General features: G+C 40.7%; 3 protein-coding genes across 6 annotated transcripts in view; 2 read left to right on the top strand and 1 right to left on the bottom strand.

Moving 5' to 3' along the window:
• The first annotated feature begins 8,145 nt into the window (after positions 1-8,145).
• Positions 8,146-78,841, top strand: LOC117514363 (cingulin). Of its 3 annotated transcripts, XM_034174786.1 has the most exons (22): positions 8,146-8,332; positions 57,208-57,471; positions 57,502-58,117; positions 58,210-58,307; positions 58,463-58,532; positions 59,256-59,351; positions 61,583-61,701; positions 62,076-62,187; positions 62,532-62,744; positions 65,222-65,370; positions 65,505-65,531; positions 66,046-66,166; positions 66,277-66,489; positions 67,306-67,527; positions 67,648-67,896; positions 69,573-69,743; positions 69,886-70,047; positions 71,562-71,735; positions 73,000-73,118; positions 73,447-73,555; positions 73,667-73,830; positions 77,678-78,841. In XM_034174786.1, the coding sequence occupies exons 2-22, from the start codon at positions 57,212-57,214 to the stop codon at positions 77,814-77,816; spliced, it is 3,603 nt and encodes a 1,200-aa protein (XP_034030677.1). In that variant the 5' UTR covers positions 8,146-8,332; positions 57,208-57,211; the 3' UTR covers positions 77,817-78,841. The 3 variants fall into 3 exon arrangements, with proteins under 3 accessions (XP_034030677.1, XP_034030675.1, XP_034030676.1); XM_034174784.1 differs by having other exon boundaries at positions 57,208-58,117; XM_034174785.1 differs by lacking the exon at positions 65,505-65,531 and having other exon boundaries at positions 57,208-58,117.
• Positions 78,842-110,954: 32,113 nt separating this feature from the next.
• tuft1a (tuftelin 1a) lies at positions 110,955-131,022 on the top strand. The gene is made up of 13 exons (XM_034174792.1): positions 110,955-111,122; positions 120,576-120,653; positions 122,474-122,506; positions 122,846-122,914; positions 123,018-123,104; positions 123,391-123,441; positions 123,571-123,657; positions 128,448-128,558; positions 128,684-128,907; positions 129,007-129,112; positions 129,210-129,293; positions 130,618-130,712; positions 130,813-131,022. Exons 1-13 carry the CDS (start codon positions 111,066-111,068, stop codon positions 130,883-130,885), a joined length of 1,155 nt encoding a protein of 384 aa, XP_034030683.1. The 5' UTR covers positions 110,955-111,065; the 3' UTR covers positions 130,886-131,022.
• A 3,398-nt stretch (positions 131,023-134,420) lies between these two features.
• c7h1orf43 (chromosome 7 C1orf43 homolog) overlaps positions 134,421-137,781 on the bottom strand; it is a 31,362-nt gene continuing 28,001 nt past the window's right edge. For both annotated transcript variants that reach the window (XM_034174794.1, XM_034174793.1), the window contains 4 exons: positions 136,924-136,977; positions 136,677-136,843; positions 135,133-135,191; positions 134,421-135,038 (listed from right to left, as the gene is read on the bottom strand). In XM_034174794.1, the coding sequence (XP_034030685.1) occupies positions 134,819-135,038; positions 135,133-135,191; positions 136,677-136,843; positions 136,924-136,977 (500 nt within the window). In that variant the 3' untranslated portion in view covers positions 134,421-134,818. The remainder of the gene's footprint in view (positions 135,039-135,132; positions 135,192-136,676; positions 136,844-136,923; positions 136,978-137,781) is intronic.

Here is a 137,781-nt window from a genome sequence, read left to right on the forward strand (position 1 = left end):
AGTACCATACTGTTTGTATTTCTTAATGATTGATGTAAATGAAGTACAGGATTTATTCAGTGACTCTTGTAAAGCATAAACCATGTCTGTTGCACTTTAAGAGGCAATATAATATGTAATAGATGATTTAGTAAAGGCCGCCAGCCAGTGCTGCAGGTCTAGCATGTATCCAAACACAGTTCCTGTGTAGTTGTAGTTTGACAAGGGTAGTTTTGCACAGTAGTCAAATGCTATATGTAAGGATACATTATTGGAATCCCCAGTGACATTACAGGGAAACCTCAACAGCAAAAATAATTTTTTAAAGGGAAAAATGTCAAGACTGGCACCTACTTTATAGTTTATTTGATTATATTTTGTTTTCTTTTTAAAGAAAAAGAGGAAATTCCGCATCATGACATTGAATTCCATGGGAATTTAATGTCAAGATTTTGTTGGCCATTTGACTTCATGCGGTTTTTACCCTAAAGTTCAGTCAGAACCTGCACCTCATTGTGCAGATTTTGAGCATTGTGTTTTGCGTAACTGTCAAAGTTCAGTTCTAGGAGCAGTCTTCAAATTATTACTGTATATAGATTTGTGTGATGGATCCCATCAATATCCATTGACCTAACAGTGCTCCTGCCAGTACTTAGCCCACTTAAGGACTGTTACAGGCAGGACTGTTGGGTCTTGATGGTGGTCTCAGAGTGTCCCATAGTTGATTAGGTTGGCTTTTAAACATGCATGCACACTTCACCATCAACATTTAAGTGTGTGGGTTTTTTTTTTTTTTTAGGCTTTCTGCTCACGTTTAACTTCAGTTATTCACACCAAATGACTTTTTTTTTTTTTTTTTTTTTTTTTTTCTTTTTTTGGAAAACCCTCACTGGAGTGAGTAAATCTGGAAAATTCAAAACTGTCTGCTGTTTTTAGTGTGAGCATGGACTTAAGATTGTGGCGGTGAAGGGAAGCATGCGGTCTTCACACGTAAATAGTGTTTTTGTACTGAGAAGAGTTAATGTCATCATACTAAGATTCAAATAACCCTCTGCCTTTGCTGTTGTGCCAGTGTGATCTGATTACAAGAATCATTACTTGGTGAGTCAGCAGGGGTTCTCTCATGACTGCCAATTATATTTTCCATTCTGTCTTGGATGTTAAGGAGGTGGCACTGATTGAATTTACTATTGGAGAACTCAGTTTGATGCCAGAGGAAGGTTGTTAGTCAGCATAAATGTAAAGTAACATGACTGGCAGTGAAATCCATGAGAGACACTCTCACTTTTGCTTACAGTAGTAGGGTGAGGTGTTGATTTGTTTTTTTTTTTTGTTTTGTTTTTTTTTAAAGAATAGTGCTCATGCAGTGATTATTCACTTTATTTTATTTAGGTCTGACATGTTCATCACAAAGTAAAGTCACCAAATGTTCACCATTGCAAAGTCCTTATTTCAGTGTTGGAAAATGCATTTTCATTTCATGCAAGTGGTTAAAAAAATGAAAGATTTGGCATATAATGTCTCAAGTCAAGTCTGGGAGCATGCCCTGACTTTGCCACATCCACAACACCACAGAACCGCCTTGGGTCCTGGAGGGCAACCACCCAGGCTAACAACCAGTGCATCCCCACATCTCTAAAATAGCTGTCTATCTGCGGCAGCCAGGTGAAACATGCCGTTCCCTTGGCCTTCTCCAGCTACCGGGTCCTCAACATTCATGCATCTGCACGCTGGATCATACATAGAGAAACGCACCACATGGCCAAAATGTCAAAGCTGACACCACCTCACATTACAAATGATTTGTACATTTATTTATAAACCGCTTTATAGCACCGACTGGTATCCAAAGTGCTTAACATTAAAAACCAAATTCACAAAAATAAAACACATATAGAATAAAATTTTAAAACAGCACATAAAAAACAGAACATGTCACGTCCCCACTAAGTGTTAAAGCCAGTTTAAATAAATAAGTCTTTAACTTAGATTTAAAAAGTGCTAGGTCAGGAATAGTGCTTAACTCAAGAGGTAGCTCATTCCACAGTCTGGGGCCAGCTACCGCGAAAGCATGATCACCCCAGCGTTTATATCTCGACCTCGGAACATCTAAGTAAAGCTGGCCAGGTGCCCTTAATGTCCTACTGTAGGTGCGCAAAGTTAAAATTTCAGACAAGTAGGGAGGTGCAAGGCCATAAATAGCTTTAAAAGCAAACATTAAAATTTTTAAATGAACTGGAAGCCAGTGGAGTGAGTACAGGTCGGGCGTAATATGCTCACGTCTAAAAGTGTTTGTTAAGACGAGCAGCAGCATTCTGCACCAAATGGAGACGTGCAAGAGACGACTGATTAATGCCCGAATAAAGTGCATTACAATAATCAAGTCTGGAGCTGATGAAAGCATGAATGGCTGTCTCAAGATCACGCCTACTGAGGAAGTGCTTTATTTTAGCCAAAAGGCAAAGTTGGAAAAAACTAGCTTTGACAACAGAGTTTATCTGTTGATTGAACCTCAAACAGCTGTCAAATATCACTCCCAAATTCATGACAGCTGGTTTTACATAGTTAACCAAAGCACCAAAATTTGGTGTTACCACATTTGGTATGCCAGAGTGCTCAAACACCATAATCTCCATTTTACCCTCATTCAGGTAATGTTTTGGGACAGCCACTACTTTACATCGCAAATACAATTAAATAATGATGACAAAGCATCACTCCCATTAGTCTTCACAGGCAGATAGATTTGTAGATCATCTGCATAACAATGAAAGGACAGGTTGTGCTGGGTTATAATTGACCCCAATGGCAGAATGTACAAAGAAAATAGAATAGGCCCAAGGTCAGAACCCTGCAGCACTCCACAGCACAGAGGAGCACTTGATGAGGAGAGGTCCCCAATCATGACAGAAAATCTCCTTTCAGCCACATATGCTCTAAACTGCGTTAAGTGCAGTACCCTGAATGCCAATAAAATGTTCTAACTGGGAAACAAGTACTGTGTGATCCACAGTATCAAAGGCTGCTGTGAGGTCCAACAGAACCAGCACAGCAGGATTCCCTGCATCCACCGACAAAGTGATGTCATCATGAACTTTTAAAAGTGCTGATTCAGTGCTGTGTTGCGATCTAAACCCGGATTGGAATTTTTCAAGGATGAGATTGTCTTCTAAAAATGATTGTAACTGTAAAAAGACAACCTTTTCTAAAACCTTAGACCAGGGGTGGGCAATTATGTGCCATGAAGGGCTGAGACACTGCAGGTTTTCCTTGCTACCAATCACCTCAGCAGGTGATTTCATTGATGACCAGGTGTTTATGATCAGGGGAGAAGCTCATCAGCAACCCACCTGCTGAGGTGATTGGTTGCAAGGAAAATCTGCAGTGTCTTGGCCCTCGATGCCCACCCCTGCCTTAGACAGAAATGGCAGATGAGACACAGGTCTAAAATTGGATAAAACTGACGAGTCCAGGTGAGCTTTTTTAAGAAGAGGTCGAACCACAGCATGTTTAAAAGCAGCTGGAACAGACCCTGATCTAAGACAAGCATTGATAAAAGTTAGGAGACCCGCCAGACAGTATTAAAAACCTCCTTCAGCACCTTAGCTGGAACAACATCTGAAGGACAACTTGTAGGTTTATGTGTTTCACAACTTCAGCAAGAGATGCAAAAGAAATGGGCTCAAACTGCTCGAGCACAGCAGAATGTGCATGAGGAGCAGACAACTCAACATTACAGTTCTGATCAGCGTTCTGTCTGACTGATGAAACCTTAATAAAAAAAACTGAAGAAACTCCTCACAGGTTGCGATTGTAGCGTCCATCAAAACAGAGGTGCATGGATTTACAACTGAGTTTATAGTCTGAAATAACACACTGGGACAGTGATGATTGCTAGAAATAATATGAGACATATTGATATGATACTCATGCTAAGCTCTACAAGTAACTGCTCATTTGCAACAGTCATTCCAGCAGTACCCAAGGATCCTCCGAAGAGACCTTGTACCAAAGGCCTAAGGCAGTCGTTACCTTAGGTCGCTGGTTAGCGTCCAGATCTCAGAACCATACAGCAAGACAGGTAGCTCCAGAACCCTAAAGACTAGGATCATTTGTTCTCCTGTAACACCAAACACCTCTGTTCAGCAACCTCATAACTCCATAAGGTCTTCCCAGGTGCCTCCTGATCTCAAAGCCCAAGGACTCAGAATCATAAATGTCACTGTCGAAATCAGTGAAAACGTATTTTAAAAAAAGAAAAGAAAAGGGTTACATGTTGGCCTCATTTTTCACCAGTGAAAGTTGCACTGACAAGATGGGCCTGGAGAGAGCGTTTCAGCATTCTTTGAGTTGCCATCCTCATTTTCCACCCCACATCAGCTGAAACAATAAGATGTGTTCCCCCTTAGCCATCCCTGTATAAACCAGCACTTCTGAAATGGTGGAAAGGGGCAAAAAAATGAAGGTAGATGAGATTATTTCATTTTATAAAGGTGTACAACTTCCAGCCAAGTACTAATGAGGACCTACTCTGCTTAATGTCTGACATCAAGTGTGCACAGAAAAGAGAGAGAAAGAAAATCACCTTCTGAGATCATTTTTAAAGCCAGTCCGCTCAGATGTATTGTAGCCTTTGTTGAGCCACGCATCACAGACTGAAAAGAACTTTTACAAGCACTTTTAAACCATGGTTGTTAACGTGTCACTAATAGATATCTATTCATAAACTTTTCAGATATTCTCCTAAAAAAACACCTCAACCTTTTACACGAGGTCTGTTAGAAAAGTATCCGACCTTTTTATTTTTTCAAAAACCTGATGGATTTGAATCACCTGTGTTTGCATGAGCCAACCTTGAACCTTCGTGTGCATGTGTGAATTTTTTCATGCCTGTCGGTTGCGTCATTTGCTTGTAAGCGCCTTTGTGTGAGGATGGTGGAGTCTCTCGTCGTTATTCTTTGCTAGGAATGGCGGAATGACTGGAGTAGTGCGACTGCAATCAAATTTGCCAGAAAACTGGGCGACAGCCAGCTGGAAACCATTCGGATTATTCAGAGGGTTTCAGTGACGATCCTATGGGCATCACACAGCTTAAGGAGCAGTACAACCAGTTCAAAGATGGCCGCACAGGCGGTGGCGAGCGCGCTGCGCTCTGGGGCGACCATCAACAGGCTGAAATGACAGATCATTCTAAGTGAACGCTGTGGTGATGTGGGACTGTCGTGTGACTATCCGAGAAATTGCGGAAGAGGGTGGACATCAGCACTTTTTCGCACATTCCATTGTGACAGACGATTTTGCCATGAAAAGAGTTGCAGAAATTCATCGGCACGAAGCTGATGGCGCAGCAAAAGCGCCTCCTGATGAAGTCTCACAGGACATGTTGTGACATGCCCAGCTCTTCCACCATTCGGAAGATTCAGACGGCTTTCGGTGGCTTTTCAGTTGTGTGACTCTCAGCCAGGGCAACTAAGGGGGGGCTCTGTAAGAAACATTTCAAGGTCCTGGAGTGGCCTGGCCAGTCTCCAGACCTGAACTCAATAGAAAATCTTTGGAGGGAGCTGAAACTCCAAACCTGAAAGATCTAGAGAAGATCTGTATGGAGGAGTCATCTTAGGTGCATGTCCACTGTGAGTGGACCAACGAATTGATGTGTTCTGTAAAGTCCTCGACCTCTGTTGCTTGATTTTAGCTTTGCTTGATAGCATGAACATATTTTAAATATTGACCTAAATGGTAATACAATTTTATCCAAAAATTTAATAATATACTAAATATTGCAGTAACTGCTAAGTATTTTGACAGCTATTCAGATTAGAATTTTTCGAAAGAATTGCCAGTGACAACCAAGACCTTTACTTTGTAATTATTTAAACAAATGTGTAATAAAGTATTGAATAAAATTTTAAGCTTAACATGTAATTAAAAATGTACATACAGAGGGTAAAGTAAGTATTGAACACTTCACCTTTTCTCTTAGTAAATATATTTCTCAAGGTGCTGTTGACATGAAACTTTCACCAGATGTTGTTTACCAAGTAATCCACACATACACAGTAATCAAGCCATAGATGTTCATAAATTAAGTTATGCATAATAATGTGAAATGGCACTGGGAAGAAGTATTGAACACTTGACAAAAGGGAGGTGCAAAAAGGCATGGAAAGCCAAGACACCATCTGAAATCTGTCAGTAATTAAAGCAATCCTGCCCTTTGTCAGTGCAAACTCATATCAGCTGGTTCAATCAGGTATCTTATGACCAAGCTAAGACACAAGAAACATCTCATGATGGGAAAAAGCAAAGAGCTCACTCATAGACCTTCGCAACCTTATTGTTGCAAAACGTACTGATGGTATTGTTACAGAAGGATTTTTAACCTTCTGAATGCTCCAGTGAGCACTGTTGGGGCCATAATCCGTAAGTAGAAAGAACATAATTTCACCATAAACCGGCCATGAAAAGGTGATCCTTGTAAGACTGCTGACAGAGGAGTGAAAAGAATTATCAGAAGAGTTCTCCAAGAGCCAAGGTCCATTTGTGGAGGGCTTCAGAAAGATCTGGAATTAACAGGTACAACTGTTTCAAAGAAAACAACAAAGTAATGCACTCAACCACCATGGTCTGTGTGCACGCACACCACCTGCCTCCATTGCTGAAGAAAAAGCATGTTGAAGCTCATTTAAAGTTTGCTGCACAACATTTAGACAAGCTTGTGAAATCCTGGGAGAATATAGGTCGGATGAGACCAAAAATGAACTTTTATACCATGGCTGGAGGTCAAATGTCACTGCATATCAAAACACCATACCAACAGTCAAGTTTGGAGGTGGGAACATCATGGTGTGGGCTGTTCTTCAGTATACAACGCTGGCAAACTTCATATAACTGAAGGAAGAATGAATTAAAAAATGTACAGAGACATTCTGCATAAAAATCTACCAGGATGATGAAGATGAAATGAGGATGGACATTTCAGCAAGACAATAATCCCAAACATACCACCAAGGAAACTTAGTTTCAGAGAATGAAAATAAAGCTGCTAAAATGGCCCAGACAATCACCTGACTGGAATCCAACAGAAAATCTATGGAAAGAACTAAAGATCAGAGCTCATAGAAGAGGTCCACGGAACCTTCAGGTTTGAAGACTGTTTGTGTGGAAGAATGTGACTAGTTTCTTCATACACGAGGCATCTTGAAGCTTCGTTACCAATAAAGTATGAAATATTAAATAAATACTTTCAATACTTCAATACTTACAATACTGTTCAATACTTTTTCCGGTGTCATTTCACATTATTACTTAATTTCTATACTTATTTGTTTTGGTTTCTTTGCATGTGTGGATCACTTGGGTTCTTTCGGACATCTGGTGAAAATTTCATGTCAATAGCATCTTTAGAAATATATTTACTGAGAAAAATGGTGACGTGTTCAATACTTATTTTAACCACTGTACATGTTTTTTTTTTTTTTTTACTATCCACTTAATGTTTGGGTAAATATTAAGGTAAATGGCTAAATATTTAGCTTTCTATTCACTAAATACTGAGATATATACATGAGTTTCTTTTAAAGCAAAATAGTAACGTTTATTACATTAAAAATTTGCATGAAAGATGACAGTTTTCCAACCAACGGTGATCGAAAAGTGAGCTAAAATATGTAAAGTGAACGTTTTGCTGCCCAAATATAGAAAAAGTAAATTGAAGCATGTATTTGTTTACAAACGGCGCTTGGGCTTTTCTTTGTGGTTGAAACAGAAACTGTTATTTTTGACAATAAAGTGTATTTAATTGTGCAGTACATAACCAGTTTGGAGGCTGCTGCTGTTCTTCCATTTGGTAGTTTATCGCGCCATCTTCTGGGAAATATTAGAAACAAATACACGGAGGCATCACTTTCTTTATCGTTATTTGACCGCCAACCATTATTTAAATATTTTGTGGGGCTATACGGTTTTATTTCAGGTGGAATAAAAATGTTACTTCGAGGTTTTTCCACCTTAATGTAATGTTCAGGGGCGACATATATGATTGACAGAGGTATTGGTCCAATAGTTAGTGTAGCTACTTTCTGCAATTCCGCCCACGTCTCCTCACTGATCCAATCATAGCGCCTCTTTCGGCGAGGCTGGGCGGGGCGGTTTCATCCCAGACAAAGGTAACAGGTTGCAGCGTCGCCGCATAATGAACTTGTTGCGCTGTTAATTTGCGCCGCAGTTGTTTTTTTCTACTTACTTTTCTGTCTGGACTTTGATGGATGGATGTGAAAATATTCGCGTTATTGTCTAGCGAGTCGACATAAAGAGAGAGGAATTATTAGAAGGAAGCAGAAGTTAAGAAGAAGAGGTAAGTTCACGTTTGGTTTTGGACTTTTGATAGCAAGAGACGCAGTTTTGCGCTTTAATGGAAACTTTTCGCTGCTTTCAGTATTAACGCTGTTTATTACCACGAATGAGTTGTGTCATACTTACAACTTTTTGCGACTGCATGGGTTTTTCTGTTCCTCACTTCCTACTGGGTAGCCTGATTTTGATGCCAGCGATGAAATTAATTTTAATAGCAGGTTTGCTTGTTTTTTAGACCAAGTTTCTTGGTCTCCCTGGTGTGATTTGTCACTGGAAACCAAAAAACTACTTTTAACTTGCCAAAAGCTGCTGTTTATGTTGATACTTTCAACATGCTCCTTCATACTCCTTTACTACTTTTCAAACGAACGGGCCCACTTTGGCAAGTGCGCTTGCGTGTGACTTCCAGAAGTGTACAAAGCTGTTGTGTGAATCCATAAGTGGTCACATGAAATTTCAGAAGTGGGACCATATCTGAAGGTGTCTATGGAGAGGTTCAGTCATCCAGGTCATGGTATCCAACTAGGTTGAGTCAGGTCGTGTAGACCATATCTGAAGTGTTGTTTAGTCTTCAAGGGCCCTATCTTGATCATCTATGGTGTAATGTCAAAGGTGCATACTACAAGTCCATTTGGGATATGTCCAATTACACATTTCTATTTAAGTGATGGGAAATAGCAGTGCAAGTTAGGGTGGTGGGTGTAAATTAACTGAATGATGAAATTAATGAATATTAATAATAATAATGCTTAATATATGTGGTGGAGCAGTACACCAGGATGAATGACGTGATCATGATGGGGCTCTGCATCAATCCCTGGTCATACGCTCTGGTGGTGGCTGCTGACGGGGGGGGGGCAATGAACAGGATGCCAGCTCCATGTAGCAACAGGTGGCTGCCTTCCTCCAGTCCAGGGGGATTGAAGTGGACACAAACCAGGGAGGAAGATACACAGAGACAATTGCGCAGTAGGAAAACTTTCACGACCATCACCTGCAATAAAGCTAGAACAACAGTAGCAACATTACCCACAGCTATTAGATTATATCATTTATCAATGATGGGGGAAAATGTTATAAGATGAACACACACTTTCCCCCATGTCCTTGTCTTCCCGGTGTTGCATACCAACCCCTAAAAATTGGTCCGCCCTGCCTCCACTGCGCATGCACCATTTTGGAGCTCAGCCGCTTGTCTAAAGCCCCTTTCACACCGGGGGTGGTCCCGGTTGCGCAATGCGTCATTATGGCGCTGCCGCGTGGAAGCAACTCAGTGTCGAGACGATGCAGCTCGGCGCCACAACAGCGCGAGGGGCGCAAAGGAGGAAGCAAGTCGGGTGCCGAAAAATTTGCAGAAAGGAAGTGGTTCCAGCGCAAGTCAGGACAAAGAGGCGTAATTCGGGGCAAAGAGGCATTACCCGGTGTGACTCAAAGCCAATTTATGATTCCTGCTGTGCATTGTGCCCACGCATCAGCTAGCAGCTCATGTAGCTGTGGCACTCTAATTGTTTCCTCCATCTTTTATGATGAAATAATACTGAATTTATGTGGAAATGATTGTTGTACAACCCCTGGCAAAAATTATGGAATCACCAGCCTCAGAGAATGTTCATTCAGTTGTTTAATTTCGTAGAAAACAAGCAGATCACAGACATGACACAAAACTACAGTCATTTCAAATGGCAACTTTCTGGCTTTAAGAAACACTATAAGAAATCAGGAAAAAAAATTGTGGCAGTCATTAACGGTTACTTTTTTAGACCAGCAGAGGGAAAAAAATATGGAATCACTCAATTCTGAGGAATAAATTATGGAATCATGAAAAACAAAAGAACGCTCCAACACATCACTAGTATTTTGTTGCACCACCTCTGGCTTTTATAACAGCTTGCAGTCTCTGAGGCATGGACTTAATGAGTGACGAACAGTACTCTTCATCAATCTGGCTCCAACTTTCTCTGATTGCTGTTGCCAGATCAGCTTTGCAGGTTGGAGCCTTGTCATGGACCATTTTCTTCAACTTCCACCAACGATTTCAATTGGATTAAGATCTGGATTTGCAGGCCATGACATTGACCCTATGTGTCTTTTTGCAAGGAAGTTTTGTTTTCACTCTATGGCAAGATGCATTATCATCTTGAAAAATGATTTCATCATCCCCAAACATCCTTTCAATTGATGGGATAAGAAAAGTGTCCAAAATATCAACGTAAACTTGTGCATTTATTGATGATGTAATGACAGCCATCTCCCCAGTGCCTTTACCTGACATGCAGCCCCATATCATCAATGACTGTGGAAATTTACATGGTCTCTTCAGGCAGTCACCTTTATAAATCTCATTGGAATGGCACCAAACAAAAGTTCCAGCATCATCACCTTGCCCAATGCAGATTCGAGATTTATCACTGAATATGACTTTCATCCAGTCATCCACAGTCCACGATTGCTTTTTCTTAGCCCATTGTAACCTTGTTTTTTTCTGTTTAGGTGTTAATGATGGCTTTCGTTTAGCTTTTCTGTATGTAAATCCCCATTTCCTTTAGGTGGTTTCTTACAGTTCGGTCACAGACGTTGACTCCAGTTTCCTTCCCATTCGTTCCTCATTGTTTGTTGTGCATTTTCGATTTTTGAGACATATTGCTTTTAAGTTTTCTGTCTTGACGCTTGATGTCTTCCTTGGGTCTACCAGTTGTTTGCCTTTAACAACCTTCCCATGTTGTTGTATTTGGTCCAGAGTTTAGACACAGCTGACTGTGAACAACCAACATCTTTGCAACATTGCGTGATGATTTACCTCTTTTAAGAGTTTGATAATCCTCTCCTTTGTTTTCAATTGACATCTCTCGGTTGGAGCCATGATTCATGTCAGTCCACTTGGTTGCAACAGCTCTCCAAGGTGTGATCACTCCTTTTTAGATGCAGACTAACGAGCTAGATTCTGATTTGATGCAGGTGTTAGTTTTGGGGATGAAAATTTACAGGGGCTGATTCCTATAATTTATTCCTCAGAATTGAGTGAGTCCATATTTTTTTCCCTCTGCTGGTCTAAAAAGTAACCGTTAATGACTTGCCACAATTATTTTTTTTTGATTCTTATAGTGTTCTTAAAGCCAGAAAGTTGCCATTTGAAATGACTTTAGTTTTGTGTCATGTCTGTGATCTGCTTTTTTTCTACGAAATTAAACAACTGAATGAACATACTCCGAGGCCGGTGATTCCATAATTTTTGCCAGGGGTTGTGCAAAAGCTTCAGATATCGTCGCTGAGATAGATGATGACCGGATAGTTGCAGTTTGAAGCAGAAACGAGTGGTAATCCGTGAACGCGGCTAATGAGGCAGGGCAGATCAGTTTTTAGGGTGAGACCGTTCATCAGTGACACCGGATCGGAAAATGTTTTTTTTTTATGTTAGGTGTTTTGTTTTTGTGTTGTCTTGTTATGTTTTGTTTTCTTATATTTTTTTTAAATGCCCTTTTATCTTTTTATTCGGCTCTTTTGGGAATTTGCTCGATTCAGTTTTTAACTGTAAAGTAAATGTAAATAATTCAGACTGTGACACCAATGAGGCATGCCACCCTCTGCCAGAAGAATGACAGTGACAGTCTAGCCATTATTTTGAGGTTTGTTAACAGAAAACACAAAACTGCACTGTTAAAACAAGTAAAAATTGAAAATGAAAGGAGCAAACGCCTTTCTAATCGAAACATCTGACAAATCAAAACGCTGACATCACCAGAAAAGCACGATACTTGAAAATCAAGGAAAAATTCAAAACACTGGAGCATAAACTGTAAAGTTTTCATTAAACTAAACGGAACTCTGGCGCAAGTCAGAGTTTTGTCATCAAAAGCATTGAGCAACTGGACAAATTCCAAGGATCATCATAAACGGACTGTAAGGTACTCAATTCCAAACATACAATCATGACGCAGTCTGGAAGAACTCATTCTCACACCTGGAGATACTAATGACACAACTCAAATGACTGCTGATCAAAAGGAGTGGATTTTGAACTGGATGGTTATGAATTTAACTGTATAAATAGAAAGAACAAGACTGGAGGAAGGGTAGCTGTGTTTGTAGATTAAAAACTTGAATTATAAGGTAGATAGTGTGACACTTATAGAATGTATAACAATTGAATGACTGACGAGTTTATTAAACTCAGCATCAATATTGCAACAGGGACATCTTAGATGATCCGTTAGGACATTCCACCGCACAACAAGCTTTATTATTCCAGAGTTTGTGATAAAATACTCCAAACAGACACACAAAAATTAGTGTTTCGGTGGGAGACTACGAGAGGAGGAGGAGTCAGTGAACATAGTCCCTGTCATTCAGAGCAATCATACCCACAATTATACAGAATTTTATTAATTAAATGTCTTAAACTAAGAACTTAAAAACAAATTCACCTCCATACAGTTGTCATGGAGGAGGAAATTATAAAGACCAAAACTTTTTTTTGTGCCAGGCAATGTTATTTCTGCTCTAAAGTTGGACATTTTAAAATGCGCTTCTCTGAGAATTTTCTCTGTTTGGAGCCAGCCTCAAGTGACCAGTCAAGCAGCTTTCAAGAAAATTAATTTCCATAATAGGGTCAGAATGCGAGCTCCAATGTTGCAGATTGGGCCAAACATGAAATCAGCTGGTTGGGTCATCCTAGGTCATTCCCTTAATGGCTGAGATGCACTGGAACCTAGTACATTGCTATTAAGAGAAACTAAAGTGCCGTAAAGGGAATTTTTGGCAAGGAAACATGTGAACACACACTGTGCACATGGAATCTGCAGGCAGACAAGACATAATGCTGGAAGTTACAGTGAATATTACAACAGCCGGAATAACACCTGTGGTATCCGTTGAGCTTGTTCACTGAGCAAAATGCAGCTGTTCATCTGTGAGAGGGATCTGACACACACATTCCTGAATTAATCAAAGTACCGCAGTCTAGTGCCTGTTGTACTTTTTGACATGCAGTGCATCCGGAAAGTATTCACAGTGCTTCACTTATTCCACATTTTATGTTACAGCCTTATTCCAAAATGGAGTAAATTAATGTTTTCCTCCTCAAAATTCTATTCAGAACACCCCATAATGATAACATAAATCTACTCACAACACTCCATAATGACATTTTTTTTTTTTTTTTTTTTTTTTGCAAATTTAATAAAAATAAAAAACTGAAATCACATCCTTTGCTCAAGTACTTTGTTGATGCACCTTTGGCAGCAATTACAGCCTCAAAATGTCTTTAAAGTGTAGGTGACACCAAAAAATGTGCACAAATAATCACTAAAAATTCTAAAATGTTGATATTTTAAAAAATCCTGAACAATAAAAGTCGATAAGTCTGTAGGTGAAGGATAAACAGCTGTCTGAAGCCTGTGCTCTATTTCAGCCCAACATATTGTTGCTACGTCATCACCGGAACAGCACCTGCTGATTCAAGCTCAAATCAATTGTAAACACAGCGAAGGTCAAGCTGTTTTCAGACAATTGTTTTTTCTAGTGTGGAGCTTTTTTTTTTTTTTTTTTTTTTTGTAAGTCCAATCTAAACGTGTATCTGAATAAGCTGTGAAGGTCACAGCCTTATGGTATTGAGCCTTATTTAGACCACAGTGAGCGAGACTAAACCTTGGAGGAAAACCTTCAGTCTGATAACAGTGATGATATTGGCAGAGTTCAGAACACAGAATGGTGATTATAAAATTAATAAAAAATAAATACTGCAGGCGATTTCGGCATGCAGGTGGAGGTGATACTTTTTTGCCAGCTCTTTGGTCTAATCAACTGATTAAAAAAATAATAGTTTTACTCCCTGTGACATCAGGAAAAAAAATGGTGTGGATTATTTATTTATTTCTGAGAAATGGGTACATTCAAATCTGAAAAATGTCACGAGGGACTGAAAATATCAGCTATTTTAAAATAAATATTGTTTCCTTCTTGAATACAGTTAGTGTACTGTACGTTAGTAGTGTACCACGTTAGCTATTATTAAATATTAAAGCCATTCACACAATGAGAAAATAGCATAGTCTTACCTCAGTTTCAGTGAGATCATCTTCAGTCTGATGCAAACATCTGAAAATAATTTAATTCATTGTCCTGGCTGAAGAAAAGTCCATGATGGTTCGAGTCTCTGCTGTACTGATATGCGGCCAACACAGTTAGCTACAGGTGTAACCCGTTCATTGCGTCTGCGGCTGATGGATCGAGTCTTTCTTGTTTGCGTCGCAAGTTAAAAGACTGTGGAGAAGCCGCTGACACCGTGTGAGCGCGCTCGTCAATAAAGGGATCCACCTGCCAATCAAAAGGATTCTGTCGGCGAGAGTTAACTGTTCTCACACGTATAACAAACGTACATCACTGACCTGAACCACTCGGTGGAAATGGGGCTGTCAGTAGCCTGTAGAAATCCATAAATTAATGGGACTATTAAGGTATTGTTCCTGCAGTGATGTCATTTCCTCCTTCTTCTCCAATGTCGGGACTCGCTGAGAAGTTCCTGGTTTTTAGTGGTGCGCAGTTCAAAATTCAAATTATTATTGGTGAAAGATACTCGATTACTAAAGCAATCCATAGCTGCAGCCCTAGTCTGAAAGTCCTTCAGGTGTCTTTTGGCAAACTTCACTTGGGCTGCCGTGTGCCTTTTACAAAGGAGTGGCTTCCGTCTGGCCACTGTACCATACTCTACTGATCCTGATACCTGAATTTGGATATATGCCGATACAGATACTATTCAGATACCAGATCTCTGTTTGCTTTAATATTATCGTTATTAGTATCATTATTGTTGCTTTTATATGAGGATATTTTGTATCCCTTTATACAGCTTCCAGATGAAGTGGTGTAGAGGAGGATTTTCTTAAAAGAAGACCTGAAAGTTCAGCTACAATTTGCCAGAAGGTACATCTAAGATGCAAGCCTAGATTTGATGTTTTGGTGAAAGAATTAAGTAGTTTTATTTATTGTTGAGTTAGTAACTGAAGTTTCATCTCTTGAACATCAGCTGAAACTCAGAATAACCCCCCCCCCCCCCCCCCCCCCCCCCAACCCCACCCACATGAAAATGTTTGAATTCTAGAAGCTCTGAAATGCAATCTGGGACTATTCCAGACAAACTAACTGCAGTGAGTGCAGCATCCATTTTTCATGAGGAAAAAACCCCAGCTTTCCTTATTCAAATTCATTCCAGTAGTATTCTGCTCTTACTAGGATGCAGCAGTTTTCTAGCTTGGCAGATAGTTCTGGAGGAAATCACTGAAGAAATGAACAAATTGAAAATATGGTTTGACCGAAACAGAGTGTCATTAAATTGTTATTGTTGCTGTTGCTATTATTATTAATAATATATGAATAAAAATACATTTAAAAAAATACAATTTGACTCTTTTACGACAATGAACGCTGAGCCATTAATTATTGTACAGAAAACAAATGCACACAAGTGCTGAGAAGCGAACAGCTTAACGCTAACATTAACATTGAAAACGCCATAGACATGCTAACGCGTTAGCATCGGTCCTGTTTTTAAGTTATAAAATACATCTATCAACTGTTTCAGAAGACAATAACAGGTCGGTTTAACATAAAAGGTAAATATTACTCAGACCTATGCTCTAGAGTTTTAGCAGGGGAAAATTAAGATAAAGCGAAGTAAAACAATAAATCAATGAAGCAGTAGATCGAAGCACTGCTTCGAGCTGCGAATCACTGTTTCAATTGGTTCAAGGTTCAAAGCAAAGCCGCACTGCAGAAAAGTTGATTACAGACCCGCTGCAGGGTCTGTAAGCAATGTAGAGAAATGATCATTTTCTCCACAAACGCCCCCAAAAACAACGGCCTCTCTGAAGGACCAATAAGGGAATCGTTAAGCAAAAGGTTATTGATGTCAAGGTCAGGTTATTTATAAAGCACATTTACAAACAGTCAACACTGCCCCAAAGTGCTGTACAATAAAAGGATTTAAAATTATATTGTTAAATACAAGAACAAAATAAATCAACAAGACAGTAAAAAATGTGGCAGTGTTCAGCTCATCTTGTATTAAAAGCCAGTGCAAAAAGATATGTCTTTAAAGAGTCTTAAAGAGTCAACTGAAGGAGCCAGTCGGACATTCAATGGCAGAGAGTTCCAGAGCTTGGGCCCCACAACAGCAAAGGCTCTGTCTCCCCTGGTCCTTAGCTTAGATCTGGGACAGACCAGTAAACTCTGGTCCGTGGAGCGCAGAGCTCTTCCTGGAGTATGCAATGACAGCATATCAGATAAATAGAATGGGGCTTGACCGTGAATTGATTTAAAAACAAGCAACAAAATCTTAAAATCAATTCTAAAAGCAACAGGCAACCAGTGCAGTGAAGCTAAAACAGGAGAGATGTGTTGGTGCCGTTTGGCTCCAGTGAGCAGACGCGCAGCTGCATTTTGCACCATCTGGAGACGATGCAGAGACGACTGATTAAGACCAACATACAAAGAATTGTAGTAGTCTAAACGAGACGTGATCAAGGCGTGCACAGCCTGTTCCAGCTGATTTGGGGGCAGGTAACGCTTGATTTTACTTAAGTCTAAGCTGGAAGAAGCTTGTTTTGACCACTGTGTTGATCTGCTTCTCGAATTTAAAAGAGCTGTCTATAAAAACACCAAGGGTCTTAGCAGATGAACGACAGTAGGAGGCGAGTGGACCAAGGGCAGAAAGGTCAAGGTCACCAAAGACCACAATCTCTGTTTTGCTTTCATTTAGATTCAGAAAGTTTAAAGACATCCAGTCTTTGACTTCTTGAAAGCAAGTCTGTAGGATGGCAGATGAGTTTGTTTTAAGGTTCAGAGGTAGATAAATCTGCATATCATCAGCAAAGCAGTGAAACTGAATGTTATATTTCTTAAAAATTGATCCTAAAGTAAGCAAATAAACCGAAAATAAAATTGGCCCTAAAATTGAACCCTGAGGTACTCCACAAGTCAAAGGGGCTTTCTGTGACGCAAAGGGACCAAGGTTTACAGAAAAGCACCGACCAGTCAAATAGGACTTAAACCATTTGAGCACTGTGCCATTTAATCCAACACACGATTCAAGGCGAGATAATAAGACCTGGTGGTCAACAGTGTCAAAGGCTGCAGTTAAATCCAAAAGCACAAGCACAGCTGAGCTGCCAGTGTCCATGATTAAAGAAGATCATTAAAAACTTTTAAAAGAGCAGTTTCAGTGCTGTGCAAAGGTTTAAAACCAGACTGGAACTTTTCAGTTATGTCAAATGCAGTAAGGTGTGACTGTAGTTGAGTATAGACCACTTTTTCAAGTATTTTAGATAAAAATATGTCTTAGAAATGGGTCTATAATTAGAAAAAATAGCAGGGTCCCAAATTGTTTTTTTTTTAAAGGGGCTGTATCATGGCCTGTTTAAAGGAACAAGGAATGACACCTGAAGACAGAGAAGCATTAATCAGCTGTAAATACAAGGGCCAACTGAATCAAGGACTTCTTTCAAACGCTTAGCAGGAAGGAAATCCAGTGCACAGTCTGAAGGCCTTAAACTTTGAACAGTTTTAGATAGTTCACACAGAGAAATAGGCTTGAATTGACTAAAAACAGCTGTGCACGCAGGAATGATGCAGGGGTCAGCGATGACAGTTGGCAAAGAAGATCGAATGAGTGAAATTTTGTCACTGAAAAATTGACAAATTTTTCACACAAAGAAACAGAGGGAACAGTACCAGTTGAATCAATAGGGTTAACAATCTTGTTCAAAACATTAAAAAGAACCTGGGGTTTGTGAAGATTTGTAGACACAATATTTGCCATATACTCTGATTTTGCGGTCTTAACAGCATCTTGATAATTCATAAGTGAATGTCTTAAAATCCCTAGTGATACTTGAAGTTGATCTTTCTTCCATTTCCGTTCTGCACGGCGGCATTCCCGTCTGCGTGCGCGCGTAAAATCATTGTGCCATGGCTCTGAGCGTTTTGCACGCCGATTAGTGAAATGGGCGACAACATTGAGAATCTCTGAACACGTAGTATTGAACAAGCTAACCAACTCATCGATATTTGTATTAGAATCGGAAGACTTAAGTTCAGAAGCATGAAATGCAGCAGAAAAGAGTGGCGCAGTAGCGGGGCAGATAGCGCGCCGGAATGCATTGTTTCCTAATAGTGGAGGACACCGCGACAGAAAAAAGCACAGGAAAATGGTCCGATATGCCTGCGTTACAGATCTCTATGGCGTTCACATTTAGACCACTGAATAAGATAAGGTCCAGAGTATGACCCTTGTCGTGGGTCGGGACATTTACTGCCTGCTTAAGATTAAAAGAGTCCACAACATTAAGAAAGTCATTGACCAAGGGCTTGGATGGACAACAAACATGAATATTAAAGTCCCCAGCAATTAAAAATGCATTACGATTAAGAACAATACCTGTCACAAAGTCAGAAAACTAATTTATAAAATCTTTGTTAAATTTAGGAGGGCGATAGATGAGTGCGCACAAGACAGGTATGTCCAATCTGATTGCAAAGAGCTGTAGCTCGAAGCTCGCATAGGCTTTAGTGGGAAGCGGGCAGCAAACAAAGTCAGATTTAAACACTGTCGCCAAACCACCGCCTTTGTCTGTAGTGCGAGGGGAGCTGAAGAAGGAGCAACCCGGGGGAAGGCGAAGGACTCACCAGCCCGAAGCCATGTCTCTGTTAAAAGCATAAAATCCAGCTTCCGGGATGTAAAAAAGTCATTAAGAATGAAAGATTTATTGCTCACAGACCTTGTGTTCATCAGAGATAGATGAAGGATGAAGTCATCAGCCATCTGTGAACTTAGTTCTCGGAAAAACAATCGAAGATTCATAAAATCCACACCGCGGTCTGGAACTCGTCGCCGAGGAAAGTACTCCAACGCCGTTGCGCACTGCTCCACAACAGTGCCGTCACAAGCGACGGGAATAATCCAGCGCGTTACCGGAGAGGCTTTGCAGTTCAGAATTTTGCCCATGAAGGGACCGAAAGTAAGCCCTTACTCTCACGAGTACTCCACCTCGTTTACCCCGTCTCCTTGGTCGTTTCTTCCGGGGTACAACTGCAGGTGCACGCCTCAGGTAATCTGGCACCGCAGAGAGAAAAGGTAGTAGTGGGCATGAAGTAAAATCATCAAAATATACTTGCTTTAAAAATCTCTCATAATCATCACGAATACTTAAAAGTAACTGGCGATCATACACAGTGAAAGCTGAACATTTCGTTGCCACAGAAGCAAAAAAAACAATGACAGAAAACTGAGAGCTTAGAGACGCTTCGCCGTGCACACTGCTGGCGCCATCATGTCAGTCCGGCAAGTCGGTGTTGGTGGATTGAATCATTTCTTAATGATACCTGAAAGGAACCGGTTCTCAATACCCATCCCTAATCACGAACATAGCCTGTTAGAAGCAGTTTACTAGATGTTCAGCTTTGTGCAGGCTTCTAAGTGTTGTCATCGTTATAACTGTGAAAAATCTAAGAAATACATCTGTGTGATCAGACAGCAGACTGTCAGCACTGAGGTTTGTGTGCACACTGCGAGTGCGGTGCGTGCTGCTCCATTACAGAACAGACTTGCATCAAGACAGATTCTCAACGTAAATAAAAATAAAGCCTACCAGCTCCACTTAGAAGAACAAAATAAAAATAAAAACTGAACAGTGCACTCACCCACTTCAGGCTTCAAGGATAAACATAAATTTTGTACAATATGACCCATTTAACTGGTGCAAAAAATATGCAAGTATAGAAAAATCTCTTAAACAACCACTTTGGAAGAAGAATAGAGAAATATGTGTGTGGAAAGTTGGAGGAGGTGCATATTTCTGTTTTCATAATATTGTGTCATTTGTGTACTATTTAGTAACTTTGAAATTTCTGTTTATTATGCCATTGGCTCTGTCTGAGTTTGGATAGAGGGATAAATAGCTGTTTGTTAGTGTGAAAGCAGCAGTGGTAAGTTTGGACAGAAGGACATGGCCTGGTATTAAATCAAGAATGTAACAGAGAAGATGATTTCTCTGAGGCCTGATTAGCTGCTTGTCTTTGAAGGGACAAAACTATGTTAGTGTCTTTTGACAGTTGCTTTTACCAATGTTGTTACACTACTTTCAGGCTGTGTACAACCCCAAAACAAAAAATGTTGAAGATATTGAAAATGTAAAGAAAAGGGGGGAGGGGTGGCATAAAAAAAACACACAGGGAGCAATACATTTACTTGTCGTATTTCATTTCAGACCCTATGAATCCAAGATATGTTTTGTGTTCATTTCATTTGTTAATATACATTCATTTCTACGGACAAATGTTGCACCATTCCCAGTTTCTCCACTCACATCGGTAGAGCTTATAATTCTTTCAGAGCTGTCATGGGCATCTTGGTGGCTTCCTTCACTAGTCTCCTTTCAGTGTGGTTGCTCAATATTTGAGAACTGCCTACTTGGCACAGATTTACCACACAGTACCATACTGTTTGTATTTCTTAATGATTGATGTAAATGAAGTACAGGATTTATTCAGTGACTCTTGTAAAGCATAAACCATGTCTGTTGCACTTTAAGAGGCAATATAATATGTAATAGATGATTTAGTAAAGGCCGCCAGCCAGTGCTGCAGGTCTAGCATGTATCCAAACACAGTTCCTGTGTAGTTGTAGTTTGACAAGGGTAGTTTTGCACAGTAGTCAAATGCTATATGTAAGGATACATTATTGGAATCCCCAGTGACATTACAGGGAAACCTCAACAGCAAAAATAATTTTTTAAAGGGAAAAATGTCAAGACTGGCACCTACTTTATAGTTTATTTGATTATATTTTGTTTTCTTTTTAAAGAAAAAGAGGAAATTCCGCATCATGACATTGAATTCCATGGGAATTTAATGTCAAGATTTTGTTGGCCATTTGACTTCATGCGGTTTTTACCCTAAAGTTCAGTCAGAACCTGCACCTCATTGTGCAGATTTTGAGCATTGTGTTTTGCGTAACTGTCAAAGTTCAGTTCTAGGAGCAGTCTTCAAATTATTACTGTATATAGATTTGTGTGATGGATCCCATCAATATCCATTGACCTAACAGTGCTCCTGCCAGTACTTAGCCCACTTAAGGACTGTTACAGGCAGGACTGTTGGGTCTTGATGGTGGTCTCAGAGTGTCCCATAGTTGATTAGGTTGGCTTTTAAACATGCATGCACACTTCACCATCAACATTTAAGTGTGTGGGTTTTTTTTTTTTTTTTAGGCTTTCTGCTCACGTTTAACTTCAGTTATTCACACCAAATGACTTTTTTTTTTTTTTTTTTTTTTTTTTTTCTTTTTTTGGAAAACCCTCACTGGAGTGAGTAAATCTGGAAAATTCAAAACTGTCTGCTGTTTTTAGTGTGAGCATGGACTTAAGATTGTGGCGGTGAAGGGAAGCATGCGGTCTTCACACGTAAATAGTGTTTTTGTACTGAGAAGAGTTAATGTCATCATACTAAGATTCAAATAACCCTCTGCCTTTGCTGTTGTGCCAGTGTGATCTGATTACAAGAATCATTACTTGGTGAGTCAGCAGGGGTTCTCTCATGACTGCCAATTATATTTTCCATTCTGTCTTGGATGTTAAGGAGGTGGCACTGATTGAATTTACTATTGGAGAACTCAGTTTGATGCCAGAGGAAGGTTGTTAGTCAGCATAAATGTAAAGTAACATGACTGGCAGTGAAATCCATGAGAGACACTCTCACTTTTGCTTACAGTAGTAGGGTGAGGTGTTGATTTGTTTTTTTTTTTTTGTTTTGTTTTTTTTTAAAGAATAGTGCTCATGCAGTGATTATTCACTTTATTTTATTTAGGTCTGACATGTTCATCACAAAGTAAAAGTCACCAAATGTTCACCATTGCAAAGTCCTTATTTCAGTGTTGGAAAATGCATTTTCATTTCATGCAAGTGGTTAAAAAAATGAAAGATTTGGCATATAATGTCTCAAGTCAAGTCTGGGAGCATGCCCTGACTTTGCCACATCCACAACACCACAGAACCGCCTTGGGTCCTGGAGGGCAACCACCCAGGCTAACAACCAGTGCATCCCCACATCTCTAAAATAGCTGTCTATCTGCGGCAGCCAGGTGAAACATGCCGTTCCCTTGGCCTTCTCCAGCTACCGGGTCCTCAACATTCATGCATCTGCACGCTGGATCATACATAGAGAAACGCACCACATGGCCAAAATGTCAAAGCTGACACCACCTCACATTACAAATGATTTGTACATTTATTTATAAACCGCTTTATAGCACCGACTGGTATCCAAAGTGCTTAACATTAAAAACACAAATTCACAAAAATAAAACACATATAGAATAAAATTTTAAAACAGCACATAAAAAACAGAACATGTCACGTCCCCACTAAGTGTTAAAAGCCAGTTTAAATAAATAAGTCTTTAACTTAGATTTAAAAAGTGCTAGGTCAGGAATAGTGCTTAACTCAAGAGGTAGCTCATTCCACAGTCTGGGGCCAGCTACCGCGAAAGCATGATCACCCCAGCGTTTATATCTCGACCTCGGAACATCTAAGTAAAGCTGGCCAGGTGCCCTTAATGTCCTACTGTAGGTGCGCAAAGTTAAAATTTCAGACAAGTAGGGAGGTGCAAGGCCATAAATAGCTTTAAAAGCAAACATTAAAATTTTTAAATGAACTGGAAGCCAGTGGAGTGAGTACAGGTCGGGCGTAATATGCTCACGTCTAAAAGTGTTTGTTAAGACGAGCAGCAGCATTCTGCACCAAATGGAGACGTGCAAGAGACGACTGATTAATGCCCGAATAAAGTGCATTACAATAATCAAGTCTGGAGCTGATGAAAGCATGAATGGCTGTCTCAAGATCACGCCTACTGAGGAAGTGCTTTATTTTAGCCAAAAGGCAAAGTTGGAAAAAACTAGCTTTGACAACAGAGTTTATCTGTTGATTGAACCTCAAACAGCTGTCAAATATCACTCCCAAATTCATGACAGCTGGTTTTACATAGTTAACCAAAGCACCAAAATTTGGTGTTACCACATTTGGTATGCCAGAGTGCTCAAACACCATAATCTCCATTTTACCCTCATTCAGGTAATGTTTTGGGACAGCCACTACTTTACATCGCAAATACAATTAAATAATGATGACAAAGCATCACTCCCATTAGTCTTCACAGGCAGATAGATTTGTAGATCATCTGCATAACAATGAAAGGACAGGTTGTGCTGGGTTATAATTGACCCCAATGGCAGAATGTACAAAGAAAATAGAATAGGCCCAAGGTCAGAACCCTGCAGCACTCCACAGCACAGAGGAGCACTTGATGAGGAGAGGTCCCCAATCATGACAGAAAATCTCCTTTCAGCCACATATGCTCTAAACTGCGTTAAGTGCAGTACCCTGAATGCCAATAAAATGTTCTAACTGGGAAACAAGTACTGTGTGATCCACAGTATCAAAGGCTGCTGTGAGGTCCAACAGAACCAGCACAGCAGGATTCCCTGCATCCACCGACAAAGTGATGTCATCATGAACTTTTAAAAGTGCTGATTCAGTGCTGTGTTGCGATCTAAACCCGGATTGGAATTTTTCAAGGATGAGATTGTCTTCTAAAAATGATTGTAACTGTAAAAAGACAACCTTTTCTAAAACCTTAGACCAGGGGTGGGCAATTATGTGCCATGAAGGGCTGAGACACTGCAGGTTTTCCTTGCTACCAATCACCTCAGCAGGTGATTTCATTGATGACCAGGTGTTTATGATCAGGGGAGAAGCTCATCAGCAACCCACCTGCTGAGGTGATTGGTTGCAAGGAAAATCTGCAGTGTCTTGGCCCTCGATGCCCACCCCTGCCTTAGACAGAAATGGCAGATGAGACACAGGTCTAAAATTGGATAAAACTGACGAGTCCAGGTGAGCTTTTTTAAGAAGAGGTCGAACCACAGCATGTTTAAAAGCAGCTGGAACAGACCCTGATCTAAGACAAGCATTGATAAAAGTTAGGAGACCCGCCCAGACAGTATTAAAAACCTCCTTCAGCACCTTAGCTGGAACAACATCTGAAGGACAACTTGTAGGTTTTATGTGTTTCACAACTTCAGCAAGAGATGCAAAAGAAATGGGCTCAAACTGCTCGAGCACAGCAGAATGTGCATGAGGAGCAGACAACTCAACATTACAGTTCTGATCAGCGTTCTGTCTGACTGATGAAACCTTAATAAAAAAAACTGAAGAAACTCCTCACAGGTTGCGATTGTAGCGTCCATCAAAACAGAGGTGCATGGATTTACAACTGAGTTTATAGTCTGAAATAACACACTGGGACAGTGATGATTGCTAGAAATAATATGAGACATATTGATATGATACTCATGCTAAGCTCTACAAGTAACTGCTCATTTGCAACAGTCATTCCAGCAGTACCCAAGGATCCTCCGAAGAGACCTTGTACCAAAGGCCTAAGGCAGTCGTTACCTTAGGTCGCTGGTTAGCGTCCAGATCTCAGAACCATACAGCAAGACAGGTAGCTCCAGAACCCTAAAGACTAGGATCATTTGTTCTCCTGTAACACCAAACACCTCTGTTCAGCAACCTCATAACTCCATAAGGTCTTCCCAGGTGCCTCCTGATCTCAAAGCCCAAGGACTCAGAATCATAAATGTCACTGTCGAAATCAGTGAAAAACGTATTTTAAAAAAAGAAAAAGAAAAGGGTTACATGTGGCCTCATTTTTCACCAGTGAAAGTTGCACTGACAAGATGGGCTGGAGAGAGCGTTTCAGCATTCTTTGAGTTGCCATCCTCATTTTCCACCCCACATCAGCTGAACAATAAGATGTGTTCCCCCTTAGCCATCCCTGTAGAAACCAGCACTTCTGAAATGGTGAAAGGGGCAAAAAAATGAAGGTAGATGAGATTATTTCATTTTTATAAAGGTGTACAACTTCCAGCCAAGTACTAATGAGGACCTACTCTGCTTAATGTCTGACATCAAGTGTGCACAGAAAAGAGAGAGAAAGAAAATCACCTTCTGAGATCATTTTTAAGCCAGTCCGCTCAGATGTATTGTAGCCTTTGTTGAGCCACGCATCACAGACTGAAAAGACTTTTACAAGCACTTTTAACCATGTTGTTAACGTGTCACTAATAGATATCTATTCATAAACTTTTCAGATATTCTCCTAAAAAAACACTCAACTTTTACACGAGGTCTGTTAGAAAAGTATCCGACCTTTTTATTTTTTCAAAAACCTGATGGATTTGAATCACCTGTGTTTGCATGAGCCAACCTTGAACCTTCGTGTGCATGTGTGAATTTTTTCATGCCTGTCGGTTGCGTCATTTGCTTGTAAGCAGCCTTTGTGTGAGGATGGGTGGAGTCTCTCGTCGTTATTTCTTTGCTAGGAAATGGCGGAATGACTGGAGTAGTGCGACTGCATCAAATTTTGCCAGAAACTGGGCGACAGCCAGCTGGAAACCATTCGGATTATTCAGACGGGTTTCAGTGACGATCCTATGGGCATCACACAGCTTAAGGAGCAGTACAACCAGTTCAAAGATGGCCGCACAGCGGTGGCGAGCGCGCTGCGCTCTGGGCGACCATCAACATGCTGAAATGACCAGATCATTTCCTAAGTGAACGCTGTGGTGATGTGGGACTGTCGTGTGACTATCCGAGAAATTGCGGAAGAGGTGGACATCAGCACTTTTTCGGCACATTCCATTGTGACAGACGATTTTGCCATGAAAAGAGTTGCAGCGAAATTCATCGGCACGAAGCTGATGGCGCAGCAAAAGCGCCTCCTGATGAAGTCTCACAGGACATGTTGTGACATGCCCAGCTCTTCCACCATTCGGAAGATTCAGACGGCTTTCGGTGGCTTTTCAGTTGTGTGACTCTCAGCCAGGGCAACTAAGGGGGGGCTCTGTAAGAAACATTTCAAGGTCCTGGAGTGGCCTGGCCAGTCTCCAGACCTGAACTCAATAGAAAATCTTTGGAGGGAGCTGAAACTCCAAACCTGAAAGATCTAGAGAAGATCTGTATGGAGGAGTCATCTTAGGTGCATGTCCACTGTGAGTGGACCAAAATCCCTGCTGCAGTGTGTGCAAACCTGGTGAAAAACTACAGGAAACGTTTGACCTCTGTAATTGCAAACAGATTACTGTACCAAATATCAACATTGATTTTCACAGGTGTTCAAATACTTATTTGCAGCAGTAACATACAAATAAATTATTAAAAAATTCATACATTGTGATTTCCGGATTTTTTTTTTTTTTTTGATTATTTCTCTCACAGTGGACATGCACCTAAAATGAAAATTTCAGACCCCTCCATGATTTCTAAGTGGGAGAACTTGCAAAATTGCAGGGTGTTCAAATACTTATTTTCCTCACTGTAAGTTTAATGACAATTTGTTTTGGTCAAACCATATTTTCAATGTGTTAATTTCTTCAGTGATTTCCTCCAGAACTATCTGCCAAGCTAGAAACCCGCTGCATCTTAGAAAGTGCAGAATACTACTGAAATTAATTTGAATAAGGAAAGTTGGGTTTTTATCACTAAATGGATGCTGCACTCACTGCAGTTTATTGTCGGGAATAGTCCCAGATTACATTTTAGAGCTTCTAGAATTAAAAAATTTTCGTGTGGGTGGTGTTGGGGGGTAATTTTGAGTTTCAGGTTTTTTTGTTTTTCACTACTTTCATCACTGAATATGTCAATCATGAGTCACGTTTGTGCGGATTAAAGTCACTAACTGGGACTCCTGTCTTGTTGTAAGAAAGAAACGAGAATCGTCCTCCGTTCTGTTCATACAGATCGACACGCTGCACAGCTCTGTGCCGAGTCAAGTTAGAATAATAGAGTCCAGTCGGAATTGCCATGTAATCCCTATGGAATGACGCGTTTTGGCGCCAAATCACGCAGCGTGACGCGATGGACGCGAATGAAGCGACGCGAGTTAAGCGATTTTTAGCGATTGGCGCGTTTGTGGTGCGATATTGCGTCGCATCACGTCGCGTTGCCCTCCTCCCCAAGTTGAAAAATCTGAACTTTTTCGTCTCGTCGCGCAGCGATGACCAATCAGGGACTGAATATGTAGTGACGTGGAGATGTCTGGAGTTTGACTGAAGATGTGAACATGTCCCGTATCCAGTAGCAGCCTGTGAGCAGGACTTATGTCTCTTTGGTCCTTTATTTCACAATTATGACAGTTTTTGGAGCGAGCAGCAGTCCCACAGCAGCGGGGAGCGGAGTTTATTTTTATTTTACGTGCGCGTGCGAGCAAATCGTCTATGGAGATTATTTTACTTATTAACCACACAGGTGTATAATAAAACAAATGGTGACTGGTTTCTAAACATAATTATAACAGTTTTTTGGGAAAGAGCGAGGAGCAGCCCTGTAGCAAGCAGCGGAGTTTCTTTTTTTTTTCTTTTTACATGCACGCGCGAACGAATCGTCTGTGGAGAATATATTATTAACTACACAGATGTATAATAAAACAAATGGTGACTGGTTTCTAAACACAATTATGACAGAGTTTGTGGGGGAAGAGCAAGCTGCAGCCCTGCAGCAAGCAGCATAGTTTCTTTTTTATTTTTATTTTTTTATTGTTTACATGTGCGCGCGTGAACGGGACAGGAGGTCCTCAAACTGGGTCCCTCAGAGGCGGAAGGACCACTGAAAGCAGCTATCATCCAGACGCAGCTCCTGCAGCAAATAATGATACTCCCTGAATTGGGAATGTCTCATGACATTTGTCAGCTTTCCACAACAACTCGCTCCGTGTGATCAAGGTCCGTCATGTTAACTTGACTGACAACCGGTGTCCCGTCGAGATGAGGTGAACGTCGAGATAAGGTGCTACTGCGCATGCGTGTGCATGTGCACATCACTCTGCCCCGGACGTGAAGACGTCACCCGTCGAGATAAGGTGCCTCGCGTAACTGCACATGGGGAGATGATGTAACTCGCTCGACGTGCAACTGCGCATGCGCATTTTGTTTTGTTTTTTTTTTCAACGTTTTTTTTTTTTATTATTAATTGTATTCAGTGTATTTATAGCCTAGTAAGTAAAACATTTTTTGTATTTTACATTAGGAGCATAAATGTATGTATATTGTGCCTGTTGACGTTTGGATGAACAATTTATTTACTTGCCCATCAAAATAACCAAACTTCGTCAAGTAATTTCAGTGCAAGCATATGCAGTTACGTGAGGAACCTCATCTCGACGACGCACCTCATCTCGACAGAACATCGGAGCCGGCGAGCGGAATGGAAGCTCCTCCTATTTGATGACGCACCGGGGCGAATTTTCACAGCAAAAGCAGAGCGACACACCAGGCGAAGGAGGCAGTCCGTCGCCATGCGACCCCCGCGAATTTGTATCGTCTGGTCGCGCCCGGTGTGAACGCGGCATTAGACTGTAACTGCTATGAAACAATCAAAACCTAATGGTTAACTTTTGTTTAGTACATTAGTTTACAGGAAATGTCTGACAGCTACACCTGCTTTGAATCCTCATCAATACAGCATCAACTAACCATCCAGCAGGGGGCAGACACATCTATGGGACATTACAACAGTAAAACAAAGTTGCTTTGTGGGTTGATTTGGTGCACTAAAGGTCGCTAGCATCTAATCTGTTTATTCTTGTTATATGGCCTTTTAATTTGAGTTACAAGATGATGATGTTAGTCTGGTAACACACGAGGGGGAAGGACTCACCTATTTGCTCACTGCATTTTACACATGTGCCTAGGCTTTGGAATGTCAGAGGAAAGATTTGCTAGCATGATTATTATTGCATTTAATCAGATTGTTTCCTGAAGTTGATGAAATTTGAGCTGCACCAAATGATGACATCAATATCAAGTCATCTCTTTTTTTCTTTTCTTTTTTTTTTTCTTTTTTTAAGTTAATTTATGTCAACTTTTACCACCATTTCAGATATATAGCCAAGTGCCCTCTGTGTGCATGCGTGTGTATGGCTTTGTTGATGACGAAACTGGGGAAAGCTGACAGTTGCAGTTTGGTGTGCTTTGTATTTTGGGTCAAGGATGAACACTGTGAAAATGGAAAGTCGATAGGACAAACTTTTTTTTTTTTTTTTTTTTTTGAGAAATTATTGATTTTAGCTAACCAGTAAACAGTGGACATTGTACTCCAATGCATCATGGGAGATTAGGGTTTGGGGGTTTTGAAGGTTGTTATTGTGGTTCATGTTAGTTTCACAGTGTTATTAGTGTTATTGGTTTAGGTGTTTTTGTAGTTCAGTTGGTTTAGTGAGTTTAGTTAAGTGTTATGTTGCTGTCACAGTGACTTAGTACCGTGATCCCGGTACCATAAGTGAAAGGTGTAGTGCCTTTAAAGTCTTCCGCCACTATCTCTGCTTGTGTGTCATATTTAAAAGCAGCTGCTTATAGCAGAATCCAGAAAAGACAAAAGGCTGTGTGTGCGTGCAAAATTGATTAGGCACAAACTGTGGATAGCTGACATTTCCCATTTGGTATGCTTATGCATTATGGGTGGATCAAGGATGAACAGCGCCAAAACCGAACATTGATAGGACTAATATTTGTAGAAAAGCTACATATATTATCTAACAACACTGAACAATGAACATTGATATTTACATTCTGGACTCACGCCAATCCAGCAGGGGGCAGTAAATCATCTATATATTAAAAGCGTGCGTGCATGTGTGCGTTTGCTTAGTATGTTCAATGTAAGTACACAAACTAATTGTAAATATGTTAAAATACATGGATGACACAAGAAAGTGAAAACACTAATTTCCATTGTGGTCCATTTAAAAATCAAATGACAAAAGAGAAGTACTAATACTGATAACAATAATAATAATAATAACGGTGTGTATATGATAACAAGAACCTAAACAACTTATAAATACATCAAGACAGTAAATTAACTGTCAAAGTCGTTCAGAGTTGGACCTGGAAAGAACAACTCAGTTTACACACACCGAAAATGATCAAGAATCAGGAATAATGGTACATGAACTCTCACACATGCATACATGTATATATGAAAAATAGAGAACAGAATCAAAGACACGATCACAGAGAGTACTTAGAGAGTAGAGTATTTCTTTGTATAAATATTTAAACTGATATTTGGACATCGTTGGAGTTTCTCAGGTAGCGTATTCCAATTTTTGGGCCACAAACAGAGAGCATTTCCTGGTCGTCCTTGCGCCCGCAACTTTAAAATGATACAAACCCCTTAAATTATATATTCCTTCTCTTTGAATAAAATATCCTTGAATTCTGAAAGGTACTTGCTTATTTTTTACTTTATACATCAATCGAACAGTCTTAAATTAAATCATGTCATGGAGTTTCAAAATCTTTGATTTCATAAACAGTGGATTGTATGATCCCGATAACCCGCATTATGAAGTGTTCTTAATGCTGGAGTTTTGTAGTTATTGCCCCGTGTATGTTTAACTGTATTTGTTCATCTTCTTTATGGTTTCCAAATAACCTTATTTTAGTTTTTAGACCAATTTAGTTAGTTTGTTCATACCGAATGCACTCCTCAACTTTATCATCTCTGACCCCAGATCATCTAATAATTGTTGCAAATTATCTCCTGAACAAAATAAGTTCGTATCATCTGCAAAGAGGATTGCTCTAAACAGATCCGAGACTACATAAATCATTGATATACAATATGAATAACTTTGGTGCCAACACAGAACCCTGAGAAACTCCGCAAACGACACAAACTCCATGTGTTTATTAATCGCTTATATTGCATCTAAACCCATATTGACTACCATTAAGCAGGTAGTGTTGTTCAGTAAATCTGTTATTGTAAAGTTTTTCCAAAATCTTTGAAAATTGTGACACTAGAAAGACACAGGCCTATGGTTAGTAAAGATGCTTGTCACCAGATTTGAATAAAGGTATCACTTTCTTCTGGTCTGAATTGTAGTGGTTCATATATTTTTTCATACCACCACACAGTAAATGTCACAATCACAGCAATAATCGTCAAAATCATCAGCAGGGTGTGAAGCTTGCAGCCTGCTCTGGCAGCAAAGCTCTCCATAGCTAAAAGAGTATTTTGAACAACCTGTTGCTATGTCTCTCTCACTCCCCCTTTCCTGAGGTTTTCTCTTTTTTTTTCTTCCCTTGGGACAGGAGAGAGACAACAGTTCTCATCTTCTTTCTTTGGTGACAGTTCAAAAGGTTCAGTTTGTCTGGGCTTAGGGGCTGAAGGTGACAGTTCAGTCTCAGTTCAGTTCAGCAAGGGGCTGAGGGAATCAGGAACTCCTTTTTATGTTATTTCCCTTCAGCTGTAGTGCATAGATCTGTACTATCATCAGTATGTGTAAAGCATGCTGCAAGTGGAGTTAAAATAATGTCATGTATTCTGTCCTGTGCCCTGTTCTTGACGTTTTCTTCAAACACAGGTGCACAGGAATTGAACAGGATTTTCTTGTCTCCCGTTCTCAAAGATGCAGTTCCGTCTGCTTCTTTTTCCTGGTCTGGTCTCGTCAGCTTCAGTGCTCTTATTTCAAGATGGTAGTCCGTCTACTTCTAATCCTGGATTACGTGGACAGGATTCTCCCCGGTTGTAGCTGGTTTCTCATCTGCTTCAGGACCCTGGCGTCTGCCTCAGTCTCTGGTCTCTGTCTTTATTCGCTCCTGGTCACTCTGTCTCTGTTACGACGTGCTTCCAGCCGTTGCTGGGCCCATAGGCCATCAGCCGTCACTGTTACACGTCGCTCCCCTTGTCTTGTTCGGGATCTTTCAGGTATCTTTGTCTTTTGCAGTGGGATAGATGCACCCAAGATGACCTCTCTGCGATTTTCACTGCAGTGGGGGTGGTTAACAGCACTTGGAATGGGCCTTCCCACCTCAGAGATGACCAGTTCTTTCTCTTAATAGTCTTTATCAGCACCCAGTCGCCAATCTGGATCTGATTCTCAGGGCCCTGCACAGAAATAGGAGAGTCTGATATCTTGTTAGCGTGTATGACATTCTTATGGGATAACGCACGTCTCATGTAATCAACTTATCCCTCATTCTCACTATCAGGCCCAGCTATTTTCTGTAAATCTGGTATTCTGTAGGGCCTGCCATACAAAATTTCAAATGGCGTAAGGCCAGTCTCCGAGCTGGGTGTTATATGCATGTACAGTGTCGCCAAATCCAAACAATAAACCCAGGTTTGTTTGTTTTTTTCATGCATTTTCCTGAGCTTACTTTTAATTGTTCCAGTTGTTCTTGCCACTAAACCTGCACCTTGAGGATGATCAGCACAATGTGTTTTTGCATTTATTTTCAAATGTTGGATGATTTTATTTACAAAATGTGTACATGGTTTCAGGTATTCCATGTCTTGGAATTATGTCTCTACAAAGTATCTTTGCAACTGTCTGAGCATCTGCATGTTTAACAGGGTACACTTCTACCCATTTGCTATATGCATCAATCAGTACTAGGCAATGTTTCATCCCTTCACATTGGTTCAATTCAATAAAATCCATATGGATCGTTTGAAACAGGTATTGAGGGTTGTGCTTTGCACAAATTAAACATGCTCTGCAGTAATGTTTTGCATATGCCTAAAATTCTAACGTCACAAAATGATTATTAACCAGCCCAACCATCCCAGCCGTAAAAACGTGACATGGTCCATGACTTAGGATAGCTGCCCACTTGAAAAGGCTGCGGGGTAGGACTGGTTTGTTTGAGGATTAGGCATACACACCATCAGCGGTTTGGTGGACATTGTGACGCATTAATTCGCAAAAATTGATTGATTGGATGAATGATAAGCATTGATTAATATAGATTATTACGTGCAGGCCAATCTTAATATGACAATTCAATTCCTGACAATGATCCAATACTCCAATTAGATCAATACACTGCCTACCATGTAGGCATACGGGCAAATTTGACCCCACCACAGTACCCCAGTGCCATATCCTCATGTCCTAGTGAGTCAGAGTGTCACAGAGACAAGGTCAAGTAATTGTGACTGGGCCTGCCGTAGGTTGTCCCAGGGTTTAAGATGGGATCTTACCCATCATGGGCTCGCAGCCTTCCATACTGGGCAGGGGTTTCAAGGGGTGGGGGAACACCCATTAAGAGGTGTCATGTCAAAAAGTTTTAATTGAATAGAACATCAAACATGCAGGATCATTGAAAGTGAATTGAAGTATCTTTTAGTAAATCATCCCAGAATAGATCTGTTGGATTAATCAATGCTTAAACACCAATAATAACTAGGACTGCAAGCAGTCATATACGGGCCCTCGTTCCGTGCGACCGCCTACCCAGGGCAGTGTGTTCTCTTGTGACCAGATGTGGGCATGTGCGTACAGGGGCAACCACTCATCCCACAGTTCAAATTTCATGCAAATCACACAATGCATGAAGGAGTTATGACATGTTGATGGTTCATCCACTAGGGGGCACTCAGTGTACAAACAGAGGGGCCAGGTGTGTTGAGGGGCCAACCGTCATCATACATGTGAAGTTTCAAGTCAATCAGGCAAAGCATGAAGGAGTTATCATGACTTGATGTTCTATGGCGAAGGGTCAAAATGGCGGCACCACAGCGGCCACACCCTTCAACATAGAGAAAAGCTTTCGATAACTTTTGGTTAGTATCATCTCTGGATGCTGTTAAATAAATTTGAAGTGCATTGAACAAAATCCCTAGGAGGAGTTCGTTCAAATACGTGTGGAAATCATGGCAAAATTACAAGAAAATTCAAAATGGCCAACTTCCTGTTTGGAGTAGACAAATGGTGCAAGAGACTTTTTTGTACATCTATGCAAGTCACACATGTGTACCAATTTTCATCTCCCTAGTCCAAAAAAACCCCTATGGGGAGGGGTTTTTGAAAGTTTCAAGGGGCGCTGTTGAGGCATTTTGCCTCGCTCATGGGCGACGCCCCTGTGAATTGTAAGAGGTTGTCGTGCTCAACCTGTGTATCAATTTTCATGATGATGTGACAAAATTAAAGCCGTCAAAAGGAAGAACGTAATTTCATGGCGAATGGGCAATATTCGTCACGCCGCCACACAGACGCCGTTACTCCTAACTTCACGGCGTTCATCGTCTTCTGCATGTTTTAGAAGTGAAATGAAGTTTATTGGGTTAAGTATGTGACATCAGGACCTCTTAAAGTAAAAATAGGACATTTCCCGCCACCACCGGGGGCGCTATGGCACAGGTGGGAACTTAAGATATGTAGACGTTCAGGGCGGAGCCTCATCATGTCCAGCAAGTTTGAAGGATCTACGATGAAGTATGTGGGCATGACAGCTGTTCGAAGTGAAATGGCGTGCTCCGAAAAGCTTGCCAACGTTTGACGACCCCTAGCAGCCACGCCTTTTGACTTAATTAGAATCTTTTGATAACTTTGGTTCACCATTGTGTTGTGATGATTTTGACCAAATTTGAAGACAATCGGATGAAATCCCTAGGACGAGTTTGTTCAAATGTAAGTAGTGGAAATGACCAAAAATGGCAAAAATTTGCTCAAAATCGAAACTTAAAATCAAAATGGCCGCCTTCCTGTCGATATTTCACCATGACGGTAAGAGACTTTTTCGTGCGTCCTGGCATGGTAAATATGTGTACCGAATTTCGTGAGGCTACGACGAAAAAAGCCCAATGAGGAGGCGTTTTGGAAAATTTCTAGGGGGCGCTATTTTGCGATTTTTCTGCGACCATGTGCGACGCCCCCAAAATAGCGAATTTCGGATCCGGCTGGACGACTTTGGAAACTTTGAGTTTTTGAGCATGGGAAGAGGCCAAAATTTCGATTTCAAGAGTGAGAAGAATAATAATAATAACTAGGACTGCAAGCAGTCATATACGGGCCCTCGTTCTGTGCGACCGCCTACCCAGGCCAGTGGGTGCCCTTGTGACCACATGTGGGCATGTGCATGCAGGGGTAACCACTCATCACACAGTTAAAATTTTAAACAAATCACACAATGCATGAATGAGTTACGACATGTTGATTGTTCATCCACTAGGGGGTGCTCAGTGTACAAACAGAGGGGAAGAACGTAATTTCATGGCGAAGGGGCGTTATTCGGTACGCCACCACACAGAAGCCGTTACTCCTAACTTCACGGCGATCATCGCCTATGTTCACCAACTTGTTCTGCATGTTTTAGAAGTGGAAGGAAGTTGATGGTGTTAAGTATGTGACATCAGTACCTGTTTAAGTAAAATGTTCCATGGCGAAGGGTCAAAATGGCGGCACCATAGCGGCCACACCCTTCCACATAAAGAAAAGCTTTTGATAACTTTTGGTCAGTATTGTCTGTGGGTGATAATAATAATAATAATAATAATAAACAGCGCAATTACAATAGGGTCCTCGTAGGACGTTGCCTACTCGGGCCCTAATAAATAATAAACAGTGCAATTACAATAGGGTCCTCGTAGGACGTTGCCTACTTGGGCCCTAAATAGAAATAATGACAGAATCAGATACATAAACAATGTTTGGTTTGCAGGAATAACTATGGGTCAGGATGGACAATAATCATGTGAAAAGGTGTCCAATAATCTCTATCCTTTAAGGCCTAACTTAATCATACATCAAATAATAATTAATAAGCACTTCAATGGTCATCAATGCTTTATGAAAGCCTGCAGCTTCTTGGTTGGTTTGCAGCAGGGGTTAGTTGCATCTCATGAGAGTTCACATTATTTCAATCAGAACACAGGATGATCAAAATATTGAGTTATTTGTTGCTTCTACATTGCTGTCAATTCACCCTCACCAACATTAATGCTTTCAACAGGAGCACTATAAACATGTTACAATAATCAACCCAGTTTTACTGTTCACACACTGTACAACCTTCTGCTCTGCTCTTCGGCTGGAGTGATAAATTACACTTTGTTCCCAAAACAAACCACACTTAAAAAAAAAAAAAGAACACTGAATGTATTTGGTAAAGTCAATCCAACGTAATGCAAAACAACATTAAAGCTGGAATTGATTACATCAAATAAACAATATCTCTCTAAATTTAACAGTAACAAACACTTTTAAAACACTAGTAAAACCCCTGTGTTTCATGTGTTAAAGCACAACAAATATTGCTGCAGTGTTTCTCAAATCCTCCCTCAAGTTGTGGGGGTGTGGAGCGGCAGGGAGAGGAGGGAAGTGAGCATTTAGAGCTTCCCTCAGCAGCTGTGTGTATACACGCTCCTCCTCCAACACCCCAGACCAAGAACAAAATCCCACAACTGCTACAACAAGCAAAATAACCCAACTCTTCTCAAATAAAAACCCCAAAAACACCCACAGGTCCAAAGAAGACCTGTGTTACATTACACACAACATATTATACACACATGTAGACACATAGAACTCAACGGAACCAGTAATTACAGTGAAGTGATAGGAGACTTTTTTTTTCTCTCTTTCGCCAACCTGTCAGGCTGTTTGGGGCCCGGAGGTCAAGAACCGGGTATGCAATCACAGTCTCACAATCAGTTTTTAATAGTCCTCAGAGAATCTACCACAACCACTGCTCCCTTCTGTCTGTTATGTGCCATCAAAAAATTAGTGGATCAGTCAATCAACAATTTTTCAATCTTTTAGCAGTATTTAATAACTGATTCATAGCAATGTTTTAGAACCCAAAGTCTTCATTGCTTACACGAGCCTGTTTCCGGACAATAAATACCCGCTGGAACTTAGAGCTAATTGGTCAGTTCCACAGTAGCTCATTCATGATTACTGAGGCAAGATTGGTCAAATACTGCAATGTTTAATTGAAGCCGTCAATCTGAATTTTCTTCTTTTTCCCCAGACAGAAAAGAATCAACCCACACAAATTTCAAACCAACACCACACAAAAATATATCACACAACAATAAATCCAGTCGTTAATCACTCTACTGGAATATAATCTTGATCAGCTTTACTTAAAATCTGTTAAGTAGGCGAAACTAACCATCTTTTACACCTTATCCAGTGTACAAAAATCAACCATATTTTAACCACTTCATCCCAGTTATATGATCATTCAATATGGAAAGTAGGAAGATGATAGTATTTATTGTCTTTGAGTTATCATCTTAACAAGCTGAAAAGTTTTATTTCATCAACAGATCTATTTCAGAATTCTCCCTCAGAATACTCTATCTTTTACCCTGGACACCAACTCACACTCATATACACGTACACAGTGGCGGTCCTAGAGTGATTTACTCCCCGGGCGAAACCCCCTGCGTGCCCCCCCGCACACTAACGTGGCCACCACCTCCGCCCCACCACCCATGAAAACACTAACTTCGTCCAGAACACCCACAATCCCACAAATTAACTCACAACAGCTATTTTCAAGAACAAATTTCCGGTTTTAATGTTTACTGCAATAACAAACACAAAGATAAACAATAATTACTTCAATAAAGATTTGAACTTAAAAAACAAAAGACTCAGTGACTTCACATTACAACTATGTACAGTACAGGTATTTCAGAAAGCACCACCTGATGGTCAAAATATTGCATGTCATTCAGTTTTACCAACAGAGTGCACTTTGCATTATCATAGAGTACCATTCACCATAATGAACAAGACTTAAACCTCCATTAAAGTCACACCATATAAATAACAAAAGAAGTTAAACAATCTGTATATTACAGAATACCACGAAGTGACAAAAAATGTACAAAAAAACCTATACATTAAAGTGGCAAAAATGGTAAAGCCCAATCATGTATCATAAATAAATGAACTAACGACAGAGGTAAATTCTATACCCATTACTATACACATAAGAAGAAATAACAAACACTATTGTGTATCATAAGTAACAGGAAGCAACAAGTGAAGACGTTAGCACTCTATAAGGCAAAAATGGCAAACCACAATAATTTGTCATAAATAACAAGAAGTGCAAAAGAAGTAAGAGGAAAACAGTCTATATACAGAAGTTTGCAGGAGGGCATCATAATTGTTTGCCACAGTGCTCACTATCCGTGATGTGAAATTCCATCGAGTAGGAGCATTTCTGGGCAAGCTTGAGCAGCCTGCAAACTCAAGAAAAGACATCCTCTTTGTGGATTTTGAGAAAAGTGTGGCAAACCCAGAGAGTGATGCAAAAAATATTCTGCACTCAGATAAGCATTTAGCCCCCTGAGACAGAACCAGATTTAGTCTGTGTGCATAGCAATGCACAAACATTGCACTGGGGGCTATTGCTTTAACTTTGGCCTGCAAACCATTGAGAGCTGAAGCCATGACAGCAGCCATGGCTTCTTCGTAAGGAAGACTATCAAAGAGACTGGCGCGAGGCTAGTGTGAAGTGTGTCCGCCTGTGAGTGCTTTGTGACGGTGGAGGAGCTCAGCAGCACCCGCTGCTCGGTAGGGACAAAAACTGCGATAGAAGTCAGAAAGAGTGATAGAAGTCAGTCTCCAAACACAAGCAGCTACAAAAAAACACACCAGAAATAGAAGCTCGATTTGTCGCTAATCGTTTTTAACAAAGAAAATGCCGCCAAGAGGATTAGGAAAGTCTCCGGTTCAACTCAGAACACAATGAAAATTAAAAAATGCTCCCACGGATGTTTACATCGCTTTTTACATTCGCTCATTTTGCTGTCAATCAAAAAGGGATTCAGCCTCAGACAGATCATTCAATCATGCAGAAGCTGAGCGTCCGGGCCAGCCGAGGCCAGCCCACTGCCCCATAGACCCCCAGACACGCTGAGCGTCCGATGGGCGGGACAAAGCCCAGCATTTATCCAATGACTTGTCTTGTTTCGCTGCAGTCTTTGCTTCGCTATTAAACTCTGTGGAAAAGTACTGTGAAGCTGCGGGAATACGTAAATCAATACATACCTTTTTCCTTTGCTTTTTTCTCCTTTTCTTCTTTCTTTTTCTTTGGAAATTGGGCACCTGATGGCTTTGATCGTTTCCTATCCATGATTATGTCTTACTCCGGTTCGACCACCTCCTCGTCCAAACATTGAATGATTCCCCCCTCCCCCTGCACAAACTCTGCACTGTGCAGCGTTGCTCACCTAACGCGAGAGGTGAGATGGGGGGGGGGGGGGGGGCGCTCTGCGGTAATGTAACCACGAACTCCCCTGTCAGGACACCAACCCCACCCCGGTTTTATTTATTTGTTTTATTTGGAGAGTTTTTTTTTTTCCACACACTCGTGCCGCCCCGGGCGGCTGCCCGGTCGGCCCGCCTCCAGGACCGCCCCTGCGCGTACAAAATTGATTAATGTGCACTTATTTCTCAGTATCTTAACTCCACACTTTAAAATGTTGGAGCACCAGCAACTGTAACCTTGACAGTTTTATTTAAAACAATTCACAATAATTACACATAATCTGTCTAAAATCGACAACAGAACAAAAGGAAAAATTTAAATCAAATCGATTTTATTTATATAGCGCCAAATCACAACAAACACTTGCCCCAAGGCGCTTTATAGTGTAAGGCAAAGCCATACAATAATTACGGAAAAACCCCAACGGCCAAAACGACCCCCTGTGAGCAAGCACTTGGCAAAAGTGGGAAGGAAAAACTCCCTTTTAACAGGAAGAAACCTCCAGCAGAACCAGGCTCAGGGAGGGGCAGTCTTCTGCTGGGACTGGTTGGGGCTGAGGGAGAGAACCAGGAAAAAGACATGCTGTTGAGGGGAGCAGAGATCAATCACTAATGATTAAATGCAGAGTGGTGCATACAGAGCAAAAAGAGAAAGAAATACTCAGTGCATCATGGGAACCCCCCCAGCAGTCTAAGTCTATAGCAGCATAACTAAGGGATGGTTCAGGGTCACCTGATCCAGCCCTAACTATAAGCTTTAGCAAAAAGGAAAATTTAAGCCTAATCTTAAAAGTAGAGAGGGTGTCTGTCTCCCTGATCTGAATTGGGAGCTGGTTCCACAGGAGAGGAGCCTGAAAGCTGAAGGCTCTGCCTCCCATTCTACTCTTACAAACCCTAGGAACTACAAGTAAGAGTGAGCGAAGCGCTCTATTGGGGTGATATGGTACTATGAGGTCCCTAAGATAAGATGGGACCTGATTATTCAAAACCTTATAAGTAAGAAGAAGAATTTTAAATTCTATTCTAGAATTAACAGGAAGCCAATGAAGAGAGGCCAATATGGGTGAGATATGCTCTCTCCTTCTAGTCCCTGTTAGCACTCTAGCTGCAGCATTTTGAATTAACTGAAGGCTTTTCAGGGAACTTTTAGGACAACCTGATAATAATGAATTACAATAGTCCAGCCTAGAGGAAATAAATGCATGAATTAGTTTTTCAGTATCACTCTGAGACAAGACCTTTCTAATTTGAGATATTGCGCAAATGCAAAAAAGCAGTCCTACATATTTGTTTAATATGTGCATTGAATGACATATCCTGATCAAAAATGACTCCAAGATTTCTCACAGTATTACTAGAGGTCAGGGTAATGCCATCCAGAGTAAGGATCTGGTTAGACACCATGTTTCTAAGATTTGTGGGGCCAAGTACAATAACTTCAGTTTTATCTGAGTTTAAAAGCAGGAAATTAGAGGTCATCCATGTCTTTATGTCTGTAAGACAATCCTGCAGTTTAGCTAATTGGTGTGTGTCCTCTGGCTTCATGGATAGACATGTATAAAGTGAATAAAATTGGTCCTAGCACAGAACCTTGTGGAACTCCATAATTAACCTTAGTCTGTGAAGAAGATTCCCCATTTACATGAACAAATTGTAATCTATTAGATAAATATGATTCAAAGTACCGCAGCGCAGTGCCTTTTATACCTATGGCATGCTCTAATCTCTGTAATAAATTTTATGGTCAACAGTATCAAAAGCAGCACTGAGGTCTAACAGAACAAGCACAGAGATGAGTCCACTGTCTGAGGCCATAAGAAGATCATTTGTAACCTTCACTAATGCTGTTTCTGTACTATGATGAATTCTAAAACCTGACTGAAACTCTTCAAATAGACCATTCCTCTGCAGATGATCAGTTAGCTGTTTTACAACTACCCTTTCAAGAATTTTTGAGAGAAAAGGAAGGTTGGAGATTGGCCTATAATTAGCTAAGATAGCTGGGTCGAGTGATGGCTTTTTAAGTAATGGTTTAATTACTGCCACCTTAAAAGCCTGTGGTACATAGCCAACTAATAAAGGTAGATTGATCATATTTAAGATCGAAGCATTAATTAATGGTAGGGCTTCCTTGAGCAGCCTGGTAGGAATGGGGTCTAATAGACATGTTGATGGTTTGGAGGAAGTAACTAATGAAAATAACTCAGAACAATCGGAGAGAAAGAGTCTAACCAAATACCTGCATCACTGAAAGCAGCCAAAAATAACGATATGTCTTTGGGATGGTTATGAGTAATTTTTTCTCTAATAGTTAAAATTTTATTAGCAAAGAAAGTCATGAAGTCATTACTAGTTAAAGTTAAAGGACTACTCGGCTCAATAGAGCTCTGACTCTTTGTCAGCCTGGCTACAGTGCTGAAAAGAAACCTGGGGTTGTTCTTATTTTCTTCAATTAGTGATGAGTAGTAAGATGTCCTAGCTTTACAGAGGGCTTTTTTATAGAGCAACAGACTCTTTTTCCAGACTAAGTGAAGATCTTCTAAATTAGTGAGACGCCATTTTCTCTCCAACTTACGGGTTATCTGCTTTAAGCTGCGAGTTTATGAGTTATACCACGGAGTCAGGCACTTCTGATTTAAAGCTCTCTTTTTCAGAGGAGCTACAGCATCCAAAGTTGTCTTCAATGAGGATGTAAAACTATTGACGAGATACTCTATCTCACTTACAGAGTTTAGGTAGCTACTCTGCACTGTGTTGGTATATGGCATTAGAGAACATGAAGGAATCATATCCTTAAACCTAGTTACAGCGCTTTCTGAAAGACTTCTAGTGTAATGAAACTTATTCCCCACTGCTGGGTAGTCCATCAGAGTAAATGTAAATGTTATTAAGAAATGATCAGACAGAAGGGAGTTTTCAGGGAATACTGTTAAGTCTTCAATTTCCATACCATAAGTCAGTACAAGATCTAAGATATGATTAAAGTGGTGGGTGGACTAATTTACATTTTGAGCAAAGCCAATTGAGTCTAATAATAGATTAAATGCAGTGTTGAGACCTGTCATTCTCAGCATCTGTGTGGATGTTAAAATTGCCCACTATAATTATCTTATCTGAGCTAAGCACTCAGCAAATTGACAAGTATAATTTGCTAGAAAAGAGAGAACTACAACCTTATGTATACATAAACAAAATTCATGTTGAAAATGAAGAACTCCTTGTCTTTGCGAGTGTGTACATTCACGCGCAAAGTGTCCATTCTTCCCACACTTCCAACATGTCAATTTCCTCTTTATCTCATGCCCACGGGCTTTGCCTCTGGCTGCTCTGCGGCGCTGACCTTTGTCCTTTCCTGCAAAATACACTTCTTCATCACACATCATTATGACTGCTCCGGCAGGTTTAAAAACTGCTGTTTTTGGGGCAAAAGCATGGTCTGGTGTATTTTTCACTCCACATCTCTCTTGCCTTTTTGTAAAATCACTGGTGTTCTCTTTTATGGTATTAAGTGACTTTGTTGTGGAGTTTAACTGTAATTTTCCCAAGAAGTTAACTGTCTCTCGCCACATTCTTAAGTGTTCAGGTGATGCTGGATCTTTTGTCTCCATGTACCCAACATCATTTGACTGTGTGTCATGTTGGCTGTGAGAACAACAACTGTTACCCATTTTAGCTGTTCGTGGGGTTATCTCATAGGGAGATCTAAATGAACAGGCTGTTGTTCTTTTTTCACTGTTTGGTCACCGATCAGTCTGAAAAGTGTCACCTCTTCGACCTCTGAGAGGTGGGTGACCTTGCTTAGGGCTTCTTTTCAGACTCGTAGGCTTGCAAACAGATGTGGTGTGTATAGAGCGTTTACAACTTACTTCACAGACAGGGCTTCGTTTCTGCCAGGGGGTTAAAACTGGTGACAGGCCCCCGCGATTCAGTTGCGCACATTCTCACTCATAAAAGCACACTCACACAATCACATTCACATCGCTGCGCTTCAGCTGTTATCACGTTTTAGCTCCGCTGTTATCACGCTTCTGCTCCAACCGGTTTTTATATCAGAATTTTACGGCTCGTCCACCGAAGGTTTCATCGACCTAACACTGTACAGTTTTTTTTTTTTTTTTTACGCGATGTTCCGGACCTGAAAGTGTTTTTTTAGTTGTCTTTTGCTTTATTAATTGCCAGTTGTAACCGCTGCCGGCTCAGTCTAGAGCCAACAGCCACATCAGGTGTCTGACACAGCGGGAAATGCAGCGTGAGCACGGGGCTCCATAACAGATGGTCTTTAACTGCTGCGCGACCTGACTTTTCTCTTTCTTTCTCAGAGAGTAAAATTTAACGCTTTACAGCCAGGCTTTTGCCTCACATCTTACAGTGTTTAAGCCAAGAGACGAACCAAGAAAGACATTACGGGGTTTTTTTCCTCGCGGTGGTCCCGGCCACACGCACACACGTGCACGTAAAGAAATTCAGTTCTCACCCGTGATCAGACTTTGTCGCTGAATTCGAATGCCTTCACCCCGGTAAGCGTCGACACGTTAGGGAGGAGACCCGTCCCCCAGAAAAGGGTCTGCAGGAACTGGTTCCCGCGCCGCGGCCGCGGACTTCCACGGGCATTCTCCGTCACGGACCGATGAGTTTCCAGTCTTTTGGCATCCGGCTCGAAGGACCAAGATGTCAGTCGTTCAGAATTGGACCTGGAAATAACAACTCAGTTTACACACACCGAAAATGATCACCCAGAAGACACTGAATTTGTTTTCCTGATCAGGAGAGAACAAACGAGGAGCTCCTTCATCAAGAACTGTCGTCTGCTCTGAAGGCCCCACCCATTTGCTTCTCCTTTTTATTGAATATAGTTACATACAAGCATATAGGAGTGACAATATCACAAAACAATGGAAAGACACAAAGTCTGGTCTCATATTGATATGAAAACTGTTATGGCTTTGAGCCCTCATTCTCCTAGGCTGTCCAGCCCTGAACCAGTGTTCCGGTCACACTGCTCTTCCCTCAAGGCTGAACCGTTAATTAAAGGTGCACATCTGCGCTTAGCAAAAACATAACTCTAGCAAAACAGTCTGCACATTCTAGCAAAACAGTCTGCACATTGACTAAGCCAAAGATCATCTGCTCACTTTCTCGTGTGGCAGTTTTAATGATTACTTGAACAGTGATTGCTTTGACAATGAGTAATTATTTAAAGGAATAATAGTACATGAACTCTCACACATGCATACATGTATATATAAAAAATAGAGAACAGAATCAAAGACACGATCACAGAGAGTACGTCAAAGTAAAGACATTAATATTTGATAATATATATTGATAATATAGAGAAAACCCTGTCATTAACATAAATAAAATACGTTGTTGTCCATTTGGCTGCTCCCGTTATGTTCGGGGTCACCACAGCAGATACAGCCAGTTCCGCATTGGTATTTGGCACAAGTTTTATGCTGCATGCCCTTCCTGACGCAACTCCAGTTTTACCTGGAGAAACGCACACAGCTGCTGGTGTTCCAAAGAGGTCCTCCATCCAAGTACTAACCAGATGCCGCACTGCTTTGCTTCTGAGATCTGACGGGATCAGGCTGACACAGAGCAGACCGGCTGCTAACATAAAAAATACATAATTAACAGGAACTAAAGGGTTCAGTTCTTTTTCTAAAAACTATTAAGGTTTAAGGTAGAAGGTTCTAAAAACAGTCTGGACACAATTTTAACTCATTCTAGAAACTTTGCACAATTTATGACCACCCTTGAAAATGTCATTTACCTATTTTATAAACCAGGGGTGCCCAAGATCGGTCCTAGAGAGCTACCTTCCTGATACTCTTAGTTGTCTCCCTGTTCCAACAAACCTGAATCCAGTGAAAGACTCGTTAGCAGGCTTTTAATGAGCCTTTCATTGGAGTCAGGTGTGTTGGAGCAGGGAGACAACTAAGAGTATCAGGAAGGTAGCTCTCGAGGACCGAAGTTGAGCACCCCTGTTATAAACCATACACAATCTAGAGCCTGTAGTTCCCCACGGGCAATGCATTAGTATACAAGTATTGATTCACCTCAAACTCAAGTAAAACAAAGTTCATGACATAAAACAGCAACCAACCTCAGAACAAGTGGCAGCAGTACTCTTACAGAGGAAAATAATTAATATTAATAACTACTTAGGAACTGCTGGGATAGGCTCCAGCCACCTCATGGCCCTTAATTGGAGTAAGCGGATGAAGATGAGTGAAGTAGCTTAGTAGCTTGGGTGGAAAGCACAGAAAAAAGGACATAAAACAGCTGAAGCTACAGCACATGAGGCATGCTATAAACTCCAGAAAATATGAACGTGAAGTCTTCTGAGGAGTTTTAAATTAAGACTCTTTACTGCGATAGTTGAGTCAGTCTTCCTGCGTGGGTGTTGAGCCTGGATTGCGACTCCAAAATTAGCTAAAGAGCTGAATGACACTTGGAGCAGAGGGTGACAAATGCAGAACTGTATGGAGATTTGTCAAGACTGAGTGATAAGATTAAGGAGAGAGGTGATCTGATGGGCATTGCAGTGGGATTGAGAAGTTAACATCACAATTTCTCCACTGAAAGCCACATCATGGACACAGGAAACCTGGAAGACAAAAGATGAGCTATTTGGACATCTCCATGAAAGACTGGAGGCAGCAAAGCTATGGACAGCAATGCGACACAGAACCCTGAAGAGCCATTACAGTTTGGGGACACAACCCAATATAAAGTTTTTATGTATAGATAGTAGACCAAAGGAAGACATTAAGGTGAATTGTGTAGGGGCAGTAAATGTGAAAAGTAACTGGCTCAAACCACTCAGATAGATTAGTGCCTCCACCCACACAGACAACAACACAGCCATAACTGAGTGCCTGCATGAGTGTTACTAACAGTTAGACTGCAGCCTTTATCACACAGCTTGCTGATAAAAAGATGGTTGTTTTTTCTCTCTCTCACTTGCGTCACTCTTCCTTAGTGCCCCAACCCACTCTCTATCTCTCTCTCACCTTGGAAAGCTGTGCAGGGAAACTGAAAGGTGCACTGAGGTAAGGAGATGGTTTAGTAATGGATTTAAAAGTGGGTTACAGTCCATCCAGAAAGTATTCACAGCACTTAACCTTTTCCACATTTTATGTTAGTCTTATTCCAAAATGGATGAAATTCATTTTTTTCCTCAATTTTACGCACAATACCCCATAATGACAATGTGAAAATGTGACATTTTTGACAGACAAGACATTTTATTTTGGAATGCTTGTTTCAAGTCCTTTCCCCACTGGACAATGATCCTGGAAGTTAGATTGTTATACAGTAAGCTTTGATAGGGAAATTAGTCAATTTAGTGGTTACCTACTAAGAAATAATAGTTCTGGCAGCCAATCAAATTCAGACATCATGGAAATGACACATGTTTTGGTAAAATCTGGTACAGATCTGCTGGTAAACAAATGGAGATATCAAACCAAATGACCATTGCTGCTGATAGATCAGTAAAACAGCCCATATAAGGTCCCACAGTAGACGGTGTATGTCAGAGCACAAACAGAGCATGAGGTCAAAGGAATTGTCTGTAGACCTCAGAGACAGGATTGTCTTGAGGCACAAATCTGGGGAAGGGTACAGAAACATTTCTGCTGCTTTGAAGGTCCCATTGAGCACAGTGGCCTCCGTCATCTGTAAATGGAAGAAGTTTGGATCCAACAGGACTCTTCCTAGAGCTGGCCACCTGTCCAAACTGAGTGATTTGGAGAGAAGGGCCTTAGTCAGGGAGGTGACCAAGAACCTAATGGGCACTCTATCAGAGCTCCATCCTTCCTCTGTGGGAAGAGGAGAAACTTCCAGGAGGGCAGCCATCTCTGCAGCAATCCACCAATCAGGCCTGTATGGTAGAGTGGCCAGACGGAAGCCACTCCTTAGTAAAAGGCACATGGCAGCCTGCCTGCAGTTTGCCAAAAGGCACCTGAAGGACTCTCAGACCATGAGAAACAAAATTCTCTGGTCTGATGAGACAAAGATTGAACTCTTTGGTGTAAATTCCAGACACCATGCCTGGAGAAAACCAGGCACCATCCCTACAGTGAAGCACGGTGATAGAAGCATCATGCTATGGGGATGTTTTTCAGCGGCACAAGCTGGGAGATTAGTCAGGATTGAGGGAAAGATGTACATCCTGGATAAAAACCTGCTCCAGAGCGCTCTTGTCCTCAGTCCGGGGTGACGGTTCATCTTTCAGCAGGACAATGGCCCAAAGCACACAGCCAAGATATTAAAGCAGTGACTTCAGGACAACTCTGTGAATGACTCTGAGTGGCCCAAACAGAGCCCAGACCTGTGCACCGACAGGGCAATGTGTATGGTTGATGAACAAAGTGCTTTGATTCCTGTGTAAGCAGGCTGAGGGTCACTAGATCTCAGATGTTGGCCCAGTACAAATACTCTCCCTTTGCCTGACCACATTCAGGTGAATCTGCAAAATGAAGAGAAAGGGGGAAGTGGTCAGGCAAAGGGAGTGTATTTGGATTGGCCCGTTGAGTCACTTGATCACAGATACCTCTGACAAATTCTTCCTTGTCTACTCTCGGTGACACCATAGTCCGCTTTATCAGCTCCCTATACAGCCTAGAATTTCCATAATTTCCATCACCAAGGCATCACTCACCCCAGTCAAAGCATAGACTGAGACAACAGACAGTACACCTGGAGAATGCTTGCATGAGCCACATAATGCATTTTTGGATTGAGATGACATCCTTCCAATGGTGGGAAGGATGCAGTCTGCCACAGCAACTGAGTTTTTCTCAGTACATCAACCACAGGTGTGGTCATATCAGAATTACTTATATCCACTCACTGACATCTGGTCATGTCCAGTTCTTCACAGCTCAGTCAGCACAGCCCCTGCAATGCTAAGATTTCAAGCTGCCTCTACAGCAGTACAAGATGGTCAGAGAAAGGATGTTCCAGCTGTCCAATTGAATGAGCCACCTTGGGTTTAGAGCTGGACACTGCCATGCACCAGATGACCTCTCAGCACCTCACCAGTCACCACAGTCTTGGTGTTTCATCATTTCAAGAGACATGGTTCCAAACTGATATCTTCCATCCTCTTCATAATACATCCTACCCTCTGGTGGAAGGCAGTAGCAGAGGAACTCCTACAGACTGTGGAAATAAGTTTTTCATACTGAGAATTTCCCAGTGTTTTGTGTCTGTTTTGTTATATATAATATACAAAATACTTTTTTAAAGCTGAAGTCTCAAACCTGGACCAACTTCCTAATAAGGGTTATCTATAGTTTGTCATGTGCATCTACATGTATAAAAGTGAAAGAATAAAAATGTCATGATTTGATGCTACAAATATCTTTCTATTTCTTTGTGGTTTCACTAAAGGGGGAAAAGTAGCAAGTTCTGAAAGGCTTTGTTGGTGCTTACGTGGGGGGTATGATATGTAGTGGGTGTGTGTTTTCAGGTTAATGGCTAATGGAGTACACTGAGGACAAAGTCCACATCAGTAGTCAACAGCAAGAAATATTTACTGGGTCTGTTTCATTGTTACAACCATGCTTGGATGTCAGCCTTTGTCAAACAGTTTTTATATTTTTGGCCTACTTGCACGTCAGATGTTCTTTACTTACATTTTATTTATTTAAGGAATTGTATGAAGGGAGAAAGCATTCGATAACCTTTTGCTATGTTCCAGACCAGGTGGAATGTCACAATTTTCAGCTGGAAAATTCTGACTTCCCATCTCAAAGCATTTCAGTTCTGACACCAAATATAAATGGCAACAAAACAAAAAAGGTTAAATGGCTGTTTTAGCTTTAGTAATTAATGGCTGAGCATAATGGTTAATGTTTTGAAATTGGTTACAACTAAACTGAGTGACCACACTACCACACTTGTATTGTACAATGTTGAATGTGATGAAAAGGGGGGAGACGTGAGACCTGTATCTGCCTCTCTAACCTGCATGTCCATTTGCTTTTCTGATGATGATGATCATGGATTCTGCCTGAATCATAGGTTTCCAATAACAGAGTGTTACTGGAAACCTATGAGTGTTACGCTCAGTGTGCTTACATTAAACAATCTTGTCATGAGTATTTATGGATACAGTCTATGGATTTATTATTCAAAATGGCCACTAGTGACAAACTGTGGAAAACCAAGTAAGTTGGAATTTTGTTACGATGTCAAGGAATTAGGCTCAAGTCAAAGAAGTCTCAGGGACAAAACTTAATAGTTTGTTGTTTGGTATTCATTTCCAGTTTATTTTCCGTGTAAAATAGCACTGAACCTAAACTTTCCACTCTGGTGCAGGTTACGGCTCGAGCTGGATTGCAAACCCCAGACTAAATGGCCTAGTAGGATGAGCCAGATTTGAAAAACAAGTCTGAACAGTATCTGGTTAGAAAGCAATCCGGATGGACTCTATCTTAAGATGGATTGCAAACCACAGTGTAAACAGGGTGTTGCCCAGTGTTGTGCAATCAATGCAGACATGCATAAATCGGATTCCCTGCCACATAAATCTGATTCACTCCTCGTGTGCTGTTTGGGTATGCACTTCTTTATTTTCACTCAGTTCTCTTTAACACATAAAACACAATGATTAAACATTTATAGTGGCCCACGTTTAAAGAAAGAAAACATCCACTGCCTAATAAAAATAAAATGTTAGGGCCCCTTCACACATAGTACGAATAAGTACAAATCAGGGCGAATCATGATGAAACACCTCGTATGAGCAAACCACGAAAACATCGAGCCAACATTGGGAAGGACACGTGGTCAGGCAGGCATGAACGATCCCGCTGCGACAGTTTTGTACACGCTCGCAGTGGGAACATAGTGCGAGCAACTGGAGCATGTGTAACCACAACTGCTGCTGTGGAAAAAATAAATAAATAGAAAAATACATGCCACCCATGGGATTCGAACCTGCAATTTACAAAAGCTCTGATTGTCAGCCAGAAACTTTACCACTGTGCTACCATTGTTATCCTGTAAAAGGTGCGTAAAATGCCTGAAATCAACAAGGAGATAAATGCATAAAAAAACAAAACAAAACACACACACCATAAAAAAAAAAACACACTACTTTGTATTGAATCCCTCTCATCAAGCGAACAATACAAGTATGAACCGTCTGTTCCTCTGTACATGACCCATGGTCACAGACGTAGTCATGAAATTACATGAGTGAAGCAGTGCACTCTTATGTCCACATCTGCTAATCCCGAAACATGTGCCCTGTGGACAGCGCCGCAGGACAGACACTGCATCATGTAGAACAGAGTTCATGTGGGTGATGTGACATTCAGATCACCTGCTGCGTGTTATGATCTGACCGTCCGTTTCACCTGGGGCAGCCTGTCAATGTGCATGCCGTGCGCTCACTCGCTGCACCCCCTTGCAACAGTGATATACGTTTTTATGTATGTCCTCACGTGGACACACACACTGTCCATGTGGACACACACGTGACACAGTGGACAGTTGTAAGTTCATGTCCTTCAAAACACAGTACGTGTTCCCCAGCTGGGACGTCCAGAACCAGAGATCTCAACAGCAGCTGCTGTTGGCGGGCACACTCCCTGTCACCTGTAGGTGTGCCTATTATGTTAATAAATCATCTGTGTTCATACTGGAAACTAAGAATCAGCAACAATGGTGACATATTTTCCACCTGTTTATTAGCTGTAGTAGTTTTAATTTCCATCTCATGCTTTTATCTGTTAGCTAAGTTGGTTCCACTCCTCCAGCCAATGCAAAGGAGTCAGTATCGGGTTATTTGGTCACGTGACTTTTAGTCAGGATTCTGTCATTTTGCTGATTGGCTGAGACATGCCACTCTCTGATTGGCTGCAGCCTTTGTTTATAACGTAGCACTGGTACCACAGTCTCTGGAGGAGTGGAACCAGCTTACATTTTCGGCAGTTACGCCACAGCCAATCACAGAGCGTGGCGTGATAGCCAATAGCGGATGGACGAATCACAGCCATGTTTTCAAAAACACGCTATCAGTCTCTTTGTATAAAAGACTGTGGTACCAGTGCTATCTGTTAGCTAACTGATTATTTACATTGACCACCCATGGATGGTGGTGTCATTTCAGTGATGTAGGAGAACAGTCTCTCCACCAACTTGGGCTAAATACATTTGGCTCATGTCTGAGATTTCCCTGTTGTACAATTGTCCCGTTGTACATGTTACCATTAGGGCCAATTTTTAGGAAGTGTCATCTGTCTTTCCATTGCTGTGCTGATGATGTTTAGATTTATCTGCCCCTAACATCAACATTCAGTGATTCTGTGCAAACATTTTGATTGATTAAATGATGTTAAGTCTTGGATGACTGCAAAGTGTGGAAAGTTCCCAGTTCAAGGCCATCCCTGTCCAAGTGGAGTTTGTGGAATGTGGAATAGCCTCAGGACCTAAAAAAAAAAAAAATGTGCAAAATGAACATGCAGATCCACCTCAGATCTTCTGTGGTGACCCCAACTGAAGCAAGATAAAAGGCAAAGGAATTTGTTCTTTAATTGCTGTAAGCAGACTCCTTTCCTTGTGTGTATACTGTGGCTAACATAGATGAGAGGTGGCAGCCAGAGCTGTGCAGTACACAGTGGAATGCCACAGACTTGCATCCTAAAAAGCTAAAATCCCCATAGAAGTGTAACCTTGGCCGGGGAAGGGACAGAAATATGATAAATGAAAGGGCCCCTTTACACATAACACGAATTAAACCAACTAGCGCACGAAGGAGGAATTGCATGTCATTCGTGAAAAATCTGAGCTACCTCCAGGTAATTGCAGGTAACACACACTAACATTCAACACCACTTGGCTGACACTTAGAAAATGTGTGGCCATTCGTGCTGTTAGCATGAAAATGGTGAGCAGAGGGTCACTTTCAAGCTGGATGTGAAATTTGTCTAATTGCCCCCATGAGTGTAGTGTTGCAAAAAAGCAACACGTGGTGCATGTGTCGTCCCCTCACCGCTCCTCCCCGAAACACGTGGCGTGTGGGGAGGGAGTACACTTGCATAAAATGCTTATTTATGTACAGACATGAACACATCCAGGGCCAGACAGCCAGGTCTGAATGCACACAGCACAAGAAGGCACCAGATACATAAATGATGGCTCAGTGCTTAGGACGTGTCACAGAGACTACAGCCAGGACGGGTATATTAATAAGTGCTACACTACCTACATAAACAATTACATAATAAATAACTAAAAAATAATGATCACATAACAGAGACACGTTGGTGTGTGCGCTGAACTGACAGGGAGTGTGCCCGCCAACAGCAGCTGCTGTTGAGATCTCTGGTTCTGGACGTCCCAGCTGGGGAACACGTACTGTGTTTTGAAGGACATGAACTTACAACTGTCCACTGTGTCACGTGTGTGTCCACATGGACAGTGTGTGTGTCCACGTGAGGACATACATAAAAACGTATATCACTGTTGCGAGGGGGTGCAGCGAGTGAGCGCACAGCATGCACATTGACAGGCTGCCCCAGGTGAAACGGACGGTCAGATCATAACACGCAGCAGGTGATCTGAATGTCACATCACCCACATGAACTCTGTTCTACATGACGCAGTGTCTGTCCTGCGACGCTGTCCACAGGGCACATGTTTCGGGCCGGGCATGCGCATTAGCAGATGTGGACATAAGAGTGCACTGCTTCACTCGTAATTTCATGACTACGTCTGTGACCATGGGTCATGTACAGAGGAACAGACGGTTCATACTTGTATTGTTCGCTTGATGAGAGGGATTCAATACAAAGTAGTGTGTGTTTTTTTTTTTTATGGTGTGTGTGTTTTGTTTTGTTTTTTTATGCATTTATCTCCTTGTTGATTTCAGGCATTTTACGCACCTTTTACAGGATAACAATGGTAGCACAGTGGTAAAGTTTCTGGCTGACAATCAGAGCTTTTGTAAATTGCAGGTTCGAATCCCATGGGTGGCATGTATTTTTCTATTTATTTTTTTTTTTCCCACAGCAGCAGTTGTGGTTACACATGCTCCAGTTGCTCGCACTATGTTCCCACTGCGAGCGTGTACAAAACTGTCGCAGCGGGATCGTTCATGCCTGCCTGACCACGTGTCCTTCCCAATGTTGGCTCGATGTTTTCGTGGTTTGCTCATACGAGGTGTTTCATCATGATTCGCCCTGATTTGTACTTATTCGTACTATGTGTGAAGGGGCCCTAACATTTTATTTTTATTAGGCAGTGGATGTTTTCTTTCTTTAAACGTGGGCCACTATAAATGTTTAATCATTGTGTTTTATGTGTTAAAGAGAACTGAGTGAAAATAAAGAAGTGCATACCCAAACAGCACACGAGGAGTGAATCAGATTTATGTGGCAGGGAATCCGATTTATGCATGTCTGCATTGATTGCACAACACTGGGCAACACCCTGTTTACACTGTGGTTTGCAATCCATCTTAAGATAGAGTCCATCCGGATTGCTTTCTAACCAGATACTGTTCAGACTTGTTTTTCAAATCTGGCTCATCCTACTAGGCCATTTAGTCTGGGGTTTGCAATCCAGCTCGAGCCGTAACCTGCACCAGAGTGGAAAGTTTAGGTTCAGTGCTATTTTACACGGAAAATAAACTGGAAATGAATACCAAACAACAAACTATTAAGTTTTGTCCCTGAGACTTCTTTGACTTGAGCCTAATTCCTTGACATCGTAACAAAATTCCAACTTACCGTATTTTCCGGACTATAAGTTGCACTTTTTTACATGTTTTGGCCTGGGGTGCGACCTATACTCCGGTGCGACTTATAAATGAAAAATATACCGGTAGGATCTCAATTAATTTACTGTAACAAAACAATTTTACGTGACAGAGTCGATCTATGTTTTAAAATGGCCACCGGAAAAGGAAATGCAATGCATCATGGGCACTGTAGTATGACGGCCATCCTATAGTTCACGCTGGTCGCGATAACCAATCAGAGAACAGAACTTTGGATGCGTATTCCTCACCTCACCCACAGTGTGGGAAGCTGACGAACTCTGTGCTTGCTGTTATTCCGGCTTGGCGAACAGAACAGCTTCAACTCTTGGATATCAATGTGAGCAGAGTGTTTAAGTTGACGCTGAGAGCTGCGTGGGAGCATTGGGTGAGCGACGGCGGAGGATTAGCGTGTGCACTTGGAAGGAGCTGTCGTCGATGATTGTGAAAAGCGTTTGAAGCAGACGAACATGGTGTTTATTCCGGGACGGCTAACAAGACAGCTTCAACCCTTGGATATCAGTGTGAGCAGAGTTGACGCTGAGAGCTGCATGGGAGCACTGAGCGACGGCGGAGGATTAGCGTCTGCACTTGGAAGGAGCTGGATCGACACCGCTGGGTGGTCATGAGCTGTGCAGGTAGGCGCTGCATGGTTCGGCTCGCAATGTGGTCCGCAAAATACAAACATATCTGTAGGTAAAATGCAGCTCACGAGAGGGCACTCGAGGCTTGTGTGACTGTTCTTGCGACTTCTGACTACCATAGAAAAATAAAAATTTTAACGTTACTGATAACATAACAAGACAACGGAGAAGGCCCGAAAAAATGCCACCAAAAAGAAAATCATACTCTGCAGATTACAAGTTGCGACTGGTGAAATATGCATCCGAAAACGGTAGCCGTCACAATATTATCATCTGAACTTTTCATGTTAACATACCTGTATGTCCATGGGACTTATAGTCCAGTGGACCTTATTTATGTTTTATTTTTCTTTATAATGGATAAAGTGGCTGGTGCGACTTATACTCCGGTGCGACTTATTTATGGTTTGTTTTTCTTTATAATGGATAAAGTGGCTGGTGCGACTTATACTCCGGTGCGACTTATAGTCCGGAAAATACGGTACTTGGTTTTCCACAGTTTGTCACTAGTGGCCATTTTGAATAATAAATCCATAGACTGTATCCATAAATACTCATGACAAGATTGTTTAATGTAAGCACACTGAGCGTAACACTCATAGGTTTCCAGTAACACTCTGTTATTGGAAACCTATGATTCAGGCAGAATCCATGATCGTCATCATCAGAAAAGCAAATGGACATGCAGGTTACAGAGGCAGATACAGGTCTCACGTCTCCCCCCTTTTCATCACATTCAACATTGTACAATACAAGTTCAAATGAATTAAAAACAGGTTGTAAAGTTTCTTTTCTCCGTGGTTGTATTTAAGTGTGAAATTTGCAGGAAAAGGTAAGTAAATATTCATTAATTCCCCCACCTTTACAAACTTTTGCATCTGCCCCTGGATTTTCAGAGCGGCTTTTGATGTACAGGTACAGACTGCAGATCTTTTAGGTCGCGTCAAATCATGCAGATGCAGATTTCTATTTTATCTAACTCTTATTTTGTTCAAATGCAGATTTTGTGCAAATGGGGGTGTGTACATGTGTTTCTATGTGGCAATAAGGCACCACAGAAAAATTGCTTTTCTCTGACCCACGGTGCATGTACAGGCGTAGTCTGACGTCCCGAGCTCATCCTACACACACGTCCGAATTCTAGTCATGCATGCATGTGCACATATGGGGTACTGCGTGCTGTTTTATGTTTACCAATAAGGAATAATGGACAGCTTGATGGAAATAAGTGCAGAGAGTTGACTCCTTCAAAAAGGCAAACATGAATTTGCGTGACATTTCAGAAAATAATTGCTTTATAGCCTCACAAAAATTAACTTTTTAAGCTCACGCCATCAACCTGCAGTCTGTCGCTGCAGATGACATCAATCAGCAATAATGGTTTTCTGACATCGACATTAAAATGAGCACAGGTGTGTGCGCATGCGCGTTTGTGTGGTGGCACAGCAGAAAAAGAAGTTTGCTGGGCACTTTACTGGAGAAGACAAACTACGTCTGTGCACGCTGACATCACAGCCCCGAGCTAGCCGGATTTGAGTCATATTTGCGTTCAGAGTGCTATAAACCCAATTCAAATCCTGCTCATCCCACCTCAGAGAGGCAGGTGGAATACAATCCATCTTAAGTCAGATTTGCGCCATTCAGATTTAGAAAAAAACTTATTTGGCTTAAGCAGGATATGGCTGTATGCTGCTTAAACTGGATTGCAAACTTCAGTCTGAACAGGGTCTAAGTTAGTACTAAGTTTTCAAGTGTGCTAAGATGCAGATGTAATTTGAGCCCCTAAAATTGTTTACTTGTAACTTCTCAAATGACTGATTCCTCTGCTGCTGTTGTCACTGTGGAAATCCCATTGTGGCATGTTTATTGGACTTCAAACTGATTTCAAATAAGCCACATTCTGCTAGAAACAGACATTTCCTAAAATTACTGATTAAAGTCTGCAAACAAATGAAGAGTTTCTGCTTGTACCTGACAAATAATGCCAGTGGAAATATTGGGCTCTGTACATGAAGATTTATGACCATTACAGGCCATGGCTATAACATAAAACGTAATGATACTTTATTTTGCTTCTGGCCCACTAGCCCAGTGAAATACAAACCTCAGTGACCTGGATCATCTCAAATTCCCGAGCAGAATGCATCACCATGTTAATAACAGTTTCTGTTACACAGACTAAAGAATGTTGCAGCTCCAACAATAATCCAGAGTTAGATATTTATTTAGTTTATTAAGAAACCTTGAAAAGGTGAAGTTTGTGTGTGTGCTTAACTTGTCTCTGTTCACACACTGTTTTCTTTTCTTGCCATTATCCTGGTATTTTAGCAGCATGAACACACCGTCAGGCCAGAAGAGTCCAGTGGACTATGGTGTCCAAGTTCGCTACATTAAGGGCCTTTATGACAACAGTGGAGGGCAGTCCTTGTCCCAGGCCAAGACCAAGACTCAGACCACCTCAAAATATGGTGTTGCAGTCAGGGTACAGGGTATTGCTGGCCAGCCCTATGTGTTTCTGAAGGATGGACAGAAGGGAGATTCTTATGGCGTCCAGCTCAAGACTGAATACCACTCTGGCTATAATAGTCTTCCTCGGGGGAGAGACATGGCTGAGCCAGGAAGACGAGGAGTAGATGTAGCAGCAGGGCAGGGCGGAGCACTTCGCCGAGCCCAGTCCCATGGCTCACTACTGGAACGGGATGCAGAGGGAGGACCAGGCAATGAAGATGAGGATTTCCACTTCAGCAGGCCACTCGGGGATGTGAAGTCTGGTAGCTATGGAAGTCTGGATGGAAGAAGCGGAGTAAGGGGGGAAAGAGACAATGCTCGGCATGACTATGTCAGAGAGGTGGGTATGCAGAGAAATATTTGGGATGGCGCCTATAAGGCAGGGCTTAACAGATCCCTTGGAACAGTGAGGAGTAGTCACTCATTCCCGGATCCTGTTCAACAAATAAACGAGGTTCTCAGACAGACTGCTGTCAACAAACCACTCAACAGGTTTGATGGTAACAGCATTGGAGTCCAACAGAGAGGACGATCTCCTGCACAGCATGATCCCAGAGATGTGTCTCCTGTCCACAATCCCAACCCATACTCATCACCTCCTCCTTCAATTCACAGTAGCTTGGTGGGAAGCCAGCTCACCAAGGTTACTGGAAACTCTGCCAATCACTGGAATCCAGAAGGAAGATTCGTTGCAGTTGAGGCACCCTTGGCTAATCTGACTGAAACACAAGTAAGTGTAATTTTTATGTGCGTTTGTGTGTTTTGGTATTATGAGTGATCCCCCCCCCCCAATGAATCAGTAGTTTTCTGATCTGTCTTAAGGTGACTCCTGACCTTCTGGTGGACCAGGGTCAGAGAGCAGAGCTGAGCACTGAAGAAGAGCAGGTTATACAGAGTATATACAGCATCCTGAAAGAAGGGTATGGACTTCAATATCTTCCATAGAGTCATTTGCACTAAGAGAATTTTCTCCATTGTTTTAATAAAATGTTAATAAATTAAGTTAAATGTTAATGCAAATTATCCATCTTTTGGCCTTTTCCCCATTTTTTTTTTTTTTTTTTTTTTTCCCCAGGACCAGTGACAGTGATGTTGTCATTAGGCGTAAAGTCATGGTCATCTTTCAGAGCATTCAGAATCTAAAGGTTTGTACACTTTAAAAATATCTAAAGTTGTTAATAACCATTGCTTGAAGTGTTCTATGTCTGACATGAAGAGATAATATCGACAGACTAATGGAATGTACAGGCAGGTGACAAGTTAAAGAAATTCATGCATGCTTGCCAACTGTGAGGGAATCTGGTGGTTCTGTTGTGGTGGTGGGAGGGGTGGTTTTGGTGCATTTGTCCCCTCGAAAGGGTGGCTTATTGCAAATGAATATAAATGCACTATAAGGTGTATTTAAAGATGATCAAGTGTTCATCTTTATCCCATAATGAAACATTTCTGTCATAGTGGGATTTGTTTCCTCCAGGTAACAATGCCCCTATAGGGTCATCCATGGGGCATGAGTCACTGAATGTTGAGTATGAAAAATATGTGAATCACCCTGTGACCTTCAGTTTTACATATCTCCACCCATCTGAAGACCTATAAGAGATTTTCTGCTGATATGTCATATAGCACGCTCTACCACCACAATCGAAGTTCAAACTGAGGGATTTTTGTTGTTGTTTTTTTTTGTTTTTTTTTAAATAAAGATTGGCGTTCCATCTCTCCAGTAAAGTTCCAGATGTACTTGTAGAATCATTGCCACAGTGTGCTGAATCTGTTCTGGCAGCTCAACACATGACAGACACTTGATTTTAGTTGTTACTTTAATATGTTTCTCATTTGTGTGAGTCCTCTGATACATTGTTCTTCAACAGCCCGAAGAAAGCCTCAAGGACGAGTGGATCAGAGAAAAGCAGGAGCTTGAGAGAAAACTGACTCAACTGCAAAATGCCCTGCAGGTGGAAAAGACGGTAAGTCAGTCAGCAGAAATGATGAAAATGGGTGAAGTACTTTGACATTATTAATTGTACCACTACATTTTCATTCACTAGCATGGTGTATAAAACATATTTCTTTTAAATAAAATGAGATGTTGTTATATGCATCTTACATCAGCCTCAAAGCAAATTAACATTACCAAATGAAGAACCCGAGAGCATAATTTGCCTTCATTCTCATGCCAGTGTTAGCTCTGTGTAAAGAAATGGCAATGTATCCTCATCACAGGGTGTATGTACATGAGGTGTAACCAGTTCTAATTAAGCTGAAGCCATGCTTGAATGTCGGTTTCTGTCTACAATGACTAAAAGCAAACTTCATTGTACACTTTTGTTGATTTAGTCTGTGGTGATTCCCCCAATTTCTCTGTTGTGCAAATACATAATTGCAGTCTTGTGCAAGAATGAATACAGACTTTCAAAAAGTCACAGAAATAGTGTGGTCTAAACGTAGGATGAAGGGAGATGTGCAACATGAGCAGGTTTCAATGTAATGTCAGCTTGAGGTGAAACATTTATTATTCACAAAGTTGAGCCTGCAGCAACCTTCCTGCAAGTTCATTGGTTGTTAACTATCACACATGTGCATTTTATTTCAGCTGCGCATACAATCCCAAATCAAAAAAAGCTGGGATGATACAGAAAATGTAAGTAAAAAAAAATGCAGTGATCCTTACATTGACTTCTATTTCATTGCAGAAAGTATGAACCAAAGATATTTCATGTTTTGTGTGGTCAGTTTAATTTCATTTTGTAATATACATCCATTCCTGCATTTAAAGCCTGCAACACATACCAAAAAGGTTGAGACAGGGGCAACTTATTCTAAATATAAAGACTAAATCATCACTTTTACAGCCAGTTTCCTTGACGTATGAACATTTCCAAGTCCTTGAATATGGCTCATAAATCCAAACAGTGTGGTACTGTATGATAAATCTGTCAAGTAGGCACTTCTCAAATATTGAATGGCCATGCTGGAAGGAGACTAACGAGGGAAGACACATAGACAACTATGAAGGAGCTACAGGCTTCTGTGGTTGTAGTTGGAGAAACTGTGCATAATGCAACTTTTGTCTGTTGCATCATCAATTATGCATCTTCTTGGTGAAATGGTATAGAGGAGAATTATCTTAAAAAGAACATAAAATTTCACACATCGATTGCCAGAAGGTGCATCGAGAAACCTGAGCCTGGAGTTGTCTTGTTTTCTTGAGTTACAGTCTTTCTCTGCTCTGCGTCAACATGAAGCTGTCAATGGGAATGCAGCAGGCAAAGGTTGCACCAATCCCACTTTATCCACCCTCATCACAGAAGCTTATAATTATCCTGCGTGATTCAGTGGAAAGGAAAGGTGTGTCCTAACTTTTGACTGCATTTCTTAAAGATTGATGTAAATGAAGTCCAAGACGTACTCTGTGATTTGGAAATGTTCATGTGTTAAATCCCGACTTCTCATGAAAACTGGCTGTAAAAGTGATCATTTAAGCCTTATATTTGGAATAAATTGCCCCATCTAAAGGTTTTTACAGAATGTGTTGCAGGCTTTATATACAGGAATGTATGTACTTGTAAGTTTAAAAAAGAAATTAAGTTGACCATACAAAGCATGAAATGTCTTGGGTTCATGCAGTCTGTAATGAAACAGAAGTCAAAGTAAATGTAAGGATCATTGTGTGAGGTCCCCCACCCTCTCCCTCTGATTTGGGGTTGTACATAATGAGTTCAAAAAGATTGAACTCAATAAATTCAAACACACTTGAATGGTTCATGACCGACCTGAATGAAGGATCTGAGTCTGTCACCATTGTGCAGTTGAACAATAGCTGCAGTTCCTAAAAGTGACTACATTCTGCAAATGTGGACCGGATAAGACTGTCCAAATTTGTATTGGTCTGAAGTCTGCCTTAAAATGTGGAATGACGCTACAAGATGCCGTATCTACCAGACACCCTCTCTTCAGTTGGCTGATTGGAATTGGATCCAGCACTCTGCTGCTTCAGCTCTAATTACATGGAAGAGGTCCAATACCTCAGTTGAACACTGTCCTCTGAGTTTTTGACTTTTCTTAACTAACCAGGAAGGCTGGGACTCCCCTTGACTGTGTTTCACATTAAATGTTAGGTTTGTCTGGTCACTCACTCTTGATCATATTAATCAGTGGGCAACCACAACGACTTAACGTCTCATGTGCTTGTGCGTAGGATTCTACCAGCTCGGATCCTCTTCTGAAAGCTAAGTTGGGGTCATGTCTGGATGAAAATCTGAGATTCCAAGAAATCCTGGACCGAAAGAGGACAGAATTAAATGAAACGCAATCTGAGTGAGGACATAACAGTAGACACACACACAAGCACAAACACACACCGACCGAGTAAATTAGGAAGAGTCACAGAGTCACACTTTAGGGCTGTGGTATTACCATCTGTAAATATTGGTCATGAAGAGAAGAAATAAGTTGTGTTGAGGCCCTGAGGTCCATCTGCTTATCCCAGAGTACTGGAGCATGAAAGAGATGAGCGTTTGCAACCCCCCCCCCCCCCCAAGACTGGATGTCAGTCTATTGCAGATGAATGTTTCAAAGTAATTTGCTTTTAGTTAGTTGCTCCAAATAAGTTGCTTCTTCAAAGCAATTGCATAATCTAGTGAATTGAAATCATTGAGGAACATTTATGTTGTTGTTCCCCCCCCTTGCAGGTTGACTCATCTGCGTATGGACAGGGAGAATGCAGAGTCACGGGCCAGAGAGATGGAAGACCAACTGGCTGAGCTTCAGGATGAACTGAGACGAGAGAGCGGCAACAAAACTGTAACACAGCTACACGCAAATACACAAATGTGTTGCCACGCTGACAGACTTTTAAAACATAAGCTCCGCATGAATTCATGCACAAATTACCTCTCAAAGTTAGCATTATATGTACACATTACTCAGATAATAACAGTTTTGCAGCTCATGTCTATTTAAAAACAGGTTTTACCGGTTCATGTAAGAAAGATGTAGTACTGTTCTTTTGAGTGTTCAGATGGCGTCCTTGGAGAAAACTATTTGGCCACTGGCCCGTAGGTACTGTGAGTTTCAGACCCCTGGTGTGAGAATGAGTACGGCAGACGGGCATGCCAAGATTTTGAAGACATTTCCTGTGTCTGCAGGACCTGGTTTCTTGTCAGGCTGAACTGGCTGAAGTATGCCAACTGAAGCAGAAGCTGGAGGAGACACTGAGGCAGAGAGAGAGGGAGCTAACGGCTCTGAAAGGAGCTCTGAAAGAGGAGGTGGCCACACATGACAAAGAGATAGAAGTACTGCGAGAACAGTACAGCGCTGACATGGAGAGGCTCCGGAGCAGCATGGAGCAGGTGTCTCAGGTACGTAGTCACACCCACGTTTAACTGAGAGCCGAAAAGCGCTGAAATATCACATGAAAAGTGGTGTTCAACAATGGACCCTTTGTGCAAAATGCTATTACCAGCTCCAGAAACAATGGTGTTTATATTCTGGTGTTTTATTTATTTTATTTTTTTTTAAGCTATGCTGTAACACATTATGTACCTATGATACATAATACATTTATTAGAGTCAATTAAAAAGTGTACAATTTGCACAGAAAGCACACATCAATTAAGGGTGTAACGATACATGTATTTGTATTGAACCGTTTCAGTACGGGACGTTCGGTTCGGTGCAGGGCTGTGCACGGGTGAGTTCACGTTGCGTGTGTTTACCGTAATTTCTGGACTATAGAGCACACCTGAATATTAGCCACACCCACCAATTTTAAAAAGAAAAAAGAAATTGTACATAAATAAGCCGCACTTGTCTATAAGCCGCGGGTCTCCACGTTGTAACATGAGATATTTATACAGACAGATATTAGAGTTTTTAACATTTAATTAAATACATACCGTAAATGCCCCCCACCCCCCCAGACGTTGCACGTAAATATTGACGATATCACCCAGCGTGCATGCACAGTGTCTCTGCTCCACACAGAGAACTGAGTAATTTTATAACTTTTTTCTTGAGATTTCATTGCGTGTACAGCCAGGATCGCATGGAGCTTGTGGTAAATGAGACGTTATTGAGGCGCTGTGACTTTTTCGACTTGTTACACCAAGACAGAGAACCGCTGTGGAAAGGTGGGGGAGAAGGCTAACTGTGCTAACTGATCTGACGGCCCTAAATGCCGCAGAGTGACTTTTCTTCACTAAAACGCACAGGTAAGACCTTATATTTACACACCGCATGAGGAGCGCAGCTTTCAGGAAATCAATTGACAGCATCAGTTGACATATTTGTTGTTTATTCGAGAACATTTTATTTAACTTACCAGGCAGCACTTTGCAATTATTTTATTTTCCTGTTTGTATAATGTTACAGTAAATTATTGGTTTAAACAACAAGCAAATTTAGGTTTTGCATTTTGTTCCCATACTGTACCGAAAATGAACTGAACTGTGACCTCAAAACTGAGGTACATAGCAAACCGTGAATTTTGTGTATTGTTACACCCCTAACATCAGTGCATAAAAAAAGCTCAGTATAACTCAAATGACGTGACCCAGTAACACAAGATTAAAATCAATAAAACAAGATTAGAATTAAACACATTTTTAGACACCGCTTAATCTTAATTATCTCAAACAAAACCAGTGATTAAAAAATACAGGTAACCGTGAGAGGGCGTGCGTGATCTCCAAAACTGTGTGCATCGTAAGGAGCCTGTAAAGTGTTTACAGTCCGTGCTGATGCATTATGAAAAGGCTGACTATTTCAGAGGCAAACTGTTCTCTTAGAGTAAATAAATAAATAAATCTATTGTTAAGTCTACAATAGTCAACTTCAAACATAAATGGTTCATCTCTTATGGGTGTCCTGGTCAAAATGATGGGCTTCCTGTATTTTAAAGGTACAATTTAATAATTACATAATTGTTTAGAGAACTGTACCAAAGAAACATCAGACATTCTTCAAAGTAGAAGCAATAAATAAAACTAAAAACTACAGAGGGATTCAGACAGTGTGACACACGCTTGTCACGTTCTTGCAAATAAATTCTGGTTGATATGATGATGTATGGTTCTGTGTGGCCATGTCTTTTGATTAATTCTGTCTAAAATTTAATTTTGTCTAACCCACAAACCTTCCACTATGTTTATTCCACTATGTTTAATCCATATTGGGTCCAAACTTTAAGTGAAGCAGATGTGACCTTGAATTAGACCGTTTGTAAGGTCACCCAAGATCACATGACCCATGGAAAGGAGATATCCACGTGTCCATTTTCTATATTGGTGTGTCACGGCAACCACAAGTTCTATAATTAACCAGTTCTTGGGAATAGGTGTGGATTTTTATTTTTATTTATTTATTTTCCCCAAAGTTAAATCACTTGGTCGTTGGCTGACCCTCATTTATTCCATCAGGTTAGGTCCAAATTGGATTGAATCTCAGTTATGATGTTCTCTCACTCTCTCTCTCTCACTCACACACACACACAGGACTGAAAACAAGTGAAATGGTGAATTAAATATATATCATTGTGAGCAGTTAAAATGAAATGTTTCTTTCAAGGCTTTTTAAAAAACTGATATAATGTTAAATTGATAGTTATGTGGGAAGGTTGACCATATATTTAAGTCTGTATAAACAGAGCAAACTTAAAGTGGGGGTTTCATGCAGGCTGAGGTCTGGGTTTCAAATACTGTGGAATAATAGTGAAATAGATAATTGCAGGAACTCATGAGAATGAAACAAAGTTACTGTTGAAGGAGCTGTACATTGCTTTGTGTGAAGGCAGAAATCACAAGGTGCATGGTGTAAAGGCCTGTGTGTCCCCTTTTAGTCTCACGCAGGTATCGAGGCAGAGCGGTTGCGTGTCAATGCTTCAGTTCGTTCTCTACAGCAACAGCTGGAAGACTGTAGAGACGAAAGCAGCCACTGGATGGAGCAATTCCACTCCACTAGAGACGAGCTCAGGACAACTAAACAAGAGTGAGTCCACACAACAAATCAGTTATATTAGTTGCAGTATTCATGTTAATTTCAAAGGTTGTCTTTGGATCCTCTGACTGCTGATGTGTAAGTCTCTTCTTGTTCACTGCCTCATTGTTTGTCCTCTCTGTCAGAAAACCATCCAGCAGCCCTGAAACACTGAGAGAGTCACTTTCAACTCATTTGTGATTAGAGGCACAGACCTGTAGATGTGGTCGACTGTAGATTTAAAGGCCATCCACACCTGGAACCAGAGTGTGTGATTGGTATAAAGTGCCACATGTCACATGGTCCTCATTCAAATGTGGGCCACAGTGGGATCCTAGACCATGGGGGTTCTGAAAAAAAAAAAATGACACTCCAGAAACGGACTGTGGTGTTAACTTTGTAAAGTTTGAAAAATTGTCTGATTGGTGTGTAAAATGAACAAATATAGAAGAGTGGTGTGGACAGTATGGTATGTCTGTTTAGCAAACGCCTTTTAGAATTATTTTCTGTCAACGTGTCTGCAGTGCGATGACAGGAAATTCTGAATTATTCACAGTTTGACAAAGTAATGATTAATTTACTCGACTGCTTAAAATAAACTGGAAACACCTGCCGTGTTTAATGTTTACAATCTCAACCACTACTGAGCAGATAATTAACCTCTAACTTTGTTTTGCACATTTTCAGTCTGATGCAGGCACGTTTAGAAAAAGAGGAATTTGAAGATGAACTGAAGGAAGTCAAGGAAAGGATGAGCACCATGAAGCAACAGACACCAGACCCCACCCATACACAAACTCTCAATCAGGTACACAGTAATCACACACCCCTACACACTCCAGTGAACAGGCTTCACACGTCTGCTAAAATAACAAAATAGCAGGTTTACCTTTAGATTGTGTATATATTCCTGTTCAGGAGCTACAGCGTTGCCATGCCGATCTCCAAAAGACAAAAACTGACTTGGACAAGCAGAGAACCGAGTTTGACAAGAAGGTCATGGAGATCATTTCCTTAAAAAAGTCTCACCAGAGCCAGGAGGCTGAACTGAAGTATGAGATTGACCGATTAAAGGGCCAGTTACTGGTGGCTAAAGAGGACATGGCTAAGGCACAGGAGAAAAACAAACAGGTTGGTTTAATCATATAGTGAGCATCCAAAAGACTGTTAAATTCTTACATGCTTAATGTTTTGTTGTATTATGTGTGTGCATGCGTGTAGAAAGTGAACGAAAAAGCAGTAGCACTTAGAAAAAAAAATTAACTGAGTGTACATTAGATTTTCTTCTTAAAGCTGCAATGTGCAGGATTTAGGGATATTTATTAGCTAATACAGCGTTTATAACAAATTCATTAATGTATAGTTTAATTGCAACAAAGAAACTGTTTTCATGAGTTCAAAATGAGCCCTTTGTATCTACGCGTACCACCAGGTGTGTAGTGTGGCAAAATGAAAAAGTTGTTGAAGAAAATAGCAGACTCAGTGGTTGCTCTCCTGTACACAATCAAATAGTTGCTAGTGCAGGCTAATAAATTTGAGAACCCTCATTTTTGTGAACTGGAGGATCGTACATATCGATTATCACAAAAGAGGTCAAGGGTGCATAAATCCCTGATGCAGGAAGAACCAAAAACGTGAAGGGAAGCAAAATTGTAATTGGTGACGGTGTAATACACTCTGCAACATCACCACTAGATGACACTAACTCCTACATCCTGTAGCCTTAAATTTGTAATAGAAGCTGATAAAACCTATTATACTCAGATTGTTTAGTTTTTAAGAAAAGTTATGTGTCTCAGCAAGCATGTAAATGACTGATTTTGGTTACAGTGATACTGAGTCAAATGAATGGCTTGGTTTTTAAAAATAATATTAATAATTTGCACAAGAAATATCCTTAATCCAGACAGTAAAGAGATTTTGAAAGTTTTGTTGCACTGTTTCCAGCTTCCAAATCCAAGCATCATCTCAGAGCTGGAGCAGAAGCTCAGCAACGCACAAAGTGAAGCTAACCATCTCAAAGACAAACTTTCATTGGCGGATGAGGATCTGAAGGACAGTAAAGCACATCTTAGCAGAGTTCAGGCTGAATTAAACTCACTCCAAGATGCTCAACGGGAGCAGAAGGAGTCCAACACACGTCTAAGAGAGAAAGTTTCACAGTTGGAGGTGAGCTGTCATCCTTTCATGAATCATAGTGTGTCAGATTGTTTTCTCTGCGGTGTGTTAGATATCGTAAAAACATATTGGGTTTTAATCAGCTGTGGTTAACCTCTGTGACTTCCCTAGGCTCAGCTGCAAACCAGCACCACAGAGAGTTCAGAGGCAGAACTCGCTCTCCACAGTGAGGTCAGAGGTTTGAGATCTGAGCTCGACGAAACCAAGAGAAAAGCCTCCAGACTGAGTCAAGATTACCGTGAGCTCAGTCTGCGTTATGAGGACATGGAGAAAGAAAAGGAGACGCTCAAACAAACAGTCAGCCACTTGGAAGGGACTAAACACCAGCAGGAAAGAGCTGTAGAGAAACTCAACAAAGATGTAAGAGAAGGAGAACCTTTACAGTTGTAAGTAAAAGTTTGGGCACCCCTGATGATTTCCATGATTTTTCCTTACAAATCATTGATTGTTTGGATCAGCAATTTCAGTTAAATGTATAATATAGGAGACAGTGATATTTGGGAAGTGAAATGAATTTTCTAGGATTTACAGAAAGTGTGCAATAATTCTTTAAACAAAATTAGGCAGGTGCATAAATTCGGGCACCCCAACAGAAAAAATACATCAATATTTAGTAGTAGATTTAACAGCCTCTAAACGCTTCCTATAGCTTCCATTGAGAGCCTGGATTCTGGTTGAAGGTATTTTGGACCATTCTTCTTTACAAAACATCTCAGGATTGTTGGTTTCTGAGCATGGACAGCCCGCTTAAAATCACACCACAGATTTTCAATAATATTCAGGTCTGGGGACTGAGATGGCCTTTCCAGAATGTTGTACTTGTTCCTCTGCATGAATGCCTTAGTAGATTTTGAGCAGTGTTTAGGGTTGTTGTGTTGTTGAAAGATCCAGCCCCGGTGCAACTTCAACTTTGTCACTTATTCATTAATATTGTTATCAAGAATCTGCTGATATTTACTCGAATCCATGTGACCCTCAACTTTAACAAGATTCCCAGTATCTGCACTGGCCACACAGCCACACAGCATGATGGAACCACCTCCAAATTTTACTGTAGGTAGCAAGTGTTTTTCTTGGAATGCTGTGTTCTATTTCAGCCATGCATGCCGCCCTTTATGTCCAAATAACTCAGTTTAAAACTCAGTTATGTGCTTTAGCATACCTCAAGAAACTCTGTTTGTGGTGTGTACACAGAATAAGCTTCCTCTGCATTACAGCATCATACAGCATTTCTTTGTACAAAGTGCGCTGTATAGTTGAACGATGCACAGAGACACTATATGCAGCAAGATCATATTGTAGGTCTTTGGAGCAAGTCTGTGGGTTGACTATGACTGTTCTCACCATCCTTCGCTTCAGCTTATCTAAGATTTTTCTTGGCCTGCCACTTCGGCCTTAACTAGTACTGTGCCTGCGGTCTTTCATTTCCTCACTATGTTCCTCACAGTGGAAACTGACAGCTGAAATCTCTTAGACAGCTTTTTGTATCCTTCCCCTAAACCATGATGTTGAACAATCTTTGTGTTCAGGTTATTTGAGAGTTGTTTAGAGGCTCCCATGTTGCCACTCATTAGAAGAGATGCAAAGAGGAGAAACATTTGCAAATGGCCACCTTAAATACCCTTTCTCATGATTGGTTTCACCTGTGTAAGGAGGTCAAGGGTCAGTAAGCTTACCAAACCAATTTTGTGTTCCAGTAATTAGTGCTAAATGTATTCAAATCAATAAAATGATAAGGGTGCCCAAATTTATGCACCTGCCCAATTGTGTTTAAATAATTATTGCACACTTTCTGTAAATACTGGAAACTTCACTTCTCAAATATCCATGTGTTCATCTGCTATATTTAACTGAAATCTTATCTTCTTATCCAGACAATCAATGATTTATAAAGGAAAATCATGAAAATTATCAGGGGTGCCCAAACTTTTACATACAGCTGTATATCAGTTTGCTGTGACTGTGCAGCCTGGAGCAACTCAACTGCTTGTAACCTGATAGAAATGTTTAATCTTGTGATTTTTGTCACCTGTCAGTATGAGTCTCTGGTCGTGTCCTCCAAAGAGGAGGTGCAGGCTCTCAAGGTTCAGATGGAGGAGCAGAGAGAGCGAGCGCGCAAGGAAATGCAGGCGGTGCAACGGCACGGAAACGACACACAGGCTGAAATGGAAAGAAATCGTATCAATCTCCTCAGATTGGAGGAAGAAGTGCGTCTTCTGAGTGTTCTCACATTACTGTTACGAAATGCACAACTGCTGATGTTACGCACACTTTTTTTTCATGTATTGAGATTGATTTTTCACCATAATATACCATGATTTTTTCTAAACTTCCCTTGTGTCCAAGTAGATCTCACGTCAGAAGAAGGAGTTGTTACTCATTTGTGAGGAGAGAGACAATCATCAGCTGGATAAAGAGCTTCTGTCTAACAGACTGCGACACCTAGATGGAGAGATGGAGGCCAGCAAAAACAGCCTAAATGAAAAAGTCCGGGAGATTCGCAGCCTGGAGGTATTATTTCTTCCTCTGTCCACCTTCTCATTTGGAAGAATAAACAGTGACCAGCTGTCAGCTTTATAATAATAATAATGACTTGGATTTATAAAGTGCCTTATTATTGCTAAGATACCCAAAGCGCTTACAAGTTGCATTATTCATTCACTTGCACAATTACACAATGGCAGTGGTAAGCTACTAGTGCAGCCACAGCTGCCGTAGGTAAGACTGATGGAAGCATGGCTGCCATTCTGTGCCTACGGTCCCTCTGACCACCACCTTTATTCACACACATTCTAAAGATAAGCATGTTTTTGATTGTGGGAGGAAACCAGAGTGCATTAACGCCAAAGTTCTCAATCTTTATCTCATCAGACCAGAGAATTTTGTTTCTCATGGTCTGAGAGTCCTTCAGGTACCTTTTGGCAAACTCCAGGTGGACTGCCATGTGCCTCTTACTAAGGAGTGGCTTCGGTCTGGCCACTACCATACAGGCCTGATTGGTGGATTGCCGTAGAGATGGTTGTCCTTCTGGAAGGTTCTCCTCTCTCCACAGAGGAATACTGGAGCTCTGACAGAGTGACCATTGGGCTCCTGCTCACCTCCATGACTAAGGCCCTTCTCCCCTGACCACTCAATTTAGATGTGCAGCCAGCTCTAGGAAGAGTCCTGGTGGATCCGAACTTCTTCCGTTTACAGATGATGGAGGCCACTGTGCTCATTGGGACCTTCAAAACGTTCTGTACCCTTCCCCAGATTTGTGCCTTAAGACAATCCTGTCTCTGAGGTTTTGACTTCATGCTTGTTGCTCTGACATGTACTGTCAACTGTGGGACCATGTAGACAGGCGTGTGCCTTTAGAAATCAGGTCCAGTCAGCTGAATTTACCCCAGGTGGACTCCAATTAAATAGTAACATCTCAAGGATGATCAGTGGAAAGAGGATGCACCTGAGCTCAATTTTGAGCTTCATGGCAAAGGCTGTGAATAGTTTTGTTAGTTTGAATAAATTAGCAAAAAAATTCCCCCAAAAAATTACTTGACATTGTCATTTTGTGGTATTGTGTGTAGAATTTTGAGGAAAAAATTTATTTCATCCACTTTGGAATAAGGCTGTAACATAATAAAATGTGGAAGAAGTGAAGCGCTGTGAATACTTTCTGGATGCGCTTTAATAAAGATGTACTGTTACTGATGTATAACATATGCAAGCAACTAGTATGGCAGAGTGTGGGGTATCATTTTTGTGAGCTTCATCACAGATCTCCAGTGTTTTTTATGCAGGCATTCTTTTGTCTGATGCACAATTTACATACAGTATATTATTTTACAAAGTGTTGCAGCACGTCTGAAAAACAGAGGTCGTATGCTTCTTAAAGAAGTGCATAACAGTAAATCCTTGTGTTCACATCTGAGATTGGCTCCATGATGGTTGTCACCACATGCTGATCCCGTGCACAGTCTGAATCATCAGCACAGATTCTGATCTTTTAGCACCTGTTTAAATGGGCCGTCTGTTGTCTCGCTCAGGACAAGCTAAAGCGTATGGAGGTGGAGCTGGAAGAGGAGAAGAGCAGTGTGGAGATGCTGACAGACAGAGTGGCCAGGAGCAGAGACCAGATCGACCAACTCCGCTCTGAGCTCATGCAAGAGAGGTCATCCAAACAGGACCTGGAGCTGGACAAGAACGCCATGGAGAGACATGTATGTAGAAAATCACTGAGCTCTTTTGTCTGTCAAAACTTAGGCCTTTTCCACACAGATACAAAACAGTCTTTGTTTTCAAATAGTGTTCCATAAACACAGCAGCGTTTCAAGATTTATCTGCGTCTACACTAATACGCTCAAATTGGCCAAAAAAGCTATAGTACATAAATATGCCAGGCTTGTAAGTGAGGCTGTATGTTGTGTGAGTGGCATGCATGTGTGTGTTTTTCCATCATTCACTGGACTTTCTACAGCTGGAAAACAGCGAGAGACTGAGATAAGCTACCAGCTGAAACAGAGCTAAATGTTAAATAATTAATTGTCCACACTTCAGTTTGGATCTGTCTCGTGTGCACGCACATTTCTCCCTCATTCAAGTAGTCGACGTCAAATCAGCAGAAAAATGACCATTGGATAATGAGCACCTTTCAGTGGACTTTCTATGGCTGGAAAACAACACAACCATGAAAAATACAAACAGAAAGTCACACAACTGCTGTCTGATTCAGAAAACTCAGTTTTGTCCTGGAGTGCCACACAAAAAACTTGTATTATACAAAGTCCGGAGCACCACACAGAAGAAAAACATGGATTTTATTAAGATCACTGCACCACATGGAAACAGAAAAAAGAAAACTGATGGTGAGTCCACATAAACGTTAATGTACTTATTAATATATTAACACGTTCCATGTGAGGTGTGCAGGTCCTTCAGGCTCACGGCAGTTCATGCACACAATAAATCCAGACTGAATGCACTGTTCAGAAATGTGTGAAAAAGGATTCATTTAATATGGTTTTGTCTGCTGTGATGACAGCTTGTTAGTTGATGCTACAGGTTGTTGTCTGAACAGAAATCGGGATGCAGATTACTTCACCACAGCTTTCTGCTGGCTGCAAAAAAAAAAAAAAAAAAAAATGCATTTAATGATCCACCAAGGAAAAAAAAAAGTACTTACACCATTAACAACAACATCAAGTGATTATGAGCCGCTGTGGTTAGACAGGTGGTGCTGTGACGTAATGGATTCAGAAACAGATTCAAATCCAGCATTTTCAGATTGACTCACTCTAAGACTCATTTTCAAATACTGTCATTTTTGGCTGCCCAAAACAGCGTTTTACTTGTGGATAAAATGTCAAACGATACAAAACTTATGCAGATACACTTAAATCTGTTTCCGTGTGGACAGGGCCTTTTCACTGTTTTGCCCACTCTTGAGGTCCTCATTTGATTTCTTTGTCATATCTGTCATCGCAGCTGAAGGAGCTGAGGAGTCGTGTGGCTGATATGGAGGGCCAGTCCCGCTCCTCAGCAGGAGTCTCTCAGCTGGAGAGCAAAATCCAGGAGCTAGAGGAACGTTTGAGGAGTGAGGAAAGGTACTGTGCAACAAAAACATAATGCATCACTTTGAGGGAATCGGCTGACTCGTTCAAATGGTTCTAAATAAATTGCTTTAAAATTTGGTGCGTGGATATTGTTGAAGTGGGATACTGGATTTCTTGCAGAGACATTTGTCTTGTGAGTTTAGTCACAAAAGTAGACTGTTTCTCTTAATCTTTTAAAAGGGGGGAAAAGAAAAAGTAATGGTCGGAGTAATAGATCTGGGTGTTAATGTGACAGCTGTGTGTAGCAGAAGGTAGAAGTCACTGGGAGGGAAATTCTCACTATTCATGTCTTTCATGCTTATTTTATGCATTTTCAAAGAGAGAAGAATTCCATGTTGGCCTCACAGCGTCGGTTGGAGAGGAAACTAAAAGAACTTAACATTACACTGGATGAGGAGAGACTGCAGCACACTGAGCAGAGAGACCAGGTACACACATCAACAGCTGCGTGTCAGCGTTTGACGTCACTCTGAAAGTTGAGGTCTGGTGTGTGCACATGCATCTGCAGCTGTACTTCACTGACCCCTCTTGTGTCGTAGCTTGCCCTGAGAGTGAAAGCTCTAAAACGGCAGGTGGATGAAGGGGAGACTGAGCTGGAACGGCTGGACGGACTGAGACGGAAGGCTCAGAGAGACATGGAAGAACAGATGGAGATGAAAGAGAGTTTGCAGACCAGAGTAGCAACGCTGGAGACGGAGCTCAAGTAACTATTTTCCTTACATTCTTTATCCTGTTTCATGCTCATTCTATGGACTTTGGCCAATAGGGACACCAGCAGCTCCTGGCAACCAGTCACTTGTGAGGAAAAGACACTGACACATTGAGAAAATTGCCCAGAAAAATTAGTTACCGCTGAAATACTAGTGAACCCATATTACTATTTAGTTTAGTTTTTCCAGAGTACAGACTTTTCACTTTCATTAAACACTTGAATGTGACGGGAAACTGGAGCAGCCCTCAGTTGGAGTGCGTACCTGCATCACATGCCAAGAGTCTATCTATACATAGGGCTGTCACGATTAGGAATTTCTGGAGACGATTGTCAGGCAAATAATTGCGATTGACGATTATATTGTCTATTTTTTCTTTTTTCCCTTCTTTATATTCTACTATCGTAGTATGATTACACAACTCTGGAAGAACGTTTGGCTTTTGTGAGTGGAGAAACTGGGAATAGTGCAACATTTTTATTTTTATCTTCATTTTACATACAGTCCCAACTTTTTATGACTTGTGGTTGTTTCTGTTGAATTTCTGAAATTACAGAACTGCTATAAAGAAAAGTGAACATTTTATTGTGTTTTAAAACTTTGTGGAGCAAACACCAAACTCTTATAAAGAAGGAAAACACCTGGACATGTCCAGGAAAACTGATATAAACTTAACAGAACAATGCAGGCTGATTACACTCCCCATGTTTTGTTTTTTTTTGTATAAATACATCAGAATACAATAAGAGGCAACTCACTTTGAAGTAATTAAAACATATACCTACAGCTTAATAACTTTGGAAAAACAACAGAAATCAGCATCTTGTATTTTTATTCTGACTCCAGTTCATTTTAAATCAAATCAAATCAATTTTATTTATATAGCGCCAAATCACAACAAACAGTTGCCCCAAGGCGCTTTTTAGCATTTTAGTGTGATGAAGTCATCCTTTTTTTCTCATCAGTCACGTTTTGTGCTTGAACACTATATTAAGCTCAAGATTGAACAAATACATACCTTTGGAAAATAAACAGCTGTTAAAGTTCAGCTTTTTGTGATCTGTGCCACTACACAGCTTCCCCACAGCAGGGTTTTTTTTTAAACCCGTGTGTGTAATTTTTGCTCAGTTCATTTATATATTCTCATTTTTTAAGGATGTTTTAAGGATATTTGACCGTTTATTTCATCTCGTGATCTCATAAATTCAGTATACGACGCGCACATGGTGTGAACAGGATGGTGCCACCAGGACCACACATGTAGAGAAAGTACAGAGTAAAGGCAGCCCCAAGGTTTTTTTTTTTTTTACATGTTCACTTGGGTTAAAATCCTCTCTCTCTAGCATCTCGTGCCTCCGTTCAGGAATCTCACTCCCTCACCTGCTCCCTCCCTCGCAGTCCGTAGCGAGTTGACTCCGCGCACACACACACACTACCCATTTTAAATGGCTTTGAATAAGACGGCCACTGTTTTAATCGGCCGTCTTATTCAAAATTTGAACGTCCAAATGACGGCAGGACGGCTGCCTAAAACTATGAATTGAGAGGAAAAACAAAGACTTAAATAAAATAAATGACTCGTCAACTACTAAATTAGTTGTTATTGATTTCAATCGTCAACGTAGTCGTGACTATTCGACTAGTCGTGGCAGCCCTACTTAAAACCGAAATGCATCCACAGCGGTGCTGTGGTACGTGGCTTTGGAACCAGAACATCCTCACGCTCCGTGTTATCCGAGCCTCGCTAACCATCCGACCAAGACGAAAGGAAACAGAGTGAGTGAGGCAGCGAGGCTGCGTGTGGCTGCTGCTGCAGCACGATGACGTCAGATTCTGAGTCGTTTCATGCAACTTTGTGGTTAAAATAAGTAATTCACAGTAATCGCAGTTATGAAAAATATTCGCGAATATGAAAAATAATTCCGATTGGCAAATATTGTAATAATTGTGACTGCCCTATCTATACACAGGAATTTTTTTAACTTGCTTATATTTGAATAATCACTTATTTAAAACTGACAAGTCTTTCATTTGATGTCTGTTTTTTGAATATTTTTCCATTTTGCTGAAGTGATCAAAATGCTTATGAAGGGGATGTTTAACTCTGACTCACATTTCTGTTATCACCAGATTCTCCTTATCAAAAGACAATTTTATGAAAAATTTCACATTACTTTTCGGTAGGGATGTGAATCGTACAACAACTCACGATTCAATTCGATTCCGATTCTTGGGGTGATGATTCGATTCAGAATCGATTTTCAATTCAAACAGCTCTGAGAAATAGTTATATTACTTTAAAAATGTTTATGTTTAAGAAAATGCAGCTTTACAAGGTTAATCAAGTGATTCTAGATGTAAATTTACTTATCTGCTTTGCTCGTTCAGAGTTGGCTGGCAGTTTAGCGAAGCGCTGGTCAGTCGTCGGCAGATACCACTGCTCCGCTCCTTTTAGCTCCGGGTCATAGCGTAGCATGTGGGCTTGTGGAGTTGTAGTGTTTCCGAAGTATTTGACTTTCATTTTGCAGATTTTGCACACTGCAAAAGTCATGTCAAGCTCCTTCTTACGCAGCAAATAATAACATCCAAAATGCGCCCAAACATTTGCCTTCAGCAAAGACGGTGCTGGCTAAATCAGCTCTTTGTCCGCCATGCTAAGCTACAGCTCACGAATGTTTGAAGCACGCCGGACCCTCCCCTCGCAGGGACGCTGTACTACGGAAGCCGTTGCCTGACAAACAGTACACGCAGCGAATAAGTAAGAAAATGTTAAAAAAATGCTTTTTAAAAATAAATTCTTGGACATTTTGGATCGATTCAGAATCATAATAAATAAGAATCGCGATTTGGACGTGAATCGATTTTTTTTTTTTTTCTGGCACCCCTACTTTTTGGTAATATTACTAGTAGAGAAGCCAATAAATGCTAATTAACTCGGAAAAACTCCAATTAGATCAGGGGTGGGCAGGTTCGGTCCTCGAGAGCCACCTTCCAGACACTCTTAGTTGTCTCCCTGCTCCAACACACCTGAATCCAATGAAAGGCTCATTAAAAATCTGCTAACGAGTCTTTCATTGGGTTCAGGTGTATTATTATTTATTTTGTCTAAACAAGGAGGAGTTGCGTCAGCTGCAGTTAGTACAGAACTCTGCAGTGAGAATTCTGACACAAGCTAACAGGAGGACTCATATTTCCCTAATTTTAAAGGAGCTTCATTGGCTGCCAGTGTCCTTCAAGATCAATTTTAAAATTTTGGTTTTAACCTTTAGAGCTCTACATGGCCAGGCGCCTCCCTATATCTGTGACCTCATCCAGCCTTATGCCCCTGCCAGGGCATTGAGGTCTGTGGACCAAATTTTGTTGATGGTTCCTTGCACCCGTTTTGCAACCAGAGGAGAGCGATCCTTCCAGGCTGTTGGAATGGTCTCCCGCTCTCTCTGCGCTCACTGGACTCTGTCAACACTTTTAAAAGCCAACTTAAGACTTTCTTTTTTACACAAGCTTTTGCTTAGCTTTTGGGCTGCTTTGCTATCCTATGTTATGTTTTTAAATGTCTCGGCCATTGTCTGATGTATTGTGTGGTGTACTGTGCTTTTATGTTGTGAAGCACCTTGTGGCTCTTGTCTGTGAAAGGTGCTATATAAATAAAATTTACTTACTTACTTACTTATTGGAGCAGGGAGACAACTAAGAGTGTCAGGAAGGTGGCTCTCGAGGACCGAACTTGGCCACCCCTGAATTAGATTCAGTAAGCTGATTGTGTTCTCTTGTCTTGCCAGTAGAAGGCGCACTATGACAAGTAACTGTTGACAGTTTCTGTTTAACAATTGTGTGTCACAGAAGGAAAACTCAGGCAACCATCCGGCCCACTTTGGATTCATCAGCCCTCAGCTCGGAGGAAGAGGATGATGGCCTGTACGATCCTTCCACCATCACCGCCATCCTCACCGAAAGCAACCTCCAGACCAGCTCCTGTTAAAACAGCACTCCAGGGCCGAAGGTGCATAAACGGGGCGGTGGTGAGGGACATAAGTGAACAGCTTGGTAAACTGACAGGAAAGTCGAAAGGCAGAGAGGTGTACACTACATACAATGAGGTGTGAGGTCTTGGGACTTAAACTGCGTGTTGTTGTCGTTAATGAGGGCGTCAGTTTCTACATATCACACTGAATGGAAGGAAACTAAACTCTGCTGGCATGTCAGGGTGGTTTCCTTCACAGTACAATGTACAGGCATACACTGTGGTATTTTTGGAAGGGTCCCAATCCTAGCATGCACGAAGCAAAATACCCAAACATTCACAGCTGCACCAAACACATGACCATAAAAGAGAAAAACAGAAGCACAGGGACAAAAGAGCATACAAACAGAGAAGGGGCATGAGAGGTCTGTTTTTTGTTGTTTTTAAGCTTATATGCACTTAATCTGAGATCATAGTGAATTGTAAATTTAGAATGAACTTTGCCGCACTTTTCATATAACACATGCAGTTCAGACTGCTTTATATTTAGCCTTTTAAAACCTTCACTGCAGCAGTTGAAACAGTAATTGAAATTAAAATCCATTAAAATCTTTTGAAAGAAAAGAAAATACAGTGGACAGTAATAAAAATGAGCAAATGTTGATAAGTCATTAACAAAAGGGAAAATCTCCCAAAAAGAATGCCAGAATTGCTCTTACTTTTTGAGATGTATTGTACAGTCACAGACCGACAGGAGTGATATTTTTTCACTCAACAACAATAATAATAATAATAATAAATGCTCCAGTGTAGACACGTTACCTGCTGAGCAGCTATTTGCACTGATTGTACAAATATGTAATAAATCTTACTGATCACCTCCGACTACATGCTGACTGAGTGATTTGAGGTTAGAAAGAAGCTACAATCAAGATAATACTGTAATCTTTATGTAATTATTCCTCAGATCTTTTGAGCTTCTCCAAATATTCTGTTTTAAATTATTGTATTTTTTTAAGGAGTTGATGGTTATTGTTGTTTGTCCATAAAGAATAAATATCATTTATTATATGGCTGTGATGCTACGTGTGCTCTGATTGGCTGATTACCAGTCTGATATGACAATCGTTGCATCACGTATTTTCTTTACAAACCTGGAAGCTAAAAACAAGATTAGAAAAAGCAAGTCGGACATGAACGTACTCCATAAATATCTCAACGACATCAGAAAAAACTCAGATTGAAAGCTTACCAGCTAACTACCGGACCATCTCTTAGCAAGTTCTTCATGGAAGTGAAGAAAGCGAACGAGCCCAACATCATCAGCAGCATATTCAGGTGATACTGTAAGTTTGCGTGTTTATGTATAACAGCCATAGATTATTAACCTCGCTTGCTCGGTCTGTACGGGATATCAGACCTCAGTGTTTTTCAAACTGACACCTCAGTCTGATATTTCTCCGTACAGACCTCTCACTCGGTTAATAATCCTTTATTATTTGCCCCAGAATAGTTTAGGAGAAAGATTTGGTCTGCAATTGATGATAGTATGCATTTGCATACTATAGTATGCAGAAAATCCAGATTAGTTTTAACTTTGTTCCACCTCAGTTTTTTTTTTTTTTTTTGTAATTGTTTCCTTAAAAAGATGCAGCATCACAGATTTGAGTTGTACTTTGTAACTCTGGATAGAGTTGGAGGAGCTCATTAAAAAACATGACCATTCAAAACAATCTCACATATAAAAGGAAAGTAAAATAAAGGCCAAAATAATTTCCCATCTGTGAATCAAGTAATGATGCCTTTAAATTGTTCATGCATTTTAAAGTGTGAGCATTCAACGTTCAACGCCTCTGCCAAACGAACAGTCTAGAGGTCTTCAGGTGTTCCCTTAAGTCAGGGGTGGCCAAGTTCGGTCATCGAGAGCCACATTCCTGACACTCTTAGTTGTCTTCCTGCTCCAACACACCTGAATCCAATGAAGTCTTTCATTGGATTCAGGTGTGTTGGAGCAGGAAGACAACTGGATTCAGGTGTGTTGGAGCAGGAAGACAACTAAGAGTGTCAGGAATGTGGCTCTCGAGGACCGAACTTGGCCACCCCTGACTTAAGGGAACACCTGAAGACCTCTAGACTGTTCGTTTGGCAGAGGCGTTGAACGCTCACACTTTAAAATGCATGAACAATTTAAATTGTAACCCTAACCCTGCCTTAAGTCATCAGACCTGAGCTAGCTTGGAACTAACTGTCTACCAGTCCAGTCATGTTCTCATTATGGATTTCATCCAAACTATAAATTTTAACAGTTTAACCCTTGATCCCACCTCTCAAAGTACTTCCATGGAAATCTGTTCAGCAGTTTGAGAAATGTTACCCAGTCACTATAGTAAGAAACTGGTTTGAAAATATTACCTCCTCCGCAGAGGTTTTTTTGTGAAGTATATTTAAAATATAGATTATGAAGCTTCAGTTGATTTTATATCTACAGTACTTTGAGGAATCAGTTGGACTATTATACCATATTACATAATGATGCAATGTAACATTTGTCCTTGTTTTTTGTTTTTCCTTTAAGGTACTTGATATGATTTCAAGAAGTTCCTACATAATGTAATTATCGTGGAATTTTTTTAAATGTACTGCACAAAATGTTTTCTAATGAATCTAGCTGTAATAACAATAAAACTATAGATTAATTTTCATCATTACCGTCTCAGTTACAATTAATGTGTGAAACACTTCTGCTAACATTACATTTTGAAAATTAATCCATAACATGACGGTGAGTCTGGCATGTTCTGGATTTTACCCCTTTTGTGTTTTTGTTTCTGTGAAGGCTGTCAGTGTCCAGGTGGTTTCCATAGTAGAGAGGCTTAAATCTTCAACTGGACTGGGTTGCTTGACACGAGGACGTTTCGCTTCTAATCACAAAAGCTTCCTCAGCTAAAATTCTTGATACCGTGGATCATCATATTCTACTTGATAGGCTAGAGAATCATTTTGGGATTACTGGTGATGTCCTTGCATGGTTGACATCATACCTGACCAGTCACACTGTGTGTTCTATACAACAACATTACCTCCAACCTTGATGACATCTGGATGTCCAGCTATTTCTTACTTTTTCAACTGGGACAAGATAAAATAATGGTCCTTGGTCCAGCAAGACATCGACATTTGACCAGCTTGACCAGTTAATGATTAACCTAGACTCATGTCATACTGACAAAGTGAGGAATCTTGGAGTGATTTTGGATTCCACGTTGTCTTTTAACCTACACATTAGAGACATCACGAGGACTTCTTTTTTCGCCTGCTAAATGTAGCGAAGATTCGTCCCATCCTGTCTATTTAATCAATTTCTAATGCACCAAGTCACAACAAAAGTTGTCTCAAGGCGCCTCACACAAAGCAGTTCCAAATCACATTTAAAATAAGTGAGTAAATTAAAAGATTTAAATAAACAAGTAAAAGAATAAAACAGGTAAAAAAAAAAAAAAGTATTCATAAGAAAGGGAGTAAAAAATATGTTTTTACTCTTGACTTAAAAATGTCCACGGAATCTGAGTGCCTCACAGTTGTAGGGAGACTGTTCGATAGAGTGGGTGCACGATAAAAGACCTGTGATCTATGGCTGATTCATGCATTTGTCTCTTCTAGACTGGACTACTGCACTGTTTTTTTTTTTTCTTTTTTTTCTCTGGTTTACCACAGTACACCATTCGTTGATTCGCAATTATGAGTCTTGCGGCCCGTGACTCGCGCGAGAATTCGGTTTCAGCAGTGTTCCGGTGTCACAAACCGAACGGCCCCCCAACCCCCCCCCCCCCGATGACATGGTTCAAGGATTAACACCTTGTTTCTGCTTCAAACTGCACTCCAGTTATAATCTATCTCAGCAACAGATAATCTGAAGCTTTTGTACAACAATCATTTCCACATAAATTCAGCCTATTTCATCATAAAAGGCGGCAGAAGTGATCAGAGTGCCACGGCTAAACGAGCTGCTAGCTGATGCATTCACTGCACTTCGGACATTTTTTAAAGTGTCACAAAATTTCTTAAAACAGCCTTGTTTCTGCTTAAAACTGACTTTAGAATGATTTAAGAGGTTTTACCTTTATTATCTGATGGTTAATCCCATTAATCCATTTGATTGCTTTGGATGACTGATCATCAGCTAACTGATCATCTGCAGAGGAATGGTCTATTTGAAGAGTTTGTCAGGTTTTAGAATTCATCATGGTACAGAAACAGCATTAGTGAAGGTTACAAATGATCTTCTTATGGCCTCGGACAGTGGACTCATCTCTGTGCTTGTTCTGTTAGACCTCAGTGCTGCTTTTGATACTGTTGACCATAAAATTTTATTACAGAGATTAGAGCATGCCGTAGGTATTAAAGGCACTGCGCTGCGGTGGTTTGAATCATATTTGTCTAATAGATTACAATTTGTTCATGTAAATGGGGAATCTTCTTCACAGACTAAAGTTAATTATGGAGTTCCACAAGGTTCTGTGCTAGGACCAATTTTATTCACTTTATACATGCTTTCCTTAGGCAGTATTATTAGACGGTATTGCTTAAATTTTCATTGTTACACAGATGATACCCAGCTTTATCTATCCATGAAGCCAGAGGACACACACCAATTAGCTAAACTGCAGGATTGTCTTACAGACATAAAGACATGGATGACCTCTAATTTCCTGCTTTTAAACTCAGATAAAACTGAAGTTATTGTACTTGGTCCCACAAATCTTAGAAACATGGTGTCTAACCAGATCCTTACTCTGGATGGCATTACCCTGACCTCTAGTAACACTGTGAGAAATCTTGGAGTCATTTTTGATCAGGATATGTCATTCAAAGTGCATATTAAACAAATATGTAGGACTGCTTTTTTGCATTTACGCAATATCTCTAAAATTAGAAAGGTCTTGTCTCAGAGTGATGCTGAAAAACTAATTCATGCATTTATTTCCTCTAGGCTGGACTAGTGTAATTCATTATTATCAGGTTGTCCTAAAAGTTCCCTAAAAAGCCTTCAGTTAATTCAAAATGCTGCAGCTAGAGTACTAACGGGGACTAGAAGGAGAGAGCATATCTCACCCATATTGGCCTCTATTCATTGGCTTCCTGTTAATTCTAGAATAGAATTTAAAATTCTTCTTCTTACTTATAAGGTTTTGAATAATCAGGTCCCATCTTATCTTAGGGACCTCGTAGTACCATATCACCCCAATAGAGCGCTTCGCTCTCAGACTACAGGCTTACTTGTAGTTCCTAGGGTTTGTAAGAGTAGAATGGGAGGCAGAGCCTTCAGCTTTCAGGCTCCTCTCCTGTGGAACCAGCTCCCAATTCAGATCAGGGAGACAGACACCCTCTCTACTTTTAAGATTAGGCTTAAAACTTTCCTTTTTGCTAAAGCTTATAGTTAGGGCTGGATCAGGTGACCCTGAACCATCCCTTAGTTATGCTGCTATAGATGTAGACTGCTGGGGGGTTCCCATGATGCACTGTTTCTTTCTCTTTTTGCTCTGTATGCACCACTCTGCTTTTAATCATTAGTGATCAATCTCTGCTCCCCTCCACAGCATGTCTTTTTCCTGGTTCTCTCCCTCAGCCCCAACCAGTCCCAGCAGAAGACTGCCCCTCCCTGAGCCTGGTTCTGCTGGAGGTTTCTTCCTGTTAAAAGGGAGTTTTTCCTTCCCACTGTAGCCAAGTGCTTGCTCACAGGGGGTCGTTTTGACCGTTGGGGTTTTCCATAATTATTGTATGGCCTTGCCTTACAATATAAAGCGCCTTGGGGCAACTGTTTGTTGTGATTTGGCGCTATATAAAAAAAAAAAAATGATTGATGAAGAGACTCCTTCTCAGACTGCTGCTGTGGTCCAAAATGAAGCATGCGCAGATGCAAAAGGAGGACCGATTTTTAGGGGCGGACCGTTCAGTCTGCGACACCGGTTTAGGGCACAATGTAAATACACCTTGTGAAGTATGGACCACAGAACAACATCAGGACACGGCAGAAGTTCATCACAGGTGCTGCACCTCCTCTAGATAAACCCTTCAACTTGGGAGAACGTGTCATCAATATAATCGCCCGTGAACTGGCTGGATCAACGCCATCCACGTTCCTCGCTAGCCATTGTTTACGTGCGCTGTGAGACCCTGGAACTCTGCTGGCACTGCGGCACATTCTGGGAAGCGCAGGGGCCACCAGGGAGATTATGGGAAACATTAAAGTACTGAATTAGGGATCTCCAATTCGTTAAAAATGCTGCCGCCAGAGTTTTGACAAGAAGCATAAAGTTTGACCACATTATACTGATTTTGGCCTCCCTTCATTGGCTTCCTGTCTCTGTGAGGTCTGATTTTAAGGTTCTGTTACTAACTTATAAAATTAGTAATGGACTGGCACCTCCCTACTTAGCTGACCTAATTAAACCGTACGTTAAGGCCCGGTTCTGTGTTCTCGGCGTGCAGGACTACTTTGTGTCTCTAATGTGAATAAAAAGTCTGCAGGACACAGATCCTTCTGATTGTGTGCGTATTTTGTGGAATGATCTTCCTGCGGAGATAAAACAGTCAGATTCTGTAAAGACATTCAACCCCAGATTTAAGACGCATCTATTCTCCCTCTCGTTTGGTTAGCACACTGGCATAGTATGGGACTATGCTTCTTATCCCTTTAACTCTTTACACATCAATGCCTCACATCGGGGTAAATGTGAGGCATTGATGTGTAAAGCGCTTTGAGCGTCTGATGCAGATGGAAAAGCGCTATATAAATGCAGTCCATTTAACTCATTAGCAACGGAACAGGTCTCAGCCTCACATAATCTAAATTCTGGGTCTGTTAGTGAAGCTCATGGCTAGCTGCTGGCGATCACCTTAGTATTCTCTCTGCTTCCCTGTTGATTTACTGTTGGTGAACTCACACCTTAGGTACAGTTTTTCCAGCTGACTGATTCTCTTTTTTTCCTCTGTCTGAGGTACTGATGACATTTTTGGAACACAGACCTTGGACAAGTCCAAAGATGGCTAACCTTGACCTATTTTAAGAGGTCAAAAGGTCACATTCCATTTCCTATTTTTAAGCTCATACAGCTGGAGGTATTGTAGCATTGTGTTATAGTTCTGTTTCCTGTTTCTTCAGCTTGGTAAAAACTTTTGTAAAAACCTTGTAACCATCAGAATGGCGTAAGCAGTGGGTCACCCCTCTGCGTCTGGTCTGCTTGAGGTTTCTACTCAACATCACCACAGGGAGCTTTTCCACTGTTGCCTGTGTTTGCTTTAGGAGTTGGTAAGGTTAGAATTTACTCGTGTGAAGTCCCTTAAGGCAGCTTTGTTGTGATTTGGCGCTGTATAAATGGAAATTGAAATTTGTGCCCAGTTTCTTGTCACACAGGCCAGTCAGATGAACAGGTTTGGGAAGCATCTCTCAAACATCAGGTTAGACTAGATAAAGTAGCGGTGTTGTGATGTGTGTGTGTGTGTGTGTGTGTGTGTGTGTGTGAGAGAGGTGGGTTCTACTTTATTTGTTCAGCTGGTATGTTCTCTCTAACTGCTGAACTATGTTCCAGAGAACACAGGCCTTTCCTCTGCTGTTTACTGCTTCACATCAAGCTGAAAATGCAAAACTACAGCTTACAGCATTTGTCATCGGAATTGCTCGTGCACTGTAGCCCCGTCAGCATTATTGCGATGACACTGTGATCATGTGCGTTACATTGAAACTGTCTCGCCTTTTTTGTTGCACGGGTGAGAGAAGCATAAGACAGAAACTGAGTTACAGGTGGTAACATTAAAAAATTGTTAGAATCATCACAGCCTCCCTGAATGCAGCCTGAAAGGCGCAATGCTGTTTGATGACAGAATGTGTGTCTACAAAAACTTAGCTTGTGTCAGCAAGATTAACACATGCAGACAAAGTCAAGGTTTTGTATTTGATGAACAGTTTGTGTTCTGTGTGTGTAGTGGACAGAGCCACGGGGGTACGTCAGGTCAACCGAGACCCACAACGATGTGAAAGCAGGTACGGTGGGGTTACAGCACATGAAAACCTGAACCATGTCGACCTCAGCAAAACAATCAAGCACGGCTATGAGTTGACATTGTGTCCCTATGTTCAGAAAAGAAACGTCTGGCTGCAGGGACGTGCTGGTGCATCAGACACCACAGGACTGTTTGTTCTTCCAAACTGCTTTTTTCTGATAAACTCCTTCAGGCACTGCAGTGTGATTGATCTCCAACAGATCTGAAGAAAGCCTTTTTTCCTCTCGCTCTACTCTAGTTCCTGGAAGCTTAGTAATAAACTCCAACTTCAGAAGTATTTCCAGAGAAGCCACACCTTTAATTAATATGCGCTGCAGTGACCTTGATCCTCTTGACTAATGCGGCCAGACCTGTACAGCACTACGATGGTGTACATACCTGTTTCGCAAGTGTATAAAATATGAGTTCACATATTTTCCGTGGGTGGGTTTGGGTTTGCGTATCATACCATCTTTCCAAACTCAACATGCCATCTGAACGCTGATTCGGTAAGTGCTGGGTGTGTTATGTTTTGAAATCATGGTGTGTTTGCGGTTGCACGTGGTTACAATCATACAGCTCAACTGTAGGTTTCAGGTCCAAATATGTTCTCCTGCACACCTTGTGTAAAAATTCCATTAAGGTCAAATACGGCTCGGATATCAGAAACACCACTATAAGTATCTGTTTAATAGTAAATTAAGTAGAAAAGGATGATTATCATTACAAAAGAGCTTTTCTTTTCCAAGCCATTCTACAGTCATTATAGCTTTTAAGAAAGTCACATCACGTTATCATCACAGTGAGACACTGAAGCCTTCACTATTTCCACTCTTCTTAACCTGATCTTTTATTAGTATTTTGCTAACGTAGTCTTTGTGGCGTTAAGCTGTCGTCAGGTCAGAGATGGACCAATATGTTGACAGGATTGTAAAAACCACAGACACATCAGTCTCTCAGAAATGTCTGATCTCAGGATTACTGTGTCTGTCTGTGGCCCACTGTGGGAGGAAAACACTTATTACAGCTCAAGTATGATGACATTACAAGATATGTGTTTTTGCACAAACTCATTCCATTTAACACCTATTACAGTGCTATATGTATTTTATTTTGCACATAAAACTATTATGAGATCATCTCTTCACTGATAGTGTGAATTATACAACCCCTGGCAAAAATTATGGAATCACCGGCCTCGGAGGATGTTCATTCAGTTGTTTAATTTTGTAGAAAAAAGCAGATCACAGACATGACACAAAACTAAAGTCATTATAATTATAGTGGGCGATTTTAACATCCACACAGATGCTGAGAATGACAGCCTCAACACTGCATTTAATCTATTATTAGACTCAATTGGCTTTGCTCAAAATGTAAATGGGTCCACCCACCACTTTAATCATATCTTAGATCTTGTTCTGACTTATGGTATGGAAATTGAAGACTTAACAGTATTCCCTGAAAACTCCCTTCTGTCTGATCATTTCTTAATAACATTTACATTTACTCTGATGGACTACCCAGCAGTGGGGAATAAATTTCATTACACTAGACGTCTTTCAGAAAGCGCTGTAACTAGGTTTAATGATATGATTCCTTTTTTATGTTCTCTAATGCCATATACCAACACAGTACAGAGTAGCTACCTAAACTCTGTAAGTGAGAGAGAGTATCTCGTCAGTAGTTTTACATCGTCATTGAAGACAACTTTGGATGCTGTAGCTCCTCTGAAAAAGAGAGCTTTAAATCAGAAGTGCCTGACTCCATGGTATAACTCACAAACTCGCAGCTTAAAGCAGATAACCCGTAAGTTGGAGAGGAAATGGCGTCTCACTAATTTAGAAGATCTTCACTTAGCCTGGAAAAAGAGTCTGTTGCTCTATAAAAAAGCCCTCCGTAAAGCTAGGACATCTTACTACTCATCACTAATTAAAGAAAATAAGAACAACCCCAGGTTTTTTTTCAGCACTGTAGCCAGGCTAACAAAGAGTCAGAGCTCTATTAAGCCGAGTATTCCTTTAACTTTAACTAGTAATGACTTCATGACTTTCTTTGCTAATAAAATTTTAACTATTAGAGAAAAAATTACTCATAACCATCCCAAAGATGTATCGTTATCTTTGGTTGCTTTCAGTGATGCCGGTATTTGGTTAGACTCTTTCTCTCCGATTGTTCTGTCTGAGTTATTAGTTACTTCATCCAAACCATCAACATGTCTATTAGACCCCATTCCTACCAGGCTGCTCCAGGAAGCCCTACCATTATTTAATGCTTCGATCTTAAATATGATCAATCTATCTTTATTAGTTGGCTATGTACCACAGGCTTTTAAGGTGGCAGTAATTAAACCATTACTTAAAAAGCCATCACTTGACCCAGCTATCTTAGCTAATTATAGGCCAATCTCCAACCTTCCTTTTCTCTCAAAAATTCTTGAAAGGGTAGTTGTAAAACAGCTAACTGATCATCTGCAGAGGAATGGTCTATTTGAAGAGTTTCAGTCAGGTTTTAGAATTCATCATAGTACAGAAACAGCATTAGTGAAGGTTACAAATGATCTTATGGCCTCAGACAGTGGACTCATCTCTGCCCTTGTTCTGTCAGACCTCAGTGCTGCTTTTGATACTGTTGACCATAAAATTTTATTACAGAGATTAGAGTATGCCATAGGTATTAAAGGCACTGCGCTGCGGTGGTTTGAATCATATTTATCTAATAGATTACAATTTGTTCATGTAAATGGGGAATCTTCTTCACAGACTAAGGTTAATTATGGAGTTCCACAAGGTTCTGTGCTAGGACCAATTTTATTCACTTTATACATGCTTCCCTTAGGCAGTATTATTAGATGGCATTGCTTAAATTTTCATTGTTACGCAGATGATACCTAGCTTTTTCTATCCATGAAGCCAGAGGACACACACCAATTAGCTAAACTGCAGGATTGTCTTACAGACATAAAGACATGGATGACCTCTAATTTCCTGCTTCTAAACTCAGATAAAACTGAAGTTATTGTACTTGGCCCCACAGATCTTAGAAACATGGTGTCTAACCAGATCCTTACTCTGGATGGCATTACCCTGACCTCTAGTAATACTGTGAGAAATCTTGGAGTCATTTTTGATCAGGATATGTCATTCAATGCGCATATTAAACAAATATGTAGGACTGCTTTTTTGCATTTGCGCAATATCTCTAAAATTAGAAAGGTCTTGTCTTGTCTCAGAGTGATGCTGAAAAACTAATTCATGCATTTATTTCCTCTAGGCTGGACTATTGTAATTCATTATTATCAGGTTGTCCTAAAAGTTCCCTGAAAAGCCTTCAGTTAATTCAAAATGCTGCAGCTAGAGTACTGATGGGGACTAGAAGGAGAGAGCATATCTCACCCATATTGGCCTCTCTTCATTGGCTTCCTGTTAATTCTAGAATAGAATTTAAAATTCTTCTTCTTACTTATAAGGTTTTGAATAATCAGGTCCTATCTTATCTTAGGGACCTCATAGTACCATATCACCCCAATAGAGCGCTTCGCTCTCAGACTGCAGGCTTACTTGTAGTTCCTAGGGTTTGTAAGAGTAGAATGGGAGGCAGAGCCTTCAGCTTTCAGGCTCCTCTCCTGTGGAACCAGCTCCCAATTCAGATCAGGGAGACAGACACCCTCTCTACTTTTAAGATTAGGCTTAAAACTTTCCTTTTTTGCTAAAGCTTATAGTTAGGGCTGGATCAGGTGACCCTGAACCATCCCTTAGTTATGCTGCTATAGACTTAGACTGCTGGGGGGTTCCCATGATGCACTGAGTGTTTCTTTCTCTTTTTGCTCTGTATGCACCACTCTGCATTTAATCATTAGTGATTGATCTCTGCTCCCCTCCACAGCATGTCTTTTTCCTGGTTCTCTCCCTCAGCCCCAACCAGTCCCAGCAGAAGACTGCCCCTCCCTGAGCCTGGTTCTGCTGGAGGTTTCTTCTTGTTAAAAGGGAGTTTTTCCTTCCCACTGTCGCCAAGTGCTTGCTCACAGGGGGTCGTTTTGACCGTTGGGGTTTTTACGTAATTATTGTATGGCCTTGCCTTACAATATAAAGCGCCTTGGGGCAACTGTTTGTTGTGATTTGGCGCTATATAAATAAAATTGATTGAATTGATTGATTTCAAATGGCAACTTTCTGGCTTTAAGAAACACTATAAGAAATCAAGAAAAAAAATTGTGGCAGTCAGTAACGGTTACTTTTTTAGACCAAGCAGAGGGAAAAAATATGGACTCACTCAATTCTGAGGAATAAATTACGGAATCACCCTGTAAATTTTCACCCAAAACTAACACCTGCATCAAATCAGATCTGCTCGTTAGTCTGCATCTAAAAAGGAGTGATCACACCTTGGAGAGCTGTTGCACCAAGTTGACTGACATGAATCATGGCTCCAACAGGAGAGATGTCAATTGAAACAAAGGAGAGGATTATCAAACTCTTAAAAGAAGGTAAATCATCATGCATTGTTGCAAAATATGTTGGTTGTTCACAGTCAGCTGTGTCTAAACTCTGGACCAAATACAAACATGGGAAGGTTGTTAAAGGCAAACATACTGGTAGACCAAGGAAGACATCAAAGCGTCAAGACAGAAAACTTAAAGCAATATGTCTCAAAAATCGAAAATGCACAACAAAACAAATGAGGAACGAATGGGAGGAAACTGGAGTCAACGTCTGTGACCGAACTGTAAGAAACCGCCTAAAGGAAATGGGATTTACATACAGAAAAGCTAAACGAAAGCCATCATTAACACCTAAACAGAAAAAAACAAGGTTACAATGGGCTAAGGAAAAGCAATTGTGGACTGTGGATGACTCGATGAAAGTCATATTCAGTGATGAATCTCGAATCTGCATTGGGCAAGGTGATGATGCTGGAACTTTTGTTTGGTGCCGTTCCAATGAGATTTATAAAGATGACTGCCTGAAGAGAACATGTAAATTTCCACAGTCATTGATGATATGGGGCTGCATGTCATGTAAAGGCACTGGGGAGATGGCTGTCATTACATCAACAATAAATGCACAAGTTTACATTGATATTTTGGACACTTTTCTTATCCCATTAATTGAAAGGATGTTTGGGGATGATGAAATCATTTCTCAACATGATAATGCATCTTGCCATAGAGCAAAAACTGTGAAAACATTCCTTGCAAAAAGACACATAGGGTCAATGTCATGGCCTGCAAATAGTCTGTATCTTAATCCAATTGAAAATCTTTGGTGGAAGTTGAAGAAAATGGTACATGACAAGGCTCCAACCTGCAAAGCTGATCTGGCAACAGCAATCAGAGAAAGTTGGAGCCAGATTGATGAAGAGTACTGTTTGTCATTCGTTAAGTCCATGCCTCAGAGACTGCAAGCTGTTATAAAAGCCAGAGGTGGTGCAACAAAATACTAGTGATGTGTTGGAGCGTTCTTTTGTTCTTCATGATTCCATAATTTTTTCCTCAGAATTGAGTGATTACATATTTTTTTCCCTCTGCTTGGTCTAAAAAAGTAACCGTTACTGACTGCCACAATTTTTCCTGATTTCTTATAGTGTTTCTTAAAGCCAGAAAGTTGCCATTTGAAATGACTTTAGTTTTGTGTCATGTCTGTGATCTGCTTTTTTTTCTACAAAATTAAACAACTGAATGAACATCCTCCGAGGCCGGTGATTCCATAATTTTTGCCAGGGGTTGTATAATGGCTAACACTGGGTAAGACAAATGTTAGCTTTAGCTAGCTAACATTACTTTTACATGTTTTCATGTTTGTAATTTTCCATGTTTGTACTAAGATGGATTTTTAAACATTTTCAGGGTCGAACCCAAAATTAATCTGCATTTTTTTTATTTAGAAGGCAAAAACCATCACAGGCTAAACAGTGTGTAACTGAACAGTGCAAGCTAAAAACCTCTCATTGAATGAATTAATTTATTCAGCACAAAGAGGTCAGAACAACAAAAAACTTAGAAAGAAAATAATCCCACAGTGCACCCATGCACCTGAAAGGGTGTAGGCAGAAGAAAAAGTTTGTGAAGGCCTACCCCTTTAACCAAAAATAAAAATTATACATATGTATATAAAATTATACATATGCCCATCATAACTAATACAAAGTATACATTGATCCATGAATCTGAAATAAAAAAAATGCAAGCAGCAGCGTACCAAAAAACAAAACAAAAAAAAAACAATCAATAAACCTAATTTAACATGCTAGCAGGTAATCAAATAATTTTTATAGAGCCTTTTAAAAGCAACCAAATGACCGAGTGATTTTATGTTATCCGGACAATTATTCCAAATATTTACAACTTTTAACAGAAGGCAATGACTTTTTGCGGTAGTTCAAATCTTTGATTCCTGAAATAATAATGTTCCTTGTAAATTATAACTGGAGTCCCTCATTGTAAATAGGTCATGGATGCGTTGTGGCAGAAGTCTATTTTTCACTTTGAACATAATTTGTATTGTGTTGTAATCAATCAAATCCCAAAATTTCAAAAACGCAAATGGACAAACAAAGGATTAGTTGGCTCACAAAAAGGTTTCTTACTAATAATTCTTATAGCTTTCTTTTGAAGTAAAAATATAGGATTTGTGTTATTTTTGTAGGTGGTTCCCTAAATGTCAATACAGTAAGTCATGTATGGAACAAGTAATGAAAGATAATGAGCGTTGGAGGAGGAAATCTTGTGCTTTATACAAAATGGCAATGATCTTTGACATTTTAGATTTAACATAATTTATGTTTTCCAACTTAAATTATCACCAATAAAGACTCCCAGAAATTTAGTTTCATTAACAAGTTCAATTTCAACATCACATACTTGTAAATTTCTACAAGAGTTCCTGGGCTTATTACCAAATATGATACACTTTGTTTTTCCAAAGTGAAGTGACAGTTTGTTAGAATCAAACCATTCCTTAAACTTATGGAAGTTCCCTCTCCATTGTGTCCAGAACCTGTCCCAACTGATCCCCACTACAAAACAGTTGTGTCGTCAGCAAATAAAATACAACTCACAATCTTTGAAACCAAACATATGTCATTAAACCTGTTCTTGTCACCACTGAGGTGAAAATTGTCAGACAGCCGGCACCTCTTGCCGTTTCGCAACAGCAAGAGACAACTGTTGCTCTGTCACCAGCTAGGTAGGGTCAGAATAGACCATAAGTCTATTTTATGCAAATACTGAGTGGTTGTTCACGCGAACAAAACAAGCCAAGATGGCGGAAAACACTCGGACACACCTCAGTTTCTGTATAAGTAATATGTTTTGCATATATTTTATAAAGGTTAACGAAAAATAAACACTAAACTAAAAATGGTGTTTTTGTAACCAGATAACACCACTGAAATGATTTTCAAGACGTTTTAGAAATGTCACAAGCACGCCCCAGGAACACCCATCAAACAGCAAAACCACCTGCTTGTCTGCGTCATTTGTAGCGAATGTGACCCTGCTTGTCTGCGTCATTTGTAGCGAATGTGACCAAAACATAACTGCATAATTGGTCTTTTAAAAAGTATGCTAAAGGTTGCTGTTTGTTTAATGGACAGATGTACTGGCCTGGGCAGGAGGTTGTTCCCCTCCTTCCCACTCAACAGTAGAGAAGCTTGAATCTTCGACTGGACTGGGTTGCTTGACGTGAGGACGTTTCGCTTCAAATCACAGAAGCTTCCTCAGCTAAAATTCTTGCTCTGGTAGTCTGGCTTCTGTCTTGACTCTTGTAGAGAAGAATAAACCAGAAGCCAACAAAAGCTGGAGTTTTTTAACCTAACCAGACCCCACCTACCGAGAGGTAGACTGCTATAGGCTAGTGACTAAACAATAGCTCTAATTAGCACCTATTGTGCTCTAGTTAGCACTCTCCTAATGACAGGACGGAAGCCTTCCCTGATGGCTCCCTTGACGACTCTCTCCTGATGACGTGAATGACTCATTACCATGAACAAAAGACTGAAACTGCTTTGACCTGAGTACCACATTGTAAACAGGGGACAAAGCGTGTCTGAGACCCGCTCCGTGGTTAAGGCTGGGTTTCAACTGTTTTACAAAGAATGCTTCCTTGACACCTCTCAAACCATTTCTTCTCTCTGGCTAAGATTTTAACTTCCTTGTCCTCAAACGTGTGGTTAGTGTCTTTCAGGTGGAGATGAACTGCAGACTGAGGTCCACTGGCGACCTCTCTGCGGTGCTGGTATAGCCTCTTGTGTAAAAGTTGCTTCGTCTCACCTATGTAGTGTTCATTACAGTTTTCCTGACATCTGATATGATACACTACATTGCTCTGTTTGTAACTAGGGATCCTGTCCTTAGGGTGAACTAATTTCTGTCTCAAGGTGTTGACTGGTTTAAAGTAAACTGGGATTTTGTGCTGTCTGAAGATCCTCTGTAGTTTTTCCCCTACTCCTGCTAAATAAGGGAGAGACACTCTTCTTCTTGTCTCCATCTCCTGTCTATCTGGTGTCTTTGTTTTCTGGGACTTCTGCACTTTGTCCAGGGACCAACGTGGGTACCCACATACTGTGAGGGCTTTCCGTACAAGTTGTTGCTCTTTAGCCCTTCCCTCTGCAGTTGTGGGCACCTGTAGGGCTCTGTGTTGAAGAGTCCTGATCACCCCGAGCTTGTGTTCAAGGGGGTGGTTTGAGCCAAAGAGCAGATATTGGTCAGTGTGAGTGGGTTTTCTGTAAACCTCTGTCTCGAGCTGCCTGTTCTCTCCAATCGTAACATCACAGTCCAAGAAGGCTAAATGGTTGTTTCTGGCATCCTCACGTGTGAACTTGATATTGGAGTCCACCGAATTGATGTGTTCTGTAAAGTCCTCGACCTCCTGTTGCTTGATTTTAACCCATGTGTCATCGACATATCTGAACCAGTGACTGGGAGAGATGCCCGTGAACGACGTCAAGGCTGTCTTCTCCACTTCCTTTGAAGCGAAACGTCCTCACGTCAAGCAACCCAGTCCAGTCGAAGATTCAAGCTTCTCTGTCATGGATGAGATGATGGAATTCTACATCCAGGATAGATCCAGACACACCTGTGATTGGGTTTATTTAATGTGGGGATGTCATTGCACACTGACAAACACACAGCCCTTGACACCTCCTTAACTTGCTCCGATGTCTGGGAAATCCCAGACAATCAGGTTCTGAGGACCTGCGGCAGCCTTTTTCCGTCTTCACAGCCATTGAGCTACAAGCCATCACCTCCTCCACCTGATCCGCCATTGAAGACTTCTTGTTTCACCAGAGCCCCGTTAGCAGTCTCGTGTTCAGGGTTCCTGTTGGGCCTTCATTGCTACAGTAGCGGCCACGGGGCACACAAGGTCCGCACGATTTTTCACCACAAGCAATCCCCTACTTGATCAGTTACCCAGGTGTGATGACGAGGACAAAGGGGCTGGATTTTGAGGAACCACTTAACACGAGTAACTAGACTAAAATATGAGATGTCTGGTTGCATAGAGAGGATCCCTACAGATGTACATGTATTTCCACAATACATCTTCTCATCCACAAGATGAGAAGATGAAAGGATGAGAAGATGAAAAATCCTCTTGTTCACCTCTTAGATTACAAAAGAAAAGCAAAACTGTTTGCTTGAAAAAAAAGCATAACTTCCTTTTTTTAGTTAGCCGTTTGCTAGCTACCCAAAGTAGCTAGTTTGGAAAGCCATTATATTCCTTGGGTAGCGCTAGTTCATTACATCATTTGACTTGGACCAAATGTATTTGTGTAATCTAATGACAAATACATCAATCCCTTTTTATACTTTGGTAGAACTTTTTCCAATGTTAAAAGCAACATACAGCTGCCAGTTTTGACAGATTTACAAACATACTCAGAGCTTGTAACTACACATCTCCAAATTTTGTTATATACTCCACAAAAATTAGACCAACACAAACTTATTGTGCTTGTGATTTGAGCAAATATACTAAAATATGGGTGATGCCACAGATTTGAATTAATTATCTTGAAAATGATATTTTCTCATTGCTAAAATGAAATACAAATGAATGATAATCCTACATTTGTGAATGGAGAATTGTCAGCAGCAATGTAAAAATGTCTATAAACATTCAAAAATCATTTTAAAACATGAAGTGCATGAAGTGCTTTTTTAACCTATGTGCAGATGGACAACAGAAGGACTCAGTGAACTGACATAACACAAAAATAACAAGAAGACAATGCACAAGCAACAGAGAATCAACGTTCCTCTCTTGATCTGCAACAGCTGATGTGGAGCTCTAATTAGATAAAGACTTTAATGGCATTAGTGGCTGTTAGGCAGCAAGAAACAGCTCACCAGTACGTACAGAAAGTATTCACACTGCTTCACCTTTTCCACATTTTGTTGTTACAGCCTTATTCCAAAATGGAGTAAATTTTCCCCCCTCAAAATTCTACTCACAAGACCCCATAATTATTATTCTTCTTTGTGTTTCGGCTGTTCCCGTTAGGGGTCACCACAGCAGATCGTCTCCATCTCACCCTGTCCTCTGTATCTTCCTCTGTCACACCAACCACCTGCATGTCCTCTCTCAGCACATCCATGAACCTCCTCTTTGGTCTCCCTCTTCTCCTCCTGCCTGGTGGATCCATCCTCAGAATCCTTCTCCCTATATACCCTGGGTCCCTCCTCTGCACATGTCCAAACCATCTCAATCTTGCCTCTCTCCAAACCGTCCCACCTGAGCTGTCCCTCTGATATGTTCATTCCTAATCTTGTCCATTGTTGTTACTCCCAAAGAGAATCTCAACATCTTCAGCTCTGCCACCTCCAGCTCTGCCTCCTGTCTTTTTGTTAGTGCCAACGTCTCTAAACCGTACAACATACCTAGTCTCACTACTGTCTTGTAAACTTTCCCCTTCACTCTTGCTGATATTCTTCGGTCACAAATCACTTCTGCCACCTTTCTCCACCCACTCCACCCTGCCTGCACTCTCTTCTTCACCTCTCTACCACATTCTCCATTACTTTGAACAGTTGACCCCAAATATTTAAACTCATCTACTTTCACCACTTCTACTCCTTGTAACTGCACTATTCCACTGGGCTCCCTCTCATTCACACACATGTACTCAGTCTTGCTTCTACTGACTTTCATTCCCCTTCTCTCCAAAGCATATCTCCACTTCTCCAGACTAGACTCAACTTGCTCTCTACTCTCACTACAGATCACAATGTCATCTGCAAACATCATAGTCCATGGGGACTCCTGTCTGATCTCATCCGTCAACCTGTCCATCACCACTGCAACAACATGAAAAAAATTGTTTTTAATTTTTGCAAATTTATTAAAAATAAAAAACTAAGGCATCAAATGTACATAAGTAGTCACACCCTTTGCTCAATACTTTGTTGATGCACCTCTGGCAGCAATTACAGCCTCAAGTCTTGTTAAATATGATGGCACATGCTTGGCGCACCAGAGCTCAGTTTTGAGCTTTGTGGCAAAGGCTGAGAATACTTATATACGTATGTATCTTAATTTTTTCATACATTTGCAAAAATCTAAAAAGAAACAAACCAGAAACCTTTTTCATGTCGTCATTGAATGAATGAATGAACTGTTTATTTCGAACATTTGATACAACAACAATTACAAAATAGATCAGTGAAGACAACAACAAAGTTCCTACTGTGTACCCATCATGTCCGAAAAGGGGTAGGGTGAAGCATCAGCTTATTTTTCCCCTACCCCTTCTTCCCCACAACCAGTGATACCCTTTGCCACATATACACATAGATTCCTACACACCTAAACCGATATATATATATATATATATATATATATATATATATATATATATATATATATATATATATATATATATATATATACACACACACAACCCCTGGCAAAAATTATGGAATCACCGGCCTCGGAGGATGTTCATTCAGTTGTTTAATTTTGTAGAAAAAAAAGCAGATCACAGACATGACACAAAACTAAAGTCATTTCAAATGGCAACTTTCTGGCTTTAAGAAACACTATAAGAAATCAAGAAAAAAAGATTGTGGCAGTCAGTAATGGTTACTTTTTTAGAACAAGCAGAGGAAAAAATATGGAATCACTCAGTTCTGAGGAAAAAATTATGGAATCACCCTGTAAATTTTCATCCCAAAAACTAACACCTGCATCATATCAGATCTGCTCGTTAGTCTGCATCTAAAAAGGAGTGAACACACCTTGGAGAGCTGTTGCACCAAGTGGACTGACATGAATCATGGCTCCAACACGAGAGATGTCAATTGAAACAAAGGAGAGGATTATCAAACTCTTAAAAGAGAGTAAATCATCACGCAGTGTTGCAAAAGATGTTGGTTGTTCACAGTCAGCTGTGTCTAAACTCTGGACCAAATACAAACAACATGGGAAGGTTGTTAAAGGCAAACATACTGGTAGACCAAGGAAGACATCAAAGCATCAAGACAGAAAACTTAAAGCAATATGTCTCAAAAATCGAAAAATGTACAACAAAACAAATGAGGAACGAATGGGAGAAAACTAGAGTCAACGTCTGTGACCGAACTGTAAGAAGCCGCCTAAAGGAAATGGGATTTACATACAGAAAAGCTAAACGAAAGGCATCACTAACACCTAAACAGAAAAAAACAAGGTTACAATGGGCTAAGGAAAAGCAATTGTGGACTCTGGATGACTGGATGAAAGTCATATTCAGTGATGAATCTCGAATCTGCATTGGGCAAGGTGATGATGCTGGAACTTTTGTTTGATGCCTTTCCAATGAGATTTATAAAGATGACTGCCTGAAGAGAACATGTGAATTTCCACAGTCATTGATGATATGGGGCTGCATGTCAGGTAAAGGCACTGGGGAGATGGCTGTCATTACATCAATAAATGCACAAGTTTATGTTGATATTTTGGACAATTGAAAGGATGTTTGGGGATGATGAATCATTTTTCAAGATGATAATGCATCTTGCCATAGAGCAAAAACTGCAAAAATATTCCTTGCAAAAAGACACATAGGGTCAATGTCATGGCATAGGGTCAATGTCAATGAGCAGATCTGATTTGATGCAGGTGTTAGTTTTGTGGATGAAAATGTACAGGGTGATTCCATAATTTCTTCCTCAGAATTGAGTGATTCCATATTTTTTCCTCTGCTTCGTCTAAAAAAGTAACCGTTACTGACTGCCACAATCTTTTTTTCTTGATTTCTTATAGTGTTTCTTAAAGCCAGAAAGTTGCCATTTGAAATGACTTTAGTTTTGTGTCATGTCTGTGATCTGCTTTTTTCTACAAAATTAAACAACTGAATGAACATCCTCTGAGGCCGGTGATTCCATAATTTTTGCCAGGGGTTGTGTATGTGTATACGGGGGCTGTCAATAAAGTAACGGTCCTTTTTATTTTTTTCAAAAACTATATGGATTTCATTCATATGTTTTTACGTCAGACATGCTTGAACCCTCGTGCGCATGCGTGAGTTTTTCCACTCCTGTCGGTGACATCATTCGCCTGTGAGCACTCCTTGTGGGAGGAGTCGTCCAGCCCCTCGTCGGAATTCCTTTGTCTGAGAAGTTGCTGAGAGACTGGCGCTTTGTTTGATCAAAATTTTTTCTAAACCTGTGAGACACATCGAAGTGGACACGGTTCGAAAAATTAAGCTGGTTTTCAGTGAAAATTTTAACGGCTGATGAGAGATTTTGAGGTGATTCTGTCGCTTTAAGGACTTTTCACGGTGCGAGACGTCGCGCAACGCTCTCAGGCAGCGTCATCAGCCTGTTCAAGCTGAAAACCTCCACATTTCAGGCTCTATTGATCCAGGACGTCGTGAGAGAACAGAGAAGTTTCAGAAGAAGTCGGTTTCAGCATTTTATCCGGATATTCCACTGTTAAAGGAGATTTTTTTAATGAAAGACGTGCGGACGGATCCGCGCGTCGGGACGCAGCCGACGCGGTGCGGCGGCACAGGAAAAACACCTCCGTGTTGATAACCATTTGTAAAATCCAGGCGGCTTTTGATGGCTTTCAGTGGAGTGAGTATATGAGAAATTGTTTAACAGGCAGGACATGTTCCAACTTGTCCTTAAGGCTTTCAACAGAGGTGTTTTTCCTGTGGCGGACCGTCGCGGCGGCTGCGTCCCGACGCGCGGACCCGTCCGCACGTCTTTCATTAAAAAAATCTCCTTTAACAGTGGAATATCCGGATAAAATGCTGAAACCAACTTCTTCTGAAACTTCTCTGTTCTCTCACGACGTCCTGGATCAATACAGCCTGAAATGTGGAGGTTTTCAGCTTGAACAGGCTGATGATGCCGCCTGAGAGCGCTGAGCGACGTCTCGCACCGTGAAAAGTCCTTAAAGTGACAGTCTCACCTCAAAATCTCTCATCAGCCGTTAAAATTTTCACTGAAAACCAGCTTAATTTTTCGAACCGTGTCCACTTCGATGTGTCTCACAGGTTTAGAAAAAATTTTGATCAAACAACGCGCCAGTCTCTCAGCAACTTCTCAGACAAAGGAATTCCGACGAGGGGCTGGACGACTCCTCCCACAAGGAGTGCTCACAGGCGAATGACGTCACCGACAGGCGTGGAAAAACTCACGCATGCGCACGAGGGTTCAAGCATGTCTGACGTAAAAACATATGAATGAAATCCATATAGTTTTTGAAAAAAATAAAAAGGACCGTTACTTTATTGACAGCCCTCGTGTATATATATATATATATATATATATATATATATATATATATATATATATACACACTCAACAAAAATATAAACGCAACACTTTTGGTTTTGCTCCTATTTTGTATGAGATGAACTCAAAGATCTAAAACTTTTTCCACATACACAATATCACCATTTCCCTCAAATATTGTTCACAAACCAGTCTAAATCTGTGATAGTGAGCACTTCTCCTTTGCTGAGATAATCCATCCCACCTCGCAGGTGTGCCATACCAAGATGCTGATTAGACACCATGATTAGTGCACAGGTGTGCCTTAGACTGCCCACAATAAAAGGCCACTCTGAAAGGTGCAGTTTTATCACACAGCACAATGCCACAGATGTCGCAAGATTTGAGGGAGCGTGCAATTGGCATGCTGACAGCAGGAATGTCAACCAGAGCTGTTGCTTGTGTATTGACTGTTCATTTCTCTACCATAAGCCGTCTCCAAAGGCGTTTCAGAGAATTTGGCAGTACATCCAACCAGCCTCACAACCGCAGACCACGTGTAACCACACCAGCCCAGGACCTCCACATCCAGCATGTTGACCTCCAAGATCGTCTGAGACCAGCCACTTGGACAGCTGCTGAAACAATCGGTTTGCATAACCAAAGAATTTCTGCACAAACTGTCAGAAACCGTCTCAGGGAAGCTCATCTGCATGCTCGTCGTCCTCATCGGGGTCTCGACCTGACTCCAGTTCGTCGTCGTAACCGACTTGAGTTGGCAAATGCTCACATTCGCTGGCGTTTGGCACGTTGGAGAGGTGTTCTGTTCACGGATGATGCGAAGGAGATGTGTTGCACTGCATGAGGCAAATGGTGGTCACACCAGATACTGACTGGTATCCCCCCCCCAATAAAACAAAACTGCACCTTTCAGAGTGGCCTTTTATTGTGGGCAGTCTAAGGCACACCTGTGCACTAATCATGGTGTCTAATCAGCATCTTGGTATGGCACACCTGTGAGGTGGGATGGATTATCTCAGCAAAGGAGAAGTGCTCACTATCACAGATTTCGACTGGTTTGTGAACAATATTTGAGGGAAATGGTGATATTGTGTATGTGGAAAAAGTTTTAGATCTTTGAGTTCATCTCATACAAAATGGGAGCAAAACCAAAAGTGTTGCGTTTATATTTTTGTTGAGTATATATATATATACACACCTACACATACCTACTTACATACAAAATACTATATATTTACAAGCCGAAGCAAAAAACCAAAACACCCTAACCCTCATTACCTTTCCTCCTCCCTATACCTAGAAAAAAACATATTTTTGTACCGCTGTTTGAACTGGTTCATGCTTGGACATTGCTTGAGCCCCACTCCCAATCTGTTCCACATCCTCACCCCACAGACAGAAATACAGAAACCTTTTAATGTTGTTCGTGCCCACTGATGCTTTAAATTAAATTTCCCCCTCAGACTGCAATCCCCTGATCTGTTAAAAAACATATTTTTAATATTTGCTGGAAGTAAATTGTTTATTGCTTTATACACGATTTGTACTGTTTGAAAATGAACCAAGTCTGTGAATTTTAAGAATTTGGATTGTAAAAATAGTGGATTTGTATGATCTCTATAGCCAGTATTATGAATAATTCTTATAGCTCTTTTCTGCATTACTGATAGTGATTGTGTTGTACCTTTGTAAGTATTACCCCATACCTCTGCACAGTACTGTAAATATGGTAAAACCAGTGAGCAGTAAAGAATGCGGAGTGAGTTGTGGTCCAGAATATGTTTCACTTTGTTTAGAACTGAAATGCTTCTTGACAGTTTACTTTGTATATGTTTTATGAGTCTTCCAGTTTATCTTATCTATTATCACCCCCAGAAACTTATTTTCATGTACCCTTTCAATATCTACCCCCTCGACTTGTAACTGAACCTGTATGTCTGTATTACAATAGCCAAATAACATGTATTTTGTTTTACTTAAGTTTAATGATAATTTGTTTCTGTCAAACCATATTTTCAATTTTCCCATTTCTATACTGATCCTCCTCAGTAACTCCTGCAAATCCCCCCCTGAACAAAAAATGCTTGTCATCTGCAAATAATGCTAATTTTAATATTTTGGAAACATTGACAATATCATTTATATAAATTAGAAACAGTTTTGGACCCAATACTGACCCCTGTGGGACGCCACAAGCATTGTCCAAGCATGATGATGTATATTCCCCCAACTTCACAAACTGTTTTCTGTTACTTAAGTAGCTTCTCACCCAGTGCAACACCAACCCCCTAATCCCATACTGTTCAAGTTTATTGATAAATATGTCATGATTGATTGTATCAAAAGCCTTTTTAAGGTCTATAAATATTCCAACTGGATGTAATTTGTGGTCTATGGCATTTGTAATCTCCTCAACTGATTCTATTAATGCAAGTGATGTTGAACTATGTGCTTTGAATCCATATGGACTATCAGTAAGTAACTTATGTTTATTTATGAATTTGTCTAATCTATTATTGAATAACTTTTCTAATAATTTGGAAAATTGTGGAAGCAAAGAAACATAATTTGTGAAGTGGTGTCTATCCCCAGTCTTATACAGTGGCACAACCTTAGCTATTTTCATTTGATTGGGTAATTTACCGGTTTGAAATGATAAGTTACAGATGTATGTTAATGGTTCTACAATCCATTCAATGACCTGTTTTACCACCACCATATCAATTTCATTTAAATCGGTAGATGTTTTATATTTACAGTTGTTCACAATGTCTATAATTTCTTTTCCATCCACTGCTGTGAGGAACATTGAACAGGGATTTCTTTCTATGAGATTATTATCCCAATCCTCAGGTTGGAATCGGGAATTTTTTCTGCCAAGCTTGGTCCAATATTTACAAAAAAAGAATTATTAAAACCGTTGACTACCTCATCCTTATTTTCCTTCTTGACATTATTATCAGTGAAATACTGAGGGTAACTCTGTTTTTTATTACCATTTTTGATAATGCTATTTAATATATCCCATATTCCTTTAATATTGTTTTTGTTATATGTTACTGTAATATTCCTTCCTACATACCGGTATAATATTAATCTATTTTTGTATTTGTTATATCTATTTTCTGCCTCTTTAGTCTTTAGTTTTATGAATTCTCTATACAGTGTATTTTTCTTATTACATGCATTTCGTAACCCTTTCGTCATCCATGGTCGAGCTTGGATTTTTTGTTTTCTGTAGTCTTGTTTAATTGGACAATTTTTATCATATAATGATGTAAATATTTGTAAAAAAGTTTCATATGCACTATCAACATCACTTTCACTGTATACCTTTTCCCAGTTTTGCTCCTGTAAATCCTTCTTTAGTGTGTTCATGTTTTCCTCTGTCCGCACTCGCCTGTATTTTATTTTCTCCTCTGGCTGATTCCACCGATGGTTTCTATTATAAATGATGAAAACTGGTAGATGATCACTAATGTCATTGATTAATAATCCACTCACAGTGTTATTCTCAATATCATTGCTGAATATATTATCAATTAAGGTGGCACTATGGGATGTAATTCTGCTTGGCCTGGTGATTTTTGGACATAAACTCATACTGTACATTATACTGATAAATTCATCTGTTATTTTATGCTTATTTGGATGGAGCAGATCAATATTTAAGTCACCACAAATTAACACAGTTTTTTGATTAGTTTTTGAGAACATTTTTCCCATACAGTCAGTGAATGTTTCAATACTAGATCCTGGTGCTCTATATATACAGCTGACTAATACATTTTTGCTTTTTTCTTCACATATTTCAATAGTTATACATTCTAATAAGTTATCGATCACAGTTGTCATATTGTCTACTATTTTATAATCCATGTTCTTATCCACATACACAGCCACTCCTCCTCCACTCTTATTCTTTCTGTTTACACAATTAAATTCATATCCATCCAGTTCAAAATCCATTCCTTTATCTTCATTGATCCATGTTTCTGATATAGCAATTATGTTAAAAAAATTTTTTAATTGACTTAAATATTCTTTAATGTTATTAAAGTTTGCATATAGACTTCTGCTGTTGAAATGGATTATTGATAATTTGTTATCCGTTTTAATGATCCGATTAAACTGTTCATCTGTATAATAGCAACAACTGTCATTGATATTTGAGAAGAAATTATTGTCCGGGTCTATATCGTGCTCCAAGTCCAGTACATTGTGGTCTGTGTATTTAAATGTTCTCAGTTCTACTTCTCCATGATCAGCAATCCTTTGAGTTATATCCTTCTTGTCTCCAGATATAGATGATGTAGTAGATGAATAGGTTCCTCTGGTCTGTGTCATGGTGTTGTGATGTGTTTGTGTCGTCATACCTTATTGGTCGTATTTGTCCAGTTCCTCGATGTTCCTGATTACCATAACCTTCGCCTGTTCTGGTGTTCCATTCAATTTGATAAATGTTTTGCAGTTGGATGTCCATGTCTGTTGAATTTTTCCCTGCTTTTTTAAGAAACGAGCTTTCCTGGCGATGTCTGCGTTTCTTTTGGTCAGATGTTCATTGATGAATACGTTTGTTCCTTTGAGTTTCCGTCCCTGTTTTAACAATGCCATTTTATGTTTTCTGTTGACAAACCTCATAACTGCTCGCTTGTCTCCATCCTCTCTCCTGGGCAGGGGGTCATTATGGGGATTGTGTGTAGAATTTTTTTGGGGGGGGGAGGGGGGGATGGATGAATGAATTTCATCCATTGTAGAATAAGGCTGTTAAAAAAAAAAAGTGGAAAAAGTAAAGCGCTGTGAATAGTTTTAAGGTGCACTGTACAAGAGATGATAATAAACCATTCTGACATTTTACGATCTTGAGAAAACATCAGTAAAACACTAAAATGTATACTTGTTAAAAAGTATCAGTTTGTGTTCTCAACTTTATTTAAATAAATTTAAAAATTTTTTGTCAAATTGTAATGAACCATTTATCACAGAACATCATGAAATGATTGGTCCTTACCTGCAAAACAAATCAAGAACAAAATACATTTGGGGCATTTTGAAAAGAATTTATTTTCAACACAGGAATTGAGTAAAAGGACATTTACTGAACCCATGATTCAAATTACAGGAGTGCTGGGGGGGAGGGGGGTCCTCACTCCTTAATTAAGATGTGATTTACCTCCCCAGTAAAGACAAGTCAAGTCTTTGGCTGCATCTACACCACTGCAGAACTGCCTAGGGTCCTGGGTGGCAACCACCCAGCCACTCCCACATCTCCAAAATAACCATCTTCCTGCCACAGTTTGGTGAAATCTGCACATCCCGTTGGACCTTCTCCAGGTGGTGTGGTCAACATCCAGGTGCCTGCATGGTGGATGATCATGTACAGAGAAATGGGCCACATGCATGCTCCCCCCCCCCCCCCAAAAAGTCAAAACAGTTTACATGTTAAAACATATACACATCATTCTTACCTGTAAATATAAATATCAAAACATATTTCCCATATTCATGGCTGTAAATAATCTTCAGACACACACGTCAAGTTTATTTATAAGCACATCTCAAACAACAGCAGTTGGCCAAAGTGCTGTACAGCTAAAAGAATAAAACAGAGAAATATGAAACAACAGAATAACATAAAATGAAAAAGAGGAGAGAGATGAATAAAACAACACAAATTAAAGTCCAAAGTAGTCTTGTGTAAAAGCCAGAAAGCAAACATGGGTTTTCCAACGGGCTTTAAGAGTGTCTAATGGTGGGGAGGTCCTGATGTGAGGGGGCACAAAGGCTCAAATCTTGTTTTATTTTGGTCCTTGGGACATCAAGGAGTATTTGCTCAGCATACCTCAGAGATCTAGTGGGAGTGTACAGGATTAAAAGATCACTGAGGTAAGGATGCACCAGCCCATGCAAAGACTTAAAAGGCAAACAAGAAAATCAATTAAAAGCTAACTGGAAATCAATGCAAATAAGTCAGTATAGGAGATAGTTGGTCTTGCTTGCTTGGGACAGTTAATAGCTGAGTCACAGCATTTTGGACCAACTGCAGTACTCGACCATCTTACTGTAGTCTAGCAGAGATGAACTGAAAACATGAATAACCTTTTCAAGCTCTCTTAAACAGAGAAATGGCTTAATCTTTGCACCGTTGTTTAACAGAAGCATTTACCTGTTTGCCAAAGGTTAACTTGATATTCGAGATCACTCTCAGGTTCTTTGGAAAGGCTTTTGTGTAACTTCTTAGAGGGCCAAGATTAAGGTCAGGGGTTTCAAATAATATGACCTGTTTTCTGTTCATTTCAATTAAGAAGACTTAAAGCCAGTTATGTCTTAAAATCTTCCAGACAGACAATCTGTTTAGGCCATTAGAGGAGTCCTGGCTTGTGCTTCAGGGGTAGGTAAATCTGTGTATCATCTGCATAGTAGTGAAATACAATGCCAAGTTAAAACAAACAAAAACAAAAAACTGGTCCCATGGGGAGCTTGTAGAGTGAAAAAAGTATGGAGCCAAAAATAGACCCAGAGGGACCCCACAAGAAAGCATTATCCACACCTTTGTGGATAATGTATCACCCAGCATAACTGTAAAGGATCTAAAGTTGAATAAAACTGTTGGGTCAAGGTTTTGCTTTTTAAGAATAGGCTCCACCATAGCATGTTTAAAATCAATACACACCCAGAATGAAGACTACTATTAATAATAGACTAAACTAATAAAAAACATAGTTAATCAGCGCAGTATTTAATTAGACCGAAAACACCACAGGCTAATTAATGTTAGTGAGTGTGGCAAGCTAAAAACAGTCAAAACTGCTTCTTGTCACCACTGTGTAGGTGAAACTGTCATTAGATGTGTCTGGTAGCACAGAGTGGGCCCCTGCAGAGGTAAGAGTGTGTATGTTTACCTAATTAAATATAGGTAAATAGTGATTCCCATACTCATTACTGAGTGTTGGAGATGTGCTAGTTAGCTTAGCACATATGCTGGCCACAGCATGATGAGGTAGGGTGGCCACTTCATTTCCTTGTGGCCTTAAACCTTTCTCAAATGTTAACCAGGTACTCTTTACTGTTGAGTGGGAAGTTTCTGTGTAGGCTCTCAGTTGTCCAGGTGGTTTCCATTAGTAGAGAAGCTTGAATCTTTGACTGGACTGGGTTGCTTGACGTGAGGACGTTTCGCTTCAAATCACAGAAGCTTCCTCAGCTAAAATTCTTGCTCTGGTAGTCTGACTCTGTCTTGACTCTTGTAGAGAAGAATAAACCAGAAGCCAACAAAAGCTGGAGTTTTTTAACCTAACCAGACCCCACTGCATCCCCACCGCTGAGGCCATCTCAGCTGTGAGGCAGAGACTGCTGGAAGATGTGTCTCTACCTGAAAGGACCAAACTCACACCAGACCACATCTGCCAACTCTTGGAGATCTGTCTTAACACCACGTATTTCCTGTTTAGGGGGAATTACTACAGGCAGATCCATGGTTGTGCAATGGGGTCTCCGGTATCCCCCATTGTGGCCAATCTGTACATGGAGCGAGTGGAGAAGACAGCCTTGACGTCGTTCACGGGCATCTCTCCCAGTCACTGGTTCAGATATGTCGATGACACATGGGTTAAAATCAAGCAACAGTCTGTACATGGAGCGAGTGGAGAAGACAGCCTTGACGTCGTTCACGGGCATCTCTCCCAGTCACTGGTTCAGATATGTCGATGACACATGGGTTAAAATCAAGCAACAGGAGGTCGAGGACTTTACAGAACACATCAATTCGGTGGACTCCAATATCAAGTTCACACGTGAGGATGCCAGAAACAACCATTTAGCCTTCTTGGACTGTGATGTTACGATTGGAGAGAACAGGCAGCTCCAGACAGAGGTTTACAGAAAACCCACTCACACTGACCAATATCTGCTCTTTGGCTCAAACCACCCCCTTGAACACAAGCTCGGGGTGATCAGGACTCTTCAACACAGAGCCCTACAGGTGCCCACAACTGCAGAGGGAAGGGCTAAAGAGCAACAACTTGTACGGAAAGCCCTCACAGTATGTGGGTACCCACGTTGGTCCCTGGACAAAGTGCAGAAGTCCCAGAAAACAAAGAGACCAGATAGACAGAAGATGGAGACAAGAAGAAGAGTGTCTCTCCCTTATTTAGCAGGAGTAGGGGAAAAACTACAGAGGATCTTCAGACAGCACAAAATCCCAGTTAACTTTAAACCAGTCAACACCTTGAGACAGAAATTAGTTCACCCTAAGGACAGGATCCCTAGTTACAAACAGAGCAATGTAGTGTATCATATCAGATGTCAGGAAAACTGTAATGAACACTACATAGGTGAGACGAAGCAACTTTTACACAAGAGGCTATACCAGCACTGCAGAGAGGTCGCCAGTGGACCTCAGTCTGTAGTTCATCTCCACCTGAAAGACACTAACCACACATTTGAGGACAAGGAAGTTAAAATCTTAGCCAGAGAGAAGAAATGGTTTGAGAGAGGTGTCAAGGAAGCATTCTTTGTAAAACAGTTGAAACCCAGCCTTAACCGTGGAGCTGGTCTCAGACACGCTTTGTCCCCTGTTTACAATGTGGTACTCAGGTCAAAGCAGTTTCAGTCTTTTGTTCATGGTAATGAGTCATTCACGTCATCAGGAGAGAGTCATCAAGGGAGCCATCAGGGGAGGCTTCCGTCCTGTCATTAGGAGAGTGCTAACTAGAGAACAATAGGTGCTAATTAGAGCTATTGTTTAGTCACTAGCCTATAGCAGTCAGCTTCTCGGTAGGTGGGGTCTGGTTAGGTTAAAAAACTCCAGCTTTTGTTGGCTTCTGGTTTATTCTTCTCTACAAGAGTCAAGAACGAAGTCAGACTACCAGAGCAAGAATTTTAGCTGAGGAAGCTTCTGTGATTTGAAGCGAAACGTCCTCACGTCAAGCAACCCAGTCCAGTCGAAGATTCAAGCTTCTCTACTATGGAAACCACCTGGACAACTGAGAGCCTACACAGAAACATCTCATCCATGAATCGATCAAAAGACGGTCTTCCTTGCCACTGAGGGATTGTCATGATGAAGTGGTTTACTTTGAAGTTTTTAGCTTGCATCCTTCACTTACATTGTGCTGTTTAGGTTGGATTGGCTTTATAGTTAACTCTTATCACCTACCAACTCGTAGCACACAAAGTCGAAGCACACGGCACTAAGAGTTAGTTGGCAACTCTGGTAAATGTGAATAAACTTCTGTACAGCTCTGACCCCCTGCCGAGGGCACTTTGTTTGCGAAGACGTGGAATATGTCGTGCTGTGTTGAAAAAGTTTGTGATTTGTATGATTTACTGCTTGTTAGTCAATCATCAAGTGTAACCAAAACGCTGTTTCCCGTGGGAGATAACGCCATGCCAGACAAGAATTAGCTTGCCAACAATTCGACATCTATCAAGCAAATAAAACCCAGCAGCTTTAACACAGAGTACGCTTGCTGATTTGAAAAGTGCTATGAGCTGGTAGCTGATCCAAAATGACCTGATACCATATGGATTGAGCCCTACCCTAACACATCTAAAACATATAAGGGCTTGGTACTTTAATACAGTACTTTTGCACCTCAACACCCATCATGAAACTTTCGGTTCCTCCACCTGTCGGCTACTTATTATCTATCAATTATTGTTACTTTGAAATGTAAATATTTGTATGTGTATTCTGTTTTAATTGTTTTTTTCTGTCATGATTAATTTATTTTGGTATGTTGTGTGGCCTTAGTCTGTTTCTGGGACTACGGATGGAAATTAGCATCTTGCTAGGCATATTTACATGCAACTATGTTCATTAATGTGCATTCCCATTTCAAATAAACATATATAGGAAAATCCAGGAATTACTGCTGTTCAGCATATTTTATTACAGAATAATTTAGCAACTGTGTCATTACGCTATCGAATGCACAGCAACAAATTCAATAACGGCTCTGGAAGCATCTACGCCATCTTCCATTTAGTTTGACTGGACAGAGAATATGTATTATTGCAAACCTTAATGTAACCACAACATGAACGGGCTGACCGAGCCCAGTCATCCCTGTTTTGAAGAGTTTTAATTTAGATTTTTAATAAAGCCTGAACACTTTTTGTAAGTTTAGGAGACATATCTGTAACAGTGTGGCTCAATCAGGGGTTAAAGCTTTTGTTTGAATAATTTAAAAGTAAGGTGATTTGGTTTTAGTCTTTGCACCGTCAAATTCCTCACTTTCCCTGTTAAATGGACGTGTGCGTCAGTTTCAGGGTGTTATTGTGTGTGACAGTGACCTCCACCCTGCAGTCCCACTTCCCTATTTGGCTTTTTGTTTCTGTTTGTGTGGGCGGGGCTTCGTTGACGTCATGAGAAAGTATTACACGCACGGTGCCGTGGAGAAGACACGCGAGCACACTGCTCTGAGTACGCCTGAAACTCTGCGCTGTCTTTATTTATTTATCTGTTTGCGAGTATTTATTGATTTTTTTTTATTTATTTACCGAAGATGAACGGAATAACAAGAAGTCTGTGTACAGTTGAAGACTTACGTCAGCAGCATGGGGTAAGTAAAGTTAGCTTCGTGGGCTCTGCTTACTTAAATATGCGTTTGTTTATCTATGTTTACTTGTGTATTTATGTATATATGTGTGTATGTATATATAAAAGCAGAATACACTCGTGTTTGTTCCATTTATTTATTTATTTTTTGGACAGGACTTCTATAAACCCCCTTTTTATTTAAATATGTTATTATTTGTATGTGAATTTATTGGTGAATAACGTGCAGTAGTTAAGGCTGGAGCTGACCATTCTTTTGATTTGTATGAAGTAGTCTGTTATTTTTAAACTGTGAAACTTTTACTCTATAAGGTGTGAGATAACTGTACATTAAGAAATAAATAAATACAATTTATGGCTCACCTAATTTTATACAAACCCATAAAGTGTAATTTAACGTATGGCTCACCTAATTTTATACAACCTGATTAAGTGTAATTTAATGTATGGCACACCTAATTTTATACAAACATATAAAGTGTAATTTTCAAACGGTTTGTTTTGTCTGTATGACAGTCCATAAACCTAAAACATTCCATTCACGATCATCCATTATTATTTTTGAATTAACTCAAGTGCTTAATTGAATATCAGAAAAGTTGAGAATTATGAGACAGATGATCTGATGACTGACAGGAGTCCAGTTCTAATATTTATTTATTTATTTTTTTATTTACTTTCTTTCTTACTTGCTTTTTAAAATCTGAGGCAGAAGTCCACAATTTTCAAACTCAACACTTGTCTTAAAATTCTGTCTTTATTGTTTTGGTGGTGGTGGTGGAGCGGGTGGGGGGGGGGGGGGGTTGCAGTCAGCCCAGTTGCACAGTAAGAATCTAATGATCTAAATAGAGCATTGGTTCAGTGGATGAGATTCTCTGTGTGACTTTGGTGATTGTGGCACTGATCTGCCAGCTGTCTTCCTTCATCTGCTTTAGGTAAGTGCACCTTGCACTATTGTGGAAGTGGCCTTATAGTAATTAAAGTATTAGTCACACGCATACCAGAGTATTTAGTTCAAAGACCGTGTACTTGTCAGCTGCGTGCATCATCTCGGAGCTTACTGCTGCAGTGCTGACAGTCGAAGCTTTCCTGCGTGTGTTCACCTCCTGTGAATCAGAAACGGGATTAAACCACACACCTCCCCGGTTTTCTGTCTCCGCTTTGCTGGAGAGGCTTAAATTAATTCTAAATTGCCCTTCACATTCACCCTGTCTGTGGTTTAATCATTTACCTTTTATGGACAAACAATGTAATGATCTGCTCTTCACGAGGTTGCATAGCAACTTGACACTTTCATCTTACATCATCACTGTTGACTGATAACACGTACTCTTTGGAATCCGTTGTTTTAAATCAAACTGAAGAGGGTTAGATGGTGCGTAACGGATGCGTCTGTGTCAGAGTGGAAGGTACAAACTTCACTAATGGTTATTGTCATGGTGTTACTCTTAAACATGGTCACGTTTTTGTCCAGGTTACATTTTACCAGAGATCACTCAGCCATTCACCTGCCTACAATGTTTAAGTGATGTGAACTTTTTAAAAGTGACAACAAAAAAAAACTGAGATGTTAGTTTATAAGGACATAAAATTAAATTGCCACTTTTGGCAGAATTTCTCTGTAAATAAAAATGAATAAATTCTATTGTGCTATTTGGGTTTGGAGAAAATAGGACAATTACTCCTTCCACATTTAGTTTCCCAGTATCGTGTGATCAAACACATTCCTGCTGTCTTTTATTGCACACGGTCACCAGTCAGTCAGGAGTGTGCTGACATCATCGCTGAGGAACAGGACGAACATTATCTGTCTGTGTGCGTGAACCACAGGAACATGTCCATGCAAGCATTATTCACACCATAAAGCAGAGTCCAGAATATTGTATTGCTCAGCGTAGTCCTGATTTCAGCTCTCGCTTAATGACTCAGTGTCATGTCCCTGAGCCATCTGTTTACCTTCCCTGTGCACCTCCTCAGGTTATGGCATGAGATGATGAGAGACACGCAAAGCTTGTGACAGGTGAAGTCACTAAGCTATGACGTTTGTTTATACGATAATCATCAACTGTTTGCTGGCTGGTTAATCATTTAAGTCACGTGTTAAGTGAAAAAAGTCGTATGTTGTCTGGGTCCCTGAGATTCGTTTAACAGTTTTTACCTGTGATTAACAGGGCGAGTATACAATTAGTGGAGTCGGTCAGTCAGTGAGCTTCTTTTTCTTTTTAATGCTGCACAAAGACGAAGTGTTTTATGTGCTTCCATATTCTTCTCTTCTCCTTGGCATCATCCGTCTGTGGGAGACAGTGGTGTAGCTTCTAGTTTGTTTTTTGTTTAGTTTTTTTTTTTACACTGTTTCAATTCAATTTTAACTTATTTTCATTTATATAGAACCAAATCACAACAAAGCTGCCTCAGGGTGCTTCACACAAGTAAGGTCTAACCTTACTAACCCCTAGAGCAAGCACACAGGCAATGGTGGTAAGGAAAAACTCCCTCTGATGATTTGAGGAAGAAACCTCAAGCAGACCAGACTCAAAGGGGCCATGCTACCGACACAGTTGAGAATACACATATACACTAAATTATATATTGGAAATTATATAATATCCATATTATATTACATAAAAAAGGACATGTTGCTGGCCACGCCCCCTTCCCCTTGTAGAGGGGAAGCCTCCCTTTGTCACCCACAGATCATGTAGATGCGTTGAATAGACTGGGTCATTGGCTGTGTCTCGCGTTGCCAGTTCAAGTGCTGTGGCATGCATTATATAACCCATAGATGAGTTACCTCAGCAGTCAAACAGTTACGACCCAAAGAGATGTTGAGGGGATATTCATTTATTTACATCAAATTCAGGAACAACACCTTTTTGTCAGCAGCATTTCCACCACTCAGGGTATTCCTGATGCCTTGAGCATCTTTCTTTTGGCTGCACCCTGTGAACCTTTGTGTCCATTGTCCATGTGGAAGCTTAGTGTGTACTTAGTTTCAGGTTACTGCTCTCACATAAAGGTAGCGTCTCTTTTGTTCAGCTCTGTGCAAATACCTGTGTGCGTGTGCATGAATGCGTCAATGTACGTGACTTCATCTGGCTTCTTTTGTGTGCGTTTCCCTGGAAGTCTAGTACTACAGGTTGCGTTGTAGGGCAGTAGAGATGATGTTTTTCCATGTGAATAGAACACACACAAAAAGCCCCAGCACACACACAGAGGGAGCTGTGTGTTGGTCAAGCTGACGGCGTAGAGAGGATTAGTACACTCTTGGTTGATTCTTGAATAATGATGGATTCCTTCTTAACAACCCGCTCTGTGTTCCCTTTTCTGTCCCCTTCCTCTGTCCCGAACGCTGCACCCCATTAGAGTGTCAAACTGTAATTTGAGAGGAAACTTCTGCACAAAAAGGAATTTCACTTTCATTTTCCTGCCGTCTGAATGGACCCCCACCCGTTATTTCCTCATCTTTCAATCATAATTTTTTTTTTTAATTGTCTTCCCGCCTCTTGCAGTCTTGTGAGTTTACTGTTTTGTTAATCTTATTGTCTAAGGAGATACTGTGCTAACAAAAGCGTCTTATCAGCTGCAGAACACTGGGCTGTTGTTCTATGACCTCTCACCTTTCTTTATCACTGTATTTCGCAACTCATGCCAGGGAATTTCTCCTCTCTGATACACGGCACAGTCGGGGCAGTCTGTATATCAGACACGACTGCTGTTATCGTGATTTCTCCATGGAGAATGAAAGAAAAATCCTCCTTTATCGTCTGAGGGAAATGTTCCAACAATTTGGCCAATGTGAAGGTCTGAATGGGATTGTAACATAGTGCAGATGCTCATTTTGGTCTGCAGGCTGCGTACCCATATATACCGAGGAAAGAAGTAAAATAAGAGGTTAAACCGGGTTAAACAACTGGTTGCACACACCTTCTGCAGGAATGCATCATCTGAACAGCAAAGGCCAATTCCACACATTACTCAAGTGTTTCTCCATTGTAATTGTTTATTATCCTTGTTGGATAATAAACAATTACAAACACACAGCTCCCTCTCTGTGTGTGCTTTTTTTTCTTCTTCTTTGTTTTTGTGTGTGTTCTATTCACATGGATGAGCCTCGCCTTCTGGTTTTACCATTCGATTTACGCTCCTATCCTCACCTATGGTCATGAACTTTGGTTAATGACTGAAAGAATAAGTTCACGAATGCAAAAGACGGAAATGGGATTCCTCTGTCGGGTATCTGGGCTTATGCTCCTGGACAGGGTGAGAAGCTTGACTTTCCAGGAGGGATTCTGAGAAAAGCCGCTGCTTCTTTGTATCAAAAGAAGCCAGTTGAGGTGGTTCAGGCATCTAGTGAGGATTCCCCTTGATCATCTCCCTGGAGAGGTCTTCCAGGCACGTCCAACTGGGAGGAGGCCCCCGGGGAAGACTCAGGATTTTGTTTCCCAGATGCCTTTGTGAACACCTCGGGATGCACTGGGAAGTGTTTCAGGACTTGGCTGAGCATAGGAAAGTATGGGTTGAGCTGCTTGATCTGCTGCCACTATTGGACCACTTCGCTTTTTCTCGTGTCCAGGCTGGCTCTAGTGGATGGGTTGATGGGCCTGTAGCCCACTCAAGTAATCCCACCAGAAAATTGATATTTGCCATTCGTTCAGGGCCTTTATTTAGCAAACTGTCCATAGAAAAGGTTCTAAATGCTGTCGTACAAACAAAATTAAATATGTTTGCAAGTTCAAAAAATCCCAAGCATATATTTATCAAACAGGGGAACGCCATTTCTACGCACATCAGTAAGTAACAGCTGTTGATAAATGCCATGTTCTGAAGCACATGCTTACGTTCATGGTCCTTCGTATTCAGAAATCCCCTTAATGCAAAATAAATAAATGCATCCCTACGTGGTGATGACCCCGTCCACGAAGCATTTTAAACCCCTGCCCTCATAACGACATTCACTCAGGTAGTCTTCACAGTGCTTCACTTTTTCCACATTTTGTTATGTTGCAGTTGTTAAAAAAATCACATTTACAGAAGTATACACAGCCTTTGCCATTGAGCTCAGGTGCATCCTGTTTCCACTGATCATCCTTGAGATGTTTCTACAGCTTAATTGAAGTCCACCTGGGGGTAAATTCAGCTGATTGGACATTATATGAAAAGACACACACCTGTCTACATATAAGGTCCCGCAGTTGGTAGTACATGACAGAGCACAAACAAAGCATGACGTCAAAAGAATTGTCTGTAGACCTCCGAGACAGGATTGTCTCGAGGCACAAATCTGGGGAAGGGTACAGAAACATTTCTGCTGCTTTGAAGGTCCCAGTGAGCACAGTGGCCTCCATCATCCATAAATGGAAGAAGTTTGGATCCTCCAAGACTCTTTCTAGAGCTGACCGCCCATCTAAACTGAGTGATTAGTGGGGAAAGGGGCCTTAGTCAGGGAGGTGACCAAGAACCTGATGGTCACTCTGTCAGAGCTCCATCATTCCTCTGTGGAGAGAGGAGAACCTTCCAGAAGGACAAACATCTCTGCAGTAATCCACCAATCAGGCCTGTATGGTAGAGTGGCCAGACGGAAGCCACTCCTTAGTAAAAGGCACATGGCAGCCCACCAGGAGATGCCAAAAGACACCTGAAGGACTCTCAGACCATGAGAAAAAAAATTCACTGAGCTGATGAGACAAAGATTGAACTCTTTGCAGTGAATGTCAGGTTTCATGTTTGGAGGAAACCAGGCACCATCCCTACAGTGAAGCATGGTGGTGGCGTCATCATGCTTTGGGGATGTTTTTCAGTGGCAGTAACTGGGAGACTCGTCAGGATTGAGGGAAAGATGAATGCAGCAATGTACAGAGACATACTGGATGAAAACCTGCTCCAGAGCGCTCCTGACCACAGACTGTAGTTCATCTTTCAGCAGGACAATGACCTTAAGCACACAGCCAAGATATCAAAGGAGTGGCTTCAGGACAACTCTTTGAATGACTCTGAGTGGCCCAGCCAGAGCCCAGACCTGAATCCGATTGAACATGTCTGGAGAGATCTGAAAATGGCTGTGCACCGACATTCCCCATCAAACCTGAAGGAACTTGAGAGGTGCTGCAACGAGGAATGGGCAAAACTGCCCAAAGATAGGTGCACCAAGTTTGTGGTATCATAGTCAAGAAGACCTGAGGCTGTAATTGCTGCCAGAGGTGCATCAACAAAGTATTGAGCAAAGGCTGTGAATACATATGATTTCTTCATTTTTATTACCTCCGCCAACAAAGCTGGAGGAAGTTATGTTTTCACCCCTATTTGTTTGTTTGTGAACAGCCTGTAACCCACAATGTTTCATATATCGTTATGATTTTTTTTTTTTACTGAAGATTCATATACTAATAGGCAAGAGCTGATTCAATTTTCAAGGCCATAGGTCAAAAGGCAAAGACAGCAAAATCTTGGAAAAATTGCTATCTTTATCATTGAACAAGTATTCAAAACTTCATAACTCTATCAAAAAAGATCAAATTTCTTTCATATTTGAGAGCATTATGTAGGATGGTATCCTTTATCGACTGGCAAAGTTTGATCCAGATCACAGATTTGGTGGCCAATTAAATTTAACATTGAAAACCCCATTTAATGTATATTTTACATTATATCTTAATCAAACATGCCCCAATCACTCTCATATTTGAAAGTGAGGTGCAGACTGGCACTCACTATCACCTAACAAAATCTGATTTGGATCTGATCCACATTGTGGATTTTATGGACATTTGAATTTAATATTGAAAAGCCCATTTGGTGTACATTTTGCATTGTAGCTCAATCAAAAGTACCTCAATCACTCTCATTTGTGACAATGATTTGCAAACTGGCACTCTGAATGAATAGACCAAGTTTGATCCGCATCTGATCCGTATTCCAGATTTAGTGGATATTTGATTCTTTTTGACATTGAAAAGTCCTTTTGGTCTATATTTTGTATTATATTTCAGCTTATGAAAAGACACTTCTCAAAGGACTTTGACCTTGAAAAATCCCAAGGCAAAAAAAAATTGTGGCATTGGAAACTAGTGTTGGCAGAGCACTAGTTTCCACAAGCACAGTGCTCTAGTTTTTAGTAAATTAGCAAAAATAAAAATAAAAAAAACTTTTCATGTTGTCATTATGGGGTGTTGTGAGTAGAATTTTGAGGGGAAACTGAATTTACTGCATTTTGGAATAAGGCTGTAACATAAATTGTGGAGTTGTACCGGCACCTCAACTGGAGTAGCAGTTGAGGTGCCGGTTACATTGATCTTTGTCAGAATATTAAAGTATAAGATCAAAATGGCCAAAAAGTACAAACAAATAAATGGGCGGCGATTACAAAGACATGAACTGTGCATACATATTTAGAGACCAAGCAGGATCAAAAACTGATGTCAGACTTTACCTGAGGTTTGTTTTTCTTATGTACGACAAATGCAAATCTCTGTTTTCATCCTTTTATTTCTCCTAAGCCCACTTAGGGGAGAGTGAAAATCCAACATTCAGACAGTGTGAGGAAAGTAAAGGAAAAAAGGCTTTTATTTCCAAAAAAAAAAGTCAAAGCACATCTTTCTAAATTGTGCCTGTGATACAGCTTTGGAAACCATGTATCAAGAATTGAAGTGGCTTCCATTGTTGTACCATTTATAAATTAAAAGTATGTATCTTTGTTTATAAGACACCAAATCATTTATAAATGGACTGCATTTCTAAATTTATTATTATGTTATGTCCTTCATACGAGTATGTCAGTGGTCTTCCAGAGATTTACAATCCAGCTATAAGCACGACTCTTAAGATCTGATTTTAAATGTACCATTCACTCGTTCCGAAATCCACACGCATTCTTCTTGTATCAGTTGTCTGTTGTTGCATATCAGAGAATTCAAAAGTCGAACTAGCTTTAGATTTGCTTTGTAGCAACATTATCAGCTTTATGTAACATCTTTAGTTAACTAGATTATTTAAAATGTATTCATTGTTGTTAGTTTTAATGTTTTATATATAGTAAAAGGGGTGGGTTTATATAAGCTTTTGCTTCTGCCTACATCTTTTCCGCCACATGTGCTCCTGTAAAATCTTTTTGTTTGTTTTTTTGATAAGGAGTTTTGTGTGCCGAATAAATCATTCATTGTATTCAGCCATCATGAAGAGACGTGTTTGACCTCTGTTATGTAGTTTTAAATTATTATCGTTACAGTTCTTGTGAGAGCTTCACTGGAATGACCAGCGCTCTCATTCCACCACTCAATGGAAACCCTTTCAGTTTTTGCTGTAGTGTTTTGCCGGCAAACTGAAAATATAGATTAACATTTGTGCACATCTGAAATGAAAACCCAGCTAATGAGGTCGTGCACCTCCTCAACTTTTTTCATCAAGCTGTTCTTCACTTGATCCATCTACCTTCACCATCTCATCATCTGGTCAAACCGCATTAAACAACTTTCCTGCACTTTCTTAGATATTTGTTGTACTGCTCATTCTTTCACTCCAGATTCTACCCAGATTTATAACTTCAAGCAGCAGCTTCCTTATTTCCATCACATCTAGTTTCTTCTCCTGCACTCCCTTGGCTGCCCATGTCTGGGCTACATACCGTACATGATTTCTGGTCTTACCATGTTCCTATATACCTGACCTTTAACCCTTGCCTTTATTCCACAGTAAACTAACACCTGACTCACACTTACGACTTATTTTTTGCTGTATTTAGACAAATGTATCACCCTATGATCTGATGTCATTTAATCAGCTGTGTATGTGTACTCATCCATGTATACACTGTTTAAATAACAGACAGTATTGCAGCATTGCCTGTTCTCTGTCTCAGAGTGAAATTTGTACTCCCAAGATAAAGAGAACAAATTGTGTTGTCTGAAATCAGTTATGCAACTACCACTCATCCACTCACTCACATCTGCACACTTGCACTCACTGGGTGACTTATACACGAGACCGTCTTGTGACCAAAACAAAAATGTCCGTCTGTACGTGAGGATGAGGGCGCCATCTGTGCACTATTTTGTCTCTGAATTTTATTGCTCCCGCCTCTTAAATTGTTTGCCTTATGCATGCTTGTTACCATGGAAATGTTCCGTTTTGCTTGTCAATACATTTTCTGCCCACTTTCCCAGAAATCAAGCCCTAGTTTTCGGTTGGCTGAGGACGTCTGGAGCGTATCCGCCTGAGTCCCCGTGACGCTCACAGCATACACTTCAAATTAAACATCTGTCTCTCTGCAGCTGTGGGGGGAAAAAAGAACCTTTTGCTTTCGTTCTGACGCGCTCATCTCTCCCACAGTCAGTGACTGTGACTCAGTCTCTCCTTGTTTTTGTTTTTTTTCCTTCTTAAAATAGTCGCTAGTGACCATTGCCATCACATAACGGTTTCTTTGTGGGTTCATTTCAAATTTTCCTTTATTTGCTGCCTTCTTCAGGAGGGGTGCAGACGACTGCGACTCACACTTCAAGACCAGAGCCAGGCCGGTCGGCACACAGAGACGTCCAGGGACAAGGTAAGAATATCTGCAAACAACCGAAAAATTAACACTGCGTACTGGACAGTTGAAATGAATTGCATTGTTGATTTGATAATAGTCTTAACAAAAAACTTCAATAGCAAAATTTGCTTTGAAGAATTCTCATATAATAGAAAACAGTCTGTTGATTTGCACGTGAGTGTGATTATTTCAGATGGGGCTTTGCTTATATAGACCGTGTTTGTTGGGTGTTAAAACGGAGCCACATTTGACAAAAAGTCATGAGAAAGTATTGCATTTAAACCACAGTAGAAATCAGCACATTTTGGTGTGAGCCAGAAAAATAGAAGCTGAGGGAGAAAACTGTTTTGGTAACTGCAAAATGGGGCATTTTTAATTATCTTTTGCAGAGAAATGCACTCTAATAAGTACTCCTGTAGTTAATGATTTTAACATTATTGTCGTCTTCACCCTTGGTTTTTTAACTTTTGGTTTCACTGGATAAAACTGAATATTGTTAGATTAGGACTTTTGAAGATGTGAAACTGAAGTATTTTAAGTTGTGCTGGCCTGCGAATGTTCATAACATTCACACAAATCATTCTGTCCTAATTAACTCAACCAGTGTACACTCAAGCATGTATAGTGCCACATTCCTGTGCGTGCATGCGCACACACACACACACACACACACACACACCAAGGCTGGTTTTCTTTGGTTTTCTTTTTTCTAAAAAGCCATGATTTGTTTTTTCGATTTAAATCAACTTTTATTGATTTAAATACTGTTTTTATTTATTTCACTCTTCTAAATGAGATAATCTTTATTGGCAAGTTAAAACATAAAGGTGCACGTACAATATGTACAAGTACCATTAATTAATTTAATGTACTGATTTCATATTTCAGTGCTGTTTTACTGATTTTATATATATATATATATATATATATATATATATATATATATATATATATATATATATAAAATCTTTACAGTGATTTAAATCATACCAACCCTGACAAAAACACCTTGGAAATATATCATACAAGGGATGATTGAGATGTTTTGAGCCTGACGCAGAAAAAGTAGAGTGTGGTTCTCACATCTTTTGCATTCTGAGAAACCAACATTTCTCGAGTGTGTGTGTGAAATTTTCACTCACTGGTTGCAGTGTTGACAAATGTTGGTCTGGATCAGGCTCAAAACTTCTCAATCACCTCTAATAGCTTGCCATCAGCTTTTCATTCGAATGGTTTACTGTCTGACACCCTCTCAAAACCACTACTGTCCCAACAAATCCAGCAAGTTTGTTTTTATTACATGCTCAAAGATGTTTATTCTTTTTGTTGTTGTTGTTGTTAAAAAACAAATACACCTGAACATGTCTCTCATTCCTTGCTTCCGGTTTTGGCAATGTCTCTCTCCTACGAGCAAAGAAGCACCAGATGTTTATCAGTTGGTCTCCATAGTGATTATGGTTGCATGTTCCTGATTATAGAGCCACACACACACACACACACACGCACGCAAACAATCTGATAAGGCCGAGTCTGGAAAAGCAGAATTTCCCTAATGTATTCAATTTTGCAAATAATTAGTTTGATTGCATCATTCATGCTGGAGATTCATGATTCCTGTTAAATGGAAGTACACTCCTAACTGTAATTTGCTGGTGTTCTTCCAAACGCTGTTTTGCAATATTGTCCTCAGACATGCTCCTCTGTGGGCGTTAGCAAAGCACACTAACTTCATTTATGGCCACATTCATTTATCGAGTCTGAAGATGTTTCATATCCACCCATCTGTGCTCACGCAGCATCTAAGGCATATTATTGCTCTGCTCTTTGACTTTTAGCCAGTCGGACGTGCGTTTGCGTTGGTGCAGTCGTCCATCAATCAATCAATCAATCAACTTTTTTCTTGTATAGCGCCAAATCACAACAAACAGTTGCCCCAAGGCGCTCCACATTGCAAGGCAAGGCCATACAATAATTATGAAACACAGTCTACGTCTAAAGCAACATAACCAAGGGATGGTCCAGGGTCACCCGATCCAGCCCTAACTATAAGCCTTAGCGAAAAGGAAAGTTTTAAGCCTAATCTTAAAAGTAGAGAGGGTATCTGTCTCCCTGATCTGAATTGGGAGCTGTCCCACATATTTGTTTAATATGCGCTTTGAATGACATATCCTGATCAAAAATAACTCCAAGATTTCTCACAGTATTACTCCAGCGAGAGGACAGCTCTGACGCCCGAACCAGTTAAATCTACAGAGGAGCAGGTTGAAGTCATCAAAGTGGGTGTGACACTTTTTTGTTTGAGTAATTTTAAAATGAGTTGTGTGTGTGTTTACGCACGTTCCTGGCATCATTCGATGTTCGTGTTTGTCCATGTTCTAGGTTTACCTAGAGGCCCACAGACAGGAGCAGCAGAAGCACCAGCAGAGCCTGAAAATGCTATCAGATGAAGTTTCACAGATACAAGAGGTCAGTGTCTGCAAAGGATTTGGACTGTTTCACTAATGGACACGTGCACATTATGCACACATACAGAACTATTATTTGCATATTTGTGTTATGTAAATTCCTCCGGGCTCCTCTGTCTTTGTCTCTTGACTCTCTTCTGGTCTCTCTGTGTGAGATTCTGTATGTACCTTTTTAAGTAACTCCGTATGGTCAGGTGTCACACTGAAAAGATGTGCATGTCATGTATCACTGCTCATGCTGTCTGGTGTACATGTTACCATCTCATCAATGTGTTTGTTTTACTCAGGTGAGGTATTGTCTGAAGACACTGAGAGAGCAGATGGCTGCCAAAAATAAGGTAGGAGACACCCCCCCCCCCCCCCCCAACCACTATTGTTACCTTTGCATCCTTTGTGCTGAAAATAATTCCCTTCATGTCCGTCTCTCTCACTTTTTCCATGCTGGTTTCCTCCCTTTCTCCCTCCAGGTGCACACTAACGGATGGAGGATCAGCGCTCCCTTCAAAAATAATGCTTTGTCTGGACCAAAAGGGGACACTAAAGCTGACACGCAGGTGAGCACAACCTCTGTGCACGTGCTGTTCAGAGAGGTGCACTATCATGTGTCTCACCGATCCAGTCTTGTCAATTGCAAGTATCACCGCCGCAAACCGCTGTGTGTATCAGCTTGTGTGCGCTTTCTTCTGGACGATATCAGACGGGTTCACGTGACGCCTGTAAATCGATCGCTGACATCCATCTCCAGGGGACACACATGGACAGAAGGTGTTCCACTTAAACAAGACACCAGCAGATGTGACCTAGAATGAAAACAAAGTGTTGAGAGAGGATAGAGCATCCACACACAGCACCCCGGGGTGCTTGACAATGATGTACCAGTACTTGGTGTTCCTCTGCTGGCATGTGTTCTGTTGTTCAGGCTCTCCTCATTGTTCTCAACATTCCTCACATACTTAGTTTCGGTGCTGTGTCTGAGCCGTGTACTTTATGTAGCCAGTAGCACAGGGATGTCAGCCGTGCCCAAACAGAGCAGCACGGACTCCAGTGTGTTTGGTCTCATTGTTTTTGACCTAATTATAACATGAAGCCGTGACTCACTGTTCAACTTGTGCTCTAAGTGTTGCAGAAATGGGATAGAAACGCCACTGACGCACACAGACACACCTGTTTACTTGATAGCTGCCACACCCACTGAGCATGCTTTTCTCTGTCACTCACTCACGCCTCCAATTTAAACAAGATTTTAAATAATTCAGGCTGTGTGACAGTCAGTCAGGCTGTATAGCTTGCTGTACAATTTTTTTTTTTTTTTTTTTTTTTGGTGCAAGGACAGCATACAATTACATTATGCTCATTGAGCAGAGATGTTTGTACCAGATTATAGCTGCAACAGCTAATTTCCATCTGTAGTCCTTGAGGGTCAGGGGGATACACATAGGGCTATTAAATACAACACTTACAAATGATGTAATACTAAATTCATAAAATATGTAATACTAAATTCATTCATATGTATCATTCATCTCTAAAATACTGTGCCATATCAAAACATTGAAAACAATCATTCATAATTCATCCATGTCACTCATGTCATACAATATGAAAACATCAAAATTATCAAGACATTTATAAATTCATCTAGGTCACTCTCAATTACTGTGCAATATCAAAACATTTATAAAAGATATTCACCATTCATGCAGTTCATTCATCTCTCAACTACTATGCAAAGTCAGAACACTTATTACACATGTTCAATGTTACCTTTAGCAGTGCTTTGTGTTTAATGCCTGCATCTTTGGTTTGAGGAACCATGATTTTACCTCTACAGAAAATGTCTTAAAGTCTGGTTGTGTTTTTATTGCTTCTAGTAGTATGTTCCACTTCTTTGTGGCTCTGTATGAAAACGTTGATTGTGCAAATGCAATCTTACATTTGGGAATGGTGCACTGCCTCCGAGTGGTTGCGCTTGTTATTGTATCAGAGGACAGGTGAATTAAGTTCTTGAGAGGTGGCGGAGCTTGATTACGGACTATTTTGTATATCATTTGGACCTCATGGAGAAAGATAAGATTTTCAAAGCTGAGTATGGCGTATTTGCTCAATATGAGGTCTATTAGAAAAGAAACCGACCTTTTTATTTTTTTTTATAAAAATATTTGAATTTTTCCAAATATTTGGATGTTTTTTTTCACGCCTGTCGGTTACGTCATTCGCCTGTGGGCAGGCTTTGAGTGAGGAGTGGTCCACCCCCCTCGTCGGAATTCCTTTGTCTGACTTCTTCCTGAGAGACTGGCGCTTTGCTTGATCAAAATTTTTTCAGAACCTGTGAGGCACATCGAAGTGGACACCATTCGAGAAATTCAGCTGGTTTTCGGTGAAAATGTTAATGGCTGATGAGAGATTATGGAGTGTTACTGCCGCCTTAAGGACTTCCCACGGAACGGGACATCGGACGGATTGGCGCGTCGGCAGGCAGCCAGCGCGGCGCGCCGTCACAGGAAAAACACCTCCGTTGGAAGCCTTAAGGACAAGTTGGAACATGTCCAGCTGTTAAACAGTTTCTCAGATACTCACTCAACTGAAAGCCATCAAAAGCCGCCTGGTTTTTACAAATGGTTATCAACACAGAGGTGTTTTTCCTGTGGCGGTGCGCCGCGCCAACTGCCTGCCGACACGCCAATCCGTCCGCACGTCTTTCATTACAAAATCTCCTTTAACAGTGGAATGTCCAGATAAACTGCTGATCCCGACCTCTTCTGAAAGTTCTCTGTTCTCTCACGACGTCCTGGGTCTACAGAGGCTTAAATTTGGAGGTTTTCAGCTTGAAACAGGATGACGACGGCGCCTCCGAGTGCGGCGTGACGTCCCGCTCCTTGGGAAGTCCTTAAGGCGACAGTAACACTCCATAATCTCTCATCAGCCGTTAAAATTTTCACCGAAAACCAGCTGAATTTCTCGAATGGTGTCCACTTCGATGTGCCTCACAGGTTCTGAAAAAACTTTGATCAAGCAAAGCGCCAGTCTCTCAGGAAGAAGTCAGACAAAGGAATTCCGACGAGGGGGGTGGACCACTCCTCACTCAAAGCCTGCCCACAGGCGAATGATGTAACCGACAGGCGTGAAAAAACTCACGCATGCGCACGAGGGTTCAAGGTTGGCTGATGTAATCGCACGTGATTCAAATCCAAATATTTTTATAAAAAAATAAAAAGGTCGGTTTCTTTTCTAATAGACCTCGTATATGACAATGGTGGTATTGGATGCTTTTTTGGTCAAGGATTTTGAGAGCCCTTTTGTACAGGGACGCCAAGGGTCTTAACGTTGTTGGATTTGCTTGGGCCCAAGTAGTTATACAGTTAGTGAAATGAGGTGTTATCATTGCATTTAGAAAGCATTTTGCAGCCTCTGTTGTTAGTGTATTTCTGATGCTTTTAAAAGTAGCTAAATTCAATTTCAAAGTGTTTGAGATCTTTTTTATATGCTTCTTAAAGCTGAGAGTTGAATCTAATGTAAGCCCTAAATATTTAAATTCAGTTACATTTTTTATAATTTGATCATTGATGATAATATTTGGATATACTGTTGTTTTACTTTTAATAGTGAAATGCCTATGTATCTATATTATTTTCATATTTTCTGGATACTTTTTTAAAATTTCTACTCGATCCTTCTCTATGTCTCTATCAATACGATTTCAGTGGAGCTTTATTGACATGGGAGACATACATTTACATTGTCAAAGCAAGTGTTACATAGAGCAAAAAAAATTAGGAAGATGTACATACTATCTTTATCTCTTTGTCTGTACATTCTGTGATTGCTGTATCTCTACTTATCGATTGCTATTTCCTGACTAGCGGCATCTCAGCATTGTCATTTCTGTCTATCTAGTTCTATACCTGCCATTACCATATTTCTGTCTGTTTCTCGATTTGTCAATCTTTATATTTGTATCTGTCATCTCTATTTCTCTACCTTGTCATTTCCATCTTTCAATCATTTATTTTCTGCTGCTTGTCCCGGTTGCTGTGGCAACAGACCACACTTCCCTATCCTCAGCCAAATCCTTTAATGCTTCCTGGGAGATCCTGAGGTGTTCCCAAGTCATCTGAGAAATAATTGCATAATCCCTCCAGTGTGTCCTGGGTTTTCCCCGGGGCCTCCTTCCAGTTGGACGTGTCTGGAAGAACTCCCTCAAGAGATGACCAGGGGGCTCCTATTGCTATATTTAGAGCTGCCCATTGTCATCTCATTTTTAGAGTGCATTCAGAAAGTATTCACAATGCTTCATTGTTTCCACATTTTGTTACAACTTTATTCCAAAATGGATTAAATACTTTTTCTCCTCAAAATTCTACACACAACACCCCATAATGACAATGTGGAAAAAGTTTAGTTTTTTGTTGTTGATTTTTGTTAATTTATTAAAAATAAATTTGCAAAAATCTAAAAAAGCAGTAGTAAGTCCTATAGGACACCAGTCTGACCCAGGTTACTTCTCCAGCCAAGGCCAGTACCCATTTACAGCTGGGTGGACTGAGATCATGTAGATTAAGTATCTATAGCATGAGCAGGATTTGAACCCAGGTTTACATATTGGCGGGCCAACTCCTTATCCACTCAGCTACCTGCTCTAGGGCAGGGGTGGCCAAGTTCGGTCCTTGAGAGCCATATTCCTGACACTCTTAGTTGTCTCCCTGCTCCAACACACCTGCATCCAATGAAAGACTCGTTAGCAGACTTTTAATGAGCCTTTCATTGGATTCAGCGAACTTGGCCACCCCTGCTCTAGGGTATTTTGGAGAACCAAACTTCTACGTTGTGAGACGGGGTGTTTTAGGTATTAGCTGAAATCTAGAGTCTAAAGGTTTGCCTTTTACTCAAATCTTAATAATCTGTGTTAGTCTGTTTGCTTAGCTCACAAAAACTAGTACTGTTTTTGAACAATGTATCTTCTGTCCCTGTGATCCAGCCCCAGATAAGCAGTTGGAGATGAATGAGTGAGAGTATCTTCTGTGACTGGATGCTTTAATTTTTAGGACATTCTTTGCCATTAAAAATGAGACCGTTTTCATCATTTTTGCTTCTGTCTCTGGTGGTGCACATTAAAATCCTTAAAAAACAAAGCAGGGTGAACTCCCTCACTGCTGTCAGTCTGTGAAACAGTCTGCATCAAATTAGTCCTCTTGTTCTGCTGTGACACTCTGTGTTTGGCATGTTAATCTGTTTATTGTGACATTTTGAGGCGGGGGCCTGATGGGGATAGACTGACATCTGCAATCTATGATTGTTCTTGTTTTCACTAAATTAACCGCCGCCCTGTTTGTGCTTTGTGTGTTAGGAAGTGGATGATGAAGCAGAAAGAACCAAACTGAGGGAAGTCAGTAAGCGCTTATATGCACAGCTCCAGGATGCTGAGAAGAAACACCAAGAGGAGAGAGAGAGTTTGCAGGTAACTCACACGCACACAGCTTCATTTAATCTCCATGAGGCAAAATATCACACACGGACTAATTTACACTAAAATTCAAGTGCACTGGAGCAGTATTTCAAAGAAATGCTTTCCCCCTCCATCAGGCTGAAGCGAGCAGGCTCAGGGAGTGTGTGAGTGATCAGGAGGAGAAGTTGAAGAATGCAGAAGAAGCCAGCGAGAAGAAAGACCAACGCATTGAAGAGGTGCAGAGGCTGCTGGGAGGAATGGAGCAGGAAAGCTCAGCCCTGCGAGAGGAAATCCGGCAACGTGAGGAGGAACTCTGTGAACTACGCAAGATCAGAGAGGAGGGCCAGAATGGGCAGCAGAGGTCAGACGTCTCGCTCAGACACACACACACACACACTGTAGAAAACACAAATCTTTAAATGACAAGCAGGTTGCTGAAACTGTCTGTGCGTTTTTGCAGGGCTGAGCAGTTGGAGAAGGAGGTGTCTGTTCTGAAAGAAAAGATCCACCATCTGGACGACATGCTGAAGAGCCAGCAGAGGAAAGTCAGACACATGATTGAACAGGTGAGATGCACATGTGAGACTCAAGTAAGAACAGACGTGTAATATTTGTCCAGTACTCACTGCTGACTTCTTTGGGTTTCTTTTTTATTGTTTCCAGCTCCAGAACTCTCGCATGGTGCTCCAAGAGCGGGACCGCGTGATCAAAGAGCTGGAGGAGAAAGTGGCATTCTTGGAGGCTGAGGTGAGGATGGCTGACTGTCAAAAGTAAAAATGATTGTCTTCAGAAGAGTCCACTGAGGTTGATGACCAAGAGCTTTCAAGGAGCGCACATCTGCTTCCAATTCCGATTGTTTTTTGTGGAAGAAGAGGCCTTGTGTTAATTGAATAATCCAGGCAGATTGTATTGATCCTGAACTCTTTTTGTGGTTGTGAAAGGTCTGTTGGTCCAATGGTTCTTTTGCCTGCTGTCATGGTAACATTGGAATGAAAGATAATGTGACTGTACCGAGTTTGTAAATGTGATTATGCTGATGCCTGATTTTAAATGTTAAACACGGGCATGCTAGCGTTCAGCAGACGTACCACTTGTGACACTAATTTACCAGAAGTGAGTTTTATAAAATGTGCCCAGCACATTTATTTCTAGTCACAGTTCTCATTTTAATTGTGTTTTAGTGAAGTCTTTCAGTACAGGTGGGAGTGAGATGGAGGTAAAAGCAAAACAGAAATCTGTGCTTAAAGCTGCCATATACAGGATTTATGGATACGTCTTGGCAGAAATTCAATGTAGGATTCATAACAGTATGATCATTAGTGTATAATTAACTGCAACAATAAATGAATGTGCTTTCACAATCTTAAAATGAGCACCTTCATATCTACGAGGGAGTGAGCCCCGTCATGGAGGTTGCTGTGTTGCACCGCCATATTGATATAGTAGCATAAAGTTCTTTGTTGTATTTTGTAGTGCAGACAGAAGACTGGGGGGGGGGTGCAATTCCGCAGTTGCTCCCCTCTCCATTATCTTCTGGTTACTAGTCCAGGCTAACAACTTGTAATATATACATGGGAACACAAATCCTTGTTGCCAAAAAAGCAAAAATGTGAGGGGGAAATGAAACTTGACTCGTGATGACCTAATGTAATCTGCAACCTCACCCCTAGATGGCAAGAAATCCTACACACTGTGGCTTTAATGTTTATAAGGAATGCAGCACACTTATGTTCACTCTGATTAAGCTAATCCTTCTGAACTTTAACTACAAGAGCACCTCCAAGAAGGTCTCAGTCTCACCTAGAAAACGTCACAGGAGAAAGATTGTTCTTGCATTATTTTTTTTAACAGTCTCCTTTATCAGTGCACTTGGTCCACTGATGTTCAGTCTTCCCCATCCTTTCACAAAAGGTCACATCTTGAGCTTCCAGATACTTTTGTTTCCAGTGAGGCCAAGAACCTTTTGAAGTAGCCTTGTACATTGAGGAGAGAAAAGAAATGAGACATTTTTGTGGGGTTTTGGGTAATTTTGTTTATCTGACCTGACCTCTGATTCCTCCTGTATGAGCAGAACAGAGAGATGCGTGACCAGATGGATTACTACTTGGGAGAGCAAAAGTCAAACTCATACCTGTCTTCAGAGCACAACCCCCAGATTGTCTACAGGTAACTTTAACCCCACAGAGGCAGAACTGTACAGTGAACTGTTTTGGTGCCTTTAGTTCATCTTTTATAAAACACACTTGTCCTCCTGATTTCTCTGCAGTAAACCAATCAAACCCTCCACTTCCTCCAACAAGCCGCTGCCTTTCATCAAAGTCATTGAGATCAGGTCGTGAATGAGTCGACGCAGGCCTCATGAGAAGAGCTCCGAACCACAAAACCTTTCAAAAGCAGACTGAACGCAAGCAGCAGCCCGACGTGAGCTTCCAGCAGCTCAAACCACATTGAGACGTCCACAGAAACACAGAAGGAACTCTGCAGTGTGTCTGCACACGTGCACTGACGCATATATATCAGCTTTATTTTAAAACTTACTCAGCTACACTCAACAAAAATATAAACGCAACACTTTTGGTTTTGCTCCCATTTTGTATGAGATGAACTCAAAGATCTAAAACTTTTTCCACAGACACAATATCACCATTTCCCTCAAATATTGTTCACAAACCAGTCTAAATCTGTGATAGTGAGCACTTCTCCTTTGCTGAGATAATCCATCCCACCTCACAGGTGTGCCATATCAAGATGCTGATTAGACATCATGATTAGTGCACAGGTGTGCCTTAGACTGCCCACAATAAAAGGCCACTCTGAAAGGTGCAGTTTTATCACACAGCACAATGCCACAGATGTTGCAAGATTTGAGGGAACGTGCAATTGGCATGCTGACAGCAGGAATGTCAACCAGAGCTGTTGCTCGTGTATTGAATGTTCATTTCTCTACCATAAGCCATCTCCAAAGGCGTTTCAGAGAATTTGGCAGTACATCCAACCAGCCTCACAACCGCAGACCACGTGTAACCACACCAGCCCAGGACCTCCACATCCAGCATGTTCACCTCCAAGATCGTCTGAGACCAGCCACTCGGACAGCTGCTGAAACAATCGGTTTGCATAACCAAAGAATTTCTGCACAAACTGTCAGAAACTGTCTCAGGGAAGCTCATCTGCATGCTCGTCGTCCTCATCGGGGTCTCGACCTGACTCCAGTTTGTCGTCGTAACCGACTTGAGTGGGCAAATGCTCACATTCGCTGGCGTTTGGCACGTTGGAGAGGTGTTCTCTTCACGGATGAATCCCAGTTCACACTGTTCAGGGCAGATGGCAGACAGCGTGTGTGGCGTCAGGTGGGTGAGCGGTTTTCTGATGTCAATGCTGTGGATCAAGTGGCCCATGGTGGCGGTGGGGTTATGGTATGGGCAGGCGTCTGTTATGGACGAAGAACACAGGTGCATTCTATTGATGGCATTTTGAATGCACAGAGATACCGTGACGAGATCCTGAGGCCCATTGTTGTGCCATACATCCAAGAACATCACCTCATGTTGCAGCAGGATAATGCACGGCCCCATGTTGCAAGGATCTGTACACAGTTCTTGGAAGCTGAAAATGTCCCAGTTCTTGCATGGCCGGCATACTCACCGGACATGTCACCCATTGAGCATGTTTGGGATGCTCTGGACCGGCGTATACGACAGCGTGTACCAGTTCCTGCCAATATCCAGCAACTTCGCACAGCCATTGAAGAGGAGTGGACCAACATTCCACAGGCCACAATTGACAACCTGATCAACTCTATGCGAAGGAGATGTGTTGTACTGCATGAGGCAAATGGTGGTCACACCAGATACTGACTGGTATCCCCCCCAATAAGACAAAACTGCACCTTTCAGAGTGGCCTTTTATTGTGGGCAGTCTAAGGCACACCTGTGCACTAATCATGATGTCTAATCAGCATCTTCGTATGGCACACCTGTGAGGTGGGATGGATTATCTCAGCAAAGGAGAAGTGCTCACTATCACAGATTTAGACTGGTTTGTGAACAATATTTGAGGGAAATGGTGATATTGTGTATGTGGAAAAAGTTTTAGATCTTTGAGTTCATCTCATACAAAATGGGAGCAAAACCAAAAGTGTTGCGTTTATATTTTTGTTGAGTGTAGCTGATTATGCGTTTCATATTCTAAATGTTACATTTGATTATATTGTTGACATCTGCCTTCTTATCAAAACAGAACTGTTGTGCAAATTAACAGTAAAATCCAGACTAAACTTTAGTTATGTAGCACTTGTAGAGCTAATTGCTGTCAGTTAACTGCTGGTGTTAATCTAACAAGATAGACAACAGATATTAGTTGCTACAAGCATTTTGTTTAGAGAAAAAAAAAGAAGAATTTTTTCATTACCTGCTATTGTAAATCCTGTCATCCTGCCCCGCTGTCACCAACTGCTCCATTCACTGATGGGAGTGAACAGAATATTTGGATGTGTACATACTTAAGGTCCTGCTTGGGCTCACTGTCCCTTTGTTATATGAAGAGCTATTTGTTTTGTTTAAGGCCACATTAATAATATGGCACGTTATAATGTGATGAAAAATAACAGTCACCAGTGAGAGGTGAAGATATTCCTTTACTAAAGTGTCATTATTCCAGAAAGGTTTTGTAAAGCATTTCAGTTTGCTGTGTGTCATGTTGTGTACATAATGTTGAATGTGATTTTCTGTGAAATTTCTGCCTAACAAGACAATCATTTGTATTTATTTATGTTAAATTAAAAACATCTAAAACAGACAATTAGAATCTGGTTTGAAAAAACAAAACAAAACCCTGATTTCTCACTAGACTTTTATTAAGACTTTATAACTGTAACAATCCCGCCATCTGGTGGACATAGTGTGCTCTACATTAACACTTCATTTTATTTAGATGGCAATCGTTAAATAATACAGACAAAATAATGGCTCTGTGGGAAACCTTAATCCCAAATAAAACAACCCTCAGAAATCTGTAGACACCTTAAAATCAACAAACAATCCAACAGACCGACTGCACCATATGTAACGTTCAGAATGCATTAATGCACTGGAATACTATACAAATAATGAATGTTTATGATTTCAATGGTACAAATATTTTATGAGGTGAAAGCTGGAACATACCATTCAATGAGACGAAGCAGAGTTGAATGGTTTGTTCCAGCTTTCACCGAATTAAATATTCATTCCATTGAAAGAATGTAAAAACATTCATTATTTGTTTTATATAATGGCTAAAATAGATCCTTGTCATTTTATATTAACTTACAAACAAAAGAAGAGGGACTTACATTTTGGTACCTTCTCAGTGCAGTGAAAAAAAATATCAGAAATTAATCCAGCTTTGGTGCATCAGTGCTTTGACATCAACAATCCAACACAAACTTTAAATAGGAGTCCAAAAATAATTCTGACGAAGTCCCCCATGCCATGCATCAAATCGTCATCCGTCAGCAAAACAAACTCCGCCATGTGCATGCTCACACAAGCGGGAAGGCACTTGTGCATGTATGTACTACCAAAAAAAAAAAAAAAAAATTTCCTCAGTGCAGCAGAAAAAAAAAAAAATAATCACTTCAGACAGCTTACAGCGCAGTGGATTTGTTTTGTGTGTGTACACGTATTGCGTGCATGTGTGCACCCGTGTGTGCAAAGTGCAATGGTACCAAACATATGGAACCAAACTGCATTCTAAATGCAATGCAACACAAATGGAAAGAATAATCCATGTCACGTGACATACAAAGCACCAATCAAATGACAAGGATCCACTCAGCCATTATACAAACACAATCACATTTAGAGTCAAGTATGGCTTCTGTGAAAACAAATGTTTAAGGCAATTAAGAACAGGCTGCAAAATTAAGTTCAGCAACCAGCAGTAGCCACAAGAGCAATCACTCATTAGCTCAGACCTTCTACTGTACTAACTAGAAGGTTAATATTAGTTAGCTTTGCATAGGTGTCATATTGTGTGATAAATACTGATTGTCTGACACCATCACGTAGCCCCATAGGTCCAGTTTTGTTTTGGTCAAAACAACCATCAACATATGATATAGTCACATACTACGCAAAAGAAGCACTTGTGTGCACAGTCTGTAGTGCACATGTATAGTATAAGTCACATGTATACTGTACTAGTAGTCTATGTGGTCTACTGTAAACAAGGCAATATGTGCAGGCATTTAGGCAGCTTTTAGTTTATGTGGTCACCACTAACTTGTTATATCAGAACGAACTGTCCAGAGTGTTGTAGTTGTCTTTGAAGTTTTTCAGCTCCAGGAAATGTCGGGGACGTTTGCTGCGGTGCTGCGCTGTGGCGGTGAGGTAGGTGGTTTGGGTTGGAGAGGAGGACCTTTGGGGCTCGGTAGTGCTGGTCAGGTCTTTGGCTGCAGATTGGTGGTGCTGGTTCACAGTGTTGCTGCTGCTGCTGGTGTGAGACTTCACACTGGGTGAAAAACAAAGTTTGCAAAGAATTTTCCTCAGTACATAATGAACATTCCATGTTGGGATTTGAGGGGAGCATGAACATGTTGACTCACACAGCAGCCAGTTCTGTAAGAGCGTCTTGATATTGTAAAAATTCAGCTTCACCAAACGCCTAAAGAGATAAAGAGGTCAGCATGAGTCCACATAAACACACCAAGGCATTAAAATGCTGAATGTTATGTTACATGAACAATCTTTGAGTGGAGGTGTTGGTCACCTTCCTAGATTTCTATGTTTGCTATTAACTAGTACTGTGCCTGTGGTCTTCCATTTCCTCACTATGTTCCTCACAGTGGAAACTGACAGCTGAAATCTCTCAGATAGCTTTGTGTATCCTTCCCCTAAACCATGATGTTACTCTTTGTTTTCAGGTCATTTGAGAGTTGTCTAGAGGCTCCCATGTTGCCACTCATTAGAAGAGATGGAAAGAGGAGAAACACTTGCAAATGGCCACCTTAAATACCCTTTCTCATGATTGAATTCAGCTGTGTAAGGAGGTCAAGGGTCAATGAGCTTACCAAACCAATTTTGTGTTCCAATAATTAGTGCTAAATGTATTAATACAATGACAAGGGTGCCCAAATGTATGTACCTGCCTAATTTTGTTTAAATAATTATTGAACACTTTCTGTAAATACTAGGAACTTCATTCACTTCTCAAATAGTGTGTCCGTCTGCTATATGGTTATATTTAACTGAAATTTCTGATCCAGACAACCAATGATTTATGAAGGAAAATCATGAAAATTATCAGGGGTGCCCAAACTTTTGCATACAACTGTATTTGAGAGGTAGGACTGAGCAAAGTTGTTTGATGCCAACTATGGACCTTTAAATTCAAACAAAGATGGAATGTGGTTCCCTTTCTGGGTCTATAGGCTCTAGGATACAGTTGGTCAGAATAAATCTCTTCCACTGTCTTCCAGTCTGTACTTGTTACTTTGGTATTTGTTGTCATGAGTATATATTTTTAATGGTAAAAAGGGTGGGTGTTTATAATTTTTTTCTTCTGTCTACACCCTTTCAGCCACACAAAACTGTATAATTGTTTTTAATTTTTACATGAGGTTTTTTTGTGTTGAGTCTGTGCTGAATACATTCATTCATACAGATACCACATAAGCAATTTGTAGAGTGGGACTGATTAATTTCAACATTCATGTGGTATGGGAAAAAGGTGAGGATTAAATATAAAAACTCTGCAACTAAAAAGAAGAAGAAGAAAAAGGAGGGCCCAGCTGAGACCTTTAGTTTGAAAACAAACTCCGAGTCCCATGTTGGACGTTCTTCAGGAAACAGTTAAAATTAGTACAGTGTGATTAGTACAACTCACATTTAGTACAATTAACTCACACTTATCTAAATGTTTCAGGTGATGTGCTTATGACTCTAACTTTGTACCCAACAGAACAGATGGCAGATTTAGGAAATGGATCTTAAAAGGTTTAACCACTTATCATTCATTTATCCACAAGGGGGCATCATAGAATTTTAAGGCCCTTCAGAGGAATTACAGGCTGGGAAATGAAGATGTTAATGTGGACACATTAATTTGATAGTCACAATGTCTCTCGTGCACCAATGCACAAGCACTGACCTCTGACCCATGGCGTGCTCTGTTGTAACCATCCAGCACAGTGTCGATGAGGGAGCTTTGGTTGTTTCGGAGTGGGCAGTGGGAGTTCCGTAGCTGTAGCAGCCAGCTCATAAATCTCTTGCCTGTAACAGCTGCAGACGTCCCACCCACTTCCCGGAAAGGCAGATCTGTTGTCAGAAAGTAAAGATGCCAGTGTAACTTAACAAGAGAGCTGATGTGTCGTGAAAATTAAATGAAATCCACCTACCAGTGTCTCTGACAGTGTCCAGTGCTCTCATCCTGTACAGGTAGTCACTGCAACCTACAGCACAGAAACCCCACACTTCACTCATTGGTGCATATGTGAAACAGAGTGTTTGCACTGCTAAAGTGATCCGTCCATTAAACAACAAAGAAAAGGATTTCAAATAATTCCTTAATGAATTATGACAAACTTTGTGTGGTATTCTAGTCAAGGAGCAAATTTCTGTGAAGGCTCAAATTAATGAGTTGGTTCAACACCCAGGACCACTAAAGTTTGACTTCACAGGGTGGTAGGTTAGCATCTCTAGAACATTTACAGACAGTGTGTGCAAATAAATTGTGGTATAGGTTTTTTTGCTTTGTTTGTTTTTAAACAGAGCATTTTATGTTGAGCGGGTGTGGTGTGATGGCCATCATTAAAGCATACAGTAGTGTTCAGAATAATACAGTGCTATGTGACTAAAAAGATTAATGCAGGTTTTGAGTATATTTCTTATTGTTACATGGGAAACAAGATACCAGTAGATTCAGTAGATTCTCACAAATCCAACAAGACTAAGCATTCATGATATGCACACTCTTAAGGCTATGAAATTGAGCTATTAGTAAAAAAAAAAAGTAGAAAAGAGGGTGTTCACAATAATAGTAGCATCTGCTGTTGACACTACAAACTCAAAGCTATTATGTTCAAACTGCTTTTTTAGCAATCCTGTGAATCACTAAACTAGTATTTAGTTGTATAACCACAGTTTTTCATGATTTCTTCACATCTGCGAGGCATTAATTTTGTTGGTCTGGAACCAAGATTGTGCTCAGTTACTAGTGTGGTTGGGGTCATTGTCTTGTTGAAACACCCATTTCA

The sequence above is a fragment of the Thalassophryne amazonica genome, chromosome 7 (assembly GCF_902500255.1).
Source record: "Thalassophryne amazonica chromosome 7, fThaAma1.1, whole genome shotgun sequence".
Lineage (NCBI taxonomy): Eukaryota > Metazoa > Chordata > Actinopteri > Batrachoidiformes > Batrachoididae > Thalassophryne > Thalassophryne amazonica.

Bases quoted from the DNA above. Each gene is read 5' to 3' on its own strand.
- LOC117514363 (XM_034174784.1), top strand. From the start codon at position 57,212: ATGAACACACCGTCAGGCCAGAAGAGTCCAGTGGACTATGGTGTCCAA. The intron at 58,533-59,255 runs GTTTGTACACTT...GTTCTTCAACAG, and splicing joins AGAGCATTCAGAATCTAAAG to CCCGAAGAAAGCCTCAAGGA. The intron at 69,744-69,885 runs GTGCGTCTTCTG...GTGTCCAAGTAG, and splicing joins TCCTCAGATTGGAGGAAGAA to ATCTCACGTCAGAAGAAGGA.
- tuft1a (XM_034174792.1), top strand. From the start codon at position 111,066: ATGAACGGAATAACAAGAAGTCTGTGTACAGTTGAAGACTTACGTCAG. The intron at 123,658-128,447 runs GTGAGCACAACC...TTTGTGTGTTAG, and splicing joins ACACTAAAGCTGACACGCAG to GAAGTGGATGATGAAGCAGA. The intron at 130,713-130,812 runs GTAACTTTAACC...ATTTCTCTGCAG, and splicing joins AACCCCCAGATTGTCTACAG to TAAACCAATCAAACCCTCCA.